Source organism: Zootoca vivipara, chromosome 6, assembly GCF_965207765.1.
Source record: "Zootoca vivipara chromosome 6, rZooViv2.hap1.1, whole genome shotgun sequence".
NCBI classification, from domain to species: domain Eukaryota; kingdom Metazoa; phylum Chordata; class Lepidosauria; order Squamata; family Lacertidae; genus Zootoca; species Zootoca vivipara.
In genome coordinates, this window is record NC_142589.1 from 26,409,642 (window position 1) to 26,553,820 (window position 144,179).

Here is a 144,179-nt window from a genome sequence, read left to right on the forward strand (position 1 = left end):
AGCTAGGGCCCCTTTTGGACAGAGATGACTTGCACATGGTGCTCCATGCTCTTCCATATCGCAATGTGCTCTCCATTTGCCTCTGCTTTGCCTCCAGCAATTACAACTGAACATTGCAACAGATGCCTTGGAAATCTCTAGGTAAGATTTCCAAAAGTACAGCTATAAAAGGACAAATTAATAGATGTTAGTAATACCTTATAGTTGTACTTTTGGAAATCACTTGCTCCGGTACAATTTAAATCCTCACTGCTTTTTTGCTCCCCAACATCTGGGACTGTGAGGATGTTTATGAGATGTAGTAGAGGCACTGTGTGGCACTGTGGCAGTTGAATGCTTCAAGGGGGAAATGTTCAGGATTGTGATATTCCTGGCAGGCACCTGCTGTGGTATTTCTGTACCTAGAGATTCCTCATTAGCACCAGGTGTCATAACGATCATATGAATGTTGTCAATCACTATTTTTTTTAAAAAAAAAAACACCCAAAACAACTCTTTAAAAGCAACCCACGCAAGGAAATCAATTGCTCCTTGATTATTATTATTATTTTCAGAATTCGGTAGCTCTAGGCAGGTCATCAGAATTTCAGAAGCATCCTAGAACAGAGCCAGAGCAATCCTATACATGTTTACTCCAGGGAAAGCTCCACAGTGTTCAGCGATGCTTACTCCCTTGTAAAGCCTCAGGATTACCATCTTAGAGACCCATTCCACCATTTAGTAAATTTGAGTGAGATGAGCGCCGCAACCCCAGAGTCGGACACGACTGGACCTGATGGTCAGGGGCCCCTTTACCCTTTACCTTTAAATAACTGCATATATAACTCCTTGTTGTTCCATTGACTTTATTTGTAGACTGCTTGCAGATATGTGACACTTTAACTTATTAGTCTATAAGTTCATGCTGTCCTAACATTGTCTAGACCAGGGGTTTCCGAACTAAGGCCCGGGGGCCAGATGCGGCCCACGCGAGCCAATTGTGTGGCCCCTGACGACCCCCGCCACCCACTCTTATCTGCGTACCGTGGTGCGGTTGCCCATCTTTGGGTCAGCGCGGTGCTAGAAATAGCTTGTGCGCACGCGTGGGCTGGTGGACGGGGAAACACACAAGCTATTTCTGGTGCTGCACCGACCCGGACGTGCACCGGAAATGACCAGAAAAAGTGAGTGTGTGCGCGTATGGGAGCGTGTTCTCCCGCTCTCTGGCCTGCCGCACGATTGGCGCCAGAGGAACCGGCCCAAAGCCGGGTAAGTTTGGGGACCCCTGGTCTAGATATCACTAATGCTTGACAGAGTGTTGTAGCCACTGCCACATCTTCAACCATGGCAATAACTCCTCCAGCCTGGGGGCAGGTGTAACTGATCTATGGTACACTTAATGATGGCAGTGAGTCCAGTTTGGGCTTCAGTAGAACCGGAGCCAGTGCAGCTCCTCCCAGAACACTCCATGTTGGGGCTTTCTGGAAGCTACCCCCAGAAGGAAACCCACCACAAAATGAGCTGCTCCACACTAGAGGACTGGTGCCACCATTGCTCCTTGGGCAAAGACTGCGGGAATTGCTTTAGATTGGGCAGGATGCCCTCCAGGGGTTGATGGACTACAGCTCCCATCACTTCCAATGAGTATTGGACAATGATCAGGGATGATGAGACTTGTAGTCCACAAACATCTAGAAGCTACCACATTGGCAATCTCAGGATTAGAGTGTCAGACTCGGACTGGGAAGAGCCAAGTTCAAATCTCCAATCTGTCATGAAGTACAGTGGGTGATCTTGCACCAGTCATTCACAGGGTTAACAGGCACACTGGTGAAAACTTCACAAGAGACTCTTGATATAACTTTATATTCAATTGCATCAGAAAGTATTTATGCAGTGCATTGAAAACCCAGCCAGATGGGTGGGGTATAAATATTTATTATTATTATTATTATTATTATTATTATTATTATTATTATTATTATTACTGAAATTGCTCTGACAGGAGGCAATGATGACCACCAGCATAGAGGATTAGACAAATTCATAGAGGGGAAGGCTACCAATGACTACTAGCCATCCTGCAATGCTTCTGAATACCAGCTGCTGGAAATCACAGGAGGTGAGAGCACCCTTTGCTCAAATCCTGCTTGCTGGTTTCCCAGATGCATCTGACTGGCCACTGTGAGAACAGGAAGCTGGACTAGATGGGCTATTGTTCAGACCCAGCAGCTGCTTGCAACATTGAAACACAACACTAAAAGCAGCCTTGTGAAAGCCCTGCCCATCTTCATGTGCCACACTCTACAAAATGCCTCCTTGTAGATTATTCTGAACACTCATTAGTAAGCCTGCTTGAGATGACTTAAGATATGAGTCTATTAAGTGAAGTATTTCGAAAGAAAGGCAGAGAAATGCATCCATGAGTGCTGTCCTTTGGACAGCTATATTATTATTATTATTATTATTATTATTAATAACAACCTACATGTGCTGTAACCTAGATTCTGTTTTATTTCATAACCCTGCGTGTGCGGATTGGGGTTGACAATTGGCTGACCACTGCTCCTGATTATCTCCCTGTATTCTCCCAAACCCCTAAATTGTATTTGGACAAAGAATAATTGAGCATCGGACAGAATAACAAATGCCACGGTCAAGTTTGCTTTGTGGGTTTATCGTGTTGTATTAACATGATAGAAATATGAATGCTTAAATCTTATCTCAGGTATACTTTATAACTGCATTAATCATTTACTGTATTATATATTTTTCATGTCACTGAGAAGATTCAATTTTCCAAGAGCAGTCAGCGAAAGCACTTTAGATAAGTTAAATGCATTGCATTAAACTCTTCCAATGTAGCTTTTTTCTGAGAGATTTTGCATGCATATATATATATATATATATATATATATATATATATATATTCCAAATATATGTGTTTTCCATGTTTGGAGAAATCAGATAAACGAGGTTACAAAGTTTGGTACTTAGTAGATAGATCCAATCAGATAGGCCGCTTTCTCCTACAAAGCTATGTTCACCCCCCCACACACCCTTTATAGATTTTTAAGTACTTTCAAAAGGAGGATTAGAAGAGCAATTGGAAAGCCAAAGAAAATATTCTCTAGAAAAACTGGAAGAGAATGAGTGTATTATGTACATTATTTCATTTTGATTAGTACCTTATATAAAGCCTTTGAGCATTTGAGTTCTACACAAGGCAGACAACCAAAATGCAGAAATAATCAATGATGGAGGAAACCGTAGGAATATAGAAAGTTGCCTTACACTGTGTCAAGGCATTGATTCATATAACCCAGTATTGTCTACACTGGCTTGGTAGAATCTCTCCATGGTTTTAGGTGGAAGTCATTCCCAGCCCTGTTTGGATGGAATCAGGGACCTTTTGCACGCAAGGCCTGAGCTATGGTCCTTACCCTTGGGAAGAGATGGCACCAGCGGCCCTGCTCCTGTTGGAGGTTGGGAATGGGAGCAATGGATGCAATCCCAGTCATGATTTGTGGGCCAGCGTTTCCAAAGGTAATCATGAATTGGGTCTTCAAGATCACATGAAGGTGGAAGCATGTTTAAGTGTAGGCTGCAAGGCTTTTAACAAAGATAAAAGTTTTATGTAGAAGAAGTCAGGAGTAGTAATTCTTAGGGAAAGGGCTTAAATGTACACAGCAGCATCCCTCTTGCCTGAAGAAAATACAGGTGAGTTAAATCCAGTGGTTCCCAAAGTGGGTGGTAGGATTACCTAGGGGAGACTTAAAGGCAAGAGGGCAGGAAGGGGGTTCTGGGGCCACCCATTTGGGGTACCACTCGTGCACTGGTTTACTACCTTAGACATTATTTTGCATACACAAAACGAAAAAGCAGAAACTAGCTATGAATCAGCACTTCAGAAGGTCCTATCAAACAAAGGTACAGAACGCAGTGTGAGTGTGCGAAGCGTCTGTTTTCCATCTCTTCACTGAAGTCAAGAGGTTATTTTTCTTTCAACCTCCACACTTCTGGACTTCATAATCTTCCTGTGACAGTCTCCTGCTTGTTGACGAATGGTGAGGATCCTTGCAGCAGCCCCGGCATACATATGCATGGGGTCATATCGGCGGTACATGACTTCTGCAGCGATTCTGAATGAATATTGTGATTAGAAGTGAAATAAACCGGTCCATGGCAAACTTCCCTTCCCTCAGACTACTGGTAGGTTTGAAAGTCCATTTCTTCAGAAAGGAGCTTAATAGATTTCCCCCTCCACCTCCCTAGGCAATGCCCGTGCTACGTCTCGCCTTTCGAAAGCCAATTGCTATACCGAAAACGTTCGTGCTGTGATATTAGTGCATGCTGTAAAACTTGATGGCGGTGATTGCACAGTTGCATCTGGGCCTGGCAGCTCTCTGGATTACATTTTAACCCCTTGGCTGTCACACCAAGAAGATGATTCTGCATTAATTACCTGGTATATTTACCATCCTATCAGGGTTTAGCTGTAGACCGGTGGTTCCCAAACTCGGGGGGGGGAGCACCCCCCCTTTGGTTCCACAGACTCATATCCAATGACCCCATCCTTCCCTATAAAAAAAGCATTATTCAGAATAGTGGTTTGCATGACCCACAAAGGAAGATAACAACACAATCAAATTCAAAACAGCACCAATTAATTGCACACTTATTCAAAATTTGGTTATTTAGTTTAATTAATTCAACAAAACTGATGAACTTGGGCCAGTGATACCAGCTTTTCAAAGTCTGATAGGCATTTGTTCCTCCAGCGCCCCCCTGCTGCCCCTTTGCCTCTTAGACCCATCCTAGGTAATCCCATCAACGCCCCCAGGGGTGTTGCCACTCACTTAGGGAACACCTGGTGTTGACTGTCTCCAGCATTGGTGGGATTTGTGCTGCATTCACTTGCCATTATGGTCCGTGCACCAATGTCACAAAAACAAATGGTGGATTTTTTATCCATTGGTTACCATCTAATGGCTCGCCAGCATGGATATAAATTAATTTTGTGTATATATATATATATAGAGAGAGAGAGAGAGAGAATACTTTTCACATTTTTTGTCAAAGCTTTTCAAAGGGGTCAGAGCTTTCTCCATCTTTGATGTGACAGCCCTTTAAATATCTGAAGATGGCTATCATAACAGCTCTCAGTCTTCTCTTATCCAGTCTAAACATGCCCGATTACCTCAACCCTTTCTTACAAGGCTTTCGACAGAAACAAAATGGCTTCAACGTGTTGTTTATGATTAACTGGAGTGACTTTTTTAAAAAAGGAAAGAACAAAGGACGTTTTCCAACATGGCAGGCAGACTTGAGATCATATTTGTACTTGGAAAGTGAAGCATTTTCCTGAATTTTGGACTCTTACCTAACACTGCAGTGTGAGTGTCTTGCTCTGTAAGAGAAACAGCTCAACGTATCTGATCTTTGGGTCTACATTTGGCAGCTTAAATCAGCAGCATGCTTGTGGCTTTCTGAAAGTGGCTGCTGTGGCTTGTTCAAACCTTAAAGACGGCACATTTTCTCTGGCGAAGTTGAACAAAGGTCATCATCAAGAAGGATAACTTTTTTTTTACTTTTTTTTAAAAGTGTGCTGGGGAGAAGGAATCAAAGCAGCAGGCCATAGAACAGAAAGGTGACATGCTCAGGCACAAATCAGCCCATAGACACAAAAAGTGCCAAAAAATAGCAGATCACAGCTGTGCACAGCAGGACAGAAAACATTAAACACATGTTAAATAACAAATAGGAGACTGAACTACCGCTAAAAGTGGACCCTACTCTGAATAAATAATGTAAAAGTATTCCTTAATGAGGTTGTGGGATGGCCTGGGTCATGTGAAAACGACTAAATTTATAGGAGCAAAAGAAAAGAAAAGAGAGAGTCATGATTTTTAGCTCTCAGTTTCAAGGGAAAATTCCCATGTGATGAGGTGCATCAATAAATATTTGTCTCCATCATTTTCTTGCAATGCGTGCTGCTGGAACCGAGAAGTGCTGTTTTTAGCTCAGAACAAAAATCAAGCTACACATTTGAATCAGCTAAGAACTGCTTAGCATTCCTGTGGTGGTCCCCCTCACTGTCAGTGGAATTGCCTCATTCTGACTTAGTACAGGAACATGGGAAGCTACCTTAGGAACACAAGAAGCTAAGAAGAGCTTGCTGGATCAGATCAATGACCCATCTAGTCCAGTGTCCTGTTAACACAGTGACCAGATATCCCTAAGAACCTAGAAATCTAGATAGAGTGCCTCTGGACCGGGAGATTCCATAAGAAGGTAGAAGAGCCCTATTGGATGAGGCCAATGGCCCATCTAATCAAGCATCCTGTTCTCACAGGGAGCAACCAGAGGCCAGTGGGAAACCCACAAGCAGGATGCAAGCCCAAGAACGTTATCCCCTCCTGTGGTTTCCAGCAGCTGGTATTCAGAAGCATGGCTGCATCCAACTGCGAAGGCAGAGCATAACCATCAACAGCTTTTCCTCTTGTCTACTCCTCTTTTAAAGCCATCTAGGCTGACAGCCACCAATGCCTGCTGTAGGAGCGAGTTCCATAGTTTCAACTATCTGCTGTGTAAAGAAGTGTTTTCTTTTATCTGTCCTGAAAGCTTCATTGGATGCCCATAAGTTCAAGTGTTCTGAGACAGAAAGAAACACATTTCTCTATCCACTTTCTCCATGCATAATTGAACACGTTTGTGTTGCCTCTTACTCGTTTTTCTCTAAACTAAAAACTCCCAAACACTGGAACCTTTCCACATAGGGGTGTCGCTCCATCCTCTTGATCATTTTGGCTGCCCTTTTCAGAACATTTCTCGACCATTCTCTTGATGGTCCTCATGTGTGAAATTGCGTCGTTCTTAGTTAATGGTAGAAACGTAGGAATCTGCCTTCTGTGGGGCCAGACCCTTGGATCCATCTACCTCCATATTATCTGCACTGGCTGCTTTGACTCTCCAGGATTTAGGACTATGGACATTCCCAGCCATGCTAGGAGGTGCTAGAGATTGAATTTGGGCCCTTCTTCATGCAAAGCAGATGCTCTTTAGTTTAGTTCACTTTAGTTACATGAAGGATATGTCTGTGCATTATTATTATTATTATTATTATTATTATTATTATTATTATTATTATGCCACCACTCATTAAATGTTTGAGCTGGTCTATATCTAACATCCTTTACCTCATCTCAGAAAGGATATTGCAGAGATAGAGAAGGTTCAGGAAAGGGCAACCCCCAAAGGGCTCCCTTGGAGCTGTCTGTGGTCCTGTAACTTAGGGCCAGCTTTTGCCCTGACATTTTCTCCATTGGATCTGGCATTGGACCAGAATGTGACATCAGGCTAGTGTCCTCTTGTATGCTTTGGTGCACCATGGACATTGATGGTACATTGATCATTCCCTCTAATTCTGAACTTGGTGCCCCTTGTGCTAACACGACCGGAGCCAAATTGGGGCCACCAGCAAAGAAGAGTGAAGCATCAGTATAGCCAGGTGAATCCCTAGCTATGCGGAAGTCCAAATCTTCCCACACCTCAAATGAAGGAGGACATGCTCCAAAAAGGGAAATAAATATTCATACCATGCAGACACGAGGATTCTCAGTGGGTGCCAGGAGCCTTGGAAGGATGAATGTCAACTGGAAAGAAAAAGTGGGAATAGTGGTTTAAGTGGGGGAGAGTGCTTGCTTGAGCCTCTGACGGCTTATGCTATCCCAGAAAAACATCATGGTGCAGAAGAACACTGTTTTACATTCTTTCAAACCAACAAACAATGCAGATCTACTGAGACCCAGCAATCTGCCCATGCTTAAGATGCTTTTCTTGCAGCCATGAAAGCCATGCTTGATGACATACAGTAATTGTGTCGACCCAGCAGCACCTTGTAGAAACTATTCACTTTATTTTGATCCAGAGGCCATGGTTTAGTGTCCAGTCTGACAACCAATATGGCTGTCAAGAGTGGATAACTCTGTAACTAAGAGAACTCTGTTCTCTTTGGGCCGGGATCTGCCACCTTTGGAGGTTGAGTTTGATTTCCTCCAATTTCTTTCTCTTCCACCCCATCCCCTCTTTTCTGTATTGTTAAATGGATTTAAATTATTATTCTGTATTTTTTATATTTTATGATAAGTTGTTGACTTCGTTGTAATTGAAGTTTGCTGTTGTTTTTTAAAAAATGAAACCAGTTTGAGGTCTGAATGACATAAAGTGATATATAGGACAAGCAAACCAGAACTGTACTCCCAACTCCATGAGCTCCCAGCTGGTGTGGCCAATGGTCAGGAATGACAGCAGTTGTGGTGTGAGAACATCTGGAAAGAGACAAGTTCCAGTGGCGGCTGGTGCCCTTTGGGACTGGTAGGATGGAAGGCAGGGAGACCAACAGTAGGTGGCGCCAGAACCAATGAGAGGCAGAGCCAATTCATTGTAGTTTTGTTCCCATCCTCCTCCTCCTCCCTGCTGAGTTCTACAAGGGCAATAGAAGGCAACCAGAGAGGAGGCAGCAGCTGATAGGAAGCTCCACCCATTGAATTAGTTGTGAGTAGGAAGGCAGGGAGGTAGGAGCTGGCTGAAAGCAGACTGAGATTGGTGGGGCAATGCCTTACTCATCCTAATGGACCAGCCCCTACAGACATATCCCCAACTTCTGCTCTAGTAGTGTGGGGCCTGCATGTCATAGGGTCACTTTCCCTTGGTACACTGGCTCACACCAAACTCCGAACTGGCTAGACTTTATTCAGTAATGCATTACCAGACAGAATCTATGATAGCATTTCCATTAGGAGACACAATATAAACAAATGTACATCATCTGAGCTGTTCATCCCCCTACTCAATCACCTTCTGCCACCCCTACACTTCACCATCTCTCAGCCAACCACAGTCCGTGATATGTAACTTACTCAACCTTTTTTTAAAAAAAAAAACAAGAACCTTTCTTGTATCTTATATGGAGTTGTTTTAATGATCAGCTCCTTTAATGGGTTCTTACTAGTCTGATTCCATTCTTGTGTGTGTAACTCAGGTCTCACTAATAATGGGCCTAACATTTGGAGAGCACCAAATTGGGGACAGCTGCACAGGGGAGTAATCCCATTGAACACAATAGGACTTACTTCTGAGTAAAGAGGCACAGAATTCCACTGCATAGCTGATGAGTTTTCTTGGGAGATGATTGTACATAAAAGGGGTGAAAAGACGCTTAACCTGAGGCGGATCATACCCACTAACAGCTAAATGATTCTGTATTTTGAACCAGTTTGTCTCCTCCCAGAGATCCCCCCCCATACTTTTAGCAACCCACCTGATCTTCTAACAGCAAATGTAGTAAAGGAGGCACTTTTGTTAGACAATAAGATGTTTTCCTGGAAATAAATATGACACCATCACTGCAGACAATAAAACAAGAAGCCTTTATAGATGATTCCGAGATTAGGGCCCCTCAGAATGGCCTGAAAGGTTAACAAAACACTAATTGTGATTTTTATGGTGGAGCTCTTTGCTAATTTCTCTCAGTACCGTCTTTACAATTCTTGGACTGCCAAAAATTGTAAAGTCAACGCTGAAGAGGTTAATGAAATTACAATCGAAACACAGCCCTAATGGAGATAAAATTGCCAGCTGAGATAGTTTATTGCTGATATTTATTTAGATCCTATAAGTGTTAAAAGTGCTCGCTTCCCTCTACTTTGATTTTGCAGTAAAGTTTTTTGCCCCTTCCCCCCCTCCCATCTAATATTCCTTCTCTAACTCTTCCAACGTGATTCATTTCTCCCAACGTGATTCATTTCTTTAAGATCTTGTTTTATTTTTAAGTCATCAATTACTCAAACTTTGTTGGCCTATCTATTCTCTGCCATCTGGACCCCATACCTTATTTTAAAGCATGTTCAAATAATGACAACCTTCTTTTCTCAATTAATTTATGGGCTGCTGGGACCATTTTTCATTTGTTATCATGGACTTCCATTTGATCTCTCATATCTTCCCTCTGCATCTGCAACCATAGTGTATAAATCTTCCTCTCAAGCATTGTCCTGGTGTCCAAGATATATAGGTATAACTCCCTATTAGTTCCACAAAACTGACCTTAATTTCTAAAAATGGTATCAGATGTGAATAAAGTTTGGTAAGATGATTTGTTTTGATTTACTTTGTACCACTTATCTTTGAGTTTTCACCTTACTTTTCTTTTATCGAATTTAGACAGTATAGTCTTGCAAACCCCGTTGCATGTTTATCCATTACTTTCCTGCCAACGTTGTTCCTTGGAGAGATTGGAGTGCAAGATTTTGGTTGCTAGGAATAATAAAGTAGTCTGCGGACATTCGAAAGATTCCACCCTTCCCAGCCCCCTGTGACCTGCCGGAGACTAAACCTTATTGGATCTGCCCTGCCGTCCCAACACCTTCGTGGGCTATTTCAATTGTTTGAGGCGACTGCAATTAAAGCGGAAAGGGTTTTGCAAATTGCAATGGAGCCAGCGAGGGAAATGGGTTACTTTTTATATTGTTTTGTTGACAAAGGATAAAGACAGGAAAGTAAAACAGTCTTCCAACAAGTAGGGCAAGCCAAAGGACGAATGTATATAATTTCTCTCCCATATTTTCTTCTCTCCCACATTTTCTTACCATATTTTCCCGTGTATAACATGGAATTAGACAACCCCTATTTTTCAGGACCCCAAATTAAGAAAATGGGGGGAGATTTCCCAGAGTTGTTGAGCTTTTTTTTGAGGCGGGTTTCCCAGAGATATTGAGCTTTTGGGGGGAGGATTGCCGACATTCTCTCACCCACCTGGCTGCCGCTGCCAATGGCACACCTCACCAAAGCCACCAATCATCTGCCCGCTGGCCGCCAGCAGCCGCCAATCGCCCACCCAATTGCCACAGCAGCAGCCAATCATCATCAGGCCTTGCTGCAACCACCAGTCACCCGCCCAATCGCCGCTGACAATCTTCTGCTCGCAGATGCCACCAATTGCCCGTCACCCCTCTGCAATATCCGTGTATAAGACGACCCCCAATTTTAAATGTTTTTTTAGAATAAAAAAAAAAAGCATCGTCTTATACATGGGAAAATATGGTAATTCTGCTTGACTCCAATAGGGATAGATCAGTCTATATCTGCAACATGCCAGTTTTTCCTATGCTCAATCTAAGGTCGGTTCCAGCTTTCGTATTGTCTGCTTTTATACATATTTTTGGTTTTTAAAAAAGCATGGAAAATTCGCATTTAAACTGCATGCAACTTGCATGCATTTTGTATACATTTTATATGCAGTCTCCCCCTAAAATATACATCCCCCCCATGCTTTTTGATGCATTTTTCTTCAAAATAATCTTTTTTCTGTACTCCAGAAAAATAAAGATTTCTTTGCATATTTTCTGACAACAAAGGTGCATTGCAAAATCTGGAGCAGAGCACAATCCGATTGATAGCTGCGATTTGATCTGCAAATAAGTGCAGATACTTCAGATGGTTGGCTTAAAAACATGGATCAAATGAATTTCTTCTCCATCCCTCGAGTCCTCTGGCATTCTATGGACTCTAACAGTGAACAGGATTGTAGCTTCCCTTTCCAGCGGAGCAGGGAGGGGGGGAAACCCTATAAAAGGAACAAAAGCCTTTCTAACTTTGTGTGTGTGTGTGTGTGTGTGTGTTGTGCTTTACATCAACTGACTGGTCCAAAATGAAAGAATGCTAATTAAGGAGGATTGGGGGGTGGGAAGCCTACAAGCAGATGTTTATTAACACCTCTTAGGTTCAGGGTATTTGGCTTGTGTGCAGTTTTTGTGGACTGATTTGAGAAGGGAAACACCTTTCCTGGAATAATAGCCAATTATAATCGCCGGCTTCGTCTGTTTTTCTTTCATCTGGCAACGGTGGCGGCGGGGGGAGAGGGGGAAAGCAAAGGAAATAAGTCCAACCGATTGCATCGTAGATATTAATTCCGCACATCATTTGGTACATATTATTAATAATAAATATATTGTAATATCCAAACGGCAGATTCCGAGGCCATTTGCTTTACGGCGACTTCCTCCGTTATTAGTTTATCATGTGCCAACGTTGTTAACCTGTTTCGGTGCAGCTTGCCACAGAGCCTGCCTCTTTGCCAAAGCGGCAATGCATCACTTTGATGCCCCTCGAACCCACTGAAAACAGGAAGCACGGCTGCCGGGCCCCAGCATGGCGACTCCATCCCAGGCCTCCGCTTCAAACTGCGGAGCCATAAAACTGAATAGCGCAATATAAAACTCCATGTTTCATAAGACAAATATTGCTTTACGCCTTCGTGTCTCTTGCACTATGTTAACTGTAGGAAGAAATGGAACACAGTTTTAGTGACCCCCTGGGACACATAAAGGCTATTTCTGAGTCTGAATCTTGCTGTTTAATTTAATCATTTATTATATTAATATTCAAATGGGCTGCATCTTATTAGCTACTGCAAAGATGTTAGTATGTCTGAAATAAATACCTAATTATGCTTTGGAAGAGAGAGGTTCTAAAGACTTTTGTACATTCCTGCTAATACAACAGTTCATTTTCTGGGTGTTTTCTTTTTTCTCCCTCTGAAGAAATCCGCAATATGAGTTTATTTTGTTTTTCATTTATTTTTAAAAAGAAAAAGAACAAAATCTCAAGGATCGCCTACGTTCTGGTGAAATTAAATGCCAGAGAGATGCTAGTTTGTACGAGGTGTTCTGATTCCTTCCCCCACTCCATTCAAGCCGGTGAGTTATCCCTTTGCAAAGTGACCAGTGCTCTCAACTCAATAACACATTAATAAATATAACGGCTTTAACCAAATGACCATGAAATTAAGTATGTTCCTATTAAAATTAAACAAATGGATCTGCTTTGGAAAACACATCTTTGGATTGGACACTGTTATGTTTTAAATATATTGTCACTGCTTGGGGGGGGGGCTCGGGAAGAGAAAGGGGGGGAAAACATTATTTTCTCTCCCTCTTCCAAGAAAAAACAACTAGTTTAATTGTAGAGTGCCTGATTTCTACCCATTTTGAGTGTCAGCGTCTTGGGGCGGGGGGGGGGCGGGGAATGGAGTTGAGCTCTGGCTCTGCAGAACAGACATTTCCAAAAAGGGAACCTAGATGTCTGTCTCTTTTTCTCTTCTTGGTTCCTTCATGGCATCCCACTTCCCCCTCTTCTTTTCCCTTTATAACAATGAATTGACTGGCTGGCATAATACGCATGAACGAGGTCGACTAATTCTAAGCAAAATATATGCACTGTTGGATCGAGAGCAATGTAGAAAAATTAGCTGCAAATGCAAAATGGAAAAAAGGGGGGAGTAGCTACAGGATGAGACTGGAAATTACAAGTGACTGTCTCTTCTTCTCCTCCAGCAGCAGCAGCCGCACTACAGTCCCTGCCCCTTCAAGAGAGGGTGCCAGCTTATACACAAGGCAGTTTATTTTCTGAATGAATGCTGGAGCTAATAAAAGGTTAAAGGACAAAGAGTCCTGGAAGATAAACTCCCCATTTTATCTCTAAACACTGAAGTTCAGCTTATTGCAAAATGAGTTCCTCTACCCTGACCTGAAAATGGCCTCACCCTTTGACCTGGAACTGCCTTGGTTTTAATGCCACAACTGCCGCCAGTGCATCTCTGACAAACTGGAGCTGCCCATTTTTGTGTAATTCTCCTCAGTGTTATTGACTTGCAAATGACCTAGTCTTCTCTAGGCAGAAAGGGGCTTGAAGGGGGAGGAGGAAGCAGAACCTTGCATTCCAGGTTCAAGGTTTTGCTTCTACAACACATGAATGTCTTCGCATTTGCAAGCAAATTTGCAAGCAGGCTGACTCCTGCTGGTCTTTCCCACCAATTGGCTTGCAAGTGTGAGCTGGGTTGCAGAGTTGTCTCCTTGCTCCCCCCCCCAAAGCAACACTGGCTGTGGATTTTGAAGGCCTAAGATGCAGAAGAAATTTCACTCAGTTGACATTTAAAAGCGAACCTCCCCCCCCCAATCCTCTTTCTCCCCTTCTTCTCTTCCTCCTCTTTATTTTTTTATTTAAATCTCACCTTTTCCCCAGACCAGGACTCAAGGGGTCTTAACACAAATTAAAACAACACAGATGAAATAAAAAAAAGTTGGAAACATATAAAAGATACATGGTAAAAAGTAATTAAATTCTAGTAGAATTAGAGGAATATGGAAACCAAATCTATTTAAAAAAACAGATAGCAATAATAAAATAAAACAGCACAGCACTTAAATCCCTTTCCTTCAAAAACAGTTCCTAAAGGCCTGGCAAAATAAAACTGCCTTCATCTCCCTATGATATCCAGAGCTCAGAAAACATGGATTGTTTGGACTATAATTCGATCCCTTACTTGTTACCACTATCAATGGTTTAAACAAACAATAGCTTCTGGTGTTCAGCTATCAGGGGGGAACTATGGTTGATTTAAAACCAAACATTTCCCCTTCTAATGGCTGCAAAATAGGAGAAGAGGAGACTCCAAGCGTTGCAGTGGCTCATACTTTAGAGACATCCAGGATGGAATTTGGGAAAGGGCCATGGCTCAGTGGTAGAGTATCTACTTTGCATGCAGAAGTTCAATCCTTGATATCTCCAGGCAGGGCTTGGAGAACCCCAGCCTCAAATCTTGGACAGCCGCTTCTAGTAGGTATAGATAATGCTGAGCTAGATGAACCAAAGTTCTCACTTGCCATAAAGCAGCTTCCTATGTTCCTATCCCATTTTATAAAATGGTGGGATGTTCTGCTTTATCCTCACAACTGGCCTCAGTAGGCCAGAGTCTGCCTTTTCAAGTCACTACAACCATGCCAATTCATCATGAGCATTTCCATCATGTAGAAAACTTTTTTTCATTGCTTGGGTTTTCCCTGTGGCCTTATGCTCACTCAGTTCCTTGTGATTTGGGTTCTCAGTTACAAGAACAGAGAGAGAGAGAGAGAGAGAGAGAGAGAGAGAGAGAGAGAGAGAGAGAGAGAGAGAGAGAGAGAAAGAGAGAGAGAGGACCAAAGGCCCTGGATCCCATTCTCACAATGGGCAGCCAGATGCTCCAATGGGAAGGCTGGAAGATGGGATGGACAAACTTGATAATTTTTACTTCTCTCTGTTTCTCATTTTTCCAATCTTATATCCGCTTCACCATATTGTTGCAGCAAAAAAAAAAAGGGGGGAATCCTCCTAAAAATAAGCCAATATTTTAGTGCACTATTCTCCAAATAAACACTTTTTTATATGACGTTTTGACAAATATGGGCCTTTTTTTTTGCAAGCGGCTATCCTTAACGCAACACATTTTTGTATGCTCTTTTCACTAATATTTGTATTTTTCTGCACATTGTTTGGAGAACTGCGTTGCAAAATTCAGAGAAGTATGACTTTTGAAGGATGGCTGAGTCTGTTTCCAGATTGTTAGGGAGTTAGTCAAGTTCCACTTGAAATGCAAACTGAACGGAATTTTGCCTCAACCACAACCTGCAAGCTGGATATGAGCGCAGCGACACTTCCCCATAATGTGATTCCCAGAAATTAGCATTCCATATTCTGCAGAAGCTGCTTTAACTGGTCTGGTATTCCAGACCACAGTGCAATTGCGGGACAGTGATTGCGGGACTTTTTTATTGTTGTTTTTATAATGTTTATTTTTACTGGACAAATTTACAGCCCACTTTTCAGCAATTGTCCTCAAAGTGGGTTGCAAATGAACTAAGATAAATGACCAGTAAATTGCAGTAGTAGATATAAATTGAGAAAGATTACAAGATTTAAAAGAGCATATTGCAGTGCAATAGGGTACATTGCACCTCGAAAGTACGTCCAATAGCACATATGCATAGCTGCTTTCCAGCAGGACACAGAGAGGGACGATGGGGAGGTGGAGTTTGTGTGTTTGCTCCATGCCGGCCTCCCCACTGCATTACCCTTCCTCTGGTAAGTGGAAGTGACTCAGTCGTAAGGAGGGTGTCCCCACCCTTCACTTATTCTAAGCCTCAATGAGCTCAATGGGGCTTGTGCTCAAGGAAGTTGGTACAGAATTGCAGCTTGAGTTATAAAATGCTTGCCTGAGGAGAAAACTCTGGATCTCTTGAGGGCCACCTAAGACAAAGACTGCTGAGAGGTGGCCACTACCATAGCTGCCAAGTCTCCCGTTTTCCCCGGGAAATCCCCGTTTTTCCAGCTGTTTCTAGCTGAAAAAATGGATTTTTTGTTTTTTTCACGGTTTATTCTGGTGTGGCGGCCATTTTGGAACTGGGCGGAGCATGCTCAAAAGTCACTTCTGAGCATGCTCCGCCCAGTTCCAAAATGGCGGCAGCGCTACTTCCGGTCTGCTATTTCCGGCCCGGTCCCTTATTTCTCTGACAGCAACTTGGCAGGTATGCCACTAACCTGGTAGATGGTGGCACCAAAGGTTTTAATGCTGAGCATCACTACTTTGAATGAAGCCCAGAAACAAATCAAGAAGTGAAGCTGACTTCCCTCGGAAGGTGGCCGACTCTCCCTTGTTGAAGGTTTTGAAAGAGATCTTTCGGGGATTCCTTAGCAGTGATTCCTGCGTTTGCAGGGGGTTGGACTAGATGACCCCCGGGGGTCTGCTTTCAGCTCTGCAATTCTTCGATTCTAGTGCTGTGTGGGAGCACCGCACGCATGCAAACACAACCAGATTTGCATCTGCTTTGAATTTCCTTCAGCTCAAGCCATCCTCTCTTTCCTCCATCGTAGCCCTAATCAAGTCACCAGATCTGCCTCAGAGTAAGTGGCCCTGTGGGGATGTCAGTGTCTGTGCTAACCTGGAAGAGGTAGCTGTGATTACCCCTCCTTCAGACAGACACGGCGTCAGCGTGAGAGTTTAACGACCATGCCACTAAAAACACATATTCCTGGCATTTTAGGCCAGCCGTAAGGATGCGGAGGAAATGTTTTCCTCATTATTTGGATGTGCTGTTTGAATGTTGTGATCAGTGATTCAAAGCACATGATTCATCAGGAAGGCATTTGCTAAGGCAGACATGTGAGGAGCTGTCTGCCTCTTCAATCTCCCTGACAGGGCAAAAATGCTGATTTATAGTAAATCATTAAAATCTGCTTATTATGGTGCTGCTTGTTCCTTCTTCCCCACTTCAAGCCGGCATCTTGATCTGCATCATGTCTCTTGCAATTTTATACAACAGCTAGCAGTTATTTAAACCAGAGAGAAATGATCCTCTGTCTTTATTAGTGCATATGAAAGGATATTTTGTTTAAGGAAGACTAATTAAGAATGCAGACTCTATTTTCTTGCCCAGTTTAAGGGAAAGGAGGGAGGGGGCGAGATTTAAAACAGCTAAGCTCAAAGAATGGTTTCCCTAAAACAATAAGTTGACATGGCTATTGAATATGTGTTTTGTTTTTCCTTATAAGAGAATAAAACCTGTCCAAAATAGGCAACTCTTACACATCCTATAATGTGAAACCATATATATATATAATATCTGGCTTCACGTTATAGGATGTTAGAATCACATGGCACAGTGTGAAATATCATTGAAATAGTAAATACTGGTGAAAATAGATAAGAAGTGATGTACTACATGGGTACAATCAGAGGCCTTTTCCCCCGACAGCTTTAAAAAGTTTTATTTTTGTTGTTGACTTTTTATTTTTCACTTTATATTCTGTAAACAAACCATGTAACAAAATAATCAAGCACAAAAGAAAAAGATGTATGTATTTTTTAAAGTTAAAAAAATATATTAATTTGACACCTGGGGACACGTTTCCTGCCATTGAATAACAAAGGAGTGAATAAGCCGACTCAAAATTAATCCATACAGCTCTGTCCTCCTAATAATATTAATTCCAGAGAACATTGCAGCGCATAATGCATTTTAAATTAAGTTGGAAAATGCATAATTTATATTTGTTTTATTTCTAAAGATACAGATGCAGATAGCATTCGAAACACACACACAAAATGCAGGAGGGACAATTTTTGTCCATTGATGTGAAAGGGTGGGTGCCCTTACTTCTTCTGCTGCTATTGCTTAACAGGACAAAAACAACAACCTGGTAGTGTTTCTGGAGCTTTCCAAGAGGAGAACTTTAGCTGTGAAATATTACTGAGAAAAGATAAACACACTGTGTGGGGAGAGAAAATTATTTTTAACACACTGTGAAAGGAATATGTTTGTTTAAAATAGGGGGACAGCTGCTAATCCCTAATAAAATGTTCTCAGTTGGATAATTACATATTGCCTTGGCCAAAAGCCTCACCTGAGTTTCTGAGGGGCCATGACAGCAAAGACAGGGGGTGCCACTTAAAGATATATGCGAGGCCGAAAAGATTCAGGATTCAGGAGGTCAACAACCTACTCATATACTGTATATCTTTAAATTGTCAAAGGAAAAAGGAAAGAAGTTACAAGTACAGTGGTACAGTACCTCAGTTTAAGTACACAATTGGTTCCAGAAGTCTGTACTTAACCTGAAGCGAACTTTCCCATTGAAAGTAATGGAAAGTGGATTAATCCATTCCAGACGGGTCCGCAGAGTACTCAACCTGAAGCGTACTTAACCCGAAGTATGGGTGTCATTGGTTCTGGAAGACCGTACTTAACCTGAAGCGTACTTAACCTGAAGCGAACATTCCACTGAAAATAATGGAAAGTGGATCAATCCGTTCCAGACAGGTCCGTGGAGTACTTAAACTGAAAGTACTCAAACCAAAGTGTACTTAAACCGAGGTATGACTGTAGAGTCTTGAAAACACACACAAACACTTAGGTCCCATGTACACTACACATCTCAAGCAGTATTGTACCACTCTAAGCAGTTGTGTTTTCTACCCAAAACATCCCAAGATTTGCTTTGGGGTGCTGAGAAATGTTAGGAGGCCCTGATTCCCCTCACAGAACTACAATTCCCAGAGCTTCGTGGGAAGAAGGTTTGGTTGTTAAACCACTTTGAGAATTTGAGCGATTCCCCCATACGGGTAAATGACATAGTGCAGACGATGAATGGGGCAGGCGCAGTGCCAAGAGTCAGCATGATGGGGCACCAGCCAAAGTCCCACAAGCTAGGAGAGGGCCCATTGCTGATCTAAGCTAGTTTTTCATTTCTCAGTGCCTTGTGGCAGTAAAGATGAAGCTAGAGCATGAGGGAAATCAGGCTTTGCTGACTCCTGCAAGCTCACTCCCATTGAGACATTTGAGATGATCCCAGGAGCTCCTGCAACCATCTCAGGAGCCTCTGGGGTGAAGGTCTCCTTCCTTTTGGGAGGAGGGCTGCTCAGTTCTCTCTCTTGGTGCCTCTCTCAAGCTGGGAAATGGGTGATGGCCCCAGAGGCCCCTGCGATATCTTTGGAGCCCCTGGGGTGATGGTACATTTCCAAGCTTGAGAGATGCCCAGAGGGAGTGGAGCAAGCAATTCCCTTGGGCTCCAGAAAGCCCAAGAGAGGCTCTTCTCTGTGGCTTCTGCCAGAGAGAAATGCGAGCTTGCATTGGAGGAGTCTGCAAGGTAACAGGCTCACATTACTGCCAGGATGGAGGCCTGGAAAAAGCAATGTGGCTCCTTTTAACCTCCTTGGCATCACTAGTGCTGAAAGGTGCAGGTGTCCCTCCCAATGGGAAATTGCTAAGAGCCCTGGTAATGTAGGTCCAGATCAAGGGAAGTAATCAAAAGGTAAAGGACCCCTCACAGTTAAGTCTAGTTGCAGATGACTCTGGGGTTGCGGCACTCAACTTGCTTTCCAGGCCGAGGGAGACGGCGTTTTTCCGGGTCATATGGCCAGCATGACTAAGCCGCTTCTGGTGCAACGGAACACCGAAACCAGAGCAGTGCACAAAAACACTGTTTACCTTCCCGCCGGAGCGGTACCTATTTATCTACTTGCCCTGGCGTGCTTTCGAGCTGCTAGGTGGGCAGGAGCTGGGACCGAGCAAAGTGAGCTCACCCTGTCGCGGGGATTCGAACCACCGATCTTCTGATTGGCAAGCCCAAGAGGCTCAGTGGTTTAGACCACAGCGCCAACCGCATCCCAAGGGAAGTAATAGCACTGCTCTATTCTGCCTTGGTCGTCGTAGCATGGGTTGCTGGTGCCCAAGGCGGGGCAGGCACACGCCAGGGGTTCATGAGTCGGGATGCAGGGGGTGAACGAAGCCTGCAGCACCAGCCCAGCCCATGCCTCTGATGTTGACGGAGCGACCCCCCCCCCCCACTGGAGCCAAGCAGAACCATCCTCCACTGCCTTCCCACCCATACAAGGGGTAGCCTGGCCAGCCAACACAGCCCTTGGCAGGTGAATCGCCCTGATGCCTGCGGGGCTCCTGCAAGGGGGTACCTGGTTTGCGCCCCCTCAAAATTGTGTGCCCGAGGCCATGGCCCCACTATGCCTCCCCAATGCAGCCTAGGAAGAAGCAGCCCCAGTGGTTGTTAAGAAGGCTGGTTTTAGTTAGTGGCTCTAGGCCTAAACTGTGCTTCATATTAAAAGAAACAGTTATATTACTAAGTGAGTCTGACAATACCTATTACAGCAAAGTTGACGTCTGTGCAGCTTTGAACAGTGTTCCTGTTTGTGAGCACATATACAAATTGCAGGCACAATTTGAGACCATACAGGGAGGAGGGGGTTGTGGCCATGATGGCTATGCTTTGCCTCCACAGCCGGAGGCAGAAATGCTTCTGAATCCTAGTTGCTGGAAACCACCAGAAGGGATATTGCTCCTGTGGTTGAATCCTGCTTGCAAGTTTCCCTTTGCAGAACCTGGTCAGCCATTGTGAGAATAGGATGCTGGACTAGATGGGCCACTGGCCTGATCCAGATGGTTCTTATGTTCTTACAGTAGGACTTCTTGTACCGGTAATTTGTGTGGCCTTCCGAATGGTGCAAGTTACACCATCAACCTAGAATTATTGTAGGCTGATTCTCTCACATCTGCAAAGGCTGGATCCATTCCATAATTTGATATATATGCGTAACAGGGGGAATAGTGTAAGTGACCCAAATGTAAAAGATATATTTACAATTATGCTTGCAGACAAATTTATGAACATGCCCAAGGCTATCACATTAATACAGAAACATCATGTCTCCCATTTGTGGAATTATCCTGTGGTTTATCTCAGGCAATGGATAGGATGGAGGAATATGGCTTGTACAATACTTAAGGGGAAAAAATGATAATCAGACACTTTAACACTTTTAAATCATAATGTTACATTACATTGCAACACCTTGCTTTTCTTACAACTCTTGGCAATTCTCTTCCCAAGAGACCATCATTCTTTCGAGAAAATAAGATATTTCATTTGGAACAATCCCGAAGAGAGTTCTTACACTCGAGGGCATTTTTTAATATAAGAAAAAAGACAATTTACACACAAGAGGATGGCTGTTGATGCGATAATTGAGAACCACTTGGTGAAAATGTCTTTTTCTTTCCACAATTACTGCTTTTGAACTATTTTCCCCCCTCCTCCCTCCCCCTAGAAAAAAGGGGGGAAATAAGCTGCCATTTCAAGAGGTTGCAAAAATAAATAAATCTGCACATAGAGAGGCTGCAATTTTTTTTACAAAGGTCTAGACAAAAAAAAATATGTAAACTTTTTGCCCAAGCTCCACCCCCTTTCTAGATCAGAGGAAAGCCTGCTCTTTGATCTCAGAAACTATAATGCAAAATTTCACTAAAAATCACTGCAATTTTATATGGTTCAGCCCGCCATCTTGATTCAAAATGGTGTCCAACAGTATTTGAACACAGATGAATAGCTGTTCTTTGACCTCAGGAACCACTATGTAAAATCTGGTTAAGACACCTGAATAGGTTCCAAATCATAGTGAACAAGCAACTTTCAAAAATAAATAGTAGATTGTGGGGAAATGTAGGCCTCTGGCTCTCAGGCTGCAAATGAGGGCAGCACAAGGAGGTCAACCCAATTATGGTTTGCTTGTGGTCTTCCTAGTTGGTCACTGTGGGGCAGAGGATACTGGCCTAGGACGTTCTTTGGTTTTATCCAGCAGGGCTGTCCAGTTCTTGTTGGGCATGGCTGAGATGGAATGTGGTATCTATTCTGGCTTCTGTAATTCAAGGAAAGGGCCACAGCTCAGTGGTGGTGCTTCAGTTTTACAGGCGTCTCCAGGTTGGGAATTATTTAACTCTTTGGATTGAATATCTAGGTGCCAAGGGCTGGTGTTTCAGTCTCTCTCTTGGGGTTCAGCCCCCAAATTCCAGCTTGTAAAACAATAACACTCGCCACCAGTCTCCCACACACGGTGTAATCATGTCAGGAAGCTTAGCTCAGCTAGTTTACAGAAACAGAGATTGCAATGGATGTAAACCAAGAGGGGTAAGTGAGAAATCCCTGGAGGAACAGGTGTTGCTTTCCGTAGGCAGCAGGGAAAAAAGCTCCACAATCTTTTCAATGTGAACAAACATCACTCAACGTGGTTTTACACGGGCAAGTGAACTAAATATCCCACCGCAAGATGCCATTTGGCTTTTTCAAAGACTTCTTTTTGGGGTGGACGGGGGAGGAAAGAAAGACAAACATTCTCTTCAGTGCCTGTTGCTTGGTTTTGAAATGAAGATATAGTTAAACTTTATTAAGTGTAAAATTGGTTTTCGAGATCACCTCTGAAATGTTACATGCAGGAAAACAAACTCCGAGAAATCAGCTTGAGAAACGGCATCCCTCTCAGGCAAAAGCAGCGGGAGGGGAAAGGTGGAGATGAAACCCAGCAAGGAAACATGTCTCAGCAATCAGGATCCCATCATTGCAGGGCATTGGTGGTCCAGCCAGGGCCTGCCTTGAGCCCTAAGTGGCTGTCTAGGTCAGCACATTAACAGGGGATGGCACTCTTCCTGCAGCGGCAGATGGCAGGGACGTCTCCCTCCTCCGCGTTGCTCTGGTGCACACACGTGTGCTGTTTTAGAACAGCTGGATGCGACGGCAGAGGAGACGACCAGAGCAGCTGGCTGGCGATGCTGTCAGGATGATGGGGATTAAGGAGGCTCCCATCAGGACTTAATAAGCTATAAGGAAAGTGATGTGCGAAACCTCCCGATTTTTATGTCCGCATGTGCATAGAGCTCTGCCTTGTTAAAGACATGCTACAAGACTGTTTGGGGGATGGAGGGAGAGGCAGATTTAGGGCATGTGGTTCCACGTTCTAAGCTCTGGCAACTGGCTTTTATGCTGGTATCAGGTTAGTGCCCGCTCCCCTAAAAATAACAGGCACAAACCACCAGCTTGACATTGAACTGGGCTCTTGCTCAGACTTGCTCCGAAAGAGTCGAGTGGACAGACTTTCGACTGACTTGCATGAAAGATATGGCACACTAAATCACTGCTTAAACACCCACACTCACACACCCCATCACCTCTGTTTTTCCGCAGTTCCATGTTACATTTCGGAATCCTGATTTTGGTGATGTTTCTCACTCGTGCTGGTGTGCTATAGTGTGCATTGAGCTACGGTAAGGGAGACCAGGGTTCAAATCCACTCACAGGCATGAAGCAAGCCAGGAGACTTTGGGTCACACTCTAGCCCACCTCACCTGGTTGTTATGAGGATAAAATGGGCAGAGGGGTGACGCAGGCAGGGCACCCTGAGATTATTATTTTTTTAAAAAAAAGTATTATCTGCGAGGGTGTGGTTTTCAGTGGATATCAGGAAAGCCTGAGAAGCACATGCAGAGATTTATCTTACCAAGCTTTTTTCTTACCACATATCTTCCATGCATGGAAGGCAAAATGGAGCCAAAACTCCCGACCTGGCTCACAAAGGCTGCTTGTTGAACACTGAAATCTTCAAATGTGAATTGCAGAGGCATCTGTGGTGGGACCAGCTCGGTGTGCAATAGCCCTAGTTCACTCTCCATGTAGCTCTCTCTTTGAATGGAACATGTGAGCAGGGCTGTGCTCTCTCTACTGCCCCCCAAACAGTCCGCTTGTGCACCATCACTGTTCAGCTTGTTGATGCTACTTTATAGCAAAAGACCTATTTCCATATCTCTTGACTTATCCCCAAAGACTCATGAGAACTGATGGCCGGAGAGGGAGCAAACCATTTGCGTGGTCAGGCGGAGTCCCCCAAAGCCCCAGGCAGCCCCCGAGCAGATGATGACACAAGACCACGTTCTATGGGATTAAAATTGGCCTCAACTTTATTAAGAGTTCGGATGTAGGGAGACCTTGGCTCAGGCATTGGGCGTATATCCTTCCCAGCCCCCAGCCGGGGATCTGGGTAATTTCAGGGTTATCCAGCATGTGGGGGGGGGGTGGGCAGATAGCCGCTGGAGGGGGAGGGCAATGACAGCCTATTGCATATGGTCAATGCCTCCCCCTTAGCCCCATTTACAGGAACCCTGTTATTGCTGCCACAATGGGGGTGGGGTGTCACTGCCCCCCGCCCCGCCCCCCATTTATGTAGATGACTAAAGGATTCCGCCCAAGGCCTGCACCCGCCAAAGTTGTGATGAATTGTTACGGGAAATTCCTTTCCAGCCCTTCAACAGCAGCCTTGTCGTAGCAGCGCCTGCGTGCATGTAGACATGTGGAAGAAAATAACCTGTAATGCAATCATTAATTTTTGGGGAGTGGAGGGTGGGAAAGCTCTGGAGCCTGTTGACTGCTTCCCAGGAATGACTCTGCTTCAGCTTCAGCACGGTAAGGTTACCTCCTCCTGCCTGGCCAATCCCCACCCCCCCCCCCGGCAACGCCTCCCCGAGCTGGATTGGACAGGTAACTGCATGGGCGGAGACCACCAGTATCCAGCCCGGGAAGGCAGCGCCAGCCTCCAAACTTCCAGGGCTGCCTCAGGGATCCCAGGGGGCTGCGCGCGACTGTGCAAAAATGTGCCTCCCCTTTTATGTGGGGAACGGTCATTGTGCACTGCCTCCTCCCTCGAACTACAGTTTTTAAAGTTCATGGTGGAGAAGGAATAAATATCAAACCTGTGCAATATAGATATCTTAACACATCTATCATACCTTCTGATTTGATCCTGGTATGTCCCTATTTTTCCTGCCAGCGCTGCTGCTGCCGCCAGCCTCCTCCCTTGGGCAGCTCATAATTTGTTTTCAGTTGTTTTAATTCTGCAACTCTCCCTGGGACCTTAGGATGAAGGGCGCATCATCAAATAATAATAATGATATTAATAATAATAAAAATATGTTCTTTTGACGAGGTCCTGGAACTTATTTACAAGTAACAGATGCTGGAAAAGCACAATGGCACTTTCCTGACCTCCCAAGCCACAGATTTGCTGCTGCCTGGGATAGCTCAAGGTTGTGGGTTCGAGCCCCACATTGGGAAGGTATTCCTGCATTGCAGAGGGTTGGACTGGATGACCCTCATGGCCCCTTCCAACTCTATGATTCTTTGATCACTGGCACAAGGCAGTGGGAAGGTCAGTGCACATCAGCAGGAATGCTGTGTTGTCTCTGATGTCTGCTTATACCGCACTGACCTCCCTGCCACCCTGCCCCTCTCCTTCCCGGTAAGCAAGCAGGGGCTATGCTGCCAGGAGGTCAGAGGAGCACCACCTCCTCAAACCACCACCTGCTACTGTCATATACCCGGTTTGCTGCCTCTCCATCCCTGATCTCTTCATGCACCTCCCCAGTGAATGAATTGTGCCGGAATCCTAAAATAGGGGTACATTGATTTCACTCACCTCCCTCCCCATTTTTCTTTATGTCCAAGACTAAATCAAACTGCAGGGCGCTAATAAAAGAAGCCACGACTAACAAGTTTCCTCTGTCTTAAACCTAAAATGCAGCAAGATTTATCTGGGCTTCTGATTCTTGGTTGGAACAGGAGCCAGTATTCCAAGCTAATGATCAGATATATCACTGGGATATAAAAATTCAATAAGAGATCTATTGTTGTGCGACAGTACAGACACACACACACACACACAGATGAAGTTGAAGCCCTTTGGGAACGCGACTCATTCCAATCATGCCTAAAAGTTGGAGCTGAGTGAGTTCCAAATATTACATGTGATTGATATAACCAGGAATTTCCGCTGACCCTCAAATATACAATTAAACCTTCTGTGTGTGACTTGTCTTTATTGTCCTTTACTCCCTAAGGATTCGGAAAGCAGCTAAGCACAGCACTATTGTGTTTAATAAAGAAGTTTGTTTCTGACAAATGGAAGCCCAATGATAGACCAAAGGCGCAGGCTGAAGAGTGCAGGCTTTTATTCCAGATTAATTAAGCCAGACGGATGGTTCTCCCCGGTTTCATTCTTGCAACTGTGGACAGATATTAGGCTGTGCTATGGGTGACAAATGCAAGGCCTGTTTTATCATCTCTATAGGATGTGGAAGTTGAAAAACCGCTCTGCAAACTTGATTGCAGTCCTCTTTCTAAGCAACACTGCAAGTCACAGATGGATGCCGTGAGACTACAACTCCCATCAGACCCAGCCAACATGGCCAATGGTTAGTGATGACAGGAGTTTTTTTTTTTGTAGAACAATATATTGAGGTTCCTCCATCCCTGCTGTAGGCATATTTCCATCATCCTCATTTTATTTCTGGGCAATTGAAGCTGAGAATGACTTGGCCGACCAAGGCTGGATCTAGACACATCAAAAAAGCGATTCAGTTAAACACATTGTAAACTTCATTGCGTGTTGAGGTCACCGGATTCCTCCCAATAAATTCACACACACACATTAATTAAGTTTAAGGTTTTTGGCATTATTTCGGCCACAACTTTATTAAAATACAATCAAATGTGAGTGGTTGCTGAGGCGTTGGTTAACCCATCTGTCCCCCACCCTGGGACAGATTCTGCACTGACTTCCTCTAGGCATTTTGTGGAAGTCAGTAGATAAACATTCTCAGAGGGAGGACTGAGCTGGGTACCAGGCCCTTCTTGTCCTCCCTCGAATGTTCCCCAAGGCTCAATTTGCTCTGTGTTAGGCCCAATTCCCCTAACGGGGTACTGAGGAGAGCCGTTCAAGCCCCAGGATTCCTTTAATGGAATACCTCTATAAGCAGCAGCAATTTAGCGTAACTTTCCAGCCTTTCCATACTCCTCTTTCCAGCCAATCTCTTACCAGCCAATTTTAACCAATTACTAACCGCTAACCTTATAAGTTGTGACGATTTGCTATGCAGTAGGCAAAAACCAAATGGCAACAGCCAATCAGCCAGATGGCAAAATTCCTACCGGGCCCCTGCCCCAAGGCAGGCACAGCAATGTCAATATGCAAAGCATCCTTAAAAAAGGAGGTGGGCGGGCAGGAAATCCGAAGTGCTTGGCAAAAGTGAAACCAATATAGTCACGCAGAGGGTTTTATAGGCTAGGGGCCGACCCTTACTCCAATCTGCAACAAGCTTTTCTACCCAGCAACAGCACCAAAATGTCCAGTCATGTCAGTGGCCATTTTGCCTAATCTGCCTAGCAACAGCAGGGTCATCCTGATTCCCCTCCCGCAATGCATGCTCTCCATAACTGGAGAACCCGTTTAAAGGGAAATTCCGTTGCTGGAGGATGGGTCTCCACGGCGCCATCTGGTGTCAAAGTGTTATAACTCATTTACAGTAAAGCGCTTTACTTTACTAATGTAGCTGAGTCCCAAGGTTTTGTAATGAGACAGTTGCAGAGGTGGGACCGAGGCCCGGTTTCCCAGAGTCAAGGCTGCTGGGCTTCATTGGTGCTCAGAGGGATGTAAAGAGGCTTTTTGTTCCTGTTCCACTCTTCACTGGTCACATGCAGCACCGTTTCCATGCACTGAAATACGGACTACTTCTCACAAGGATCTCTCTCTTTAAGCAAATGGCTGCAGAAATGCGGGGAACTGAATTTAAGATTGGGGGGAAATGAGGAACTGAGAGAAACAAAATTATCAGGTTTGTCCACCCCTACTTCCAGGTTTCCCATTGTGTCTCCAAATGCGCATTTAAGTAAAAAGTAAAAAGTGGGCCATGGGTCTGAAAAGCTTGAAGATGCCTGACTTACGCTGTTATGCAGCAGCTATGCAGGGGTTTAGGCAAGGGCCTTCCACAGCTGGTTTGAACCTGGCGCCTCTTGCATGTAAAACTTAGAATATTAGAATTGTAGAGCTGGAAGGGACCCAAAGGGCCATCTAATCCAACAGCCTGTTTAACTTGTGCTTTGCAACTGGGCTATAGTTCTTCCCATACCTGAGCCTGGCTTCAATCTTAATAATCTTCAATCTTAATAATAATAGGATTTATAACTTATCCTTTTACCTCAAGGCCACAAGAGTCCAGTGATTTCATTTAAACAATTTAAATAACAATTAAAACTACCATTAAGATCATAAGCGAGGAACAGCAAGGTTTTCTATTGCTCATTGGCCCCCAAAGACCTAGGCAAAGAGATGCATATTGACCTGCCAAGGGAAAAACATACAATGATGGGGGGCTGGTGCAGCTCAGAGAAGTGGGAGTTGCATGGCCTGGGGCCAGCACAGAGAAGGCCCTGCCATATGCCATTGCTCCTTGGACCTCAGAGGGTGATGGCACTGTTAACAGGGCCTCTCTGCTGATCTTACCACCCAGGCCAGTACGCATGGGAGGAGACATTTCCTCATATTTGGGGTCCAACTCTGTTAGGGTTTTATGTGTTAAGATGGACATCACAATCTGGGCTTATATAAAGTGCCCCTAAGACTTTTTGCAGAATACCTTGCTGGGCCTCAGTGATCTGGAACTCCCCCTCCCTCAGCTATGTTTGTGTAAACAGCCTGGCATCCCAATTCAACTTTTTCTTATTTATTTATTTTAAAAGCACAGTGTCAGATTTATGAATGCTAATCTTGGAATCACTGTTGTTTTTCACTTGTGAGCATGTTAATGAATCAGAAGCCCGCTCTCCCCCCCCCCCCCCGGTTAATATTATAGTCTAGCACTGCTCACCGACTTCAGGAAATCTCTCTGCTGATAATTGCAGCGTTCCCTCATTTGCAGATTGGGCGAGGCTGTGCCGTCATCAACATACACACCACTGTTTCTGTAAATATAGAAATTTGGGATTTGCCACTGGAAGTATTCATTACGGTTTGAAAGTAGATTAATAATGAATAGCAGTGCCATTTCTTCATTAATATTCTACAAAAGGAAAATATGTACTCATTATTCCTTTCATGAATTCAGCCCATTGAAGGTTCATAAATAATTGTGCTTCACAATTGTGTCTAATTAGTAATGAGCTTAATCCAGTGTATTGCCAAGGCCTGGAGCAAAGGATTATTCACTCCTTTTTCTTTTTCTTCTCTCTCTCTCTCTCTCTCTCTCTCTCTCTCTCTCTCTCTCTCTCTCTCTCTCTCTGCAAAAAGTTCTCTCTTTTACCAAGATGGCCTGATACTGGATCTTCAAAGTCACATTGTCGAATGATCCTAGGTTCCCAATTTTGAAGTTGCTCTTCAAGAATGATTGACTCTCAGATCAAGAGGACTACAGTGGCTCTTATATCACTTGATGGGACTGTATTGATGGCACGAGAGAGGAAAGGGTGCTTTAAGAATCACTCTCTCTTTCCAAGGAACTCTGGGAGTTGTAGCTTTGTGATGGGGAAATAGAGATCTCCTAACAGCTCTCAGCACCCACAAAAAACTGCAGCTCTCAGAATTCTTTGTAGGAAGCCACAACTGTTTGAATTGGAATCATTGTGCTTTAAATGTTATACTGTAAACTGCCCTGTGATTCTCAGATGAATCATCATCATCTATTTTGTGTCTGGGGCTTAATAGTCAATCCTTCTTCCCAGGAAACTCTGGGAATTGTAGCACTCTGAGGGGAATAGCAGGGGGTCTTCTAACAACTCTCAGCACCTTTAACAAACTCCAAGTGTCCCTATTTTCCAGGGACAGTCCCAGATTTACAGAAGTCATCCTGGTTTCTGATTTGATCCTGGAATGTCCTGCTCTTCCTTAGGACCTCTCTATTTGCATCAGAGAAATGTTGGAGGGTATGGGATAGGATGTCCCATGGGCTTTTTTTTCAGCCAGAGTTTGCTGGGATTCAGTTCCGGCACCACTCAGGTGGGCACTATTGCCATTATAAGAGAGCATGGGAGGAGTTTATGGTGAGTTCTGGCACCTCTTTTTCTAGAAAAATAGCACCGGACGTTCAGAGGAATGTTGGAAGGGACATTTCTTTTTTCACTGGAGGAATCTTGGAGGGTTTGGAATAGGATGGCCCTATTTTCATTGGAAAAATGTTGGAGGGTATGCTTTCACACCATACAGTTAAGGCCCATTTAAAGCACATTGCCTTTCATTAAAGAATCCTGGGATCTATAGTTTACCCCTCAAAGAGCTACATTTCCCATCAACCCTAACAGACTACAGTTATCAGGATTCTTTGGGAGGAAGCCATGTGCTTTGAATGTATGCTGTGGATATGGCCCGTATCTGGGGCAGCAGGGAAGCTAGAGCATGTGGGCACATCACAGACATGTGGGAGAGATGGGAAGGAGAAATTGCAACCCTGTGTTACACATGCACACATTTTTAGGGTTAGCCTTGTGAGATGGCTGCCTTCGAGACCCTTGTGCTATTTGTTTGTTTGCTTGCTTGCTTTCAATTTCATAAAATGTGTACGTCGCTTGATTGTTAAAATACCTCCACGTGCTTTTAAAAGAAACCCAATAAAATCAAACGATAAGTAAATTAACAACAATAATTTAGGCTGTTCAAAAATAAAAATAAAATAATAGACTAAAAACAGGTTAAAACTCACATCAACATTATAAATATCTGTGTAAGGTTTCCTAAACAATGTTTTTTTTTTAAGCAGGCACTAGAAAGAGTACAGTGAAGACAGCTGTCTGATATCAAGAGGCAGGGAGTTCCAAAGATGTCTGCAAACATGACATGAAGGCTGGAAACATTAACACCTCCATGTGGGAATTCCTTGCAGATGACTACAGTGCCTGGAGACAGACAATCAGGTCCACAGCAGTGACCAGAGGAGGACCACTAGGAGGAGGAGCAGAGAGAAGAAATGCCTTGATGTATCTGCCCCAGCTGCAACAAACCATATCTTTCCCATATCGGTCTCTACAGCCACAGCAAGTGCTTTAACTCTCCAATCATTTGACTTCACCCCCACACTCTTCCACTGTCTTCCAAGACAGACGGATGCCAACAAATTTAATAATGAATTTTTTTTTAAGTGTTGGAAGCCACTTTGTGTCTCACCTTGGGAGAAAGCAAGCTACAAAGCTGCTACTACTACTGCTACAAATCATAACAATAAATAATAATAATAATAATGATAATAATAATAATAATAAAATGCAACATTATTTTGTACAAGCCGATGTCTCAAGTGTCCAATCTCCTGTCCACCCAAAATTAATTAGTAAGCCTGAGTTTTCATGTACTTTTGTAAAACCTAGGATAATAGCGCCACCGTTTCCCCCCTTTTCTACTTTTCTCCAAATGACTTTAATTCTACATTACTTTTGCTATAGCCCTTTAAACATAAGGGAACACAAAAGGAAGGTTAATTGGAATGGCTAATTAAACTTAGTGAAGTTAAAGAACTGGAACACTGGGATTTTTGTTTTGATACTTAGCAACATCTCATAACCCTAAGGACACGGACTTAGCCCATGGTCTGGTGTTTTTATAAATTGCTACGTAGCCCGGAGATCCTGAAGAGAAACAAAAGAGTTGAGCGTTGATAACAATTGATTCCCCAAAGGAAAAGTAATAACAATTATGACTAACACGATTATTTGCAGCAGTTTAAAAATAAAATCTATTTCTTTGGCTTGCGGTTTCCCCCTCCCCTTTCAATTTATGGTGTGCAGCTAACAGATGAGGAAGGGAGAGCAGGCACAAAACATCCCAATACGCATCTCTGTTACATGAATTCAGTTTGGCAGGCCAGGATGGAGCATGGTAGCCATTCTGTGGTCCAGCATCAGGAGGCAGAATCCCAGGACAGTTCTGAGGGCCATTGCAACCTGGCAAAGCCCCTGGTTAATGCCTTGCCTGCCCCCTCCCTTTCCCCAATATTTATCTGGTAGCTGACTTTCCAATCAATGCCAAGTCATGCCAAATTCATTTCTCAGCTGCGCCAATCCATGGCACTGCCACTACCTGCTGCTCCATTCTGAGGATGGAAGAGAAACTCAATTCAGTTTGCCTTTAAAAATGCATTATACAGTGGTGCCTCGACTTACGAATTTAATCCGTTCCGAAGGCACCTTCGTAGGTCGAAAAATCCGTGAGTCGAGAAGCGCCATTGGAAACGCGATTTCCCATAGGAATGCATTGGAAACGGAAAAATTCATAAGGCAAAGCAACCTCATCTAAAAATTTAAGTCGAAAAAACCCTATCTAAAACCGCCGCGGTTTCCGTTTGGATGTCGAGAAATTCATAAGCGTAGGGCCATTTGCCCCATTCGTAAGTCAAAAAATTCGGTTGTCGGGTCGTTCATAAGTCGAGGTACCAGGGGCGTAGCCAGGATCAAAACTGGGGGGAGGGAGCCATGGTCATTCAGGGGCGGGGCCAAGGCACGGGAGGGGAGGGGCCATGAAGTGGGAACGTGGGCGGGGCTACAGGGCCAGCGGGCCCAGTGACATCGTGGCGGCAGCGGCCACCTTGTGCTTCTGGGACTGGCAGCATTGGTGGCTACCCTGCTTGGCAGGAGAGGACGGGAGGGTCGGGCAGGCGAGAGAGGGTGGCAGGGTGGACGAGGGCGAGGCAAGGCACAGCCGCAGCCACGACGGCATAGCAGCCAACTCCTAGAGGCCTAGGTGCCTCTCCCCCCCCCAAAAAAATTACTGGTAAATACCGTATTTGAAAGAGTCACACCCCCCCCCATGTTGATGGGCTTTCTATGTGGGGCTTATCTGCCCCCCCCTGTATTTTATTAAGGATGGAAGAGGGAGGGAAGGAAGGAAGAAATAGAGAGAGGGATAACTCATATTTGTGGGTGTCTCTGGGTGATGCTGTGATGCTGGAACTCTGCAGCAAGAGGACGGGAGGGTCGGGCAGGTGAGAGGGAGTGGCAGGGCGGGCAAGGGCGAGGCAAGGCACGGCCGCAGTCACAACAGCTCCGAGGCATTGCTGCATATCAGCATAATATTTCAACCATGTCATGGGTTCAAGCCCCACCTTAGGAAAAATTCCTGCATTGCAGGGGGTTGGACTAGATGACCCTCATGGTCCCTTCCGACTACAAATCCATGATTCTATTGATATATTACCATGGCATATGCATCATTCTGCTTTCTTGAATTGCCCTACTCCTAGGCATAGCAGCCAACTCCTAGAGGCCTAGGTGCCTCTCCCCCCCCCAAATTACTGGTAAATACCATATTTGAAAGAGTCATCCCCCTATGTTGATGGGCTTTCTATGTGGAGCTTATCTGCCCCCCCCCAGTATTTTATCAAGGATGGAAGAGGGAGGGAAGGAAGGAAGAAATAGAGAGAGGGATAACTCATATTTGTGGGTGCCTCTGGGTGACGCTGTGATGCTGGAACTCTGCAGCAAGAGGAAGATACAGGAGCCTTGTAAGCAGCTTTCTCTCTGCTTGATTTACAGCAGGCATGTCCAACAGGTAGATTGTGATCTACCAGTAGATCACTGGATGTCTGTGGTAGATCACTGCTAGATCACTGGCACCCCTAAAAAAAAGCTCACCCAAAATTTTCCTCCTCCCTAAAAAATGCTGAACTATGACCTGAAGCCCTAAACAAAAATGGGCCTCCCTCCCTCCTAAAAGAAGTTCAACAAGTTTGACCTAAACCCCAAAAAACAGGGCTTCCCTTCCTTAAAAAAAAAAAACTCAACAGCTTTGACCTAACCCCCCCCCAAAAGGGCTAGATCACTCCCGGTTTTTAACTTTGTGAGTAGATCAGAGTCTATTGAGAGGTGGCCACCCCTGGTTTACAGTATACAGATGCAGGAGGAGGGGCAGACTGGAACACCACTGCTTTTTATAAACATCACTGTGTCTATCAAAGCTACACCCCCCCTTTTCTTATTCACTTCCTTTTATAGCCTTGCAGAGCCACCTTGGTCAAATTGAATCCTCTGCACCCTCATTAAATCACCAATAGAACTCTTAATGCGATCCCTGAATGCTCATTAACAACTCCCACTGAAGAACAATAGGGTGAAGTGGTGAGCTATCTAATCTTGCCTGGGGATAGCTGCTCCATTGTCTTAACTGCTTAACTACCGGTAGCCACTTTGCTTTATTTATTTGATGTGTTTTTGTTACAGCTGTGTTCCCGCCCCCAGCAAGCGGAGACTGAGCTGCTCTCGCTAAAGCAAAGCCCTTTCCACTTCAGTTTTTGCAGGGGAAAAGTGCTGGTTATGGTCTGTAAAATACATTATTTTTTTGCTTCTGGGGGGGGCAGCTTCCCCCTCCTGCCCCCCTGCCTACGCCCATGCAAGGTACCACTGTATTAGGGAAAATTGGATTTCCAAAATGTGTATATTATGTGTGTATATGCGTAAAAAAAAACCGTGTATATTAGGAAAATTGTGCCTAAACATGTGGAGGTTAGAAGATTAGATTATGTAAGTAAATACTACTTTTATTTCTTTACAAAACAATGTGTGTGCAACCGCTGTTTTTAAGGGGGCACCACCCACCATGGGTGATGGATTTTTCTCAGATCATCTGGCCCCCACAAAGCATCCACCCATTGAGAACATGGCTTTCCAACCTAATGCTTAGGGATGGCTCTCCCTTAGGATTCAGCGAGGCGTCTTGGCTGAACAGCAGACATGGGTATCCAGTCTTGCCTTGAGGTTGCTGGGTCTGTCAGTGGTTAGCCTGATCACTACGATAGCATAGAGAGTCAAGTAAGGAGTCAAGAAATCAAGGACAGTTAAAGGCCTACTTAGGACTGAACAGCAACACCAACTTTACATGGTATCATTCTAAGTCCAACAGCACTTGGGAGAACAGCCTCACTAACTAAACTACTAATCCACAGTGCAGGGGGTTTTGACTGGACAGGGCATACATGTAAGATTTACAATAAGATCTTAGCCAAAGGGAAATACAGGGCTGTTTGTTTGTTTGTTTGAACAAAATGCAAAGTGGAATCTGGTGGTTTCATTTCCCAAGAGCTAAAAGGCTTGCTAGCCGCCTGAAATTTTTAGATTGGGCATTGCAACAAAAAATTTAGAGCAGATGCAGAACAAAATGAAAATTTTCATCTCTGCGGGGCTTTCATTTTACCAATTGGGAAAAAAGAAGTGGTGGGAAAGCCTTAACAAGGCTCAACTCCCCTCTCTACACATTCTCCCTAATTTGCCGGGAACGAGAGCCGGATCTTGGACAACATGCTATGAATGTGCTACAGTGCTTCGACATACTGGCATCGTCTAAATGACTGCAGAATGCGGTTGATTGTATATTTAAATAGATCAATCACAGGCACATAAATAATAAATAAGACAAAAAATTCTCTTTCCGTTTAACATGCAAGTCAGAATTTGGGGAGGGGGGAGCAATGAAAGATTTTGGTTTCTCTCTCTCTTCCATAGCTGCCAAGTTATCCCTTTTTTACAGGGATTTTCCCTTATGCTGAATGGGCTTCCTCGCGAGAAAAGTGAAAACTTGGCAGCTATGCTCTCTTTCTCTTTCTTTCTTTCTCTCTCTCTCTCTCTCTCTCTCTCTCTCTCTCTCGTGTATTTGCGTGTGTTTTCCCATTTGCCAGCATTTCAGAACTAAGAGATAAAAATCGGCAAATTCTTTTTTCTTTCTTGACAAAGAACGCGAGTCAAAAACTGGGAAGCAGATGGCTGCTTATATATTTCTCTCTTTTTTTTATTTACTGCAATACTAAAGCCACCATAAAAAAGCAAAGTTGAACAGACAGAGCTAATAATATAATCATTCAAAACACCTGCAAACAGTGCAGATGGGCAATTTCTGTCTGCAAAATCATCAGCGAAAGACCGCCTTCCCATATGGGCAAATCTATCTGCCTTGGAGCATCCAAAGCTTTGTCCCTTACCTTAAGAAAACCTGCACCAAACATATGCAGTCTTTTTATAGCAGAGCAGAAGAAGCGCCTTGGATCTGTGGGCTTATTTTTAGCTAAATATAACTTACAGTACCTATAACCTTCTGCCACCGTACTGGGTTTGTCCACTGTTGTGCAGCAGAAGAGCAAAAAAAAAAAATCCCAGGGTTTTAAAAAGCGACCAGCATCCCCCAGAAAAGCAAACAGCTTTCCTTCTCAGTCAGAGTGTTTGCAATTGGATAATGTATATTAATGAACCAGCTAGCCCATGTTTCATTCCTAAATAACTTGCAATGGAAACTATGCCAGATAGATCCAAGGTGATTTTCTTTCCTTTTTTTTCAAATTGCAAAAGTTTTTTGTTTTTATGCTAGCAGTCCTCATTTTGGATCCTGGTTGCAGTTTACCTCTTCTCAGAGGACACACACAAACAAAAAAAAAACAAAACAAAAAAGGAGAGAGGGAGGAGGATATGAAAGGAAGAAAGCACAGCTGGCTAAATCCAGAGATATAAACACACCAAAGGATCCTCCAGATAACCAGATAGGCTGTTGTTATGATTAAGCCCTTTTAAAAGCATTTCTTTATCATTTATTCAACCGCTCGTTAAAGAAAAACAGGGTGCCATAAATGTCTCCACTCTCACCCGTCAGATCCTCACAGCAGCCCTGCGAGGTAAGACACGTAGATAATAACTGGCCCAAGGTCACCTTCATGGCCAGATAGGATGGCCACAAAGGCAAAAGAAACTGGCTTTCCGCACCCTTAATGATTCTGGAGAAATGGGAATTTAAAGAGATGCAGTAGCCGCTGGTCCATTAGGGTTAATGGGACTCAGAGTCCATCCCTCTTCCCAGGGAACATTGGGAAATTTATTCATTTCATAAAACTTATATGCCGCTTGATTGTAAGGGGGGGGGGAAGTTTGCAAAAAGAAAAAAACCATAAAATTATCAATAAAAATCAGTTGAAAACAGCTTCTCAAAACTGTAGCTTTTTAAAATGGTAGTTCTGTGAGGGAAAGAGGTAACAACTGTTAGCATGTTTACCTGCAATTCCCAGGATGCTTTGGGGGGGACTCGGGGCTGTTAAAGAGACATGATAGTGCTTTAATGTTAGCGTGCAGGTGTGGCCTGAATTTTTGGGCTATGTTATTCCCAAATTTCCAATGCTTTTGGTGGAAAAAACCCAAAAAGACTCACTCACCAACCTATTCAAATATGTGTGCATGTGTCTTTTTATCCAATCCCTGCAGGTTCCCCTCCTCTGATTTCCACCATTTCCCTAAGCTTTCAGTCTTCTAGTTCTTCTGAGCCACATCCCTAAGCATGCTGGATCAGGCCAATGACCCATCTAGTCCAGCATCTTGTTCACACAATGGCCAACAAAAGGTCTCAAAAGAAAACTTGCAACTTAGGAACTAAGAACAAGAACCTTCTCCCCTCCTGCAGTTTCCAGCAAGTGATATTCAGAAGCATATACTGCCTCCAACTGTGCAGCGCATAGGAATCCTGGGTAGCAGCCATCAATAGCCCTCTCCTCCATGAATTTGTCTAATCCTCTTTTAAAGCCATCTAAGTTGGTGGCCATCACTTCCTCCTGTTGGAATGACCGCTCCACACATCAATGGGGGGGGACTTTTGCGTGGACGCACGCAGCCCCCTGATCCCAGAGGCAACTCCCTGGTAGTTCAGGCCTGGCATCGCCTTCCCAGGTAGGATGCCAGGGGTCTCCGCCTATCCAAGCCCAGCGTCCAATCCTGCCTGGGGAGGTGTTGCCAGGGGATGGCCAGGTAAGGGAAGGGACTGTCTGGCTTACACAAGAGAATTTGAATCTTACCTCCAGGCACCAGTTGGTTCCAGAGCTTCTCCCACCCTCCACACCCTCATTCATGTTCTTTTGCAGGTTAATCTTTTCTCTGCTACGTCAAGGCTGCTGTTGAAGGGTCACAAAGAAATGTTCCTTTATTGGCAGGTTTCGCCTTTCCCATAGCAATACGTCACAACTTTGGCGGTGTCATGCCTTGGGCGGAATTCTTTGGCGATTTTCCTAGAGGGAGGGGCGTGAGGCGGAGACCTCACCCCCTTTGCGGCAACAAGAGGGGGTATTGGGGGAAGCCTTGACCATGCCAATAGGTGTCATCGCTTTTCCCTTCCAATGGCGGTGAACAGGGGGCAGGCTCTCTCTGCCTGAACATATGTTCTCCAGAGCCAGCCCCAACCCCCATACATGTGGATAACCCCGGCGTCTCCCAGAACCCCGGCTGGGGACTGGGAAGGATAACGCCCAATGCCTGAGCCAAGGTCTCCCTACATATGAATCTTAATAAAGTTGTGGCCAATTTGAATCTCATAGCACGTTGTTATGTGTCTTTATTCCGCTCAGCGGGTTGCCTGGGGTTTGGCGGATTCCGCCTGTCCACGCAACGAGTATGCTCTGCCATAGATAGCTGCTGAGATGTGCTCAGGTGAGTGGTCCCAAGTTGCGCCACATATGATCTCCTGCTAATCTTCAGGAAACCTTAAATTTTTTTTGTTTAGTTGCTATCTACACCTTCATCAAAATGCAAAGGGCAGGGAAAGCAGAACCTGCAATGAACGCCTTGGCATCTTCCCCATTGAGCACTCACAGCTTTCTTGTTTGGAAGGATCTTTCCTTCAGAGTTTCCCTAGATCTCCTTGAATCTAACAATAATTTTAATAATTAAAAAAGGAGGGGGGGGAACCTGAGACCTTTTGCTTGATGACTGGCTGTGCTCCCCATTTTTCCTCCAAGCGAAAGTCTCCTCTTTCATGTAATACATAAAAGAGCAATATTGCTCTGATGAACTAAGACACATGAAATGTCTAATTAACATTAAAATATTGTCTCTTGTCATTAGCTTCAGTTGCGCTTTAAGTGTCGGCTTCTGAGAGACAAGAGGTTCAAGCAACAGTGACCTGGGCCATGGGGGAAAATAAAAATAAAAATGAAACCCAAATAATAAATAAATAAACAATGAAGTCCAGGCATGTGCCGTGTTATGCAGTATTATTTTCTCTGCTGTTGCTTAACCCAAATGGAATTTAAATATACCACCCTGAAATAAAAGAAAAACAGTTTAAAACACAGACTGGGAAACCTGAGGGGAACTCCAGAGCCCACCACCTCTGTCTGTTGGCCATGATTTAATAATAATAATAATAATAATAATATCATTAGGACAGCTGGCATCGTTCCAAAACAGCAGGGACATCCCTATTATTGAGTGAAGTTAGGTATCCATTTCAGGCAGCAGATGATGGGAGGCAGAATCTCCTCTGACATTCATAAGCTGGCCTTCTGCTCCTAGGTATGAAGGAGGACACAATCATGTGGATAACATTAAAGGAAGATGCAACTGCCATTCTAGAATAATGACAATGGCGCCCACCTGAGAGACGCTGGAACTGAGTTCCGGTGTCTTCTGGGTGGGAAAAAAAGCCCCGCCTCCCGCTGCTGGAATTTAGGCTTTTAACTGACATTGGCCACCTGAGGCGAAGGACAAGATGGTGCCCTTCCCCATGCCATATGCAGAACCCAAGGGAGGTGTTCATGGTGAGTTCTGGCACCTCTTTTTTCCAGAAAAATTGCACTGGCAGAAGTTACAGGTAGGTAACCGTGTTGGTCTGACACAGTCAAAATACAAATAAAAAAATCCTTCCAGTAGCACCTTAGAGACCAACTAAGTTTGTCATAGGTAGGAGCTTTCGTGTGCATGCACACTTCTTCAGATTGGCAGAAGGTATGTCTGAAACATCTTAAAACTTCCCCAAAATGATGGAAATACATTAAATCGTCTTTTGTTGTTTTTATATGTTTTAAGCTATCATGGGAAGGTAATATAAGTGCACAGGAAGCTGACCTATATTGAGTCAGGCCATTGGTCGATCTAGCTCAGTATTGTCTACACTGATTGGCAGTGGCTCTCCCACATTTCAGAAATTAAAATCCCTCTCAGTCCATTTATAAATCCTCCAATAAAAAAAATGGGGGGGGGGTGTCTTTCCAGAGGAAGGAACCAAGAGTACCAGTACATCTTCACGAAGTCAAACAAGTACCATGTAGTTGATGAGCCCATATTTCAGGGAATGTGAATAATTAGATCAGAAATTTGCAGTCCAGTCTAATTTTGAAAAATGTAGACAGAGAGTACCTAAAACCATTTCTGTCCTTTGGGAGAAACACTGTGTGAGGAGCTGGCATACATGAGTGCCAGATTGAAGGCGGGGGGAACCTACTTTCCTTTGGCAGTCATCTTTTGGCAATACAAATAACCCAAGCCTAATGAACAAACTGGTCAGTCTAAAATTAAATGAATGATCTCTCATTGCCTGTATGTTCCCACCAGGATAATCACAAAAGGTGATCTGTTTCAGCAAATCAATTAGGTTCTACAAGCTGGCTTATTTACAAAGCAGGGAGGGTTCCAGCCACAATGCTCACCCCTCTCATTTGGAAGCTGGCAGTTCAGGGTTCCTTCCCCCCTCCTTTTCCAAGTGGAGAGTGCTAAAGTGTTGTTTAATCACTCATTCCTTCCAAACAGCCCGATTCTTCCTTAAGCCAATTTTAATTTAGGCTTTGCGGCCCAGGCTTTCACTTCCTGACACTATCTGTGAAACTTGGCTAAAGCAATCAGTCCATTTCTGCAGCAGGGAAAGGAGCGAGCGAGCAGTGCTGAGCACGCATCCAGGGGACGTGTTAGCATTTGGGTGGCTGGCCGGCCTTCCCTTTGCCGGGGTGTCTGTCACTGGTAATGAAATAAGCTCTTAGCCAATGGATTTCACTTGGGCATAGGAAACGTTAATTCAGTTCCTTGTTCCTTTCTTCTTCTTATCAACATAGAAAGCAATCCTCATATATCACAACCCCCCAAAGAAAGATCTCATGCATACCCAACGTAAATAATACAGTCAAACATTAAGCAAATTTGTCAATAGTTTAGAGTTGATGACATCAGTTAGATGTCTGCTTTCCATCTTACAAGCAAGCTTGTTTTCTGCTGCTTTAGGGGGCAGGACTCAAAGCAATGGATTCAAATGGCAAGAAAGGTGATTCCAAGTAAACCTTAGGAAGATCTTTTTGACTGCAAGAGATGTCTGATAGTGAAATGGATTCCCATGGAAGGTGGTGGACTCTCTTTCATGGGAGGTTTTTAAGCCATCTATCACAGATTCTAGAGCTGTGACTCCTCCATTGCTTTGCATTGGACTTGATGACCACCAAGGTCCTGTCCAACTCTGCAAGTCTATGATTCTATCATTCTTAATAGATTGCCCCAATGTGAACCTGGGTTGCTGGTAGTGAGGGGGCAATATTGTCCCTTTCAGAGCAGTGCGTAAGCATGTACCATACAGTTTCAAAATCCTGTTTGTTATTTGTGTTTCTGAGTGCTCCGAGATGCTCTCTTAGTTTCCATAAGGGCTATATTTTGTCATGTATCCCACCATGCCTCTAGAGTTGAGTTTGCAGCTGCTTTCCAATATTGTGCTGTTATATTTCTAGTTGCAGACATGGAAAAAAAAACATAGAATCATAGAGTTGGAAGAGACCACAAGGGCCATCCAGTCCAACCCCCTGCCAAGCAGGAAACACCATCAAAGCATTCCTGACATATGCCTGTCAAGCCTCTGCTTAAAGACCTCCAAAGAAGGAGACTCCACCACACTCCTTGGTAGCAAATTCCACTGCCGAACAGCTCTTACTGTCAGGAAGTTCCTCCCAATGTTTAGGTGGAATCTTCTTTCTTGTAGTTTGAATCCATTGCTCCGTGTCCGCTTCTCTGGAGCAGCAGAAAACAATCTTTCTCCCTCCTCTATATGACATCCTTTTATATATTTGAACATGGCTATCATATCACCCCTTAACCTTCTCTTCTCCAGGCTCTTCTCCAGATTAGTAAGTCCTTAAACAGCAAATCCTTGTGGCCATCCATAGCCGTCAATAGCCTTCTCCTCCATGAATTTGTCTAATCCTCTTTTATAGCCATCCAACTTGGTGGCCATCACCACCTCCCATGGGGGCGAGTCCCATAGTTTAACTATGCACTGCACAAAATCCTTTCTTTTATCTGTCCTGAATCTTCCAACATTCAGCTTCGTGGGGTGTCCATTTCTAGTGTTACGAGAAAGGGAGAATAACTTTTCTCTATCCACTTTATCCATGTTAAGTATAACTGATTTAATTCACACAGAAATGGTAAAAAATACATTATGTATTAATGAAGGTTAAAATGGAAAATGGCTAAATGTGTATTGCTGAAGAGTTGGTAACATTGGGGGTTTTCCAATGTTGTTTCCTACTGGACTCTGAGCTGCTTAATGCATTAATGAATAACTGTTGGCTGTTTTCTGTTACTCTAAGCTCTTTCTAGCCTCAGATCAGGTGACAAAGGCATTGGGTTGCAAATCTCCCTTTTGAAAGGGAGTCGCCTTTAGTCTTTGTCTCCCAAACTCCATGGAGTGAGGATGTAAATGAAGCTCTCTTAAAGGCTGGAATGCAGGCTGTGGAGAGAGGGAGAGAGACTTTTGCTTATACTGTAGGTCTGTTTGGATTATTTCATATTTTGTAAGATGCCTATACTAGACAGCACAAGACATTGTATGGATATTTTGGTTGTATCTTTGATGCTTTTGTTCTGTTTTTAAAGGGTTCTGCCTGTAAAAGTTTGAATATGTTTATGGACCTGGACCTGATTCATTTCCCAAAAGAGTCAGTTCTTGTGCTTCCAGTCATTTCAAACTGTGCAATATTAATACCAGCAACACTCCATACTGTGTATAGTTTTATAAACTTCTATCATGTTGCCTCTTACTCACTTTTTATCTAAACTCCCCAACTCTGCAAGCTTTCTTTATAGGGGAGTCAGTCCATTCCCTTGATATTTTTGGTTGTTCTTTTCTGAACCTTTTCCTAACCCTAACCAGTGGCCCTCCAGAGGTTGCTGGGCTCCAGCTCCCATTCTTCCTTTACCATTGGCTACATTGGCTGGGGCTGGTGGGTGTTGAGCCCCACAACAGCTGGAGGGCCACAGTTTCCCATCCCTGTTTCAAACATTGTGCTGAATATGCACAGAGAGGGACTCTCCCTATTGTATGTTCAGAGCGAGATCTGAAAAGTTCTCTTATTCTACTCTTACGTCATTCTCCAAGAAGGTTTAGGTCAGGCACCCCCAAACTTCGGCCCTCCAGATGTTTTGGACTACAATTCCCATCTTCCCCAACCACTGGTCCTGTTAGCTAGGGATCATGGGAGTTGTAGGCCAAAACATTTGGAGGGCCGCAGTTTGGGGATGCCTGCTTTAGGTTTTAGAGGCACCCAAGCACAATTTTCTCTGTGTGTGCTCCTATGGGGATTGCTCCCTGAGAAGTGAATACAGCTTTGCAACCTACAGCATTGCACAGGTCCATGCCTGCCCATCCCCAATCAGTTAAATATTTGCTAATTCACGTGGCCTGAGGTTTGTAGCCTAACTCATCAGATTAGATACAATGAAGTATGTATGCATATAGAGAAAGTTCTGGCCAGCCTTACAGTCTCATTGGAAGTGATAAGAGTCGGTGTAAGTTTAACCACACAGAGAACTGTCCTCGGTGATCTGTGGGGGAATTATCAACACTGCGACATTTGTCACATCTTTTCACAGGAGATGTCATTTTTTTTCTTGAGGGTGGCTTGGTTATCTTATAGAGTATGCAAACAAAGTTATAAAGTCTACAAATTAAAGCAAGGATGAACACTCTGTTCTTTGGCTAACACAATGTACAGTATTCTATACTCCCATATCAAAATTGCATCTATTTTAATATACGGTAATTACACCAGAAAGGATTTCTGTCTCAACAGATGATGAATGTCTCAGTCCTGGCACAGTATAGCACTTCATGTGGGCTTCATTGTTGCACAGTACACAAAAGAAATAGCTATTGAGCCTTGCTGGCTACCAGCAGTTGGGAGAAGCTTCTTTCAGCCATTCTGGAGTTTATTAAATGCACGTACGTGTGCAGAGCAAGACTACCTTCCTTGGCGATGAGCTTTTGTTAAGTGCTAATCTCCATGCAATTAATTGCATAGTCCCCTGTGATAGATTAGTGTTCAAGTACTGGTTGAGGACCACATATGTAAGCTTTGAGAAATTTGGATTGCTTTGGGGTTTTTTCTCAGAACCCTAAGCAGCAACCCTGCACACATAACTGCTTAAATTCCATTGATTCCTATGGGGTTTAAGCAGCAGCCGATATTCAGAGTGGTAGTCACATGTCCAAAGTCCCATTTGCATTTATTAATAACATAAGAATAGCCACTGGCCAATGGCCCATCTAGTCCAGCATCCTGTTCCCACAGTGGCCAACCAGATGCCTGTGGGAAGCCCACAAGCAGGACCCGAGCACATGATCACTCTCCCTTCCTGTAGTTTCCAGCAACTGGTATTCAGTAGCTCTGCTACTTTTGATCTCTGGATCTCCTTGCACAGCTACTGCCTGCTTAGTTCCCCTCTCCAAGCATGTGTCAAGGACTTGAGCCCTCTCCAGAAGGAGTATGCACTGACATTTTGTCCAATTATAACCCCCCCCCCCAAATAAAATCAGGAACCAATACTGGGCAGAAGCAAGGAGCTTTCTTCCGAATGTAGTAGCTTTTCAACGTGTAGAGAGATTTCTTGATGTATCTTTGCGTGAGGATGGATTCCATGGGCCTTCTGAGGTGATACTGAGTAGAGCTAAGCCAAAGTCTCCTGTGTTTCAGTTTTCAATCTCATGTCAAAATTTGCATGCGTGATGTAGGAGGAAATACAGGATATTTGCACACACACTCACAAAACCAAATATGTTTCTCTGGGTTTCATCCAAGATACTAATCATAAACTCAGACAGAGCTGTACAAAAAGCTCTGCATATAGGCTGGTTTTGAAGACTCCGGGGTAATGGACAGTCCCTAAGCTGGCCCAAAGCCTTGTTATTGAGCTTCCCAGAGCCTGAAAAACCAGCATTTCTGGGAACAGCCTGAGCTTTGATTAATATCCAGGAATTGAGCAAAAGCAGACAATGCTCAAGGATACACCAGAGAAGCAGAAGAGATTGCAATAGAAACAAAAGCAAAACTGACCCTCTAGCACAGCTGCACAAGTGGATTATACTGCAAATATTGCTGAACAATTGAATGGGCCAGCCCTACCATTAGGCAGAGTCAAGTAGCAGATGCTGGGGGGGGGGGCGTAACAGAGCAATAGCAGCAGACCTACAGCTGTTCCCTCTGAGTCCTTTCCCTATTCTCCTCTGTTGGAGGACAAAGCTGTGGGTAAAACATGGCCTGCCCTTAGCCCCCTAATCTAGCCCCCTGCCCTCATGCGTGGTTGAGGACACTGACTGCTGTCATTGAAACAAAGGTACAATTGCCAGCTCAGTTAGTTTCAATTTCTGTGTGGATCAGGAAATATACCAAAGTGAGCAAGAGGCAACATGATACAGGTGTATAAATTTATGCATGGAAAGGGGAAAGTGGATTGAGAAAAGGTTGTTCTCCCTCTCTCCTAACACTGGAACTCATGGACATCAAATGAAGCTCTAGTGCTCGAATCCTGCTTGCTGGTTTCCCACAGGCATATGGTTGGCAACCGCAAAAAGAGGATACTGGACTAGATGGGCCTTTCTGCCCAATCCAGCAACTTCTTTATGTATTCTTACCATATTGCCCTTCACCCCAGGCTACTAAATGTTTTGGACTGGCCTTGACAGGCTTATATGGTTTTATAGTATGAAAATGTGGGACTCTTCTCTGTCCCTTAAGAGTAATTGCAGACTATTTATTTGGTCCCGAAGACAGACATTTTGGAAGCAACTGCAGAAGGACTGCATTTGCACATCTAAGCCTCCCCACCACCCAAGAACATATTCCCATCCTGTTCTTTATTCACTACACAATGAACTGAGTCAAATGACAACAGAGGAAACTAAAATCAGGAGGAGGAGCACTCACATTGCCTAAAGCAAAAGGAAACTGACGGGTGATGTGATAATGACAGACAGATCCTTATTCCCATTCTAGAGCCTGTCTACCAACGAAGTAAGTTGTGTCGTCAATATCTGTCCCAGCGCTGTGTCCACCTCACACAGTTGCCGTTCTCTTCTTCCTTCTCTCTCTCCCTCCCCCCCCCAGCTTCCTGATTTGCCACTTGAAACCACCACTGAATTGCCAATATTATTATTATCACTCAGATGGAAGCTGTTCCGGAGTCTGGACAGTAGTAGATTTCTGTAGGCAAAAAATAAAATAAAATAAAACATGGCAAAGAATAGCAACAACAGCTTTTGGTATGAGTTGCTAGTCCCTGTCCCACCCCAACAAATGACTACCAATGGGGAGTTCATGTAGTTCCTAGGGAACCACAGATTGCATAAGAAGACATACTAGAGGTTTAAGTGATTGATGGCCCCAGACAGCTAGGACTACACTGAAGTTTCATGTTCTCTTCATTTCCCATTCTTCCAGTCTTAAGTGCAGAGCTTACATTTTCATATCAGTTGGTGTGTGTTTTTCAAGTCTGCATGAAAGTTCACCGTCATTTTATTACCAATCTCTCCTAAAATACAGATCGTTGTATGTAACTTTCCTAATGTACACATTTTTGCAAAGCAATTTCCTTTAAGAGAATGCATTTTCACATACACATATTTCTATGCAAGCTATAGGCATTATTTGGATGGAGAATTGTGAATTTTGAGAAATCGCTGTGTTTAATTGACAATCTTGGGATCTGTTTCATTTCTGTAAGCCGCTTAGAGTTTCTATTTATGATCAAGCAGTGTATAAATGTTGTTAAATAAAATATGTCATGGATGCTCTTAACTAACCCACACTCAGTGAGTAACCTTGGACTAATTGCTATCTGTACTAATTAAATACCTCAGCTTGCTCTACCTTACAGGGTTATTATAAGGGTGGAATTGTTTTAACTGTCCCCCTCAACAATTTGAAGGATTTAAGTCTTGCTATATAAATAATATTTCTTCCACTGGGAGGTCATTGTGTGAGCTTATAGTCCTTTGGTTCATTGTGGAACTAAAGATTGTGAATTAATAGATTCTCCATCAGCTACACATTCATAGCACCCCCAAACAGACCCTGCTTTGGGCTTTTATCGTACAGATAAAACTTAAGATTTCATAGATGGGTCAAACGAAGTTTAGGTTTTAGGTTTTGTTGATGGGTTAGAAATGAAATCATCAAGGAACAGCAGCTTTCTTTCTTTTTTCAATGCAATATAAAAATGAATTGCAGTGGTTTCAGGTTTAGGTCAGATACACGTTTATTCCAAATAAATCTTAGGTACAGTTCAAAAGATGCTTCTGATGTTTGAAATGAAAGGATGTCTGTCATCTTTCCCTCTCTCCCCCACCCTTGTATTTTATTACAGTATATGCTTCCCCCCTCAAACAATGGATCCCCAGCCAGGAAGTGAAAGCTATTGTCAGACTAAGCAGAGCCATGTGTGGAGAGCTGAAATGCATGCAGCGAAGGGATCTATCTACATAGAAACCTGGATAAATAAGAGATGGAGTAGAAAAAAAGAAGGCAGGAGAGGAGTTATAGGAAATTGCTAGCCACCCACAGTCTGGATGAAGACATGAGGCAGGCATTGGGTTGAAGGTCACAACTTTATTTTGACATCCTGGGCCTGCCAGGTGCTGGAAACCACAGGAAATGTGAGCTGAGCTACCAATGGCTACCATCCCTGATAGGTTCTACCTCCACTGTGGGACACAGTAATGTTTCTGAATTCCACTGGCTGGAAGCCACAGATGGGAAGACTCAGGTCATGCTTGTAGGCTTCCCATAAACATCTGGTCCCTGTCCGCCACACATTTAATACTTCCTTGTATAAGTCCTTCTTCAGACAGGGCAAAGGAAACCCTGGAACTCATTCCCACAAGAGGCAATGATGGCCACCAACCTAGATGGCTTTGGACAAATTCATGGAGGAGAAGGCTATCAATGGCTCCTAGCCATGATGGCTCTGCTCTGCCTCCACAGTTGGAGGTAGCAATGCTTCTGAATACCAGTTGCTGGAAACCACAGGGAGGGAGAGTGCTGTTTTGCTTGGGTCCTGCTTGAGGGTTCCCCAATTGGGAAATCTGGTTGGCCACTGGGAGAACAGAATGTTGGGCTAGATGGGCCATTGGCCTGATGCAGAGAGCTCTTGTTATCTTCTTACACTTTAAATCAGTGGTTACCAAACATTTGGGGGGGGTCATCCTCCCCCTTGGTGCCATAAACTCGCCTCAATGCCCCCCATCCTGCAGTATAAAAAGAATTCTTCAGAATAGTGGTTTGCATGATCCACTAAGGAAGTAATAGCACAATAACATTCAAAACTGTAACAATTCTTTGCTCATTTATTCAAAACCCAATGAAAACTATTTATTTTAATTAATTCCACAAAACGGATGACGTGATCCTGTGATACCTGCTTTTCAAAGCTGTATAGCCATTGACACCTTCAGCTCTCCCTGCAACCCCTTGCCCCAGGTAATCCCACCGGTCCCCAGGGGCAATACGACCCATTTTGAGAACCTCTGCTTTGAATGTGTGATGTGCATATGACCTTGTAGCAATCAGAGATGTATGATGCGACCACAATGGGAGACTTCCCACTGCTCCCCCCCCTTTTGCCTCCCTAGGTATGATCAGCTGTGGGGTTGGAGGAGTTGCTGAGCTGCCATTTCCCACCTGCATCTCTTTGCCTTCTTCCAGCCTGAACATCCCATCCCGCAGTCCCGGCGGTGCACAAGCTCCCCTCCTCGGCTGGGCTTGGTTCCTGCACCCCGTCTCTCAATACTCCTCAGCCTGCATGTGTTAAGCAGTGCTGAAAATTAGCCTTCTCTCTGTGAATGGCAGAACGGCATTAAGGGTATGCCTCTTTCCATCCAGACAGAAAACTTACAATGAGGATGAATTTGTAATTACACACATGTCAGAATAGAGAGCATGATATTTTGCAGGGTCTTTATTGAACATTGCTTTAGAATATTTTTTCCCCTTGTAGGAAAAAAGAGAGCCTTATTGTACATCATCCTTGTCATGGGACTTTTGTAAATTTTGCCCAACTATATATGTGTGTGTGTTTTTTCCATGTTTCCCTGACACAGAACTCGCCGACAAGCTGCTATCCTATGATTGATGTACTTATTTCTACTAAACTACCCCTAACCAAGCATATCATTTTTATACAGTACGTGTATATTCAATTTCCTACAGTTTTGACTACTAAACTGTCTCAGTGGTGGAACAAATACATTGAGCAGGTTATGAAGGTCTCGATGAACTCATGCAATCACCTGGATAAAGAAATGGGACTCAGGCACTTTTCATTGATGGCTAAGGCTTTGGCACGTAAGGTCCTCTCTTTTTTATAAAACTAGGTACAGACAAAAGCAGGTGGGGGCGTTATGTGTGCCCCCCCCCCCGACAACTTGAAGGCAACATAATAAAGATTCATTACTTGTAGCACTAACCATTTTTTTGTTAAAAATAATAAAATCTGTCTGTTTGAACAGGCTTTGTGGATTCTTGTGGTAAAAAAACCTGCAAAGTCTACTTGATCAAAGACCATGGAGGAATGTTTTCTTAAAAGGAACTTTCTTTAAAGTTTTCTAGTATTGTCACAGACAATACTAGATATCTTCTGAGGCTTCAGGCTACCATGCACAGGCATTTTGCACACTGATTCAGGTGATCTGGTTGACATCATTCACTTGGATTCACTAGGAAGGAAGGAAGGAAGGAAGGAAGGAAGGAAGGAAGGAAGGAAGGAAGGAAGGAAGGAAGGAAGGAAGGAAGGAAGGAGCAACAACATAGCAACAACTGCTCAGTTATATGCAAGATAACAAATAACCCTAGACAAGTCTCTGGAAATAATCCTTCCAGTTCCAAGTAGTTAATTGCCTCCTTATTCTTACTGCCATCCATTGGAATTTGGTGGTTATCAATGATGCCTATGAGAGAGCTATCTCTCAGCAAGTATTTAACATAGAATTGGCCTGATCTTTCCTGGTAGCCTTTGCCATAACATTTTTTATGACCAGGTATTATTATTATTATTATTAATTATTATTATTATTAGTTTCACTTCCCCAGCCCATGTCATTTGGGCTTTCCAAAGGAAGGAGATACTTCTGAGCAAATGCCAACCCTTATCTCCCTAAGAGAAAATAAAGAGAGGGAAAGGGAAATGTCTTCTCCGTCGAATGCCATTTTCTGCTCTTCTCTCCCAAATGCATGCCAAATCATGGCATCTGTTCCTGCTGTTCTTTAGTTCTCCCATCCAGCGTGTTTTTCAACTTCCTAGGAACATTTGTGGTTCTTAAATCCAAAGGTCATGTTTAACATTAGAGGGGTGTTTTTTTTTTGGTGGAGAAGAAGAAGGCAGCGGATGTGTGTGTGAGAGAGAGATTGGGTCTGTTTCTGTTGGAAAACGGTTGGCTTGGCTCTTGTTTTTTTCTCCCCCCAATTCCTTTCTTAGCCGTTCATTAGCTTTTACATCTGATTGATGTGTTTTCTAACATTTCAGCACAGAGCACTGTAAGTTTCAGCTTCATACATTGTGGGGTCAACAAGGGTTAAAAAGTTTGCCACCCTCTTGTCAGTTGTGTCTGTGAATGCAGCAAGGAGGACAGTCGTCTCATGCAGTCACAGCATGGAGAAGGAGGCACTTTTGTCAGAGACCAGGAGAAAATTCAGGCTGCATCCAAACCCCACTAGGTTTCTTCCAAACAAAGGCTCTTACAGTAAATACTCAAAAATCTCTTGAATTATATATGACAGTTTTATGCAGAGATACAGTGAGCTTAAGCCACCAAATTTCTCCTCTCCTTTCTTCATTGGTGTTCAAACTGCGAATCCAGACCTCAAATGCTAGTAAGGTAACCTTTTTTCTTTTTTTTGGAGGCTCAGATTGTATGGCTCTTGATTTATGATATGCAGTATAGGCTGTGATCCTAGACCCACTTACCTAGAAGGGAGCCAAACCATTAAGAGCCTGGTTCTCAGTATCCAACTAAATCATTGCACATCACAGACCAACAAACTATGGTTTCCAGAGTGCTTTAAATGTCCGATGCAAATGCGGCCATTGTGTTATTCTGAGGCAGTGTAACTCTCCCTCTCTCTCTCTCTCTCTCTGTGTGTGTGTGTGTGTGTGTGTGAGAGAGAGAGAGAGAGAGAGAGAGAGAGAGAGAGAGAGAGAGAGAGAGAGAGAGAAGGATGTTGGGCGCTGAATTATTTTTGGCTTAGGAGAATCTCAGATCTTGAGACCAAATACCTGGCCTCTCTATTTGGCCCTTGGGATTCTTTCCCCAGGCCATGCCCCTCCCCTTAGACGACACCCCTCACTGGCTCAACCCCACACCTTCTTCCAGTTTCTTTACCTGGATGAAATGTGTCCTTGAACAGTAATCATGCCTCTTGGGAAAGCGCTTGTGTGCTTGGACGCCGGCCTACTGTCCCAAGCTAAGAATCACATCCACTTCCCCAGCCATCACTGGAATGTGGCCCCTGGAAGGTTTTATAGAAGGGAATGTTGCCCTCTGACTGCTTTCATCCTTTTCAGGTATTCTGTTTGCATGTCAAGCAGTTGCAGGGGACAGGCTGTGTTGAGAAGCTCCATCTCTCCATTGTGTTTCCCAATCTTTCTTTCTTCTTTCTTTCTTTCTTTCTTTCTTTCTTTCTTTCTTTCTTTCTTTCTTTCTTTCTTTCTTGTGGAGGGCAAGAGAATGAAAAGCACCTTCTGATAAATTTCAGCTCAGCTCCAGGTTGTACAGTCAAGCAGCTGAGAAGCTGGTGGTTGTCTCTCCGATTGGTTGGCTGTGTCGCAACTGGTGTAGGTAGAACATCACATGTTGGATCAGGCCAATGGCCCATCTAGTCCAGCATGCTTTTCTCAGAAATGCTGGGTGGAGGGGGGTAATCGTATGTGAAAAGCTTATAATGTTGTTTTTTAATTTAAAAAAAGACTAAATAGGTTTGAGAATGGATAATTATTCCACCAAAGACTCCCTGCAACCTAGTAATGTCTACCTTTGGACACAAGCGTTGTGTTCAGAACCCTTCCTCCTGATACCCTGCAGCTCTCCCTTGGGCCAAACGAAAGCCAGGTGCTATTTCTGCCTGCAAGGTTAATCTTAATACATTTGTTCTCAATTGCATATAAATCTCAGCAGCGCACATATGTGTGTGTTTTTGAAAGTACGTTTGTTATAAGTTTTAAAGCACCTTAGGAATCAACATCTGAAAGGACCAATAAAGGGACATTGGAGCACTCTGCAATTTTTATATTTCATTGTACATTGACTATTGAGGAGCCAAACCTATTATATATTTGAAGAGACTAAGCTGGGAAATGATTTCAATAATGTTTTGCCGTCTCCATAATGATCGGAAACAGTAGTTGAGATGCACAGGAACAGTATGTGTATTTATACACACACACACCCCACTAGATAATTGATGTGAGCTCCTTCCTCTCATTATAACAAGAAAAAGACTTAAGAAGAATATGAGACATACGTCTTTTGTAACATATTTTGAAAGAATTTGCTTCCTGTTAGGTGTATTGAATTTTTCAAACCTCCATATATTTATGGCGAAGTGTAACAAATTACTTATAGCTCACAAAAGCTTATGGCATACGATTACCCTTAATTAATAGGTAAGTGCAAGCCTTTATTATTCAATGAAACTAATTTATTATCTTAATTCTCTGATGTTCTGTCCCACGTTTCTATCGAAACCATTGTTCGCACCATGGTAACCAGCTGCCACCATATGTAGGGGGGTCTCTTTTTATGACCCACACCACCTAATTAGATTGCATTGTTCTTTCAAAACTACCACCCAAAGAGGGGTGAACTGTCATGCTGTAGCTTCCATTGGCGACCGGTGAGGCAAAGCCCTCACTGGTGTTCCTGCGTCTGTAGCTGCAAGAACACCCTTCTCCTCTCCTCTCCTGTGCATTCATACAACTCTATTATTTTCTTCTCCGTTATTTTCTCCTTGATGCTTTTGTGCGTACCTCTCTCCCCCGCACACACACCTTTTTTCCTCTGTGCAGCGGCACAGTCGCCTTACCTGTCCCCTTGTCTCTTCTATTAGGCTCAGCTAGTTAACTGAAAGCAAGTGAAAAGAGCTGAAAGCTAGTGGGTGTCTGAGCTGCCTAGCCGAGAGTTTCCCCAGCTAATTGCCAGTCCTAATAGGCACCATTAGCCGCTACAAGCCCTTTGAGATGGCCCTGGGCTCCTCTCAGGTAACAGCCATCACCAGATAAAGGCTGAAATATGCTCCATTTAGAGAGACACTTGCAGACAGGGATGTCACAGGCTGCCAATTATGTTCTGCCTGTACACAGTCACTTCCAAGCAGTAGGCAAGACACATACATCGGGAGCTAAAGGGAAGAGCTGTGTACTATCTTGAACTACAAAAGTGCAGGGCTTATGGGGACGCACCCCCTTTTCGAATTAGGCCACATCAAGTTTCAATTATCGCCTCTTTTGTTATCTCCCGACTGGCGGACGCAGCTCAAAGCTCCATCAATGTGGCAAAGCCCCAGAGAATTCCATGGAGCAATGCAATGCCTCCACATTTTGATCTGCTCTTATGGAAGCTGCAGAAGCAGGAACACAACCATCACAACTTGTCTGGCACGGCATAAGAGACCCATTCCTCTAAGGGAGGGGGAAAGGGGAAAAAAAAGAATTTTTTAGTCTGGTGAAATTTTGGCTGGTGGTTAGATTAGTTTGGTGGCATGTTTCAGGAGTGGGAAAATAATTGTAAGCAGAGCCTTCACCACACTTTTTTAAAAGCAGAATTCAAATCAAATTGTAAGGTGGGGGAAACTATTTGTCAAGTGAAACATTTGTAGAAACCCAAAGAAGGTTCAACCAGAAAAGAAAAATGATATTTCAGCTGGAGGATCACCACATCTCTATACTAATGAATGAATTACTCGACACAGGATGAATTTGCACAGTCAATGCATTTTCATGATAAAAGTATATAAAATTATGCATGGCGTAGAGAAAGTGGATAAAGAAAAGTCCCGTCCCCCCCTATAACACTACCGTAGAACTCATAGACATCCAGTGAAGCTGAGGGTTGGAAGTTTCAGGACAGAAAAAAGAAAATCCTTCCTCACACAGCACATAGTTAAACTATGGAACTCGCTCCCACAGGAGACATTGATGGCTACCAACTTGGATGGCCTTAAAAGAGGTTTGGAAAAAAATCATGAAAGAGAAGGCTATTTGATGGCTACTAGTCAAAATGACTATGATCTGCCTCCATGGTTGAAGGTGGTAATGTCTCTGAATACCAGTAAGTGGAAACCACTGTTGGGGAGAGGGTTGTTGTGCTTGGGTCCTGCTTGTGGGATTCCCATTGTGGCATCTGGCTGGACATGGTAAGAACAGGATGCTGGACTAGATGGACCAGCAAGGCTCTTATGTTCTTACGCTCATTGTTCATGCATTTTTATTACCGGTAGTATCCTTGTTCATAGATCTTTTCATAGATATCTTCATCCATATGAAGTTGATCCCTTGGCCATAACGGAGCATGAACAACTGCTCTGTAAAGATGACCTGCTCACATTATATACCAGTGGTTCATCCCATTTCATAGATTCACATAGGCATTTTCTCAATATCATCACACCACAATGATTAAGCTTGCTCATGTTCATCTGCAGGAAGTACCATGTGCTGTGATATGGTTAGATGGCATTGCTCTTATTTGTCATGACATTGAGCTTCATGCGAATCCTGTCAATTAATAAAGCTGCCTGAACCTGTGCTTCTTGTTGACATTAAGGTATCTGCTTGGAAGGCATTATTCGCCACAACATTCACATGCAATGCCTATGTCTGAAATCACACGATTCATTCAATACAATCTAAGTCTACAGCAGCAGTAAAATCCAAAGTTGGGTCCAAGTGGCACCACACTGTCTGAAAAGGGGCTAAATACCTCTTCTGATACTCTGGGCATCATCCCATGCTAGTCTTACTCAGAGTAGATCCATCAAAGTTAATGGGCATCACTAGCCTATCAATTCCAATGGGTCTCTTCTAAGTAGGACTTGGTTGGCTGCAAGCCTCAGAGTTCAGCTAGACACCAAAGTCACACAATCCAGTGAAGATGCAATCTAGCATGGTCAAAGTAAAATACTCTGTGGAGCAAGTGCCAACTATGTCTTTATACAAATGAGACTGACGATCAATCTAGCACTGTTTTAGCAGAAAGGCTGCAGCATGCTCATATCTTGGAAGAGAGTATTATTTTTCAATCTTTAAAGAAACTTCACTCACACCAAACAGAAAATCTTGGAAACCCTACAGCAAGAAGTCTGGGTCCACTGCCAACAATATTTTCCCTAAGATTGTCAGAAATCATACCTACATCATGAAATATACAGAGTGTTTTATTTTAAAACTGTTTATTACCCTACATTCGCCATATGGTACTGATGAGACAGTCTTGGTTCCTCTGCAATGCCAGACTCGCAGTACCCATCATAACAGATTCAGAGGAAACAAATGAGAGTTCAGCAGAGGAATATTTCACTTGGTTGACAGGGAATACTCAAAGAATGAAGACTCAACAGCCTTGACTTAGCAAGGGAGTAAGATGGCCAAGGGTCTGGAAACCAAGCCTTAGGAGAAGTGGCTGAGGGCATTGGACTTGGTGATCCCAGGGTCCCTTTGAACTCTACAGTTCAATGCCTCTATAATTCATCAGTCCCAGATCCATGTCTTGGGGACTCCTGGTCCTAAGATGCCTTCAGTGCCTCTCCTTTCTTCCCTGACTTTTCCACTTTCTGCATCTTCTGTGCCCCATTACCACAACTATCTGGCCCCAAAGGGCAAGCGAGGGGAAGGGCAGCAGTGCTTGCTATTCCTTTTCAATCCCCCCTGTCTCCCTGGGTCCCTGCCACTGGGCAAGAAGGAGAAAGCAGAAATGGGAATAGCTTGGGCAGCAGTAGCAGCAGGACCAGGGAGCTTTGTTGGTTACCACTAGACCCCCACATGAAGGAAGGCACACAGCAATGTCCAACACTGGTGCCAGAACTGAGGTTTTCATAGAAGCAGAGGTGATATTTACTTGCAGGCTGACCTGTCTGTTCTTTGAATTGGTTGTGGCTTTTTTTCCTTGCTAACCTGGCACTGCAGGAAGTGCCATGCCAAGCATTGTCAAGGGTCCACTTGTAGGGAATGAGTCATTTGCAGTTCCATATTACCAAGTTACAATCAAAGTCTCAGTCTAGTATAGCATAGCAATTAACCCAGCCCTAGTTACTGCACACCTGTTAATAACTAATGTCCCAAAGACATGTCCTATGGATTAAAATAAGGACAGCACTCCTAAGCAACAAAGGTCTGTTTATTATTATTATTACTTACCTTTGTTGTGCTTCTGGGGATTTCCCTCATGTGTTTGCTGTTTATGATTTGTAGTCTTGCATTTTACAAAATTATTTTTTTTAAAAAAAATAACCTCTAAAAAACATGAGCCAGAATAATTCATTTATGTATATAGGACAAGTCTCAAATAGTTACTTAAGGATAGTTCTCAATATGAGTGGAGGGCAAAGACATTTGATAAATAACCAAATCCACTTTTCCTACTTTCAAAAACTTTTTCCCATGAAATTAATTTTTATCCCAAACATCCTTTATTCCAAAACTCTGTTGGTTTTTCCCCCCCACTAAAGAGTTTAGCCCCCTTGCTTCATTAATCTTGTCTCCCGGATCTTTCCATTGTTTTCAAACCATTTAGGGGGCTTTGTTCCATATCTAGCATCACTGATGAGGACAAATCTATCTTTGATTAAATGAATCAGATAGACGTGAGATAAGGGGAAACAGATTCTTGAGATGCTTCTGGCATTACAAAATACATTTGCAACTGCCCATACTTTGAGGACAACATCAAAGCCTATGATTGTGCATGAGAAAGTAGAGGAAAATGGCATGGCAGCCATGGAATGGTACCTAGACAAAGGCAATGGGGGATTTGAGGCCCTCAGCTTATAACACCTGCTTTCCGCATCACATAGATTCTTACTACTACTACTACTACTAGTATTTATACCCCGCCCATCTTGCTGGGTTTCCCCAGCCACTCTGTGCAGCTTCCAACAAAATATTTAAATACAGTAGTCGGTCAAACATTAAAAACTTCCCTAAACAGGGCTGCCTTCAGATGTCTTCTAAAAGTTTGGTAGTTGTTTTTCTCTTTGACATCTGGTGGGAGGGCATTCCACAGGGTGGGTGCCACTACCGAGAAGGCCCTCTGCCTGGTGCCCTGTAACTTGGCTTCTCGCAGTGAGGGAACTGCCAGAAGGCCCTCTGTGCTGGACCTCAGTGTCTGGGCAGAACAATGGGGGTGGAGACGCTCCTTCAGGTATACTGGACCAAGGCTGTTTAGGGCTTTAAAGGTCAGCACCAACACTTTGAATTGTGCTCAGAAGCATACTGGCAGCCAATGTAGGTCTTACCTACATTATGCCAGTATGTTTCCGAGCACCTGGTCCTTCAGGGGCACAGTTACCCCATTCAGGACCAGGGAGCCTCCACACCTGTCTGCCTCCTGTCTCCCCAAAACAGTACTTCTGTCTTGTCAGGATTCAACATTCAACTCTTGATGTTTTGATGGCAAAAGTGAGACCAGGACAGCAGTTCCCAAAGTGGGTGGTACTGCCCACTGGAAGCCAGTGTGGTTACTTAGGGGCAAGGAGGCATCAGTGGGGGGGGGGCACGGACCTGGAAGTGGTGTAAATGTCTATCAGTCTTTGAAACGCTATTATCACTGGATCAAGACAACAAGTTTGGGGATGAGTTTATGGAGCCAAGGTGGCAGTGCCCCAGGAAAGTTCGGGAATCACTAGGCTATGAGAACCTGCAGCCGTCCAGATTTTTTTGGACTCCGACTCACAACGGCCCCATTGCCAGTGCTCAGGGATGGTAGTTAATGTAATCCAAAAAACTGAAGGGCACCATGTCGGGTATCAGAGCCTCTCTGACCATGCCTCACATTATTAATGCTCTCCCAATGCCTTATACTTATGATATGGAAGCATGGAACAACCTGGTTCTGCCATTTCATCCTTCCCATATTTCAATCCACTTGTATATCTGCATATAAATTTAAGCCAGAGTTCTGTCTCCTGTGGTCACTCTCTAATCACCAACTCAAGATTACTTACGTGACAATCTGTGGATCGCCATTGCAGAGAATGCCCTTTCTCCCAATTCCTTCTCTGGGGCACCTGATGTCCATTAGGAAAAGTATATTTCCGATGAAACCCACCAACAGGGACACTACCATTGCAGTATCTCAGGTGCCAGGGAAAGAGGTACACAGCTTTATATCAGGACTCTGGAAATAAGCAGAAGGGATAGCACTCAGTTTGGGACACAGACACACATTAGAACCAGGTCAAATTCATATCCTGAGTTAGATTTTTTTTTTTATCCCATCATTGAAAGCCCCCCGCCCCATTCTTCACAGAGAGCCTTTAACCTCTGTTAAAAGTAAATCAGAAGCCCACAAGCACATTTGGTCATTGAGGTATAGGCAAAAGCAAGAGACCTCCTTAGACTTTCATACTGTAGTGTGTGTTACCAAGACTCTGCATTAAACATGCACATACACTGAGTTGGGAGTTGGGGGGAACCTCTGTAGCATTTTCGTTTCCTACAAGCTGCAATTCCTATGAACAATAATTATAAGACACGTGAAATATACAAGAGCAGCTGAGCATATTTCAGTCAGCAGTCCAGGAAAGTCCTCAAGTATGCATGTCCACACTTCTGAAAAGAGAGTGCCTTCAAGTATTAAATTAGCAAAGCGAATAGATATGCATTTTTGTATTTCATTTTTACAGATGCATTTGCAACCAAATTAGCAACTGGGTTTTCTCCCATATAAATAAGAAAACCCCTTGCACTTACCTATTAATTAAGAATAATGTTATGCCATAAGCTTTTGTGGTGTAATTTGTAACTCTTCACTCTAATAAATATGGAGCTGATTAAAATTTCAGAGCATCCTATATGCCATAAATTCATAGCACACGGTGTATTGGCCAACATCCATTCACTTTATACAGCCCTTTCCCCAATGAATTTCATTCAAGGAGAACAGGGGTGTGCAAATTAAGGATGCTGTTATAAGTGGTTTCTGGGTGGCAATTTTGGAGCAGCATTATAGAAAATGAAGTCTAAAGTGTATTCTAAGCAGCATAGCCTGGCCACATTCTTCTGAGTTGGGTGGAGAGGAGCTGCAGTCTGACAATGCAAACATTTAGGGGGTAGCGGTAGGGCAGCTCATTGTGCGCCACTACCGAAAAAGAAGAAAGACGTCACTGAAAAAGAGTGCCCATGTTTGCAGTAATGTTGCACATGTAAATGTATGTGTATAGATGCAAATTTAGAAACACAGGAGATCATATGCCAGAGGACAGGTAAGTTTTAATAAGAACATGCATAAGCATATAAGAATAGTCTGCCAGATCAGACCAATGGCCCATCTAGTTCAGCATCCTGTTCTCACAGCAGCCAACCTCAACATAAATATAATGTTAAACACCTCCAAGGAGAACCCAAGCACAAAACACCACTACTACCCCTGTGGTTTCCAACAACTGGAATTAAAATTGCAGTTGCCACTTCCATTATTCTGTGTTGCCCTCTTTTCAAGCCATGCAAGTTGCTGGCCATCACTGCCTTCTGTGGGAGTGAGCTCCATAGTTTAACTATGCACTGTGTGAAGAAGTTCTTTCTTTTGCTTATCCTGAATCTTCCAACATTCAGCTTCACTGGATGCCCATGAATTCTGGTGTTACAAGAGAAGCAGAAAAAAATCTTTTCTTTACCCACTTTCTCCACATGATACATAGTTTTATAAACTGCTATCATGTAGCCTCTTACTCTCCTTTAGTTTTAGTCTAAACTCCTTTAGTTTAGTCTAAACTAAAATCTTCAGAGCAACAGTTGCACTAGTGGAATCTCATTGTGCAACAGATTGCACAACAGAGTTACCAGCAAACGGCTTCCAAATTCTCTTGCACAATGACATTCCCCTTGTGCAAAACATTTCGCCCCAAAGAACAAGTACACCACTTCAACATAGCCATGAGCATATGAGTAGGGGTGCATTAGCTCCTGTATCAAAACTTTCATCTGAAGGAACCTAATACATTTTAAATGCTCATTAAAAACTATTTATATTTTAACTCTGGTAATCATGGTTTTTTCTTTTCTTTTTCTTTTTTTGGAGGTGTGGGGGTCATGGAAGTCTACGTTGCCCTGTTTAGAATGACTGGGAGAGGGATGTGAGGAATACGTTTCTTGGGCTAACCAAGACATTCATTGAGGGAGACATCAGGGAAAGCTCACACCTCCTCTTGCCAGTCGTTGAATCTCCCTGGGGAGGCCTGTCTCACTCTTCAGGCTCCCAAGCAATGGCATTCTGAAAGGCAATGTCAATTGTATGAAACACTCCTGCCTTTAAAGCTGAGGTTTCTACACTTTCAGAGAGAGAGAGAGAGAGAGAGACTGACAACCAACAGATGCAATTTAACAGGGGGTGAAACCAAACCACTTAACTTATTACGACAATGTAGCATTCCATATTATGAGCTGGAGCACGAGGTTGCTTTAATTGAGTATGAGATGCATAGTCTTCAGAATGATCGAAATTCAATTGTAACAGTATTTTTTGGCGACACGTGTAACACTTTTCAGATTTGCTGGAGGTACCTTGTCATTGTACACTCAGAAAGAGCAAAACAGGTTAAGGATGGTCCAGTAAAGAGCGGTCACAGCAGGTTAGAATATACAAATCTGAATTAGAGTCAGAATATTGGTCCATCTAACAGCAGTGGGGCCCATCTAGTCCAGCATCCTGTTCCCACAGAGGTTGATGAGATTCACTAATGGGAACAAGCAAGACCTGAGCACAAGAGGACTCTCCTCTCTTGTGGCTTCCAGAAATTGGCATTTGGAAGCATCACTGGCTCCAGATGCACAGAAGAACAGAGCCATCATGGCTAGTAATCACTACCATTTATGAGAGCTAATGCTATATATGGATGTCAAGAAAGTTAAGCAAGATAGACAAGGTGATCCTTTTCGGGGCATGAAAAATATCAATGATTTGGGTAGGGTGGGAGGAAACACTGGCTCTATGTAAATAGGTGGGCTTTTTATTTTTGACATTTGTCTAGGTCAGTGTTTCTCAACCTTTTTTGGGCCACGGCACACTTGTTCCGTGAAAAAAATCACGAGGCACACCACCATTAAAAAAGTTTAAAAATTTAACTGTGCCGCCCTATATTATAATTATGACTGTAAGAAACACTTGCCAAATATTGCTTTCCGGCGGGTTAGTGTTGTGTATTGGCGGCCGCCAGGCTCGTTTGCACTGAGCTTTGGGAAAGAGGAGGAGAAATATTGCTTTCCGGCGGATCAGTGTGTAGTATTGGCGGCCGCCAGGCACGTGACAATGCAAATCGCCCTTCTCGTCGCCGCACGTCGCGGCACACCAGCCAGCGTCTCGCGGCACACTAGTGTGCCGCGGAACAGTGGTTGAGAAATGCTGGTCTAGGTCATCAAGTAGCAGTTCTCTTAATGCCTTCTTGGTGCAAGTCAAGGAAACATCCTAGCAACTGTTCAAGGTTGGACAGGCGAGTTCATAAAATGCATATCCATGACTCATAGCAACCTGTGTCCCACAAATCCCATGTTTTATGTCTTACATCCTTGCCTTCTTGAACTCCGATCTTATCACCTACCACAAACAAAGGCAGTATCTGAAATGGTCAATACCTGAACTCTGAGCAGCAGGCCAGCTGCAGGCATCATTAGGGATGTGGTAGATAGATATCACCTTGTCCTGGGAAGAGCCCTGAACAAATTATCTTATATGCTGTTATCTCTCAGGCACCATGGAGCTCAAAGTGTTGTCGTTCAGATAAGAGACAGAAGTCAGGGTTTTGCCATTAAATTTCCACAGCAGTTTTTGAAGAACAGGAAGAAGGATGCGGTGCTCAATCTCCCATCTACTTATCTCAGATCCACTTGAGCTTCCTTAACTTTGCAAGAAATACAGCAATCAATGTCCTGTTAAGCACTTGTCCTCCCCACCCCACCCCAGTTTCACCCTTAGAGACATAGGAAGCTGCCTCAGACTGAGTCAGACCATTGGTCTATTTGGTGTAGTATAACTGACTGGCAACCATGGTTTCAGACAGGGACATTCCCAGCCAGAAATTGAAACTAGGGCTTTATGCATGCAAAATGGGTGCTCTACCATTGAGTTGCAGCTAGGGTTGCTAGGTCAGGAGAATCCTTGATCCTGGAATTTCAGGGCTCAACCCTTCGACTGGGGGCAGCAGGCTCTGGAAATGGAGGTTATTTGTGAGAGGGGAGCAAATAAAGGCAGACAAATTCATGGAATGCAAGGCTATTACAATGGCAAGCCTCTACCTCCACTGTTGAGAAGAGTACGCCTCCAAGAACATAAGGCAAACCTGCTGGATCAGGCCAATGGCCCATCTAGTCCAGCATCCTATTCTCACAGTGACCAATCAGATGCCTGTGTTGGAAGCATGCAAGAAGGACCTGAACACCACAGTACTCTCCCATCCTGCAGTTTCCAGCAACTGGTATTCAGGTGATTTCACCTCTGACAATGGAGGTAGAACATAGCTACCAGAGTTAGTAGCCATTGATACCATTGTACTCCATGAGTTTGTCAGCAATCCTATTTGAAAGCCATCCTTTGAATACTGGCTGCTGGGAAACACTGGTGGAGGGGAATGATCTGCTCAGGTCCTGATTGCAGGCTTCCCATTGGGGCATCTGGTTGGCTGTTGTGTATTCCGGATGCTGGACTAGATAGATAGGTCGATCGATCGATCGATCGATCGATAGATGATTGATAGATAGATAGATAGATAGATAGATACTTTATTGTCATTGTACATAGTACAATGAAATTGAATGCCACCCCATAAAAAACAAAACAAAAACACAATTACACACACACACACATACATAGACACCCATCACAACTCCCCAAGATCATATCATTTAGTTACAGCATTTAAGATAGTTATAGCTCTTGGACAGAAACTGTTTTTTAATCTAGTCGTTCTTGATTTAATTGTTCTGTATCTCTTGCCCGAAGGCAACGGTGCAAAAAGACTATATCCAGGATGAGATGAATCTTGTAAAATATTATCTGCTTTTTTTAAGGCAATGGGAATTGTATAGCTCTTCCAGAGATGGGAGAGGATGACCGATGATCTTTTGGGCTGTGGTTATGACCTTCTGGAGCACTTTCCTATCCATGACTGTGCAGCTGGAAAACCAAGCACAGATACAGTATGTGAGAAATGCTCTCTATGGAGCCTCGGTAGAAGGACACCAGCAGTCTCTCACTCAGCTTGTTCTTTTTTAAAAGCCTGAGGAAATATATTCTCTGCTGGGCCTTCTTTACCAGAGCAGTGGTATTTGCACTCCAGGTCATACCCTGCTCAATGGTAACACCCAATAACTTATATACAGCCACCCTCTCCACCCGGTCCCCGCCAATATACAAGGGCTGAACGTCTGCCTTTTTCTTCCTGTAGTCCACCACCAGTTCATTGGTCTTGGCCCCCTTAGATAGATAGGCCCCCTTTGGCCTGATCCAGCAGCCAAACTCTTTTAATGTTCTTAGCGAGAGATGCAAGTATTCCATGCCTATCTCCTTTTGTAGATGCACAGGTGAAGAACATCCTTTCCAATGCTGCTATCTTTCTTCCCCTCCCTCTCCCTTTCTGCACAAAGTACAAATCTTTCACGGGCTTAACAAAGACCCCAAATGACAAGCAGGTTTGCTTTAATGAATTTTTGTTTGCATAGCTGACTAGCATCACGTTAAGACAGGTACCGTGGTGTAACGTAACATCCTAATCAATAGTTAAAAGGTGCTGAACAATTCCTGAGATAGAACAGCCTGAAAAACCCACACAGGGTCTCTAGCTGCTGTCTGGAGAAGGAGAAGAGAGGAAAGCACCACATCAATTTATGCGCAAATTGGTCGCATTTTCACACATAGCCCCAATTATCTAAAAAGGGTTTAACATTATATTTATATTGATAAGCTTAACAATGTTGAACTGCGACTCGCCGATGATCTCTTTACAATTCACATCCAAAGAGAGCAGAAGGAGTAATTGGAAAGCTTCCAGGATGTCAAGAAATAGAAGCAGCCTTGGTGGTGAGGAGGAGAAGGAGAGGGAAGGGGGGGGGAGGAAGGAGAGGAGGAGATGAAAACGGCAGTACAAGGTCTGGCTTTGCTGAAATTACAACATAAATTCCAAATGAAGGATGGCCAAGAATAACTCAACAATTACAAATTCCCTTCCAAAAGACAGAAGGAATGCTTTGCGATTAGAGAAATTGAGCCATCTAAAATGCCTTCAAAGGAGGAAAATGAGAGGCAGTAATGATGTCTGTTGGAGAGAAGGTGGGGGGACTTGATAGGCTGAATCACAGATTGAAAGCAGGAGGGGATGAGTTGAATAATTTGATTTTCCATCATGAATATCGAGACCTGACTATTTACGCAGTGAAATAAACACGTACCAGAGAATTCACACACACAAGCACACTCACACACACCTCTTCCCAATCCCTAGCAAACACTTTGGCTCAGCACTAGTTAACGTAATTCTGCAGCATATGAACATTTTCTTAATTTGTTGCACCATTTTGACAGTCTTCTCAAAGCTTTGGACTTCCTCTTAGCTTACCGGAGACCTCTTAAAAGTCAGAAATGCAAGGCCACCAAAATAAGATGTGATATTGCGGGCAATCAGTAACCAAACTTGTGTCTCCCGTGCCCTGATTAGATTTTGATGTGTGCATCAAATTGAATTTTATTTCCTCAAATCAGCTCTCAATATAAAAGGGAAAACACTGTACCAAGAGGATTGCCTGGGAGATGTAGTAAGACCAGGGTGGGGAGAAAAAGTATTATAAATCAAAACTATATCTAAAGGCATTCACAAAGATTCTTCCTTTTCTCATCAATTTCTCTCATGCTCACCACTAAAAAAACCCAACCCCCTAGCACTGAAATACCAGCATTACAGACTAACTTGGGGTAAAATATGGAATAAAGCAGTTTCGTTTTATTCCTGCTGCAACAAGGGAAAGAAGGGACTCTCTTGATAGTTTCCAAGAATCATACTTTCCTTTTGGTGACAGAAATGACAACGTAAGAGATTTATGGTATATCAGTAGCAACTTTGTGGGGAGCCTAATCCCATAATTTCAGCAATTTATGATGAGGGGAACATAAAGTCATTGGGACTGGTAGGGCAGAAGACAGAAAGACCAACAGGAGGCAGAGGCAGAGCCAATGACCAACTAATTCTCAGTCTCCGTCCCTCACCCTCTTATGAAACAGTTTCATAAAGGCAGCACAAAGGAGGCTGACAGTGCGAGAGAAAACTCCTTGTGGGGGTTCAATTGCAAAGGCTCAGAGCAAATTCCCAATTAGTCAGACTTTAATTCAGTATTGCATTACCGGACGGAGTCCAAAAAGAGTCTGTGACAGCATTTCCATTAGTACACACCCTACATATGAAATATATGTCATCTTGGCTGGTCCATTCTCTAGTCAACCACTTTCTGTCACCTTCCACCACCCCAGCACCTCACCATCTCTTCATCCGACCATCGTCCTTGAAATGCAACTTCACTCTATTCATTTTTACTATATGTGCAGAGTCCCCCTTGCACCATGTCTGGAGTTGTTCTTCAGTCAGTGTTAGGCTCCCACATAGCCAGTCCTTGCCAGTGTTGTGGTCAGGATTTACCCTTGCATATGTGAAGCTGGCCTCTCTGATCATGGATTTTTGCAGACTTTCAACCTCAACAGCCAGGGGCACCTCTGGAGTGGCTGTAACTAAGAGGTCAGACAGCTGGGAACTGATTGAGGGCAGACAAAGGCTGGTGGGGCAGTGTCCCTCTGTCCTCCTTGCCCCCACCCCCCAAAAAAGAGAAAACTGCTCTACAGGGTTGGAGAAAACACCAGAACAGATTGGGGGGGGGGGATGAAGTCCAATTGGTGCAAGAGAAAATCCTTCCACTACCCCGTTGGATCCTGGGATAAGGAACCTCAGAGAAAATGTTTCGATGGTCGATGGCCATATAAAGCACCCAGTGACGACTGATACAATGAAACATTTGTTCTTTTCTCTTCTCCCTTTCCTATAATAGTTTGTAAGAGCTGGATGTACAGGCTTCTATAGAAATGCTCACTTTTGAGCTGGCTTAAAGCAAGCAAGCTAGGAAAGGAAAGCAGGAACTGAATCGTTTTGGAAGGAGATAGCACTATGTGATCTGATTGAAATGCCTCTTATCTGCATTCTATAAGGAAAGAAAGTATTGCTGACAGCAAAGGGTCTTTGGAATAAATGCTGTAATACGGTAATAAACTGAACTTCACCTTACAGCAAGTAACCCCTAGGATGTCTATCCCTGGAAACCCTAGATACAGAATCTGTTTGAATTAGAGCCAAAACATGTGATCACACTCCCCCAGCAGTCACACCACCCAGCAGCCTGGAGTGATAAAATCCCAGGGGAAATGTTACGACTTGACTTGGCCGATTGCAGTGACTGGCTCCCTAGCACTTAATGCTGATAAGGGACCATCTCCAAGGTGAAGAAAGTAAGAAGAGCCTGCTGGATCTGACCAATGGCCCATCTAGTCCAGCATCCTCTTCTTACATTGGCCAACAAGATGCCCATGGTAAGTCTAAAAGCAGGACTTGATGGCAGCAGCGCTCTTCATTTTTGTCATTCTCAGCAACTGGCATTCAGAGGCATATTTCCTACTGGAAATAAAACATAGCTACCGTATCATCCAGCACCTGGATAGCTCCGTTGTTGATGCTGATAACACCCAAGTCCGCAGGCTGATCCCCATATGGGGCAGCTGCATATTCCTGAATTTCATATTCCTGAATTCCTGAATCAGGATCCCTTCCAGTTCTATAATTCTATGATTCCATGGCTATTAGCCATTGGTAGCTTTTTCCTCCATGAATTTGTTCAACCCTCTTTTAAAGCCGTCCAAGTTGGCAGCCACCACTGCCTACTGCAAGAGCGAGTTCCTTAGTTTATGTATGTGCTGTGTTAAAAAGTACTTTCTTTTAGATCTTTCAACATTCAGCTTCATTGCATGCCCACAAGTTCTAATATTTTGAGAGAGAGAGAGAGAGAGAGAGAGAGAGAGAGAGAGAGAGAGAGAGAGAGAGAGAGACCTTTTCCCCATCCCATTTCACCACAACATGCACAATTTTATACATTTCTATCCTCTTACTCACCTATTCTAAAATGTTATAACCTCACATCTCAGGCAAAATATCAAGTGACCCCAAACTCCCTTTGTAGCATTCTCTCTACATCAGTCCCCTACCCAGCCTCAGGGCTTACACAACTGCCAATGCTCTGGAATAGCAACCAGGGGGCGGTCACATTTCTGTCAGGTGGCAAATCCACAGCTTCTTTTGAGGGGCAGAGGAACCACTAATGTATTTGGAGCCTGAGTCCTTTACCATTAGTTCCTGTTGGTGTAGTCTGTATGCTAAGAAATGAGGACTGGAAGGAGTAGGGGACAACCCCACTGCTTCTTTCAAAATTATTAAAATAATAGTTAACAAGAATGAGTTGTATCCAGTAGTGTCACTCAGCTGATGTGAAGGCTTACGTTGACAGAAGGGGGAGTCAGGAATTCTACCACAGTTCAAAGGGAACTTGGAAAAAAATACGAGAAAATTATCTTTGAGAAGAGTCCTAGTGGAGACTGTTGGAGACCTGGAATTTGCCCAAAGGTGGAGAGGACTATTGATGGCTACAAGCAGCAATGCATCTGAATACCAGTTGCTAGAAATCACAGGAGGGGAGGCTGCTCTTGTGATCAAATCCTGCTTGCAAGTTTCACATAATAGGAAACCACCCAAAAAAACTGGAAGGGCTGTTGGTCTGATCCAAGAGGTGGTTTTTAAGAGAGTTGCTGTTGTACTCAGGTCCTGCTTGATGGCCTCTCAGAAGAGGCATCTGTTTGGCCACTGTGAGAACAGGATGCTGAACTAGATGGGCCATTGGCCTGATCCAGCAGGCTCTTATGTTCTTATGTGTCAGGGGCTGAATCTAGGCCAGTACTTATATTACAAAATGTTTGTGGAAGGTTAGGAAAGGATGCTTTAAGCTGAAGATAATGCATTGTCAAACTACAGAAAAATGCAGGGTAGAATTTCTTTAACGTCTTTATCTAATATTTTATCCATGAAACATTGCATCGGCTTGACATTAATTTATATAATAGGGACAGAAAGTGATAATGCCGTTTTAGTGGCGATCTATGCTTAATTAACTGGCAGCACCAGCCTGTATCAAAAGAAGAAGGAGCTACAGAAATAAAGCCTGTTTATACACCTTCCATCTTGCATTATTGAAAACACAAGAAGTCATTATGAGGAATAATAAGCACTCACAGAGCCAGCAACTAACAAATGCATTCAGAGAACTTTTCGTAAAAAGTTTGTAAATACCGTATTGTATGGAAATTCTAATGCACATTAGCGCTCATGTACACCATCAAGTATTTTATTCTTATTTTTTTAAAAAAAAAAGTGGAAAAGATACTTATCTTTTAAATTGGTGTTTAATATTTTATTAGTGTGAGGCACATAATTCTCATCAAATGGAAGGAAACTCTTTTTTTTGTATGGGTATAAATGTCTAGAGTTTAATATTTCAAAGATAAGTACCTACTTCTGCATCTATCACATGGTGGCTTAATGGAATTTACTTTTTCTTAAATATTTATGCCGTATATGTGTTTGGTCGTCAAATGTTTGTAGAATCACAGTGGTAGAACACTTACAGCAGCGTAGCCATCGATGTACAACTTTCTGTGATTTCGTGATAGTTTGCAATAGGCATGGGGAATCTTTCAGTCCAAATGCAGCAGCTCTTTGTAGGCACCTTCCGAGGGCCAAATTGTAGTGGTGAGCAGGACCAGAGGCAAAATTGGGTGGAGAAATGGAGGCAACTATCTCACAATAGGCTACATTTCAACCAGCGGTGTGAGAGCTGGGAAGCAGCGCTTACTCCATTGACTCTGCTATGACAGGCCAGCTTCATCAGAGGCAATGTTCATCTGAGGGCAGCCATTCATTCCCTCAGGTTGCCTCAGTGGGAGAGATGGACAGCAGAGCTCATTCCATCAGCTTTGGTGGATGCCAGTTCCATCAGACACTTTAAATTGATTTTTTTCATTTATTGTATTTATATACCGCCCTATACCCATAGATCTCCTGCCCCAATGTATGCCAGCTGAACATTAGAGGAACAGCTGTTTAGAAATTGGTGCCTGAGTTTTGATTTTCCTTTTCCCTCCCTGTCCCATTTCCCTTGTGTGTCATGTGGGCTTTTTTGTTTGTTTGTTTAGATGGCAAGCTTTGTTTTGATTGTGTGTACAGTAAGTGCAATCACTCCCCTGCCTGACTAACATCTAAGCCTCTCTGTTCCTGGCTGCTTTCTGCAGTTGGCTGCAAACCTTTGCTTGGAGCTGGCTCATTCCTGACACCTGTTGACACCATTGCTGGGATGGCAAACACTGGGTCGTGCTGGGCTTGCTCTGCATCCTTGGTAATGGAGGTGGAGTCAGTTGAACCAGATCATTGTCAGAGTTATCCCCAGGTACTTCTATGGAGAAATAGCTTTGCTGGCAGGAGGTTTCATTAGGATCCCATTGGCCTGCTATAACATTGCGCTCTCTGTAAGAACTAGTGACCCACTGTGTTAAGGGCTGGGAGGGCAGTGGTGCCCCACTCATGCTGCCTCACCAGCCGCTGCTGTACAGGAAACTGTAAGGAGAGGGGAGATCCCCATTCTGCCAATTGTGTTCTGCAGTTGGATGGGCACTGTTGGATTTCCTCCTATTTCACTGCATTGTACACTGTTCCATATGTTAATCCATAAATCTGCCTTGGCACATTTCCACATCCATTTATTTATTTATTCATTCGTTCATTGTGATTTGCACAGACATTTGGATTTAAATATTATGTAAATATGTGGATTTTTAAATTATTATTACGTTTTGCCAAGGACGGCATTGGCACATCTGAGATGCACAGAAGCTGGTAGATAAACTTAACACTGATTAGAACATTTGTCCAAGAAGTGTACAGCAGGTCAGACTGAATGATATATATATATATATATATAGAGAGAGAGAGAGAGAGAGAGAGAGAGAGAGAGAGAGAGAGAGAGAGAGAGAGAGAGAAGAGAGAGATTTAAATTCAGGAAAGGCAACCTGCAATGAGTTATCCTGAAAGGGCAGGGTATAAATACCTTAAATGTGAAGGGTTTTTTTTTTTTAATGCATTGTAAGCCACTCTGGTTGGGATTGTCCTGAAAAGTGGTTTTAAAATACTTTTTAACTAATGTAAATAAAGTAAGCACAGACAAGATAAATCCCTCCACACACAAAAATGGCATTTTTAGGAGCACACAGAACTAGGTAAGAGGGATGAAATTGATTCATTTTACGTTTAAAGAAAAGCCTACCTAATTTCCAAACTGAAGATTTCACTTCTGCAAATTTTGCAATGCAGTCAGGTGACATTCAACTGAAGTGTTCATAAAAATTCATGTGTGTATGTGTGTGTGTGTGAGTGTGTGTGTGTGTGTGTGTGTGTGTGAGAGAGAGAGAGAGAGAGAGAGAGAGAGAGAGAGAGAGAGAGAGAGAATAATATGCAACAATGCATTGTATTAAGGAAAGCTACTTTGCAGAAACGTGTATATTGGGAAAGGAAGCATACAGAAATGTGCATATTTGGAAAAAAATGTGGACTAAAATGCTGATGATCTTCCAAGGTATTTTTATTATTATTAAAAAAATAATAATTCAAACTGATGTAGGATTATAGAGAACTCAATTTAAGATTGGAACTATGAGAAACGGAGAGAACCCAAAACTGATGGATGCACCCATCCCCACAAAGAAGAAACTTCTATGAGGCAGCAACAACAAAATATTTCTGGTGACTTCAAATGCAGAGCGAGCAAATGAAATCAAGACCAGTTTCTACTGCTTCCAGAATAATCCACAGGCAGCCTTATCCGGGTTGTGTAATACTGCAAACTGTTTCATCAGTTCTGAGAAATGCTTTCTGATCCATGCTGATACAATTACCTAGCCTTTATTGGCAATTTAGACCTCTTTTAGGGGCATTTTAGAGCAAATGATGTTTTCTTGATATTTTAAAAAAGCAGCACTATTTGCCGTACCTTTGGGATAAGGTGGAAATGGAGTTACAGGCTCATTAAATATCTGATTGGTACAATGTGGTTTTTGTTCCATGTGAACTAAGCGACCAAAAAAGGAAGCACTTTCTAGGATGACTTGCTCCCTCTTGCAGTCAGATGGTTGTGTGTGTGTGTGTGTGTGTGTGTACGTACGTACGTACACACACACACACACACAGTGTATCATTTTTATCAGAGCAACTGATGAAGGCAGAAGCTGAAATGCTTTGCTATAAGAAATTAAAATGTCTGTTTTGTTGGTCCCTGCAATAAATGTATAGTTTTATTGACTAACTGCATCCTACCAGTAACCAGAACTGACTGTAGTGCTGTTTGATGCTTTCATTACTGTCTGTCTATCATCTATCTATCTATCTATCTATCTATCATCTATCTATCTATCTATCTATCTATCTATCTATCTATCTATCATCTATCTATAAACCATCTGTAAAATAATAACTGACAATCATTAAAATATAGGCAGGATTGTGGAGGTCTCAAAATCTGTCTCTGGACACAGCGGCCCTTGTAGAGCTTTAGAGTGAATCGGAACCATCCGTAGGGCACATAGGCCATCTCTCCCAGAAGCAGATCACCTCTTGTACGCACATGGGTAGGGTAAGGTTACCAGATTTTTTTCAATGAATCCAGGGACACTTTTCAACTTCCTACTAAATACCATATATACTCGAGTTTAAGCCTACTTTTTCAGCACCAAAAATGTGCTGAAAAAGCCGCCCTCAGCTTATATTTGAGTGAGGCAGGCGGTGGTGGAGAAAGGCACAGCACCGGGGGTTCGGAGAAGTGCTGCGCTGTGATTCTCCAAACCCCCATCCTATGCCTGCGCTGTGTGAGGCGGCAGGGAGGGAGAAGCGGCGAGGAAGGGATCCTTCCTCGCCGCTTCTCCCCCCCCCCCATCCCGCCGCCGACAGATGGGAAAGGCATATTTTTATTTTCGAAATTTACCAGTAGCTGCTGCATTTCCCACCCTCGGCTTATACTCAAGTCAATAAGTTTTCCCATCTTTTTTTTTTTTTTAGGTAAAAATAGGTGCCTCGGCTTATATTTGGGTCGGCTTATACTCGAGTATATATGGTAGATGGATTTTGTCAGGGGGCTGATTTGTAAATCTGGGGACTGTCCCTGGGAAACGGGGACTGTTCCTGGGAAAAGGGTAGGTGTCTTATTGAAATTATCTCACCAGTTGAAGTTTTCCCAGAATATGCATCAGGGGAGAGGTTTTTTACTGTGCTTACGGCTGCCCATTTGGATCAGCCATTAAAGTGCATATTTTCATGAAAATGTAAGGAATAACATGTGGTTTTTTGTGAATTTTCACTATTAAGGAAATAGATATTCTTAGGGGATAGCCCTTAATTATCCCTATGGAATGTCTAGCCTACTTCTTCTTAGAGGCGATTCAAGCAGAAAGGCAGAAGAGGCTAATGTGATGGGACTAAGGGACAGAATTTATTTTTCGGGGGGGGGGGATACTCAGATTATGATCTCCTTTCTCATGGAAAACTATGTGTCTGGGAGAAGGCAAGGCTATAGGAAGGGTTTAGATTCCTTTTGCTGTGCCAGTGTGGTGCAGTGGTTAGAGTGTCGGACTAGCAACTTGGAGAGACCATGTTTCAAATCTGTTCATTCAGACATGAATCTCACAGGGCCAAACACAGCCTCTCAGCCTGACCTAATTGGTTCTTGTGAGGATTAAAGGGGCCGGAGGAACCATGTATGCTCCTTGGGGGGAAAAGGTGGGATATAAATGCAATAAATAAAAATAAATAACATTGGACATGTTTTTGGCACACTGCTGTTTTCAGACCAATAGTCTCCCAGACTGGGGAGCCTCTACCTGCACATTTTGAATCGGTCCCTTAAAGCCATCAATTTCCACAAGTCCCCCCCCCCTCTCTCTCTTACTTATCCCGTCCATGTTTATTGTCATCCAATTAACTGTTTGACTCAACAGCCTGCTGAATCTGCCTCAGTTCCAAAGACAACTTTCTCAATGCCCACATTTGACAATCTAGGTTTTCAAAGAGCCGTTCCATTGTTGGAACTTTTGAGATTCAGTTTTTGAGTCAGTTGTCACCATCTGGGTTGGGTTTTTTCTTCTTCTTCTTGTGTGTGTGTGTCATGATGGCCTGAGCAACGAAGTAAGTAGCGTTCAGGAGAAGTGTAGTAGCCCAGGAGCATACTATTGTGATAAATAAAAGCTGCTAATTTAAAACTCTTTTAGCCAGAAGTGTGATATGTCTCGAGATAACTATTGTGGTAAATAAAATCTGTTAATTTAAATCTTATAATAAGAGAAAGCTTCCCGCTGTTAGTGACTGACACAAAACGTAGCTTTTAAATCTAATCATTTTTTGGCTGAAAGCAGACTTTGGCGGAAAGTAACAGCTCTGCTAACTTTTAAGCAGCAAACTACTAAGGACTCCACATTTTCAGTAGGAGCAGACCCCCACACACAACAGCCCCCACTCTACTCTGAGCTGCGACCTGCTCCATTTGCACAAAAGTTTCTTTTATATGATTCATATTTGCATAAAGTTGCAACATAGCAATAGCTTCTACTTTTCCCATCTGGCTCTTTTCTTACAACTAACTTTTCCTTTTGCATTCAGACTAAAGAATAGGGCTATGCATAGGCCAGGGGGTGTGAGAGGGGGCGGTTGGAGGGAGAGGGAGGGAGAGAGAGAGACCCACTTCCTGCAGCCCGCCTCTACGTAGGCAAGCTCATGACTGCCTCTGAATAAGCCTGCACATGTACGAATGGGACATGTAGAGGTTCTGGTAGTACAAAAGCAGGTTGTGCAAGCAGTGCCTAAGCCTACAGGGTTTGTAAAGTAGCCCTGGGACTTCAGAACAGATGGGGGGAGGCTGGAGCAGAGCGGTAAAGCATGTGGCTTGCATGCAGAAGGTCCTAAGCTCAATGATGAGCACATCCAGGCAGGCACGGATTAATAATAATAATAATAATAATAATAATAATAATAATAATAATAATAATAATATTTATACCCCGCCCATCTGGCTGGGTTTCCCCAGCCACTCTGGGCGGCTTCCAACAAAATATTAAAATACAATAGTCCGTCAAACATTAAAAGCTTCCCTAAACAGGGCTGCCTTCAGATGTCTTCTAAAAGTCTGGTAGTTGTTTTTCTGATGGGAGGGCGTTCCACAGGGCAGGCGCCACCACCGAGAAGGCCCTCTGCCTGGTTCCCTGCAACTTGGCTTCTCGCAACGAGGGAACTGCTAGAAGGCCCTTGGCACTGGACTTCAGTGGAAGAATGATGGAGGTAGAGATGCTCCTTCAGGTATACTGGACCGAGGCCATTTAGGGCTTTAAAGGTCAGCACCAACACTTTGAATTATGCTCGGAAACGTACTAGTTAATGTTTTAACAGTGGAGGCAGTGATGTTTCTGAATACCAGTTTGGGGAACTCCAGGAGGGAAGAGTGTTTTTGTGCTCAGATCCCACTTGTGGGTTTCACATAGGTGTCTGGTTGGCCACTGAGAGAACAGGATGCTGGACTAAATGGGCCATTGGTCTGATCCAGCGGGCTCTTATGTGCTAGGGGCTGAAGCTGGGCCAGTACTTATCACCGCTTTACAAAATGTTTGTGGAAGAAGGTTAGGATTTTTATTTATTTATTTTTACTATCATAATGGGCATCTGGTTAGGCACTGTGAGAACAAGATGGTAGACTTGATTGGCCACTGGCCTAATCCAGCAGGAGTCTTCTTAGGTTCTTTAGGTTCTTATGGAAACCGCCAGAGGGGAAAGGGCTATTTTGCTTGGGTCCTGCCTTTGAGCTTCCCTCTAGTTCCCTGTTGCCCTGGGACTACACAGCTAAAGGGAAGCATCTTCTGGTCTCCAATGATCAGCCAAGGAATTAAGGGCTTCTGGGCTGGCTGGGTTTGTGTTACACATGTGTGTGATTTCAACCTGTTGTAAGCCATCTTTAAGGAAGGGCTGTGGCCCAGTGGCAGAGCATTCCTGCACGCAAGAGATAACAGTCAGAAGGTCCCATCTCTACCTGGAGATGCTGAGGATTGAACCCGAGGCCTTCTGCCTGCAGGGCAGATGCTCTATCACTGAGCTACAATCCTTTCCATAGGCAAGCAAGAGGCATTATCACAATTCAGTGGCACATTCTAGCCAGGCAAGAGTCCTGCTGAGCAGGGCTGATGAAGAATGTGACCTGGGGAGAGTCTCAAGGGCCAAATGAAACAGTCTGGAGGGCCACATTCAGCCCCCAGGCCGAGGTTCTCCAGTCCTAAGGTAAATAGTGAGATACTGCACCATATCTGTATTAATACAAATAAATCTTTTGGTAGGAATTCAGTCTCATTAGAATGGTTTTCATAAGCTCTTTCATATAGGCTCTAATGTCTTGTGTCCCTCCCTCCCAGCTCCTGCTTCCCCACGAAAATGAATTTTGAAAAAGTTTATGGAATGTGCAGCACAGTACTTAAGTATTTGTTTTGTTAATTTCTTAAAAAACAAATTGGGTTCACAGTAAATATAAAATGTAGGACGGCTACATTAGTCAAGCAGCAGGGAGGCAATTTCTTAACGGTTATCTTGCAAAAGGCGCCATTTGCCGAATAATTCCCAGGAAAAAAAAATTCATCTAAACTGCTATTTGCTCGATTATAAAACTCTTCTTCAAAAAAATCCAATATGGAAAGGAAGTGGTGGCAGGGAAATTCTAATATCTACATCTACCCCCGAGGTAATTAAACCAAACATATGGGCTATAATCGAGCTGAATGACAATGGAGCCAGGTTAAAAAAAGTATTTGTTCTGCACCAAGTTAATTTCTCGGGAGTTGCATACAAGCTGTGGTGACCATAGCATTGCAAGTGTGGGTTTCAGAACACTTGGCACAGCACAAAGGCAAATGGATGGCTCAGCATTAGACAGAGATCAGAGCAAGCGGTGGACTTTTTGATGGGAGTTGAGCACCATTGGGTAGCTAACCCGCAGGTTAGTTACCCCCTTTATGTAGACTGGCACACATATGAAAGTAGTCTTGGGTTCAGTGGGTTCAGTGGGTTCATTCCATCCCATTATTGTTTTGCCATGAGCAGCCCAAAACTCCATAATGCCTCTATTCCAGTTCAACTTAGGCAAAAGGATGTCTTTCTTCATGCAGTGCATTGTTAAACCATGGAACTCCTTCCCACAAGAGGCAGTGGCAGCCACCAACTTTGAAAGAGGATTAGACACATTCATGAATGGCTGCTAGCCAGGATGGCTGATGAGAAGAGACCAGAGCGGGTTGAACCCATGGAACACACTCACAAACCCAAACATGCCTGTGGGCCTTTTTTTAAAAAAAAGACCCCCATGATGCATTATTCCGAGCAATACTTTTCAGCTTTCCCATCAGTTAGAGGCCATAATGGCTATCTGTTGGGATTTTTCTAGTTGGGATTTCTGAATTGCAGGGGGTTGGAAAAGATGACCTTTGGGAGGCCCTTCCGACTCTACAAATTCTAGGATTCTAGGACTCCTTTCTTGGGACAGATGTGCTTTTAAATTTGTAAGTACGTATTGGATTGGAATGCACCGTGATCAGTACACAAATAAATGAATAAATAATAACTGCTGAAAGCAGTGGAGATTTACCATAAGCTCTTATTTCAAATGATGCTTGATGTTTACAACTATAAAATCCAGGATTTGAGCACAATATAGTGTGTAATAAAAGCTAATGTCTGGGGTGTGGAGAGGGGGGGGGAGAAGAAATATTGTGCACCGGGTCCGTTTTTCCCCCTGCTGAGAAGAAAAAAAAAGTGTTCAAAGCCTTATCAATACAAAAAGAAATGAAGTAAAATAATAATAATAATCTAATTAGTCCAGGTTGCTTCTCTGGCTTGCCCTTGCCCTGGGAGTTAGATTTCTTGTCATGCAGCAATATTATAATCAACCCTACAACACTATAAATCGGGAATTCTAAATAAATAAGAATAATCGACATCTTTTCGCTCAGGTAAGGGGACATAAATACATTTATAATCAAAAAGCTATCTAGATAATGAGCCCTGGCTCCTTGTTTGGGCCATAACAATAAATAAATTTAAGTAAAATGTTACATAAAACATTGAGGGCACGATCCAGCCAAAGTTAAACAATTTTTATGCTCTTTTTTATTATTCTAGTGAGCGAGATTTAAGCATTCGCTTGGCTCTTCCACTGAAATGAATGGAAAGTTGAAATGGCTTCATACTGAGTATCTCTACTTCCAACTGAAATTAAATCATGGTTGTTAATTTCCCTCCCATCACTCTGCATGCTCAGAAATTGGTACATAGACTCAAGTAGGCACGGGGAACCTTGACACGTACAGAAGTGACTGAACTACAACTCCCATCAGCCCCAGAAAGCATGGGCAATGGCCAGGTATGATAGGTGCTGTAGTTCAGCAACATCTCAAGGGCCAAAGGGTTCACACACCTCGTATAGTTTCAAACACAGACCGATATATATTCAGATTAACTTCTCAGAATCTGAGCTGTCTTTCTTTTTTGCAAACAAAGAAGAATCATTAGATCTGGGAATTGCATTTGAGAAGATATGGACATCTACACAATTCATAGGAGGCTTTCAAGCAGAGTTGGGTGGCCATCTGTAATGGATGCTTTAGTTGAGATTCTTGCATTGGGGGGGGGGGGTTGGACCAGATGACCCATCAGGGTTCCTTACAACTTTGCAATTCTAGGATTTCCTGTGGACCATCTCCCTGTTTCTTTTATTTACTCACTTCATTTATACCATGCCTTTTGCAGAACCTGGTCCTTCTAACAACTGGAGATGCCAGAGATTGAACCCTGAAGCTTATGTATGCGCAAAGCATGTTCTCCACCACTATACGAGGGCAACTACCCTCTCATGGTGGAACCTGAGGTAGCAGGCATGGTTTGCAGACCAGATTATGGGCCAGAAGTACTGTTGGCAATTTTTCAGCAGGTTCCCAGGTGTCATGACCTGAGAGTGAGGACCATGAGCCCCCCAGAATAACCTCCTTAGATATACATGACCAGAGCCTGGAACCTTCCCCTTCCCCTGAGGAACCAAATGCTTTTTCAGGACATCTTCAGGCCAATGGCATAGGCCAGGCATCCCCAAACTTTGGCCTTCCAGATGTTTTGGATTACAATTCCCATAATCCCTGACCACTGGTCCTCTTAGCTAGGGATCATGGGAGTTGTAGGCCAAAACATCTGGAAGGCCACAGTTTGGGGATGCCTGGCATAGGCAATAGCCAATGGCATAGGCTGGACACAAGGGAATGGCGGAGCAACCATCTTCAGGCCAGAGAGTTGGCCCTTTAAGAATTGAGACTTAGTCACTAGGGGGTTGAGCCTGAGAGTGGTGGTCTGAGAGGGGGAGCTTACAAAGCTACAAATCAGGGGTAGGCAACCTGAGGCCCGGGGGCCGGATGCGGCCCAGTCGCCTTCTCAATCCGGCCCGCGGATGGTCTGGGAATCAGCATATTTTTACATGAGTAGAATGTGTCCTTTTATTTAAAATGCATCTCTGAGTTATTTGTGGGGCCTGGCTGGTGTTTTTACATGAGTAGAATGTGTGCTTTCATTTAAAATGCATCTCTGGGTTAATTGTGGGGCATAGGAATTCATTCATTATTATTTTTTCAAAATATAGTCCGGCCCACTACATGGTCTAAGGGACGGTGGACCGGCCCACAGCTGAAAAAGGTTGCTGACCCCTGCTACAAAGCTTCAGTGTACAGTACTCTCAGGCTTCATCGGAGCAAGTCGCTCGCTTGGAGCTATCCAGGGTCCTGCATGGTATCCTTTGGTTGCCTTGTTCCCAACTTTGACCTCCATGCAATGCACTCTTTTTAAAACTGTTGTGCTCCCTTGCCCTGGGAGTTAGACTTCTTGTCATGCAGCAATATTATAATCAACCCTACAACACCATACATCGGGAATTCTAAATAAATAAGAATTTGATGTTTTGTTTTTGTGGTGATGTTTTTTTTTTAAAAAAAAACACATTCTTATAAATATTATTACAGCAAGATACTAATGTATAAATAAGAATTTGATGTTTTGTTTTTGTGGTGATGTTTTTTTTTTAAAAAAAAACACATTCTTATAAATATTATTACAGCAAGATACTAATGTATGTGTCGTGCTTTGACCATGTGAACCTGTGCATTTCCTCTAGGCAATCAATGGGACTTTTGCCCAGGGAAGTCCCACTGAATGCTGAGAAGGCATACACAGGCATACATTGTCAAAGCATGACACATTGCTGCCTGGATATTTGAAACACCTTGCACGAATACTCAGGGTTACATCACCCTTCCTGACCTTCACATTATTCCTTGGCCAAAATTCCATTTCATTAATGGAGCCAAAACAAAACCTGCAAATGCAACCAAAGCAACACCCCACCCACTACTATTTGCACCTCACAACACAGAACCTGATAGTTTTGGGTTTCCTTGGTTCTGAATCTTGGTTTGCTTTGGCACAGGATATCAATAGCCCTTTATATAATACAAGCCTGGCTCATGCACACTTCATTCCAGCTGCTTTTCCAGGAGTCAAGAGGCACAGAGAGTCGTTTAAATTCCTAGCACTACATCAGGGTTATGGTCCTATGTTCCAAAGTTATTCAGGAACCTGATTGGCCATGTTCCTGCAATACATTTTTTCTAACCCCAAGATAAAGATCCACGCATCTCTTTACCCTTTAAACAAAAAAGCTATTGTAATAGCATGTAGTGTGATGCGCAGCATGAATACCAAAAACATGTACATGCGCCGCTAAACTGTTTAAGTATGGGAGAAGTAGTGTCTAATAGCATCAGGAAATTGAAATTTGAAAATTTTTCTCACTCACTTATTTGATGAGAACTGGGCTGCTGACAGGTGAAGCAGAAAGTCATTTTTCAAGTTAAATGCCAAGTGGTTATATAGCATAATATTCAGTCAAAATTAACCACCTCACTGCTGCATTGACATACAGCATATTTAATGGCAACTATTTCGGAAAAGAAAACTGTAGATCTTGGGGGAGACCTGGGGAAAAGATGGGAAAGAACATTGTGTTAATATTACAGTACTTGGGTTTTAGGGGGGGGTGGGGGGAATCAGTCAGTAGTCTACACATCTTGATAATAGTGTAAAAATTGTTTTTTAAAAAACCCTCTGAGTCCAAATATCAAACAGTGTAATTTTATAGCACAAGCACAGGTATGTGCAGATCTAGGTGTGGCAAGAATTGTGTGCATTTCATGCTTCCATATTATACACACTGACCTAGAAGCAAGCCTCGTTGAAATAAATCATATTTTATTTCGATATTACAAGACTTCTCTACAAAGACTGTGCTTGGACACTCCAGATGCTATGCCACATAAAGAGCTGAATTCCGTAGGGCACTTATAATGTACAAACTGAGCATATTGGCAGATGTTTATATGGCATTGCCTATTTTTATGTAATGACAACAACAACAACCTTTTATTTATATAGCACTTTTGAGTCTCCAGAGCTCCTCGTGTTATCTGTCTGTCTGTCCACAACAAGGTGGGCTAATGTTATTTTCCTTACATTGACGCCCATCTGCAAACTCCTGCTCCCAACCTCTTCAGGACAGAACCTGAATTATGGGTTGCAGGGACAACACAAAATGGTGCAACATATGTATCAGCAGGAAGGGTGGGGAATATATTCTTTTTTTACTTGAGTAATTAATTTTCACAATACTTGCTACAGATATGACAGCCAATAACGTAAACTCTAGCCACTGAGGCAGAATGAGCAATGTAAAACAGAGCAGGCATAGGTGATGTTGTTATCAAACCAGTGGCCAGATGGGGGATATTGATAATAATAATAATAATAATAATAATAATAATAATAATAATAATAATAATTTATTAATAGTTTCCCCATGCACTCTGGGTGGCTTCCAACAGAAAAATGAAATAAAATAATTGATTAAACATTAAAAGCCTCCCTAAACAGGGCTGCCTTCAGATGTCTTCTAAAAATCTGGCAGCTGTTTTTCTTTTTGACATCTGATGGGAGGGCGTTCCACAGGGCGGGCACCACCACCGAGAAGGCCCTCTGCCTGGTTCCCTGCAACTTGGCTTCTTGCAACGAGGGAACCGCCAGAAGGCCCTCGGTACTGGACCTCAGTGTCCTGGCAGAACGATGGGGATGGAGACCAGATGGAAACCAGATACCCTCTTGGGCATTGTAAGAGGAGCCTTGCTGGGTCTGACCAATGGCCCATACTCTTCTCAAAGTGGCCAAACTAGATGCCTCTAGGAAATGCACAAGCAGGACCTGATCCCAACATCACTCTCCCTGCCTGTGATTCCCAGCAACTGGTATTCAGAAACATACTGCCGCCCAACAGTGGAGGTAGAAGGCCATTGTGACTCCTCCATGAATTTGTCCCATCTCCCGTTAAAGCCATCCAAGCTGGTGGCAATAACTGCACCTTGTGTGTTGGGGAGTGAATTCCACTATGCACTGTGTAAAGAAGTATTCTCTTTCATCTGAACTGAATCTTCAAACATTTGGCTGCATTGGATGGCCTCAGGTTCTAGTATTATTAAAGAGAGTTGAAAAAAAATGTCTGTCTATCCTGCTTGTGGGCTTTCCATTGGCACATCTAGTTGTCCACTGTAAGAACAGGATCCTGGACTAGATGGGCCATTGACCTGATCAAAATAAAGAAATGTGTAATTTTTGGGGAATGTGCACAAGAAGTGTGTATATTTATTAGTGAAAAAACGTATTAAAATCCATTTTCTAAAGGGAAGTTGCTTATATAATAGGTAAAATTGTATCCAGGTTCACTAACTGAAATGGGGCTACTCAGAGTAGGACTATCTTTGGAGACAACCGTGTGTGTGTGTCTTAGCTACCAAGTTATCCCTTTTTTAAAGGGATTTTCCCTTATGCTGAATAGGCTTCCTCGCGAGAAAAGGGAAAACTTGGCAGCTATGGTGTGTGTGTGTGCAATTAAAAATGTTGCAAATTGTGGAAATAGGGGAAACTGAATGGAAGACTGGAAAAATGAGGAAGCGATGCTGAATAATTCATCCATTCCCACTTGATATGATGCACACAGTGTTGTTTTTGCTTTTGTGAAGTTCTAACATAGTCGTGGCACAGAAGGAACACTAAAAAAAAAAGGAAATGGAAAGCACTGAGATCAAGCTGAACAAAAGCAGAACTAAGAAAATCATGGTCTTGACCCCAAATAAGAGTCCACCACTCCAACCAAAGCAGAGAAATTCTTAAGGCCAAAGCTATAGCTGTCTCTTCCCATCAGTAAAGTCAGGCTTCATAAATGAGCTCCTTGTGAAGGGAGATTATCACAGAGGGGGAAAGCAGAGATGACTTTTTGTATATTTCAAATTCCTTTCTTTCCATCTTGACAGGATCGAGGGAAGAATCCCCGAGAAAGTCGCAGACCTCTTCAACAGGTGAACAGCTGCCAAGGCGATTTCAAAACTCTAGATCAGGATCCATCTTGTAGCTCATGTTAGCTCAGTAAAGATTATTCTCAGGAGATGTCGTACAGAGAGAAACAGATGCCAGTGGAGGACCCAAAAATGTTTCTTTCATGGTGGTGAGTCTACAACAGAGACAGGAAGACAGTGGTCCTCCAGATGTTCCTCCCAACATCTCTAAGCATTGGACAAAGGTCTTCTCTCCAGTCACCACATACCTAATTTCAGATGGTGGGGTAGACATTCAGGTTGGCCTCATGTGACGAAAGGAGACCCAAATTGTATCCCATCCAACTCACAAGTAATTCAGCCAAATATGGCAAGTTGGTCAAGGATTCCCAGTTTGCTTCACAGAGACATGTGGATTTGAACCCAGCACCCCAAAATCTAAACAGCCTTGGCAAGACATCACAAAACGCTTGGTAGATTGCTTTGCAGTAACTGGACAGGTGTATCATTTCTTCAGAGAAGCTGATATGAAACTATGGAACTCTTCATAACAAAGTCTATAGCTGGTCAAACAAGGAGGACCATAAGCCATTTGGAAACTAAGTGCATTTCTGTACAAATCTTTTAGTATTTTTGGGCAGCAGCTTAGCTTTGTTGTAACTCTGTTATAATATTCAGCAAAATGTGGTTTATCTTGTCAAAGAATGCAGTAATGAAAGAATTGTGAATGTATCTTGTTTATCAGTGTGTCTCTGTATATTGGTTATCATGAGATGCATTTTTTCTTGAAGGAACTGCAATGTCTGGTAGTTATTTTGATGAAAATACAAGGGCTCAAAGGCAGCCAACATCTATCTCCTTTGTGCTGATTGCGAATGCTTCTTATAATATTTTTTATAGTCAGTGGTTAGGATATGGATGATGTGGAGCTAATGCTTCTGATGAAACACACTGGAAATAAACTCCACGGTTATTAATGCCCAACAAACTTCAACTGTCGGTTTGGGTAAATTATCTCCCAGGAGAATGATGCTGAACCAACATTTATAAGTCATTGCCATGTATAAACAAGGTGTTTTGATCAAGTGCTGAGACACAGTTGTTCATATGAGGATCATTTGGAATATATTCTATGAGCAAGTGCAGCTTTTAAATTTTTTAAAAATACTTAAAAAAAGATACATCTTTGATATAGGATGGAACACAGGAAGCTGAATTATGACAATTAAAACCTTGGTCTGTCTAGCTCAGCATTCCCTACACAGACTGGCAGCAGCTCTCCAGGGTTTTCAGACAGAGGTTTTCCCCAGTCCTACATGGAAATGACTTGACTTACAAATGTTTCTACTTACGAATGGAGCTCCATCCACCATCTTGGATGCTGTTTAGATAGGATTTTTTCTACTTATGAATTTTTACATAGGGTTGATTCGACTTACGATTTTTTTCTCCCAATGCATTCCTATGGGATTTGACGTACAAATTTTTCCGACTTACGAATGTGCATTTGGAACACATTAAATTCATAAGTAGAGGTACCACTGTAAGTCCCATTGATTAGGTATAACCTTAAGTTGGTATTCAGTGCTAGTCCTATTCAGAGGAGAGTCACTGAAGCTAATGGACATGCTTGCATGGCCAGGCACATTCTATGGGGCCAACCATAGGAATAAGACAAAGACATGTGCAACGGGTTGAAATAGGCCACAACATTTATTGATTGCCAGTGTAAGTAGCTTTTGGGCAAGGCATTGGGTATGTATACAGTATCAAACAGCCCAATTGCTGGTTTATAAATAGGGTGGGGTCAGCCCTGAGCTTAGAGGTCACCCACTGACATGTGTCAGGTCCTACAATCCACCTGGGCTGCCATTGGGAAGGCTGCTGTGGCCCATTGGCTCCTGGCTCCTGGACAGAGACACCCCTTGCTGGACCTCTTTTATGGGGTATCTGATCAGCTAAGGATTCAACCCAGCACCTTTTCCAGCAAAAGCTGTGATCTTTTGCTATGAAGTAGGTGAAAACCTGTAGAAGGGCCAATTTGTCTGCAGGAAAAATTCCTCCCTGGCCCCGAATACAGTGAGCAAATATACCAAGCAAGGTCCTCACACTGACCTGCAGCTTTGGGAAGGTCTGGGTGGGTAGGTGATGAATCCCACAATGTTAGCCGCTTTGAGACTCCTTCGGGTAGTGATAAAGTGGGATATCAAATCCAAACTACTCTTCTTCTTCTTCTTCTTCTTCTTCTTCTTCTTCTTCTTCTTCTTCTTCTTCTTCTTCTTCTTCTTCTTCTTCTCTGGGTGACCTTGAGTCAGTCACTGCCACTCAGCCTAACCTGCCTCACAGGGTTGTTGTTGGGACTGAGGAGCAGGGAGACCTGTACACTACCTTGAACGCCTTCGAGAAAAGGGTGGGATAGAAATGCAACAAATAATATGAAACTCCACCTACCTTCCTTCCTTCCTTCCTTCCTTCCTTCCTTCCTTCCTTCCTTCCTTCCTTCCTTCCTTCTTTCCATCCATCTGTTTTTTTAAAGACTACTAGAGTGCATGTATTTTACCATGTACCTACATATCCTGAATAAAGCCTAGTTGACTGCCATGCAGCAAAATGGCATGTTCACCTCATTACTATTGCTTACTATTTTAAATATTTGCATTAATAGTAATGGTGTGAACATGTCATCTTGCTGGGTCGCAGTCCACTGAGCTTTACTCAGAGTATACCGCTTGAACTGAATGAGCATGTGCAACCCAGATCCATTCATTTCAACGGGCTTACTCTAAGTAAAGCTAAGCTGAATGCCACCCATTGGTATTTTAAAGGGATTGCTTGGAAATATTTCCCTTGCTTTAAAGCCATGCATTTTTGTTTTCCCTGTAGCGAAAGAGAAAGGCGGGGGGTGAGCTCTGATCCTGTCTCTGGCTTATGTTTAAATGAAAATAACAGGTCAGGGATAACACAAAGTAATTTAAAGGACTAACGCAGCAGTACGTGGGATTGCCCAGAGCTACACCTTGCAATCACCCAGTTCATATTTTAGGTCCTGCCACGAGAGTTCATAGTATTTTACAAGTCTATGTTCCATGTCAGTGGCTGACTGTAGAGTTGAATATCAGTCCTATTTAAATCTGCAAGAAAATAGCTGCAGGTGACATAACCTTTCATGTAGTACCACTGTGTACATATACAAATAATTGAGGCTCTTGACCCCGTCGACGCGCATACAACTGTAAGTACAAACTTGACATTTTGATACTGCTCGTAGCCTTTCCCGTTCTTATTTTCTGTTTCAATAACCCATTGCAGGTAGAAAAATGAAAGAAGGAAGCATGAATGATTAATGCTGTCAAGCTAAAATAATGTATTTAGAAAAATCTATAAATCTCTTATTTGTGGCATTTTAAAACTCAACACGACAGTCTTTGGTGCCACTCAGGCTCTTTGGAGGCAGATAGATGTAAGCATATATATATATATATGCAGCCATAGGAGCTCAGACTCAGCCCTACGTCCCACTACTTCTCCGGCAGGGAAAATGAAAGCCTCAGCAGTGAACTTCCTCTTAGAAAAATTACTCATAAGCATCAGCTGAATATTCAAAGACACTCATGAATATTTATTTTGTGATGTAAGTGGGATTTATGTTGCTGTTAAGCCCACTCCTTCTTGCTTTAACCATGCCAAGGATCTCCCCAAACAAGAAAACGCTCTGATTCGCAAGTCGGAGTTGGGTGCGATTCCAACAACCCAAGAAATTCAGGAGCAAAGAAGCCCACATTCTAGACCAAATGAACTTTCTACACATGACATGGACACTTGTATGTATCACCTTACCCTATATGTGCCCACTTAACGGTTTCAACGGGTGGAACAGGGATTGCCGCAGGTGCCAAACAAAACCAGTTCTGCATTGTAAGAACTCATTTTTTCCCCAGTGTGGCAGGACCTACACTTTGGAACTGTCCATGACACACACATAGGTGCCCTCTGCTGGTGGCTGCCATTTTGGTTTCGCGTCCAAACCTGAAATTCACCCAGTGTTCCAAAAGATCTAAAACATCTTCATTTACTTGAGTGGCTGTAAATGTGAGACATTTTCACGCACCTCTACTTTTTGTGCCAGTGAGATGAGCCAAGCCAGGTGCGATTTGCATCAAAGTTCCCCGACTTGATTGGATTTAAAATAAAAAAATTCCTTCAGTAGCACCTTAAAGACCAACTAAGTTTTTATTTTGGTATGAGCTTTCGTGTGCATGCACACTTGCTCTTGATTTTGAGCAACTAGGAGCAATTTTCTGGGTTCAGCCTGCCTTTGCTTTGCCCCTCCCACAACTTGATCTGATACCACAATGGTGTCATAGAGAAGGATGAAGAAAAGCAACCATGTAAGAGAAGCAACACTTCCATGCAACATGCCAGAACTCACCATGAACACTTCCCTTATCCTCTTGTAATGGCAATCCTGAGAGGTGCCGGAACTGAGTTCTGCTGAGTTCCGTATGAAAAAAAGTTGTGCTTCCTAGTGAAAGAAATTAAATAATCTGTGCAGGATCAAAGCAACAACACAGAGAGCCACGTGATGGTGATTCTGTGTAAGGAGTGCTTGAGGAACCTGGTGTATGCAAATGCTGATGTGAACTGATCCTATCAGCATCTCCTGGATTAAAGTGCAGATCAGAGCCAAGTTGGTTTTTGTACTTCACAAATGTTCTTGAGAAGTTCTTGGCTCAAGGTAAAGGTAAAGGGACCCCTGACCATTAGGTCCAGTCGTGACCGACTCTGGGTTTGCGCGCTCATCTCACATTATTGGCCGAGGGAGCCAGCGTATAGCTTCCAGGTCACGTGGCCAGCATGGCAAAGCCGCTTCTGGCAAACCAGAGCAGCACATGGAAACGCCGTTTACCTTCCCGCTGTAGTGGTTCCCATTTATCTACTTGCATTTTGACGTGCTTTCTTGGCTCAAAGCAAGTAACAAAATCCTTTTTTAAAAAATGTGCATTTTGAGAGAAAATACACACTAACATGCATAGTTAAAACATGTATTTAACTTTAATTTTCAAGTTGATTTTATTATTATTATAAAAAATAGGTATTGGCAGGTTAATGTGGAAATGGAATGGAATGAACTTATTTCCGAAGACATGCAAAAGTGATATTGAGTCCCTGCAGACAGATCCCTGAGAAATGCTATATTTTTCCTCACTCAAAGGATCCAACCAAATGCTGGGTTGTATCCAATGTAGCCCTACGTTAAAGTCACTTAGTGATAGACTTGTATCCTTGGTGGAATGCTTTGCACCAGTGCAACTTTGTTGTACAAGAGAATGTGCCAGCAAGTTGCTAGTAACATGGCTGCACAATCGACCACACAAACTATTGCAGAACAACTGTTGGCTAGCACAACTGTCACATTGGATTCCACTGTTGTGCAACATTAAAGATCACCTTAGGAGTCCTTGTGCTAGCGGGCAGAGAATGTTGAATACAAGCAATTACATGTACCTGTACCGTAATTCATTTGCCCTGAGCCTGCTCAACAAGCATTGTGCTCCATTTGGCAACTCCCCCCTCCCCCACCCCATGAAAAGTGCTTTGCTTGGTGCTCATTCACCTGTCTCAGTTCAGAAATTCTCATCCTGGAGTTTCCCCCCTTTCCATCTGATTTTGTGTGTGTGTCCTTTTTGATGAGCATGCATGAATTTGCACTATCTATCAGCACTGCATCTATTTAAAAAGTTCAGTGCCTATGAGACATGTGCATTTTATTAGCTAAGTGCTTGGGTTTGAATTACGCAGGCAGAATAAGGATCCTTGTTCCATTTGTTCAGAGGCTTCCACTGTGGACTCAGGCAGGCAATCAGTGCATGCATTAGTAGTTAAACAAAATATTCTCTTTAAAAACACTAAGGGGCCTTTCATGCTAACATGATGCTTCCTTGCCACTTCAGCATGTGCACACAACAAAGCCATATCTATCCGGCTCAAACCATCTCCAAGACGTTACATTTGTTCGGAGCTCTAGAAAGCTGTTTGAAATTAAAGTTAATTAAATGAAGGCACTATTAGCCCAATTGTTTCACTTGATGAATCTGAAAAAACCCAAACTGTGCAGCTCAAGTTACAGCAGATAAGGGAATTAGCAATGCATACAAATGATAACAGTTGTCTGACTTAAAAAAAAAAAAACCCACCAGATCTATAGCTTGTAACACATTGCACCTGAAGTTATAGCAGCCTGAAGCCTGCTAGATAACAATTCTTACACATCAGCACCACATTAGAGGTGTGACTTAACAGTTGGCGATATAAAGTTGGCTTATCTGTTACTTTACATCTCAAGTGCTAGATCACTAGTTCCCTCATTATTCTCCATATTTCCAATGTCATTAATCCTTAGACATGGACATATTAACTACAATTTTGATTTGTGCTTCATGACCATACATGGAGGCTGTATAAGCCTTCCCATATGAAGACCCGATATTTCATTTCCTGACCTCCATGTCGGCAGCCCGAAGCACAGAATAACAGAATTGTAGAGTTGGAAGTGACCCAAAGGGATCACAGCTAAAGCATCCCTCACAGATGGCTACCCAACCTCTGCCTAAAAACCACCATTGAAGGAGATACCACCATCTTCTGAGGTAGCCCTATGCATTGTCAAACAGCTCTTACCACCATAAAGCTTTTCCCAGTGTTTAAACTCATTTCTTGAAATCTGAATAGGTTTTGGTCCTACTCTCATCGCTAGACATCCATTACTCAATAACTGGGGGGCATCATAGCTTGTGCAGAAGGTCCTTGGTTCAGCCCTTGGACTTCCCAGTGAAAAAAAACTTGGGGATCTGAGGTGGGAAAGAACACTGCCTGACATGGTAGAAAACTACTGCTGGCCAAAGTGTCCAGTGAATGACTAGATGGACCTGGCTCTCCATAAAGGGTGTGTTATTCTACATGATCAGCTGTTTCTATGGAACAGTCACCACAGGCCACTCAACACATAGAGAATGCATTTATGACTGCACATAAGCTCAGGCTCAGTATCCCTGAATGGATAATGTTCATACATCTACCTACAAGTCATCAAGTAATAAATAGTGGTAAAAACATCAAGGGAAGCATGTGTTATTTGGCTAATTAATCTGGGGAACCGGGTTTGATTCCCCACTCCTCCACATGCAGCTGCTAGGTGACCTTGGGCTAGTCACACTTCTTTGAAGTCTCTCAGCCCCACTCACGTTACAGAGTGTTTGTTCTGGGAGAGGAAGGGAAAGGAGAATGTTAGCCGCTTTGAGACTCCTTCGGGTAGTGATATCAAATCCAAACTCTTCTTCTAATTTATCACTGCTTCAAATCAGTGTTTAGTGCAGAGCTAGGGAGCCTGTGGCCCTCCAAAAGTTGTTGGATTCCAGCTCCCATCATCAACAAACCAGGATACCCAATGGTCAGGGATGACAGGTATTGTAGTCAAACAATATCTATCTGGAGGGCCATAGGTTCCCTATGCCTGGTTCAAAGAGAGTTGTTCATTCACAATTTCAGGCACTTATCCTGAAATTCTCACCTCCCGATCTAATGTGTATAGAAATCACTTGTCGATGGTTATTCTGTGGTGTAGGAAAGATGTTCTGTACATCATGAGTAGGGAACCTGTGGCCCACAAGTTGTGGCTGGAGTGGAACTCTTGCCATTACTTCCATATGGACATGCCGGTTGGTACTGATGGCAGCTAGAGTCCAACCAAGACGACAAGATCTGCGTCCCTGCTGTACATGATAGACATACTCCTTCTTTTATTTGCATAATAGCTGGTCTCTTGCTGGATGTGAGACCTAGTTTAAGCCCTGGCACGGAGCAGATTCTGCAGATTTTTAAATGCCTTCCACAACAGCATCGGGGTTTTTTTGCGCTCTCTACTATCCTTCTGTTCTCTTTTCTGATTTGGGCCTATTTCTAACATGACATTTTGAATGCAAGGAATGGGATTTGGAATCTTGCCACAGAGTCATAAATATAAAATCTTTTTTGTTGGAATGCATCACCCATGCGACTTGTTCACGGATGATTCCGTGAGCTGGATCTGCTAGCTCCAGTGAATAGTAGAGTTCTGAACAAGTGTTGGTGAAAGAATCCAACAGAATATCTCACTTTTAATTCTTTTTAAAGTCATTCCCTGTGGATTTCTTTGCTCCACCCAGCTGATCACAAATGGCACGAATAATTATAGAATCACAGAGTTAGATTAAAGGGTGATTGTTTAGATCCAAAGTGGTTGATACTGGTGCTCTGGGCTTGATGGACCTGTGCAGGGGGTGAATTAAGACCTAGGATGGAAAAGAGGTTTACAAGGTATAGTGTGAAAATTTAATTACTAACTACGAGCCTCAGCAATAAAAGACATTCTTGCCAGTGAAGATCTTCCATATTTAAGATGATTTCACAATAAAAGAGTATGCTTTATTTTCTACTTTATTTAGTAACAGTGACTGAAGATTAATCAATGTTGAATACTGGTATTTCTTGACTTGATTTCATTTACATTCCTAAGAATTTGGATTGGAGCTGATACATACTTTATAAGCTCATCAAGGGGTCACTGAGCTCAGAGGTTTGTGAAATCCTGGCTTAGACTCAACCCTTCTTTTTAAAATAGCACCTTTTAGGTTTTACTTATTTATAGAATTTAAATAATTTGAGAATGTTATAGCAGTGTCCAAAAGAAAGAAAGAAATGAATAGTTAAATCAATAACAATGAAAAAATAGTACTTTTAAAGTCCATATTAAAAATGCCTGTCTTTGCAAAATTATTTTCTTATATATGCTTTAGTTTAAAGCAGCATCATGCCACTTAAACAGTCATGGTTTCCAACAAAGACTCATGGAAACAGTATTTAGTGAAGAACTGTACACCTGTGAGGGAAGTAGAGGTGTCCTAACAACTATTAGTACCCTTAAGTAACTACAGTTCCCAGGATTATCTGGAGAAAGCCATGACTGTTTGAAGTGGTGCACTGCTTTGAATGTAGCGCAGATGGAGCCTAAGATCAACAGCTGTAATATCAATATGGTGGCACTTCTCTTTCTACTAAAGGATGGAGTTCCTTGTCTTATCCTTATTCAACCAGTTAATTTGCAGACTCAAGCAGAGTCTAACCCCTTCAGCCAAAGTTTATTTGCATTTTTCAACTCGTAGATTTGGTTCCAGTTTAGAATTATTATTATTATTATTATTATTATTATTATTATTATTATTATTATTTACAACCAATGCAGCAACCTTGAATGAACCTGATTTTGAACCTGTTCAAATATATTTTAAATGGAATCATATGTGTACTACATTCACAAGTCCAGGGCAATCCTTATAAATACATGAATACATGATCAGTATTTTAACTTGAGGGGAAATCATGCAATTTGCATGGACTAATGCCACTTCCTCCAGAACTCTGTCACTCATCTTTGACAACTGACTGGACAGAATGAATTTCAGCTCCCAAATATTTATTTCCCCTACATAAACTAGCATGGGCAGGAAGAGGAACCACTGTTTTTAGTTTATTTTATATACTGCCGCATCCCCCCCCCCCTGTCCCTTCAAGCTGTGAAGAGCTGCAAAAATAAAAACATTATTATATAAATCTGCAGCCATATTTAGAATACTGTTTGTTGTTCCGGTTGCCCCACTTAAAACAACAATAATAATAATATCCTAGAATCCAAATAGTAACAGAAAAGGAGCTTGCAGTGGGATTGGATATTAATTGTTATTAATATTATTATTGGTATTTTTGGTATTATTTATATTTATTAGTAGCATTTTTGCATGCAAGTGCCTAAAAGCGACTCATGCAGCAAAAATAAAATAGCAAAGACATAAACAAAACTAAAAGACTCGTTCAACAATATATTTAAAAGGAGCAAGTTCCCCATCCCTTATAAAATGTGAGACAACAAAGGCCAACAAAATATCTAATTACTCTTCCAATTAAAAAAACAACAACCCTAATCTTGGGTCCAAAGGTAGACAGCAATGGAGCCAGGCATGCTTCTCTTGGGAAAGCATTGCACAAATGGGGAGCCACCACTGTAAAGGCCCTTTCCTCATCTATTTGAGGATAGCCATTTCAAATATCTAAAGAGCTGTCACATGGAAGATGGAGCAAGCGTTTTCCCCTCCTGCTCTGCAAGGTAGGACTTGACCCAATGGCTTCAAGCTCCCCGCACTGCACCAAATAAAGATTGTTTTGTCCTTCTGCAAACAATGGGCTTACCCTGCATCTGCTAATACCTCTCCTGTGTGTAGCTGTGGCCCAGGGCCAGATTTAGGTTTGATGAGGCCCTAAGCTACTGAAGGTAATGGGGCCCTATATATGTCCAGCTGTCCTTTGTCAACAACAAATTGTCGATTTTGTGTGTGTGTTGAATATATGCTATATGGCAATTTATGGACCTAAAGCCATTTGCACATAACAAATAGGAGCCTACACAACACAAAACATTGTTGCTGTATGTAGGTTTTATTTTATTTGTTTATCTTATATTTTGGAAATGTGCATGCAGGTTTTTTTTCCCCTTTAATTTTTTTTGGACAGTGGGGCCCTAAGGTATAGCTTGTTTAAAGGTAAAGGGACCTCTGACCATTAGGTCCAGCCGTGAGCGACTCTGGGGTTGCGGCGCTCATCTCGCTCTATTGGCCGAGGGAGCCGGTGTACAGCTTCCAGGTCATGTGGCCAGCATGACAAAGCCACTTCTGGCAAACCAGAGCAGCACACGGAAACGCCGTTTACCTTCCCGCTGTAGCGGTACCTGTTTATCTACTTGCACTTTGACGTGCTTTTGAACTGCTAGGTTGACAGGAGCTGGGACCGAGCAACGGGAGCTCACCCCGTCACGGGGATTCAAACCACCGACCTTCTGATTGGCAAGCCCTAGGCTCTGTAGTTTAACCCACAGCGCCACCCGCGTCCCTGCTTGTTTAGCTTATATGTTTAGCTTATACGTCAATCTGGCACTGGCTGTGGCCACTTTGCCTGCATCAGGACATACAGCACCAAACGGCCAATTGGTTTCATTGTACTGACCTCCCCAGTGCCTCTCCCCTTTGCCCCTGAGTGAGCAACCTTGGCCAACCTGCCAGGAAGCATGCAGACCAGCTCTGCTCCACCTGTCAAGCTACTTCCGCAAAGAACCGAATTTGAATTTGAATACAGGACCATCAGACGGAGGCCACTGAAGGTTGCAGAGAAGCTGATGCAAGTTCAGGGCCATCTCAAGCATGTCGGGCGCCGTGGTGCGGAGATCGCTCCGGCGCCCTGGTAGGCGGGAGCAGCGCAGCACCCCCTGCCGGCCCGGCGCCCTGGCTCCCCGCACCACCCAGCCTACCCCTAGAGCCGGCCCTGTGCAAGTTCATGTAGGTGCTTCTGGGAAGGGGGCAGGTAAGATGCTGTGCTTACATATGCTACTCCCCCCCCGCAAATGGTAGCCAACTGGTAATGCCACCCGCCGTGGAGAGCATCTTCTTGAGAGCAACCCAAAATTTGCTTTAAAATGCCATTTTGCTCAGCCAATGGGCTTGAATAATTCAGCGTAAAAATGTAATAGCTCTGTCAGGCCCCAAGTGCCGCATGCTAATTTAGGATTTTAAACAATAATCCCGAATAAATGGAAATGTCATTAAAAAGGAAGGCTTTATTTTAAATTAAGTGCATAAAGGGACATCTTGAATCAACACGGGCCATTACAGATACTCTTGGCATGGGCGAAGACTTACAAATGTTATCACTATGAGTGAGCAAGGAAGAATACAACCCAGGTTCTTTTTAAATATATATATATATAAAAGGAATACACAAAAAATCCCCACCCAACTTTGTGTCACAGATGCTAATACATTCCCCATCACAAATCCCGTTATAATCAGATATACAGTGCAGCCTAATTTAGCCACAAAGCCTGAAGGACATCTAAAACATTTGGATAATCAGGAATTCAGATTTAATTTGAAGGAACGGAGGGGGAAGGATGAGAAATACATTCGTTTGGCTGAAAACAGCTCCGGATTGGCTCAACGGGGGAATCATGCCAAGGCTGACTCTGTGCAATTCATAATCCCTAATCAGGCAGCAAATGTGATATCCCCTCACCTTTAAGTCATATAGCAGGTAAAATGCAACTTAACAAAATACTGCCATCTGTGATTATAAAATTATTTGCACATCCAAGCAATCTGACCCACCGGCTGCATAATGGCATGCAAACAAACTCTGAACGGACCACAGACAAGAGGCTTGGGTTCAAAATAGGCCACATCTTTATTGATTACAGATATAAGTGAGTTTTGGCTTGGCATTGGGTACCATAAGTGGGTATCATCCAGCCTGTCTGGAAGGTTCAGCTGATGACATGCATCAAATAGGTTTGATCCCAGCAGGTTTGCCACATTGGGGAGGACTATGGTCCTCAGTTCCAACCTGAACATATGGACAGATCCCCAGGATCACTTTAAGGGATAGCCTACAGCCATAGGAGCCAACTCCTAGGGACTGGGGTCCCTTCTCCTCCCCAATAAAATAATTGAGGGGCTGCCCCTCTCCCAAGTTGCTGGGAATTGCCGTGTGTGTGTGCCATGTCATGTGATCAGATATGTGAGGTTGTGCTTATCCACCCCACGTCAATATTTTATTCCAGTTGGCACCCCTGCCCACAGCCTCGGAGAGGAAGGCAGAGCCATACAACTCCCCCTCCAACAAGGACTAAGGGTCTTACCCACTGTCATATCCACCCAAGCTGTGATGATTGCCATGAGGTAGGCAGCAAAAACCCAGATTGGCCCAGTTAGGCTGAGGATGAAATTTCTCCCTGGCCCCGATATGGCTACCAAAGCAATTCATAGCAAAGTTCAAGATGCCACACAGAAGTGAGAGGAGAGTTAAGGAATGGAGATCTGAAAGGCAACTACTGCCTGGCAAGGAAACAGGCCTGTTTGGCTGGGAGAAGAACTGAGTGAAGACTCCTTCATGAACTGTGTTTAACGATGGAACTCGCTCCCACAGGAAACTGTGATGGTCGGCCACCAAGATGGCTCCAAAAGAGGATTGGACAAATTCATGGAAGAGAGCATGATCAATGGCTACTAGCCACAGTTGGAGGCAGCAATGCTTCTGAATACCAGTTGCTGGAAACCATAGGAGGGGAGAGGGCTCTTGTGCCCAGGCCCTGCTCTCTGGTTTCCCAGAGGCATCTGGTTTGGCCGCTGTGAGAACAGGATGCTGGACTAAATGGGCCATTGGCCTGATCCCAGCATATTCTTCTTATCTTCATGGGTTCTTATGTTCTCTTTGCAAGCTTCTCATTGGCATCTAACAGTGAGAAGAAAGTGCTGGGCTTTGGCCTGATCTACCAGAGTTCTTTTTTTTAATATATAATGTTCTTACCTTATGATCTTCTGTCTGGTCCAGTCAATTTCACATTAGAGAGGGTATGGGGAGAAAGAGCGAGATGGAAATCCATACCAATATTACCTTATCTAATGTATTTTGGATACATTGAGTTAATATTTTCAATACAAAGTATGCTTTCTTTCCTTTACATTTTTTATTTTATAAACCCCAGAGCATTAAACAGTTAGCAAAAAAAGTTTTGTTCTACATAAATACTACAGTTACTTTTACCAGGAGGGAGGAACATGGGACCTCAAATGAACGAATAAATGTATTTATTAGCTGTTCAGCTTCAGGCCATCAGCCGACATCAAAACACAAAAAATATGTATTCTAACTTGCATTATGTATTCTCTCTCTCTCTCTCTCTCTCTCTCTCTCTGTGTGTGTGTGTGTGTGTGTGTGTGTAAAATTACCAAAAATAAAAAATAAAGAGAAACAAATATGAATAAACCACTTTGAATAGACACTAAATTTGAAACTGCTCCTGGTAACTTTACATTGTTGCAGAATGAAAAGAATGGAGCTCTCAGTCCACCTTGTAAGTAGTACTGTACCTTAAAGAAAAACCCTGTAAAGGAACAGCAGCAGAGGGATTTTCTTCCAGGTCATAGTCCAACACTCATCACCATCATGGTCAGGGATGTCAGGCATTGGAGTCTAATAACAACTGGAGGGCACCAGGTTAGGGAAGGCCGGGCTTGGCATGGCACATCTGTTCTGTCTGATCTATGGGCCATTGCTGGCATTTCCAACACTGATACCATAGATGTCGGGGATTAAAGCGGGGGAGAGGTCTTCTCGATGCATGTTCACAACCACCATGATTCATCCCCACGGAGGACATGATTCACACATTATGAGGTGGATCCAAAGATGGCCTTCTGTGAATGCAAGGCATCTCCCATTTGTAGAAGGCAAAGGCCCGTTTCATTGCCAGAAGGTGCTTGTGTTCAACAAAGCTTCTGCAAACAGGAGGGGGAGCGTTTTTTATCAGTTCGTCATTCCCTCTCCACCTCTTTGAATGACCCTTCAAACTTCCTGAGCAGATTTTGGGGTGTATGTGAATTCTAGGAGAAAGGGTTGTGAGAGCTACTTGTAGAATTCTGCAGGCATGCCAACTCATAGGAACCAAGGCTGTTTTGCCCCCTCCTCCCCCAAAGTGTATTTTTTTCAAGGGGCTGAGCCGCCTCAATATCCAAGGCGCATTCTCCGCTCCTCGCTCCTCATGGTGTTGCACAGGCAATGTCAGGGACTCCTGTGTGTGACATCCTGATTTGTTGAGGTCTTGCACACATGACATCATGGCACTGCATGACATCATGCGCAGACCCCCTCAATCCTGTTAAGAAGATGTTGCCCCTGAGTTTGGAATATGTTTTTAAGTGAACATCCAGAGCTCCTTGTCCTGGGCACGTGCAATGTGTAGAAATGCCCACACCCTTGAAATCACCTTCCCAAAGCCTGAAGACATATCAGAAAGATTGGCTAATTGGTCATGAGCAAAAGCTGCTTATTTCCTCCAGTGCACTTAAGCATAATAAAAATAATGAAAAATAATGCTAACAATTTTTATATATTAAAAAATACCTTGTGTGGATGAGGGAGATCCCTCTCCCCCTCCGAATATGTCAGGCTTGTCCAATGTTGTGATGGAATCAAAGATACCTTGGGAAGACGAAAGGTGGGGGAATTTTTTTTGATGGATGCTTGAACACTGCAGCATGGACTTGGCTCTATAAGAAATAAATACGCATGACTAGGAGGGCACTATCAGCAAGTGAAGCATTCAGAAATGTGCAGACATTTAAACGAACCACTTCTCAGATATAATACTCCTACATTCTTATTGAAATGAATTGGATAGACATCAAGGTAATAGAGAGGGAAGCCTACCCCCTCTTTCTCCCAGCCCTCCTCCCTTCCTTCAAGTCTTTAGCCTGAAGTTTCCCAGCTCTCTCTGTTTAAGAACAGACACAAAGAAAGAAAGGAAGGAAGGAAGAAGAAAAAAATCTAATTGCCAGCAGGATACAAAACCGAAAGCGTGTTTTAAAGCCAATTAGGATGTAATTTTACATGTGCCGATTCAGAAGTGTAAATCTCTTTGGAATCCAGGAGTTTAATAGCAGGGACGGCTCCCAATCCTGCTCTGAACTGAGCAGATTCATTGTTCGCACATAGCACAATTCTGCTCAGCTGTCCTCACACCGCATTGCACCTGGGCCAATAGGCAGACTCAGCATGTGCCCAGGGCACCAGCAAAGCGGGGATGCTTCCCCCTCCCCAAAATGAGAAATTGTTGAAAGAATTTGATAGGTCAGAAAAGCATCAAAGCCATGAGTCATCATGGAGGGGGACAGAACATAGTTAGGCTTCCCTGCATGCCAGTCCACATTCTTCCCTCATTCTTCTTTTCTCTTTTTATGAACTGACCCAGACCCTGTGATCATCATCGGGGGCCCTTCTTTGTGTGACCACAGGAGGTTCAGAGGGTGGCTACACAGGAACTAGCCTCTGCTGTGGTGGATCCCTGTTTGTGGAATGCTCTCCCCAATCAAGTCTCGAGCCATTAACAAACTTAGGCCTTTTAACGTGGGGGTCCCCCACCCTAACTTTCAACTGATTTTATCTGGTTCTGGTTTTTGTTTGTATAAGGTGACCATGAAATAATTATCCACACCTATCCACACCTAAATCTAGGTGCGCCATACCACCGTAGATAAAAATAATTCAAGGAAGTCAGATCCTGCCATGTGTTGCACATGACATACAGGCATTTCAGTATATGTGTGATTTAATAAATAAATAAATTACAATGTAGTATTTTTTATTTTTATTTTTTTAAAGAATTGCATATGCTTAGGGCTTCTAAAGGGCTTAACGCTGTCCTGCACATGGGGAGTTTAAAAAATACATGTTACCCCCATGATCTTTGAGCTGGTCAGGCCCATCTTTAGCCTAATCAATGCATGATACGGTGTATTTCTTCACATTTTAAAAATAAATCTTAAGCACATGGGGTGGGGGCTACAGCTGCATCAGCACAGCCAAATGCCTTCATCTGCCCCAGCTGCAATGAAACATGTCTCTACAGCCACAGCAGGCTCTGTGACTCTCCAACAGTTTGACTTCACCCCAAAGGCGTACTCTTCCATTGTCTCCCGAAACAGATGGATGGCAACCTAGTCAGAGTAGGTCCATTAAAATGAATACACATGACTAACAGGTGCATTAATTTCAGCGGGTCCACTCCGAGTAGGGCTTAGTTGGCTACAGCCCATTTACTAGGGAATAAATTTATTTGAATTCAAGATATGCCTAGGATTGTGTTGTAAATTTATATTCTCTTTTCCTAAATATATCTTACATTATATAGATATAGATATATAGTGTGTTTATGTTTTGTACTTGCTATCGTTGCTATAAAGAAACCTTTAAAAAAAGGAAAATATAGGGGCAGCTTTAAAAGCTTAACTGGCTTAACTGAGGAAGGCATTACTTATTGACTAATATCAGCCAGGCCTTGTACCTGACTGGCCATCTACTGCCAAGCCAGGTTCAAGGTCCTTGTATTAATTGACAAAAGCCCTGAATAACTTAGGTCTGGGGTACCTCAGGGATTGCCTGAACCCTTACATCCCAGTCAAATCGCTGAGTTCATCTGCAGGAGCGCCACCAGTCGTTCCCTGTGGGTGAAGCTCATTTCACATAAATGGTCCTGTGGAATGCTCTGCCACCATAGCTGCCAAGTTTTCCCTTTTCTCGTGAGGAAGCCTATTCAGCATAAGGGAAAATCCCTTTAAAAAAGGGATAACTTGGCAGCTATGTCTGCCACTAGAGATTCAGCAGGCACCTTCTGGGCCAGCAGAATACATCCTTCCTCTATGGTGTATTGATACCTGCTTTTTACTCTCTCTCTCTCTCTCTCTCTTTATAAAGTCTGTACTTCATGCTTGTGTGTATATATGTTGTAAACTGGTATGAATTTTTTAAAAATGAAAAAGTGGTCTATACATATTTTTTAGTAAATAATTCATTTAAAAAACCCCTCTTGGTCATTTAATGTTCCAGCTATCATGGATGGAGAGGAAGCCAGCTATTTCCTGACCGCACAAGAGTCCAAGACGATTTCCATCTATCTGTTAAGAGGTCCTTAATATAGGACTAGCAGGAGCTTCGTTTCCTGCACCAACACCCCTCTCTTGAAAAAGAAAAAGAAACCAAATATATATATATACACACACAAATGGTCTCCTGGCAAATTGGCCAACATTGTTAAATTAAGCTTCATCCAATCTCTAAAAGGTAAAGGTAAAGGGGCCCCTGACCATCAGGTCCAGTCGTGTCCGACTCTGGGGTTGCGGCGCTCATCTCACTCTATAGGCCGAGGGAGCCGGCGTTTGTCCGCAGACAGCTTCCGGGTCAAGTGGCCAGCATGACAAAGCTGCTTCTGGCGAACCAGAGCAGCGCACGGAAACGCCGTTTACCTTCCCGCCGGAGCGGTCCCTATTTATCTACTTGCACTTTGATGTGCTTTCGAACTGCTAGGTGGGCAGAAGCTGGGACCGAGCAACGGGAGCTCACCCCGTTGCAGGGATTCGAACCGCCGACCTTCTGATCAGCAAGCCCTAGACTCTGTGGTTTAACCCACAGCGCCACCTGGGTCCGCTCATCCAATCTCTAGCAGGATGTTAATAAATAAATAATGGATTACACACGTAACACACAAACCGTGCTCTACTACTACAGCTATTAGCAGCAAGCAAGAGAGTCTTTGACAGAGGTGCCTGATAAGGATTCCACCTCCCCCCCCCTTTTTTTTCTCCTGGAGACTCGTCTTCATTTCATGTGAAAATTAAGCACACCCGAGGCATCCCAGATCTCAGGTCCCGATTACAATGCATACCTTTTCTACCATCTTGCTCTATTCATACACTTTTGCAAATCCTTCTGAGAGGAAAAACTAAGACTTACCCTAGCAGTTTTTTAAATGGTCTCTCGCATTAAGAATGCTCTAGGTTCTCTCTCTCTCTCTCTCTCTCTCTCTCTCTCTCTCTCTCTCTCTCTCTCTCTCTCTCTGTGTGTGTGTGTGTGTGTGTGTTTTATATATCCACTCCGAAAGGGTAATACAAAACTTATGAAATATTTACTAACTGTGATGCATAAACAACAAATCACCTCATTTCCATTAATTTTTTTTTCCCCACGCAAGATATTTTTAAATAAAATATCATGCCTTGCAATTTAATTACAACAAGTAATTAAAACTTAGAAGATAATCGTTTTTGGCAAAAAGTCAGTTTTTGTTAAAATTTTAAGGTAGAAAAAAGATGCATATTACGACCATAATACTGTTAGTAATTAAGATAAATGCATCAATTATTAAAGATGCAAACATGTCAAGCAAGCATAACTAATTATTTGAGCATGTTAACAGTTGTTTAATGTTAACAAGCAGTGAATTATTAAAGACCCCATGTGTCACATTTTTGGACTGCATAAAATATAATGTTCTGGGAAAGGTTTGTGCTTTTGCAGGTCTTGCTTAGATCTCTGGGAGTCGGAGAAGCAATAAGGCCAGGATAAACTTTAATCTTTATTTCAAACCATATTAGCTGCACTCGCGGAAAAGACACTGAAAAGTTGAGACAAAATTCAGAAAAAGTGCCTGAGATAGGCACTGCTTGTAGTGCAATCAATGCAACAGAGTCAAGTTTTGAACATCCTTTCAGATCAGCTCTCCTGAGCTGTTTTGAGGGTGTGTTCAGGAGGCGTGTGTGTTATCTCTGTCACATCAGAGTCCAGGAGTCCGGGATCCACCTGTTTTTGTGAAGGCCCCCTGCACATTTTGGAACTCTGATTTCCCAATGTTGCAACTGCGGGCAAAGCCGCAGGGAGTGCAGAGGTTCTGTGCTTCAAACTGTCACTCACCAACTGATGGACAGCAACAAGGAGGGAGATCTAGGTCACACTCAGCACTGTGATGCCACTTTAGACAGTCATGGCTTTCCCCAAAATAATTATGGGAGCTGTAGTTGATAAAGCATGTGGAGAGCTGTTTTTTTTAATCTTTATTGATTTTCAAAATAGACATTACATAAATAAAAACAAAACAATATTTAAACTTCAATACATATTGTGTGTTCATTATTTGAGTCTTTATTTACCTCCCCTCTCCCCCCCAATACTGTTTTCCCCTCTACTTCTCAGCCTTCACTATGCTTTGCAATAAATTTTCTATTTTCGTCTACACACTATAATTTTTTTTATTTTTGGTAGTTTTGATCATCCTTGATTCTTCCTTAATCATCATTTTTTCTTTCTTTCTTTCTCTCCCCCCCCTTTCTATCTCTCATTTATTTGGGCCTTTAATATTCTGGAAAGAGATTGGGCTTTTCCACCCGGCACTTAATATATTCTATAAACAATTTTCTGCTTTCTTCTTTCTTTATCCCTTTAACTTCCTCGTATTTTATTGCCATATTGTAATACATTAATAATTTGGTTTGCCAATCCTCCTTGTTCGGTATCTTTTGGGACTTCCAATCCTTCGCTATTAATAATCTAGCTGCTGCTGTGGCATAACTCATTAGACATCTATCTTTTAGTTTAATATCTTCTCCCAGCATACTTCCTTCGGGTTTTTCTTAAATGAGTATTTCAGCATTTTCTTCAGTTCTTGCTATATCTCTTCCCAGAACACCTTGATATCTTTACACTGCCACCACATGTGGATGTAGGAGCCGATCTCTCTGTGGCATCTCCAACATTGATTACTAACTCCCGGGTACATCTTTGCCAATTAATCCGGGGTTAAATGCCACCTATATTGCATTTTTAGTAAATTTTCTTTTATATCATAATTAGGTGTGAATTTAGAATCCCTTTCCCACATTTTTTTTCCATTTTTTCAACATGATTCTATCCCCAAAATCTTGTCCCCATCTTATCAAACCAAAAATTTGAGTCATGTCTGAAAAGGCCAGGTTAATGGGTCTCCACACGCAACTCCCTTCCTAGAGAAGCCGGACTGGCTTCCTCCTTGTTATCCTTTTGCCAGCAAGGGAAGACCTTTTTTATTCTAACAGGTCTTTGGGAACTGACTATATTTTTTTAAAGAAAAGGGCTTCGATAGTGCTGTGCAGTTTATACAGTTTAATATATATTTTTTCTATCCAACACAGAATTGTCTTATACTGACTTGCAGTGGCTCTCCCGATTTTCAAGCATGAGCATTTCAAAGCCCTGCCTGGAAGTAAATATACAGAAATTTGCTTCTGTTCTTTTTCGGTGGAAAATATATATATATGCACTCCCTGAAACAATATGCAAACCAAAGCAGAGCTTCTCTTCAAAAGACACTCTTCTCGGAATTTTGCAATGCAGTTCAAGGTGAAAATAGCATATCGAAATACATTATATTGGAAAAATGTTAGTATTATTGCATGCATGCATGTATATATTGGGAGAAATTTATACTGTATTAAAATGCTGACAAATTTCCACAAGGACTTTTTTTTTTAAAAAAAAATGCAAACTGATGCAAAGATGTGGGGAAGTCAACATAAAGCTGGAAAAATGCAAAAAAAAAATGGAACAAAAATCAAGAGATTTGTCCATCCCTAACAGGAAGTGCCAGGGACTGAACCTTTTGCTTTTGAAGTATGCACTGGGCTCCAGCACACAGCAGCTGATGCTACCTTGCCCCGAGAGAATTCACCTTGGAGTAGTTTGGCTGTTGGAATGGGATCTGCGCGGCAAGTCATCCTATTTTGCGGTGTAACCACAAGCTCCCTCACCCTGGATAGATGGAATACCTCATCTGGTAGCAGAAGCATTTGTCACTGTACAGGAATGGCCACAGCAGATGAGTATTTCTTGATGGCCTTTTGCATGCCATCCAGCTTGGAAGTCCCAATCTTGTTCCAGAGCGTTAAAACATTCCAGAATCAATATTTATTTGGGGTTCCAAGTAAAGGGTTTAAGTTCCAGAAGGTGCTAGGTGAGAGCAATATCTCATGTTCCAACAAAGTTCCAGGGAAGGAAGAAGCGTCTCCTTTGCCAACAATTTCTTGCTGTCAAAACTGCACGCACACACACACACACACACATACACAGACGTGCCCCCCACAATTTTTCTTCCAGCTTCTAGGTGACCTCCTTCATCTGACAAGGTCTCCCCATCATGACAGTGAGTCCTGATGATAATGTAGGTAACGTTCAAATGGAGACCAAGTGCAGCAGAAAGCTATATTTCACTTGTGACCTTCAGCTGGCCCTCCAGTGCAATGCTCACATTACATTTCCCTTCACTCATGGCAAAAAAAAAAAAAAAAGAGGAGGAGAGAGGAAAAACCCCACCTAGTAAAACAATGCGAAGTGAAACGAGTGACATTTCTTTAGCTGTCTTCCGGAGATGAATAAAAATCCCTTTGCCAGTTCAACTCATAGGTGTGATACTTGCCACTTAGCTCATCATGACACATGTTAACATAATTGCTATAAGGAAGCTTCAAGAAGCTGTTTCCCCGTGTTTGCTAGCTAACTTTCCTGATGGCGGAGGGAGTTTCTGAACCTTGGTCATGCAAGACCACTATTTTTTTCCCCTTATCCCAACTGACTGGATGGCAAAGCTGACAGCTACCTTAAGGCTGGGGTGCAATGGCGCTGCTACCTTGAATCTTATAGACTTTATTCAGTAATGCGCTGCAGGACAGAGTCCACAGAGTCTGTGAATGCACTCAGTCAGCACACAAATCCCATATAGGAAATGCATGTCATCTTGGCTGATACATCGACCAGCCAACCACCTTCTGCCACCCCAGCACCTCACCATCTCTTCATAGTCCTGAAAATCACTTACTCAACCCTTCACCATTTTTTTTTTTACATGAAGAGTCCTCCTTGCACCTTATCTGGAGGATTTCCCCCTCATTCTAACAGGGAACTTTAGGTTCCTTCTAAACTAGTTCTTAACAGTTCTATGGTCAGGTCGCACTCTTGCATAGTGACAATGGCCTCACTGATAATGGGTATTGCGGGTTTTTAGTGCAACAGCATTGTCCTCACATATGTCTCCCTGTTGCGTGCTTAAATCTTTAAACCTCCCCCTATAAATAAATCCAGACAAGACAAAAATTTTGGTTTGGTTTTTGGCAGAATTTAGGCCACAACTTTATTGATTACATCAGGTGAGTGGTTGCATAGGCCCCGGTTCGACTAGCTCCCTGCACCGTTGCAGGTAGCGCTGACCCAGGGCATCAGCATAGGTCAGCCTAGGGTGAACACCTGGATAGGCAGAAAGCCAGGAACAGGCTATGTCCACCACCCAGATGTCCCCCTGGACACAGGCACGGGCACAACCCCTCTCAGGGTTGACCAAACCATTGAGTCCCTGGATTCCTTTAACGGAATACCCTTCACATAAGGATGGTGAGAGCGTTCCCCCATCCCTATCACCTGAACCAGAGCCTATCTGCAACCTTACAAGTTGTGGCGATCTGCTATGCGGCAGGTGAAACCCAAGTGGCACCAGTCAATCAGCCAAGTGGGCAAAATTCCTGCCGTGCCCCAGTCCCAATGACAGACGACACACAACGGCATAGCAAGGTCAAGCGTGCAAGCCCTAAAAGTAGGGAGAGGTGGGCGGGTGTTCCGAGGCACTGACCAAAAAGGGAAGCTCTGAGTCACATGCATGGGCATATATAGGTCCCTTGATCGGTTTGGCTAGCATCCCATTGGCCTGATTAACCCAGCATCAAGGGACCTACCAATAGGGTGTTGTGGTTATCCAATCGTACCCACCCACAACACAGGGTTGGGTTGTCAGGTCGCACCGCAACACGTGTCCTCTTTGAGGGAGGACATGATTAAGTGGTATTCAGAGGCATCCACTGACTCTGACTGTGGAGGTAGAATGTAATGACTAGTAGGCACAGACAACCATATCCTTCATGAAGTTATCTAATTCTCTTTTAAATCATCCAGGCCACCATTACATTTTATGAGAGAAAGTCCTATTGAACTCAAAGAGCCAAATTTCTGAGCAGTCAGGCATTGGAAGACATTTCCCGAGGCATCTAGTTACCTGGCATTTTACACCCCACAGACTTAAGAAGGCTGTGGGTGATATTTTTCCCCCACTCACCACCGCCACGTAAAATTTATTGCCAGCAAGTGACAAACCACCCCACGCCACCCCACACGCATCAAATTAACTATTTCTGCCATTCAAGGCTAAAAACAAGCAAGAATTTCAATTGTTCCAGAAGCTTCTGAAGCCAGGAAGGCCATCGCTGTAAATCATACCTTTGCCTATCACCAATACCAACCGCTGAATTATGCAACGCGGCTGGCACAAAGCCAAACGTATCTTTTTAGTTTCAGGCTTGAATATCTTCATATGGGAGGGTACAGCTTCCCATACAGTACTTTCCTACTTCCAAGGCATGTTTACCATCTGTTTCTGTTATGGGAGTACTGTATATGGCACAGAGTACCTCAGACACTGGAGTGTCTGTTCCTTTTCTGTGGTGCAGTTTAGAGTGCTGTAGCGCTTTATAATATATATATATATATATATATATATATATATATATATATATATATATATATATATGTGTGTGTGTGTGTATATATATATATATATATATATATATATATATATATATATATGCTGTACTGACTGGGCTATCCAAAACCCACACAGAATGAAAAATGGAGAAGACGACCCATCTTCATCCACCTTCATATCTCTCCACCCACCCCACCCCACCCTCAACATGTTACAGAAATGGAAGGGATTTTATTTAACAGATCATGTTATTAAGATGAGAAGTGATTTGAAAGAAAATTAGTAAATTATCCAGGACTGTAAAATAGATAGCTTTTGGAAATCCTTTAAGCATGTTGTGATTAAGAGGGATATATATATATATATATATATATATATATATATATATATATATATATATATATAATATCTCAGAACAGTGCTCCCCCCCTCCGCCCGCCCCCCAGCATAATCTGAAGTTTGCTGGGGTTTTGAGGGGAATATGAAAACAGCCTCTATCATAATACATTTAAAGGCTTCACAGTGAAGTAGCGGCTCCACAAGGCCTTGGCTGAGTGGATTTCCATGAGCAATGTTTCACAGTTCCTCGCACACAGAATCAAAGAAGCCCGGCTTCTGCTTCTCAAAGCTCTGCGCTATCAATACATCGAAAGCCCATCTGATACACACGAGGGGAAAGTGCCACTCTTGAAGCAGCTATCGCTGTTGTGTCCTATCTATCCAGAGGCACTCACTTGCGACTTGGATTAAGCAAAGGTGCCACAACGTCCTTAAAAGACTTGGGCGTGGGGCCCGTGTGTGACACATATATGCAATGAATTTGCATATGCTCATCCACACACATAGATGCAACTTGAAGCCAACTTGCGGAGCGGGCGAGATGCATTTACACATCTAGCAAGAGGCCAAGGTTTTATTTATTTATTTCTTGGTTGTAGGGGGGGGGGGACTCTCAAAGTGGTTGACCAATAAGACGAATTTAAGCAACAATAATTTAAGGCTTTCAAAAAGTTTTTTTTTAAAAAAGCAATATACTGAAAAGAGATTAAAACTCACATTAGCTTTCTCAATTTCTGTGTAGATGTGTCTGAACAAAGATATTTTTAGCAGTCACCGAAAAGACTACAGTGGAGATGCCTGCCTGATATCCGGGGGCCGATTTAGGTTTGATGAGGCCCTAAGCTACTGAAGGTAATGGGGCCCTTTATATGTCCAGCTGTCCTTTGTCAACAACAAATTGTCACTGTTTTTTGTGTTGAATATATGCTATATGGTAATTTATGGACCTAGGTAAAGGTAAAGGGACCCCTGACCATTAGGTCCAGTCGTGACCGACTCTGGGGTTGCGCGCTCATCTCACATTATTGGCCGAGGGAGCCGGCGTATAGCTTCCAGGTCATGGGGCCAGCATGACAAAGCCGCTTCTGGCAAACCAGAGCAGCACATGGAAACGCCGTTTACCTTCCCGCTGTAGCGGTTCCTATTTATCTACTTGCATTTTTACGTGCTTTCGAACTGCTAGGTTGGCAGGAGCTGGGACCGAGCAACGGGAGCTCACCCCGTCACAGGGATTCGAACCGCTGACCTTCTGATCAGCAAGCCCTAGGCTCAGTGGTTTAACCACAGCGCCACCTGGTTTATGGACCTAATAGGTATCTAAAGCCATTTGCACATGCAGAATGTACGCACCCTATACAGTATATAGAAATGAGCAAACCAGTGATATTTTAGGGAGCAGGCTAGCAGGCAAGGACATTGCTTACATCGTAGGAGCCTACACAACACAAAACACTGTTGCTGTATGTAGGTTTTCTTTTATTTGTTTTTTATCTTATATTTTGGAAATGTACATCCAGTTTTTCCCCCTTTAAAACTTTTTGGGGCCCCCAAGAGACTGGGGCCCTAGGCTATAGCTTGTTTAGTTTATACGTAAATCCGGCACTGCTGATATCAATAGGCAGGGAGTACCAAAGTATAGGCGCCACATGTCCGACATGCTAGATTTTTGAAGGAGAAAGAATCATGTATTTCCCATGAACACTCGCACCCTGATCACATTTTCTCTAAAGTTAAGTGCTGTTGCTTTTGATTTTTTCTCTCAAGTAACTCCTAGAGCAGTTCCCTAGGAAGAATGATTGATTGTTAAGCCACTCTGGGAATGGTCACTCTGTGGGAGGAAAGTGGGGTCTCCTAACAACTCTCAGACCGACGGGGAGGGGAGCTGGTCACAGCAGGAGAGGGAGATTCCCAGGCTTCAGCAGCAGCCTGCCTCCTCTCTGCCTCTTGACCTCTCCACTTCTGCCTCTGATTCTGGGCTGCTCTTTGCCGCAGCCTCTTCCTGCTCACTAAACCCAGGCATCTCTTCAGCTTCTGACACCTCCTCCTCCTCCCAATCTGTTCCCTCTTCTCTGAGCCTTCTTCCCTTGGGGATTCCCCAGCTTGTGCCTCCCACCACTCCTCTGCATCCTGCTGCAGGGGGGGGCAGGGGGATTCCCTAGGCAGGGCACTAAAGGGCAAGGGGGTGGCAGAGGGACACTGGAGGTATGAAAGACTATCAGACATTGCCAAGCTGGAATCCCTGGATCGAGTTAATCGGTTTTGTTGAATTAGTTAAACTAGATAGTTTGAATTGGATTCTGAATATGTGTGCAATTGATTGGCACTGTTCTGAATTTTATTGTGTTATTATTTATTCAAAATACAGTCATACCTCGGTTTAAGTATGCCTCGGTTTGAGTATTTTTAGTTTAAGTACTCCACGGACCTGTCTGGAATGGATTAATCCACTTTCCATTACTTTCAATGGGAAAGTTCACTTCAGGTTAAGTATGCTTCAGGTTAAGTACGGACTTCCGGAACCATTTACACTCATACCTCGGGTTAAGTATGCTTCAGGCTGAGTACTCCATGGACCGTCTGGAACAGATTAATCCACTTTCCATTACTTTCAATGGGAAAGTTCACTTCAGGTTAAGTACGCTTCAGGTTAAGTACAGACTTCCGGAACCAATTGTGTTTGTAAACCGAGGTACCACTGTAATGCTTTTTATAAGGTTAGGGGGAGCACTGGGGATGAATTTATGGAACCAAGGGGACAGTCACTCAAAAAAGTTTCGGAACCACTGATCTACATCGCCAATGCTTTTAATTACCCCCATTGTCAATGAATGAACATGTGTGGAACACACTCCATTGAAGAAGAAGAAGAAGAAAGGAGGGTATCTAATGACTAAAGAATGAACACAGGCTTATAGAAGAGTGAAGGTATGAATTTGGCAAAGAAACTGGATATGGATGCATCCCATTTGCCTGCAGCAGGTCTGATCACATGTAGACCATCTGGAGTTTTGATAAGAATCTTCTTCTTTTTTTAAAAAAAAAGGATCACACTTTTGCAGCCATCTCCACAATGCATTAATATCTCTTCAGTAAGCACGGCAAGAAAGTGGTGATAAAGAAGACAAAAGCCATCTCTCACATACTCCGATTGCAGCTCGGGGTTTTTTCACGCACACACACACAGACAGAGTTGCTTCACTTGTTTCCTCCCCTGATCTAAACATTATGGCTGAAATTCTGCATGCTAGGCCCTTTAAAATTTCATTCACTCAATGAAAGATTGAGCTGACATAGCTAGGTGCCAGATAAGTTCAGAATCCTAGAGTTCCAACATGACCTTGGTGGCCAAAGTTGAGACGGGGAGGAATCTGTTTGCTATACATTTTGCAGTGGATCAGCCCAGTCTTGCTTACAAACTGGAGGGAAGCTCCCCGCTAGACTATGCCTTTCTCAGGATCTTGCCATGCATGTGTGTGTGTGTGTGTGTGTGTGTGTGTGTGTGGCATAAAATTCATTTGCATTTAAAATAATCATGTGAAATGCATGTATTGCTGTTGGACTCCTTGAGAAACAGGAGATAGTGTGCATTTTGGGTCCATGGAATACATTATCAGCTGCATCGCTACAAATCTGGATATTGGGACCCTGTAGAAAGAGAGTTGGGAGGGACCCCCATACAGGAATCACAGCTAAAGAATCCCAAGAGTGATCAAATTATGCTGACATCTGAAGCAGAAAGTCCCAGAACTGCCTCTCCTCCATGGCAGGAAAAAAAGTTACAACATTATTTGTATTCATATTCATAAATAACCAACTAAAACTTTTCTCTTGCTTCATGACACCTGAAATCATCTGCCTGATGCAAGTGCCTCACTCCGCCTAATGACTGAGCCAGCCTGGCTTGCATATGTTCTCCCAAACGCACATGGCCTGCACTCAGCACAGTATACAAATGCCCATTTTCCAAGGAGTAATGTGAGCAGACACTATCCACCCTATATCCTTGGACCTGTGGTAATCGGGAAGGAGAACAGCTAGCGTGACCCTAATCACATCACTCCATGCATGCTTTCACCGGCATATACAACTGAAATGCAACCCATGTTATGCCTGACCATCACACCCAGTTAGGGATGGGATAGTATGCCAGTTTCTTCCAGTTCTCTATTCCCCCTTGCCTAATTTTCAGTTAAGTTCTCCACTGTTTGTCTGTTCAGTTCACCCCCCCAATCAGTATTTCATTGCAATTTCCCTGTTATATGCACAATTTTGTATGCAATTTTGTATCGTACACACATTTTTGCAAAGCAATTTCCCCTAATATAATGTTTTTCTGCGTGTTGTTTTCACTAAAATGTGCATTTAGGTGTGTGTGTGTGTGTGTGTGTGTGTGGAGAGAGAGAGGTGGAGAGGCTGGAGAATTACCTAACAAATGTTGGAAAAGTACAAATTTCAGTGGTGGTATGTCAGTTCACGTATTGTTTCAGAAAGTATTGTTTCAGAAAGTGAATTATGTAGGTTCACCTTTAAATGTGAACCAAATCAAATACCCCCCTCCCTAGACCCAGTAAACTAAAAGTTAATCTGTAACCAGCATGAGTAGGTCTTCCTGACCTAGAAGCTTTTATAGGCAAATTTGCTCTGCACCATTAAAAGCCAGCATGAAGTTCCATGGAGATTCCTTCTTTGGCCAGATCTTCAAGGCAGAGCACAGGCTGAATCCCCACAGTAGCTTCCAGAACAAATGCCAAACCCATTTTAATTGTGCAACCTAAATTTCGCAGCATATGATTGAATCCTACCTGTACAATAGCACAAGACTGAAAGTCGCCATAGTCATTTAAAGCACAGGTGACAATAAGATCCTGCTCAACACAAACCCTGAACTCTGGAAACACGATCCTGTCTTTTTAAGAGATATTATGCATGATTTACATATTAATTTCTGCTTTTGTTTTGCTTTAGTAGGAGACACTGCTTATACCGCTGTACAAATGAGCAAAGTCAAGAGATTTGATAAAATGGGCCCCCCGCCATATGTCCAAAAAAGCATACCAGAACACAATGCTGTTGACTGTGACCATTAGTCATTTTTGGGTTATAAGCTTATGAATTATCACCTCAAGGTGCAACGTGCTTAATTTATACTGTACATGCTTGCTAAAGAAAGCTGCTTATACTGAATGGAGACAAGTGAGGTCCCCTTTGCCATAAGGAAGCAGTTAATATGGAGAACACATCCAAACATTGTATTTTTTTGGGGGGGGGGAATCTATGCAGGGGGATGACTGCTGGGGCTGAACCCACACCAGGAATATTCTGATAGTTTACCTGTGAGATTGCCTTACCCAATATGCACCCTCTAGGCTACTGTTGCCTATTGACAACAGGCAGGCTCCTTCACTGTGCCCTTTTCAGCATCTCTCAAAAACATCTTTGTTTAGAAAAGTCTGCCCAGGTGTTTAGGAAGTTGGTGTGAATTTTCGTCTATTTTCATTTTTACTTGTCCAAAGTTTTAAGTTATTGTTCTTAATTTTTCTTATTGATAATTTTATTGTTTTATCTTTTTTTATAAAACGCTTTGAGGTTTTTTTTTTAAAAAAAGATTAATGCTCAAGTGGTCTAACAATTTTTTCTGAAATAAATAAATAATGGTAAATTATGTTAGCAAATAAATTCCCACATCGGTTAATGTCAATATGGTAATGTGCTAATTAGTTTATCACTTGATAGCCCAGTCATTTCATAAGAAAAAGCCTATTCTTCCCCATCCATCTATGATAGCTTGAAATGGCTATTGTCCAGTAAGCAAGGTCATATATTTACCGCTCATGATAAACAAACAAACAACACCAAGTTAAGTGCTTTTTAGATCAGCTGATTTCAATGAGAGAATTAAGGACATTCTTACCATTCTCCCGTTGAAATAGTGGGAGTCAAAGAAGATCAAAAGGAAAGAGTTTGTCATGTGATAGAATCCAACTGAGAAATGTTGTTGGCTTTTATCAAAAACATTTGTTTCCTTTCAAATCCTTCAAATGTCTCTCTTTAACACAAGTCTCTAAATTAACCTTAGAATGTCACTTTAAGCAAAACTTTAGGATGCATAGACTGCCTTCGCCCCCATGAGAAATTTCTGCAGTTTAGCCAGAATGCTAGAGACGCTCGAAATCCTCTCAGCAAAGCAGAGTCCTCCAAATTTACTTTTGCTTCTGGAGAAATTCAAAGGGAATTCTTGAAATTGCTTAATCAGGGGAAGACTCATAGCTGCCAAGTTTTCCCTTTTCTCATGAGGAAGCCTATTCAGCATAAGGGAATTTCCCTTAAAAAAAAGGGATAACTTGGCAGCTATGGGGGAAGACCCAGAGGGAGCTGGTGTGCATCGCATTTGGTAGGGCGGAAGTCAGGGAGGCGGACAGTAGGTGGCGCCAAAGCCAGAGTCAATGGCAGGCAGAGGCAGAGACAGTAATAGGCAGACCCAATTCTGGTGGGAGCTGGCTGAGAGCTTGCTTATGCTTGGTGGCCCGGTGGCCCATTTGCCCTAATGGACCAGCCTCCACTGGACAGATGCCGCTTCAGAACAACTGCTACAGCTGGCCCACATTTCCTGCGCCCACTGAGTTTCCAGCGATTGTATTAGTAATAGTAGCATCTGCCATCAGGCAACCTAGTTGCACTAGGCCTCATCGCTCCAGAAAAAGCCATCCATTCTAGTTGTAAATGAATGAGGGTCACTTTCCAGGGCTGGCTATTGAAATGGATGCCCTTTCATTTGCCTCGTGAAAGAAACACAAGTTCTTTTTATGCTGATGGATTAGAAAGGATAAAAAAGACTCAATCAGAAGAGACAGGGCAAGTGCAAAGAGAGATGCCTGATGGATAGGCGCAGCCAGTGCTCTGTGTCACAATTTTGCAAACAATCTACTCCCAAGAATAAATTTTAATTTAATGTGGAGAGGTGTGATATTCATATCTGAGACCTGGCTCTCCGCTATCTATTGTTAAAGGACAGTTACAAATTTTCTCCATTGTGCTCTGTATTTTTTATTCAGCAAAGTACCATGTTGTCAGGGAACAGATACAAAAAAATAATAACCCCAAAGCAAAAGAGCGAAAGTTAATTTTTTAAAAAAGAAAGAAAAGAAAAGAAACCCCCAACAGCCTCAAAACATTTAAATGCCACGTGTAGTTAAAGCTTAAACAAATGGCTCTGCCTTTCTGTTTAGATCAATATAGTTTTAATAATAGCAGTATTAATGTCTTTAAATATATGGGGTTTTTGTGCAAATCACATATAGAGAGAGAAATGGGGGGGAGGGTGTCTGTCTCAAGAATTGCCCCCCCCCATCTCCTGATTTAGTTATGTGTCAGACAAACTTCATTCTCTCATTTTTCTCTTTTCCGGGGCTGAAGGAAATGCTTATTGGATCTGTACTTTAAATCTCAGCCAATAGAAAGCAATGCTTCACCATCTATCTGACCCTGACACAGTTTTTTCTCTCCTTAATGTAAACTCTGTTCTGGAAACGGAGGAGGTGCTCTGCAAACTCCCCCTGATGCATAAATAAAAAGATACGCGTTGGTTCAAAGAGTTAAATTCAACCAACAGTTTCCCTCCCTTATTCAATGCTGACTCCCCCCACCATGCATGCACCCTAACATAGACCCCCACCCCACCCTACTACACTCCTCTTCTCTCTCTCTCTCTCTCTCTCTCTCTCTCTCTCTCTCTCTCTCTCTCTCTCTCTCTCTCTCGGCTTTGCTTGATTTATAGCATGATCCATCCCTGTTGGGAGTTGACAGTCACTTTCATTTTCTTGCATTCTCTCCCCCCCCCCCTTTGCCACCAAGGTCATAAGAGAAAGGGGCCCTCCAAGTTTCCTGCATTCGTCCTCCTTCACCCTTCTCGCGGCCCGGCCTCATGAATCATCCCGTCTCTGCATTGAACTCCTGATGCTTCTCTTCCACCAGAGCGCCCGACTTCCGCAATTTTTCTTCATTCTCACTAACAATTTGGTAATGAAATATTGATTTTTAGTTAGATTCAAATAGATGTTATTAAGTTTGCATTGATAAATCGTTCCCTTTCTCAGGCTGGAAGTACCTCTGTCAAATTCTAACGGGTGCTTTCATACCTGGTGATGTATTAATTTGACATATTTGTCACCCAAGCAGCCGGGCTTAGATGGAGAATAGGGTGTCTAGAACTAATTGCTGCCAGTTCAACAGGGACAGTATAAAACGAACTGATTCAAGAATTTGAAGACATGCACACGCACACCTTATGGACTTCTGTGATCAAGAACCAACTACTCTTTCTCATCAAACACAATCCAAGGTTCAAAATGATAAGCACTGGGCTAATTGGGCTCTTGCTTAATGAAAAGGAAAACCCATTTGCCAACAGATTTGTTATAGCTTTGAAACAGGGAAGTTAGCTTCTGCTGAGATGTTTTTCCTCCTCCTTGTTTTGTTTTTAAAGAGAACCCTCCACGGAATTACTTGAGTGATGAGATATTTCAAAAGTACAGTCACTAAAAGACGAGATGAACTATCTCATCTGTGTGAGAGTGAAGGGTGAAGGGCGGGGCAGCCTGGGGGAGTGCAAATTGTATCTGGCTCCTTCCTAGCTGACCTGTGACTGCAAGCCATTCTTTTCCCAAGAAAGTCAGAAAAAGAGAGGAGGGGGGGGGATGGTGATAAAAGATACACATACAAATAGATAGTGTTTGAAAACAAGCACCAGCTGCAGCCAGTGATGGACTCACATGCAGGAGCATAAAAAAAAGCAGAACTGGCCTTGCTTAATGATAATAGTCAAGCTAAACTGAAGTCCTTCCCTCCCCAACACCACCAGCAATTTCAGAAAGAATGGCGACCTCCCTTACCCCCAGTGGAAATTGTGGACCCTGCTCCCTGCTGGATCAGGCCAGTGGCTCATCTAGTCCAGCATCCTGTTCTCACAGCGGCCAACCAGATGCATGGGGGAAACCTGCAAGCAGGATCCAAGCACAAGAGCACTTTACCTTCTTCTGCTTTCCAGCAACTAGGATTCAGAAGCATTGCTGCCTCCAGCTGTCGAGGTTGACCATAGCCATCATGACTAGTAACAATTGAAAGCCCCTCTGCTCCATGAATCTGCCTAATCCTCTTTTTAAGCCATGTAAATTCGTGGCCAACCCTGTCTCTTGTGAGAGTGAGTTCCACAGTTCAACTATGCACAGCGTGAATACTGACGTCTTTTTTAAAAAACTGCCATTACTCGTCCAAAATTTAGATTCATTGGATGCCCATGAGCTCAAGTGTTAGATGAGAGAGAGCAAAGAACATTTCATAGAATCATAGAGTTGGAAGAGACCACAAGGGCCATCCAGTCCAACCCCCTGCCAAGCAGGAAATACCATCAACGCATTCTTGACATATGCCTGTCAAGCCTCTGCTTAAAGACCTCCAAAGAAGGAGACTCCACCACACTCCTTGGTAGCAAATTCCACTGCCAAACAGCTGTTACTGTCAGGAAGTTCTTCCTAATGTTTAGGTGGAATCTTCTTTCTTGTAGTTTGAATCCATTGCTCCGTGTCCGCTTCTCTGGAGCAGGAGAAAACAACCTTTCCCCAATTTCTCCATGCTGCACATGTTAATTAGTAATCTTAGTAGTAATGCAAATTTAAAGTGAAATGGAAATATAGAAGATATGTCACAGGGCATAGGCACTCCCACCAGCTATAAAAACTCCCATTATCCCATCTTTCTCCTTTTATTGAAAAACAGGCATCCCAAGCCCTATTATAGATTGAACTTAATCTTGTGCTTTGCAATATGCTATATAGCATTTGTTCATGTGCCCTGTTCCCTTTCTACAGCATGTGATATATGATGGGTCCGAGACATAGTGCAGAGTGTTTTTGAGTACAGAACATAATTCAGCTGAAGTTAAAGGGGGGGGGGGACATTCATCCATTTCTGTGGGAAGGACTCTCCCCCATTTGTAAATTATGAACTCAGTAAGGCAATGCGTGTGCACACCTACAGAAGTCTCAATCCGCTGCGCCTGCTCAGATTGGTGGAAGACAAAGACTAGAGATGAGAAGGGGGAGAGAGTCTTCTTTTTGCAGGGCTGTGCATGACCTCCTGTAAAAAGTTTTACTAGGCATTCTACATACCTGTTCTGCAGGGGCAGACGTTGGTCTTTCAAATTTAAGCAGTGCCCTATGCAAGGCCAAAAACCAATTCCTACTCAGGAGTAAGTCCTATTGAATTCAATGGGCTTGCACCCAAGTGAATGGGGTTAGGATCTCAGCCCTGGCCACTAGCTCCTCAGATGTATTATGTATAAACTCAGCATTCAGAGAAAAGTTCCACGCAAGTCTTAATAGGGGGAAAAAACCCGATTTTTTTTTAATTTAAAAAAATGTCGCTTTAATAGAATCAGAGAGCCAAGTGAACAATTTGTGATCTTAAGAAGTTGGATTTCTCTCAGAAACACAGAGAAAACAAGCAAATATATCCATTGGAATCGCAAACTCTAATCCATATGGAGCTTGCAAGGAGAAGCCAGGGCAGGATGTAAGAGCCATCGGAGAAAGCAAAATATTAAGGGGCTGAAGAAAAGGAAAATTAATCAAAATCAAGGAAGACTCGGAAATCTGATTAGGAAAAAGAATGTATCCTGCAATATATATGGATGGGCATGTTAACGGGTGGCTGATTCCTCTGAGATTAAAGAAAATAACCTAAGGTTAGACCTCCCTTTCAGTTCATGTGCCAGCATCAACAAAGCTGCAGACCTGTTTTGCCATGGCTCCAAGCAAGGAGCTGATAAAAATGATATTCTTGCAGCAACATTCTCTCTTTTCCCAGTGGCTTCCGAAGTCGCTCTTCTTGAGACAACCTGCCAGGAAGTTGAGCGAGTATGTGGCCTTTCCAAATAATTTCCCTCACCCACATTTTATGTCTAGTACATTCTAAACAGATGGGTTCGATGATAATTTCTAAAGGTCCAAAATGAAAAGAAAATATATTTTGTCCTCGCAGGGCTCAGAAAGATGGAGAGCAACTAGGAAGCATCCCAAAGTTTTGCGTTCATAGTGCAGGAAATATTGAAACTGCAGAATAGATAGATAATAGAGTATGTGCCGGGGGGGGGGGGGAGGTAATCTCTACACATTTATGTGATGGTCGAAACTCTGGTCTGGATCACACGATAGTCTGTGTTGTGGGTCCAGGTGCAGTGGGTTCAGATTAAGCCACAACCTTGTTGATTGCAGATGGAAGCAGATTTTGCATAGGCATTGGGTACATACCCAGCAATCAACCAACACATTTACTCACTGATGAATAGTTTGGGTTGACCTATGTAGGGGTCCCGTTATGACATAAACCTCATCACTGATCACTGGCAGGGGTCACTGTGGCCCATCAACCCCTGAGGTGGGCATCTGAACAGGAACCATCGCCAGGGCCGTCTTGAGCAGATCGCGCGCCCTGGTGCTGAGGGGTGGAGATCGCTCCGCCCCCCGCCCCGCCCTCGCACTGCGCCACCGGTGGTCTATGTAGAGCCGGCCCTAACCATCGCCCTCCAATATATGTGATTCAGCCACCAGATGTTTAGAAGTCAGAATCAATGTAGTAGCAACGGGTATCAGAACCGATCACTACAAGCACCTATGGACCTCCCAGCCCAGCCACAACAGCTTATGGCTTCTGGGAACCGTGGCAGACAATGGAGAAGCTACATCCCTTCACAACAACTTCCGTGCTCTTCTCTGAAATTAGAAGAAGCCTGGTACTGCTGGAAGAGGTTGGCATGGTAGAAGTGCTGAAAGGTTCCGGAAGTTTCTGATATTTGGTGGATGGTTCAGAGGCTGATCCATGAACAGAGCCACTGTTACGTTACAGAAGGACAAAGTCTTTCCCAAACCACCTGTGTCATTAATACCTAGGTGAGGGATAGAAGGCCTGAAGAACTCCAGGTGTTGTGGGGTTACAACCCCAAACATCTGTGACCACTGGCCCACTGGCCAGGGCTGATGGGAGGTGGAATCCAACAACTTCTGAAGGTTACAGGTTCCTCATTGTTTACCTTGGATACATATGAGAGATTGGGATTGACTTGCAGCACCATTTCTGACTTCTCCAGTCACATGGATCAGGAAGCCACCTTGTTATGAAGACTCCTGTCTGGAACTTCTGTGGTTGTTAAATGGTTAATCAATTTCTCTAAGATTGTGTGCACTTTTACCAAGGAGTAAGTTCCACTGAACTCAACAGGATTTACATCTGAATAGCTTCTGAATAGGCATGCCCAGGATCACTGTAAAGTATCAACAATCTTCTTATTTTAAGGATCATCTCATATTTGAAGTGCATCCAACCACTGTACTTTCATTCAACACTAGTGATGAAAGAGGAACAGTTTTCTTACATCTGAAACTTTATTAAGAGTTTTGTGGTGGCTTAGAAAACCGTAGCCCAGTCTTTTACATCATGGAAATTCATAATTCCTTGCATGATAGGAAATCGTCCTATATGGATTGGAATTTTTAAAATTGCTATTTACACCCACATTTCCTTCAAGGAGCTCTTGGTGGTGCGCATGCCTTCCCCCACCCCCACCCCATATTAATCTCTCAACAACCCTGTAAGGAAGGTTAGGCTGGAAGGTGGTGATTGGCCCAAGGTCACCCAATGAGTTTCATGGCTGAGTGGGAATTGCAACACTTGTCTTCCAGATTCTAACCTGACACTCTAAATTCTATACCCACTGAAATTAAAGGGCATAATAAATAATTATTTAACATTTACTAGTAACAGCATACAAAATCATTCTGAGTGAGAAACAATCGAGAGAATTTTCTCTGACATATTGGTAAAGAAAAACATGGAACCATCATCATCATGGAAAACAACAACAACATATGTAATTGTGGGAAGCCGGAATTTCACTCTGTGACCAGGGCCGTCTTAAGCATATCTGGCCCTCTGGCGCCATGGTGCGAAGATCCCTCCGGCGCGCCCCCCGCCCCGTTTCCCAGTGCGGTTGGCGGGTGAACACAGCGCACAGCGGGGCTGCCGCGGGCGTCGCAGCGCGGCGTGCCCTGGCGCATTGCACCACCCAGCCTTGCCTTAGGGCCGGCCCTGTCTGTGACATCCTCTGCTTGAAAATATCCAGAAACCCATGCCCACCAGATCACAGGGCACATTTAATGTGCTAAATCGGAGTTAAACTATCTTTGTTTTACAGGGTTATATCCATCTCAGTTAGTTGTGCCCTTCAATTTCAGTGGGTCTACTCTGAGTAGAATTGATGCTGGACACAATCTATTGCATCGTACTGTATTTTAACTTCACTTTGCACGTTCTTCCTTTGAATTTTATTTTAGCCCTATTTTTAACTTTTCAGTGTCCAAATTGCTAAGAGCAAAAACAACTCCCTGACACGATAACTGGTCTTTGTTAAATAATAAAGAAATAACCCTTTAAAAATAATCCATAACCTAACTGAATTCTGATTTGCAGCAAATCTATGGCATCCTTGAATAATTCAAAGAAAAACGTTAAAGGAAACCTTGGCTCTTGGATTGACTTCAAGGTTGGCAGGGCTTCAAAACTTACTAGTGACTGATAAAATACCCTCTTCCCACACTCACCCTTGTGGGGTTCTCAGCAGAGAGTATAACAGCAAATTCACAGGTGCGAGATAGTTTTGCAACTTCCCAGCTGCAGCTGGTAGAGAAAATAATTATTGCACTTAAACTTTTCAATCAAGAGTTTTCCTTCCTCCCCCCCCCAATCCCGACCCACCCTCAAACTCCTTCCCCTCCTTTCTATTCAGGAATTGTCCTCCCGAGGTATCTGTAGTCAGGGAGGGAGGTTAACAGCCTTTAACAACTTCCATTACTTATTCATATCTACGTGGGGAGCCTTTTATTCGTAAATCAAAAATGGTGTTTCCATTATTATTGTTATTACTCTTTTTAGACTCACATGTAGGGAGAACAGGGGTTGTGTCTGTAAGTAAGCACCAGCCTTGAATTTAATCATGCTATTTATTTGCTTTAAATTATCCCATATTCATCCCCACCCCCTCTTTACTCTTAGGCATCGATAAAGTGGCTCTTACTATTAGAGCAAATGAAATGCACTTTAAAAGATTATCTCTTACATTTGTCATAACAAGAATTTACATTCCTCCTGCATTAAGTGGGAGTAAAAAACTCATATACATTTTCTAATTTATTGTGTAGTATTTATTACATACAGCAGGTTCCTTGTCTAATCACGACTTGTTACAATTATGTATTATTCACAATAACCCCTGGCAAAAGGCTTAATATGGCAATGGGGGTGGGGTAGGCTGATGAACCTGCGAGGGTTAAGGAATTTAAGCGGGGGGGGGGGGGTCTCATAAGAAATCAGTATGTCCAGGTGCAAGCAATTTCATAATGGAACCCCGGAGAAGACAAACTTTGAGGGGGAAAGGGATATAAAAATATGTGACATAGAGACACCTACATTGAAAAAGTTAAAACAGTTGACCAAAAAAGAAATTAGAAATTAGAAGGGGATGTGGGTGGTGTCCACTGTGCCCCATGTCCCCACATTCACCAGCCACCTCAAATCTTCCCACAATGATTGGGTACCTCTGAAAGGTGCTCCTTGGGTACACTTAGCTCAGGCATCCCCAAACTCGGCCCTCCAGATGTTTCGGGACTACAACTCCCATCGCCCCTAGCTAACAGGGATGATGGGAATTGTAGTCCCAAATGTCTGGAGGGCCGAGTTTGGGGATGCCTGACTTAGCTGAATGCATTTAGAAGCCAAGGGACAAGGGTGGCGCTCTGGTCTAAACCATTGAGCCTCTTGGGCTTGCTGATCGGAAGGTCAGCAGTTCTAATCCGCAAGATGGGGTGAGCTCCCATTGCTCTGCCCCAGCTTCTGCCAACCTAGCAGTTTGAAAGCACGTCAGTGCAAGTAGATAAATAGGTACCGCTGCGGTGGGAAGGGAAAAATTGTTCCCGTGCACTCTGGTTTCCGTCACAGTGTTCCATTGTGCCAGAAGCGGTTTAGTCATGCTGGCCACGTGACCCAGAAAGCTGTCTGTGGACAAACGCTGGCTCCCTCGGCATGAAAGCGAGATGAGCACTGCAACCCCATAGTCACCTTTGACTGGACTTAACCATCCAGGGGTCCTTTACCTTACTTTTACCTTTACCTATTTAGAAGCCACAGTGTGACCAGGAACCCTGCATCATCTAGATAGTTCAGATCTTCCCACTCAATGCAGGAAGATCAGGGTAGCTCATATAGTGACCTTCACTCATGATGACCCTGGGGGCAGGGGCAGAGAGTGCCCCAAGGAGCCCCCTACTCACGTTTGTTATAATAAGCAGGGGTCGATTTGCTAGACCAGACCAAGATCCATTAGCCCATCATTAGGTTTCCAACCTTACCTAAACAGATGCTTTGGGAAGCTTCATAAGCATGATGTGAAGGCCACAGCCTCTCCTCCTATGGTTTCTTTCCCAGTTGGTCCTTCAAAGGCTGTGGCCTCTGAACCAACACATTCCATTTTGCTGTCAAGACTAGTGATGGGTGACTTTGCTATCATGTGACAAGTGTATTACATCCAGGTTTCCTTACTACATACAGTATATGTTTCATACACCAACACTGTTTGGCCATACAGCAAAGACTTCCTCCGTGAGAGGTACCATGGTTTTAAACATTTTACATCAAGACTACAGGATGCAAGAATCCTGTTTTTATGCAACCAAATCAGCTCTGGAAGGCCCTGCCCCTAAACTGACAAGGTTTAAGTGTCTATGAACTAATGACAACATTGATAATTAGGGATGGAAGGATATGTCAGTTTTGTTTGTCTTAACTTCTCATTTTTCCCATCTTAATTTCTGTTCTCCACATTTGTTCAGCAATTTGTGAACTTTTGTAAACAAAATTCTCATGAAATTCACCAGCATTTTAGTGCAAATTTCTCATTGCAAGCACATTTTTGTAAGCAATTTCCCCAGATCTAATGCTTTTTTTGTATGTTATATTCACAAATATCTTCTTTTTTTATGTACAGCACACTTTCTAGAATATATCAGATTTTGTAAACACTGTTTGGTTAGAGAACTGCATCACACAACTTGTATAAGTGTCAAAGGGTAGTTGTCTTTTGCTACTCCTCTTCAGCTTCTCTCCATTGCTTTCTGTTGTTTTGCTTCTTGCATCCACACAAGCCCTGCTGTTAGTTTTAGATCATCCACCCTTCACGTGGGTGGTTGTCCCCTTAGACTTTTGAAGTTGTCGCGTCTCAATACAGACACCGCTTTATTCCGTCTGCCTTCTACCCACATGTCCTGCCTTTGTCTGCTTTAACCTTGCAGCCTATTATTATTATTATTATTATTATCATCATCATCATCATCCTCCTCCTCATCATCATCTCACCTTGCACACAAAAGTGACCCAAAGCAATTTACAATGTAAACCTTGAAACTATTTAAAAATGCAACTGTAAAAAACCTAGAGAACGCATTGAAAACTCATATTCGAAGGACGTCTTTTAAGTAAATCCATCCCAACCCACCTACAGCTGTACATTCGAAATGGAGGCCCCTTTGAATCCCATTTGTTAAATACTGTCTGCTTGATATTTAGATTTCCACCCCCTCCTCCTTTCCTTTCTCTACCCCCTGCTTCAGGTATGAGGAATCTTCCACTATGTTTAGCAGCAGAGCAGTCATTTGCCTGGACTATATATGCCCCTGTGTACTTTTTTTTTTTAATGCAATAAAATTGACAGATGACTTCTTTTTGAAACAGGTTTGGTAGAAGAAAATGTTGTGTTTTTCTTCTCTCCCCCTTCCCCTCTCTCCTTGATGGCGGTTGAGACAGCAACCCTAAAAAATGACTAGTCACTAAAATTCCTCGCGCTCATTTCGCATTGTGTTGATTCATATTAAATTCATGACAACGAAAAAAAGCAACTTGAGGTGGTTTTGGAAATGACCACTCTTTAGTGGCTCTCTCTCCTCCAGGCGCGGTAGGCCCAGAGTCCATAAAGCTGCCTGCTGTCTTGTGTCATGAAAAGAAACAGCCTTGCCTGGGAATGCCATTACTGTGTAATGAGGCATGCAGCAAAATATACCTTCAGCAGCCACTTGATGAAGGCTTGCTGACACACCAGACCAGACAGAAATGTTTTTTCTGTGTGTTCTTCCTTATTTTGTCCATCAATCACATCATTAGTCAAAGCAGACAGCCTTGTCAGCTGGGCACAGATGCAGACTGGCAGCCGATCAGTGGACAGGTGTTACAGCTCTCCCAAAACAAGATCTTGAAATGAGAAAAAGGAGTGGAGACCTTGCTTCAAGGGCTGGAATGTCAATAAGAAAAAGAAAAGGGAAAGAGAGCAAGCAAGGGAGGGAGGCAAACAGAGGAGGGGAGAGACCCGCAGGGGGGAAAGTTCAGAGGGGGCGCTCCAGGGGACAGCGTGGGCACTTGAGAGGGGAAAGGAGCCACATTTTAATTTCTGCCTAGTACAAAGCTAGTGGTCCCAAGTTAACTGTTTCCAGGGTTTCGGCACAGTAATTCTGTGCCATGACTCTTTACGTTCAGACAGATGAGAGCAGCAGGGAGACTAAAGCTGCCTCCTCTGGCTGAAGATGGTGTTGAGCTGAGGGAAGGGGGCTTGCGGTAGTGGCCATTTTGTTTCGGTCCCAAATAAGAGGGTCATGAGTAAACATCATGCACAAGAGACACAGACAATGTTTTGTTTCACTTGGGAAAACTTCCAGGACATAATGTGAGCATTTTCCTCCTCTGCCATGGCCAGGATGCTCTATGACAAGCATCCGTCATTACTAGGTATGGGAGGAGCTGTCAAATTTTGGTTTATCTCAGTTTCTTGTTTTTCCAATCTTCAGTTCAATTCTCCACATTTTCCACATATGGTGGTGGTGGTTGTTTAAAAGGTCCTCTTGAAAATCCATCAGCACTTCAGTGTGGATTTCTCCTAACAGGCACATATCTCTATATAATTTTGCCTAATTGACACCTTTTCGGAAGGCAATTTCCCCTAATATAGTTCATTTTTGTATTCATAACCCGGATGCAGAACTGCATTTTGAAACCCACAGCAAAATTCTCCCTGATAGACCATTTTGGAGTGCTTTGCAAGGGGCTGGAAAAGACCTGCCTTTCCCCTGATCTTCAGGTCTTGTGGAGCATTGTACAAAGGGCATCTCAGGTTCTGCCAATTGGCAGGGCCTGCATACCCCTTTTGGGCTCAGCCAGGTCTTTAATTTCCACATACCTGACACCACACCTGGCATCAGATATAGGGCTGGTTGGTGTGGCATGGCCAAAATAGCCTCTTGAGCTATTTAGGGCCTGATGTTCCTAAAAAAACCCTGTGGGCTGGAGGTTCCTCAAACTTGTTCTAGTGAAGAATACTTATCAAATTCCCTGAAAAACAGGGAAGTTCTTGCTATGGCTTTAGAGCTGTCATACAGCACATGGGAGAATGTTCACACAATAGATTCCCAAGCAAAAAAGGCAACCATCCTCTTGACTTCCTTATAGTAGGTGACACCGTCAGTGCAACGTATGATCTTGGGCTACCAAGGATCATATAATTATAGAGTTGGAAGGTACCCCAAGGTTCATTTAGTTCAACCCCCTACAATGCAGGAATCCCTGACAGATCCAACCTCTGTTGAAAAGCCTCCAAGGAATCAGAGTCCACCACCTTCTGAGCTCATATGTTCCACTATCGAACAGCTCTTGCCATCAGGAAGTTCTTCCTAAGGTTTAGACAGTATCTCCCTTCTAGTCATTTGAATCCACTGCTTCAAGTCCTCCGCTCTGGAGCAGCAGAAAACAAGCTTGCGCCACCATCCATGTTATAGCCCTTCTGATACTTGAAGGTGGCTATCATGTCACCTCTCACCCTCCTCCTCTCCAGGCCAAGCATACTCAACTCTCTCAACTTATTCTTCATAAGGCTTGGTTTCCAGAACTATGTATAGAGCAACCTGTTTGATAAAGCTGATTTGGACAGAGCATTTCCAGACCAGCTTGCTGAGATTCCCTTCACTGGGAATATGTCTTAAGTGGAACTCTGGTCTCTCTAAAGGGTGGGTGGGGAGAATCCACTTTTACCAGTCAAAGCCAGTACCCCCTCTTGTTACTATGGCAGCAATGTGTATGTCACAAACGCTGCTCCAGGAAATAGAGGCTGTAGAAAATGTTATTTACTTGAAAGAACAGATCCTTACCCGGTTTTATGTTGCCATCACTTCTGTTGTTTATCTCCCTTTTTAAAATATCTCTCCTTTGGAGCACTTGTCCCATATCTAGGTCTTAAATAATTTTCATCAAGAACATAGATGATACAGTGATTAATGGACAGTTCTCTGCTTATGAGAAGTCCAGGAAGAGAGCATGACATCAATGTTTTTGCATGCTTGGGGCACACTAAAAGTCCCACCAACCGGAAACCCTTGGATCTCTGTAGACAGATAGGCATCAAATGGTCAAACAGAAGCCTTTTTGAATTCAATATTTGCTCAGATGTAGGTTAACTGGGTGCTCTTGGAAAAGGCAGGCCACAGCCACACCACACATAGAAGCACAGAATTGTAGAGTTGGAAGGGGGTCCAAGGGGTCATCTAGCTCAACCCCTTGTGATGCAGGAATCCAGATGGCATCCAACCTCTGCTGAAAAACCTCCAATGAAGGATTTCCCAAATGAAACCACCAGTATCATGCCACTTTAACAGCCGTGCTTTTCTCCAAAGAATCTTGGGAACTGTAGTTTGTGAAGGGGGGGTGAGAGTTGTTAGCAGACCCCCATTCCCCTCAAAGAGCTACGATTCCCAAAGTGGTTTAACAAGCAATCCATCTTGCCAGGGAGCACTGGAAATTTTAGTTCTGTGAGGAGGAAAGCATTATCTGAACAATGCCCAGCAGCCTTAACAACTACAGTTCCCAGTATTCTAGGGGTTTTAGTAGACCACAAGCTTAACACGAGTCAGCAGTGTGATGCAGCAGCAGCAGCAGCAGCAGCAGCAAAAAAAAGCTAACGGCTTCCGGTTGACCGCGCCATCTTGATCAGACGGGGGTCCGTTCAGCGGAGCGGACCTCGGCGCTTCAGAGGTGGAGGGAATCGCTCCAGCGAAGCGAAACCTCCTTAAAAGCCCCAAATCGAGCTTTTTGGGGACGGATTTTGCCTGGCGGCGCCAAAAGCGGGCTCTCTCCTCCCCGGATCGGCTTTGTTTAAGCCCCCGAGAGCGAGGAGGTGAACCGCAGCGGACAGGCTGACACTGCTGCTCTGAGAGCGCGAAGCTGCGTGTCTGGAAAGTGGAGGCGGCCAATTCTTCCAAGAATATTCAGCAAAAGAAGAGACTGTGAGTAATTTGGATTGTTTGGAATTTAAATTAAGGCAATAATTTGGACCTGGGAGAAAGGGGGAAAAGAGGAAGCCACCCCCCCCCCACGGTAACATAAGAGACAGTAAACAGAAACCCGAAGCCGTAAACAGAAGATCTTAACTTAAAAGGATCCCTCAAAGGCATCAAAGAGAATCTCCCCTAAATGGGGAGAGAGACTGTGGTTGTGAGAGCCCTGCAGAAAAGGGTTAAGACCAAGAAAGACCTTTCTTTTCCTCGGGAGCCGGCAGCCCAGACAACCCAGTGAGCTGATCAGGATTTATAAGTCAAATTTTATTTCTATCTTTATTTCTGAATTTTTTGGAAATTCCTTTTTGGTTTATATGCTTTTGAAATGTGAGTTCGAACTTTATTTTTTTAAAAAAAGACTTGAAGAATGCAGCCAGCTTGTTAAAATGGAGTTGAGAAAATAAACTGTGATCATATTCCACCCCATGTGACAAGTTTTGACCTTGACAGGATTGAACTATGTCAACAAAAAGGTACTCGCCTGAGTTCCAGCGGACTGTTTTGACCTTAATGTGGGAAGTAAGAATAGAACTATGTCAAGAGGAGACACAACAGCGAGAGTTACAGCAACAATTCCGGATGGTGATGGCAGAATATGATTTCATAGAGGATGAAGCTATTGAAACTGAAGAAGACGAGAGAGAGAATGACAATGATGGGGACTGTGATTTGGAAGGAAAAGAGGAAGATGAGGACTGTGATAATATAACACTAAATGAAGCCCACCAGGAAAAAAATGATGATTTTATTCTACAAAAAGCCGGATGGAGTGCCTCCCCCCTAAGGGCACGATTGGATCTACTGGAACTCCAGAATGCCCACAGGGAAGAGGGAAAAATTAAGCAGAGAAGAGAAGAAGCTCAGGGGTCTGGTATGGAGGCCTGGATGGCAAAAGACTGTAAACAAGGGGTGGGGTGAAGGGAAAGTGAAGTGGTGATTGTAAGGATGGATTAATAGGATTATAACTGGACTGCTGACTACGGAACTTACTGGATTGGTGGGGTGGAGCCGGTACTCGGGGGTGTAAGGTTAGATTGGGAATAGTTATAGTTTTAAAAGTGAATTGATTTTGGAAAAAGGTGAAAATATGGAGGCCTATAGAGGGGGTAAAAATTAGGCACGGGAAGAAAAAATGGGAGTTTGATTTTTCAGTGATTGGATATTAGGTGAGAATGATAATAGTTAGTTTAAAAGTGGTATAAGGTATAAAGGTGTATTTTATAAATATGAAACTGTTGAAGATGTTAAATAAGGGAGGAAAACCGGGGAAGGGGGGAGGGTGGGGAAGCCCACAAAATATGGTTTAACAATTATGAATGCAAGAAAGATTTTTTTTGTCTTTTTTTCTTTTTTGTCACTTTTTTCTTTTCTTTTTTCTCTTTTTCTCTTTTTTATTCTTTTTTTGGTATGATAATAGATGGTTGGATGGATGACCTCCTGCGTACTGCCCTGGTTTACTGGAGCTTCCTGGTGGCAGGGGGGGGGCTTCGGGGGCAGGGGAGGGGGAGGAGGACAAAAATCCAATCATAAAATGGACCACCTCTGACTGTCCACCTGCGTGGGATACTTCTGTGGCAGGGGAGGACCCATGGAGGGGGGTGGGAAGAAGGTGGAAAAGGTGTTCATGTATGTACCATCTTTTGTAATCTGTAAAATCAATAAAAATTATGTTCAAAAAAAAAAGCAAAAAAAAGCTAACAATATTCTAGGCTGTATCAACAGAAGTATAGTATCCAGATCAAGAGAGGTAATAGTACCACTATCACACCAAACATGTAATATTGTGTTCACTTGTGGACACCACAGTTTAAGAAGGATATTGACAAGCTGGAAGATGTGCAGAGGAGGGCGACCAGATGATAAAGAGTTTGGAATCCAAGCCTTATAAGGAAAGGGTGAGGATATTGGGTATGTTGAGCCTGGAAAAGAGAAGAGTAAAGGGAGATATGAGAGCATTTGTGCATCTCATTTAACACCTTATTTTTGTGATTGTAAGTTATTTAAAACGGTTTTTAATATTGTGCTTCAATTTCATAAGCTGCCCTGGGACCTTAGGGTGAAGGGCAGGAGAAGAGGAAGAGGAGAACAGAAAACAGAAGAAAATACCCATTCAGCTTCAATAAATAATAGGCATGACTGTAAGAAGGAAAAGGAGGGGAAAAATTAGGATCACTGAAAGGTCAGGAGCCTTATACAGAGCAGGGAATGTGGAAAAGATTCTCAGATCATTCCTCGAGCTGACCTTTCTGAAGATGTGCTCAGCATGTCGGGGTAAGTTAGTGGAGACTAAGTTCTGCCATTAAATAAGAATGAGTTGTCAGCCTTTCACTCTCCATCTATTGCTCTAAATAACAAAAGTAAGGCACATTTCTCCTATAATGTTGCTCTGTGTGTGACATATTTGTCTAGACTCTATCTGTCTATCATCTATCTATCAATCATCTATCTTTAGGGATGCAATAAGGGAACTATTCCACTTTGTCTTCATCACCTGCAGTGTCCTCTCCCTTCTACTGAAGTTCATATTTTGTCAAAAACTGTGTTCATCTCTGTGGCAAAATTACCTAACTTACATAATTCATTAAGTAAATTGTGTAAGGTATTTTGTCATGGTGTTATTCCAACCCATTCATTTAATGCAAAGAAAAAACAATGCAAATGGGGATGACTGCAATCAAGTACATGTTGTTTGCAGACTGAGCAGAACATCACAATCAGCAACAACAACAGTGAAAACCAGTTTTATTTGCTAGATTGATTTCCATTTCAGACATGGGACAGATAAGTGAGCTTTGATCATTTCCACTCTAGTCCCACAGCAAAAGAACAGCCACAAAGTCCTTATTCCATTTGTTCTTACAACAGATTGGAGGTTGGATGTACAATTCCCATTTCACAGATGAGGAAGTGAGGCAGAGAGAAGAGCCCCAACCCATCTAGAACAGGCTGCAACATTGTACATACAGGCCACACTCATATTGCATGGGGGCTCCGTTCCTAACCCCCCCCCCCACACACACACATAAACCAACCCCATCCCAGCTGTAGATTAAATATTCACATATTTAATCAGGCCTTGTGCATTTGTAGGGTGTAAGCAAAGCCTATGCATGTTACACACAGCTTCTACACAAAGGTCTAATCAATACATAATATTTGTGCATACCACAGTTACCACAGTTAAATACAAATCAAGCAACAGAGTCAATGAACAACCAAGTATCAACTCTCATTCGAAATGTCCAACTAAGAGTTTTAAGGGCAAGTTCACACATGACCATGAGTATCCCTTGATTATAAGTGGCTGAATTGGTGAGTTGACTCCAACGTAATGCATTGTGTTTGAGGCAAAGTGAGGTGAAAATGAGCTCGTTTGTTGCTCATCTGTGTGAAGTTTGTTAGCTCCCATTCAAATTTGAGAAGATGCTTAGGGAATAAAAATGCCCTGCCACAGGGGGCAGTGATGGCCACCAACTTGGATTAGACCATAGCTGCCAAGTTTCCCCTTTTCTCGCGAGGAAGCCTATTCAGCATAAGGGAAAATCCCTTTAAAAAAGGGATAACTTGGCAGCTATGGATTAGACAAATTCATGGAGGATGGGGTTATCAATACCATGATGGCTGTGCTATGCCTCCAGAGTTGGAAGGAGCAAAGCTTCTGAATTACCACTTGCTGGAAACAGCCAGATGGGAGAGGACTCTTGTGCCTGAATCCTGCTTGCTGGCTTCCCACAGACATCTGCTTGGCTACTTTGAGAACAGGATGCTGGATGCATAGCTGCCAAGTTATCCCTCTTTTAAAGGGATTTCCCCTTATGCTGAATAGGCTTCCTCGCGAGAAAAGGGAAAACTTGGCAGCTATGGCTGGATGAGATGGGCCTGTGGCCTGATCCAGCAGGCTCTTCTTATGTTCTTAAATCCTTAAAGTCATCACTGAAACCCCTAGAAGAAATCTAGCTGACTTTACACCAGGCATCCCCAAACTTCGGCCCTCCAGATGTTTTGGACTACAATTCCCATCTTCCCCGACCACTGGTCCTGTTAGCTAGGAATCATGGGAGTTGTAGGCCAAAACATCTGGAGGGCTGCAGTTTGGGGATGCCTGCTTTATACCTTCCCAGATTCTATGCAGATTAATATACATAAAGTGAAAACAAGTGGCCCACCTTTGAAGAGCTGGAGACCACCAAATACTCAGCTATTGAAGAACTGTCTAAAATAGAAAAGGAGGATAACCTTGACCAATGGAAGGGAAAGTAGCTGATAAAGATCAATTCATAACAACATCGTGACATCAATTAAACTTGAAAGGACCAGGTTTTAAAAATTCTGCTCCTGGGTTCATGTAAGCTTTTTTAAAAAAATATTGAGAGAACCACAGGGATAGGACCTGGTCAACTTGATCGCCTGAAGCACTGCATGCCTTGTAACGATGTAGGTTGCCAAATGCCTGGCTTTCTGGAATACAAAGATTATACATATGTTCCTCCTGCCGCCATCTGAAACCTGTCTCCACAGCGTTACCATTGATCTCTGGTTCTACATTAGGCTCCCAAGCATTCCACCGGGGCCAATTTGTCAATAATTTCAAAGGTTATTTAAACATTTAAGCTTTATTGTTATTCTTTAATAGATCATCTCCATAGAGCAATTTAGGAGTGGAGTGGAGTGGGAGGTTATAACAACCACACTCAAGAGGCTGAAGATCTGAGCCGGTGCTGGGAGGCTGTACATTATACCTCTACAGTTTATGATACATTGAGAGAGCTTGTGGGGTTATTTCTTTCAGGGTTGCAAAACCTGAGAAGTAGCTGTATCACTTTGTTCAGTGCTGGGAAGGCTCACCTGGAGAACTGGGTCCAGCACCACATCATGTAGTTGAAGGACAATACTGACAGGTAGGAAGGAATTCAGAGGAAGAAGATTATTAAGGTTCCAGAGGGCAAACTTGCTCTGGGTAAACTTGTCTAACCCGCTGTAATGCAGGAAGCACAGCTAAAGGCTCCCTGACATACGGCCAACCAACCTATGTTTGAAAACCTCCAAGGAAGTAAAGTCCACCACTTTCTGAAGGAGTCCACTCCACTCCACTGTCAAGCAGCTCTTGCCATCAGAATGACCGCTCCACACATCAATGGGGGGCGACTTTTGCATGGACGCACGCAGCCCCCTGATCCCAGAGGTGACTCCCTTGTAGTTCGGGGCTGGCATCACCTTCCAAGGTAGGATGCCAGGGGTCTCCGCCTACCCAAGCCCAGCGTCCAATTCTGCCTGGGGAGGTGTTGCCACGGGATGGCCAGGTGAGGGGAGGGACTGTCCGGCTCACACAAGATAATTTGAATCTTACCTCCAAGCACCAGTTGGTTCCAGAGCTTCTCCCACCCTCCACCCCCTCATTCATGTTCTTTTGCAGGTTAGCCTTTTCTTTACAGGTTCACAGGCGCTGCTACGTCAAGGCCGCTGTCAAAGGGCCGGAAAGGAATTTTCTTGCATTGGCAGGTTTCGCCTTTCCCGCAGCAATACGTCACAACTTTGGCGGTGTCAGGCCTTGGGCAGAATTCTTTGGCGATTTCCCTAGAGGGAGGCGCGTGAGGTGGAGACCTCACCCCCTTTGCGGCAACAAGAGTGGGGTATTGGGGGGAAGCCTTCACCATGCCAATAGGCGTCATCACTTCCCCCTTCCAGTGGCGGCGAACAGGGGGCGGGCTCTCTCTGCCTGAACATATGTTCTCCAGAGCCAGCCCCAACCCCCATACAGTTCTTCCTAATGCTTGGTTGGGAACTCCTAACTTGTCATTTAAATCCAGTGGTACGGGTCTTCCATTCTAGAGCAGCAGGGGGGGAAATGCTTGCTCTCTACCTTCTACGTGACAACCCTTTAGATCCAGACAGGAGAAATCAGAACTGAGACTGGAAAAAGGACGGAAATGGTGCTCAAACATCAGCAGCTTAAGAGAATCAGCACAAGGAACAGGAAGAGAAACAGGGGAAGAGTCACACAATTTGGAAACGTGACTCGTTGGAAACACCGTTGTTTAAAAGCTGAAATCATTTAAAAGCTCGGCGTAACTAAATAGATGTTTGTTGCTCCTGTGCAGGCGTTTGTTTGTTTGTTTGTTAAAAATAAAAAAATAAATGTAGGACATCTAGTCCCCACAAGGCAGCGCATTGCTACCAGACTCTGCAGCAGAATGAAATGCAGTGGAAAGCGGATTTTGGGGCCAGGGTGATCAATCCCTTCTCTCCACAACCTTGGTTTCTCTTCTTCTTCCCCGTATGGGTTTTCTGAATGTCAGCGCAGTCCTAACAATGTCTGCTGAAAGGTAAGAGAGCCAGTGCTTAGAGTGTCGGGCCAGCCCCTGCCTCTTGGCCTAACCTACCTCACAGGGAAAGAAAAATGGAGAGGAAGGAGAGAACCGTGCACACCAACCTTGCGCTGCTTGGAAGAAAGGGGAATTCAAAAGATAGACAAATAAGCTCATAATCAAACCAAATTCAATGCAGTTTACTTCCATGTTAGCGGGATTAAGATGGCAGCCTGAGTCAGGAAAAGCAAGCCTTAAAGGTGCATATATTTTAGGGTTGCCATATGTCCAGCCAAAAATAACATAGGAGTACGCACAATCCAAGTAGAGCATTATGGGGGAAATGAAAATGGGGATTTTTCTTTTTCAAAGGGAAGACGTGCAGTTCTCTGTTGCTTGCAAAGTGATGTATAACAGGCATTTTGATCGCCAACACTAAGAGGGGTGTTAATGAGAAATAAATGTTAAAATGCACGGGTAAAATTATTAAGTGCAATTAACAATAATAGTATCTGTAAGACTCCATAGCAATTAGACAATGAATGAAGGGCTTCTCCTCTAAGTCCCCCCCCCTCCACTTCATATGTATGTACACACGCACACACACACACACACACCACATGAACTGGTAACTGCAACCCTCCCTTGACTTGCTCTCCTCCCAGTGCCTGTCAGTTTGCTCGCCAGTTCCCCCCCCCTCCCTCAGCAACTGGACTCCAATCAGGCGCCACAATTTGTAACCCAGCAGCCATTTTTCTGAACATAAGCAGCTTGCATTTAAAACTCCCCCACTCATCCGTCTTCATTTGAAGACTGGGTTAAAAAATAAAATTAATGATTGCTATCAGAGAGAAGATGAGCAACATCACCAGTGAAAAGTAGCTCTGCCACATTTTGCCAAGGCTAACATTTTTCACCGGCTGGAAATGGCTGGATATACTTGTAAACATTATTAAAAATAATAACTTAATGTTTCCTTCCTGTGACTAGCTAGCATTAGCAAGGTAGTTTCAATTAGCATTTCCTCCCAGCGATGTGGGGCCTTTTTTTTTACTTCGTTTTATTTAAAAGGGGATTTGTTTTCTAATTTTTTCTACTTCTGCCGTTGTCAGGGGGAGGGTGGCTGCAACGGTTTCCTGCCATCACTTACAGTTTGAAAAAAAAAAAGCCACCGAATGGGGATGTATGGCTTTGATTTTATTTGCTTTAGCATAGCTGTTTGGTGAAAAGGGGGAGACATAAGTATGCATTCCAGTATACTGTATCATATTACACAAGACTTTAAAAATAGAAGTAAATAGCCCCATGCACTTAAATCACGCCATTTTATTTTTGAAGAAACAGAAAAAAAGAAAAACACACTATGATAAATTAATACAGATGCCTCTGCCTTTGGAATATATATATATATATATATATATATATATATATATATATATATATAATGCATTATACAGATAGATCCTCAAAGCCACATTAAAGATCCATATGAAGTCAATTATCTTACATATCTAACACACTTCTCCAGAATGGACTGATCTAACATCATTAAAATAATAAGCATTTAAAAGCGACCCTCCGCCATGCACTAAAACATGGCGCTCTTGGGTCGGCTTAGTTGAATTCATCCCTGACATCTATTGCTTTAGTGGCACAGGAAGCTGCTTCATGCTGAGTCAACTAATAGCCCAACTAGTTCAGCACTGTCTAGAACAGGGGTCAGCAAACTTTTTCAGCAGGGGGCCGGTCAACTATCCCTCAGACCTTGTGAGGGGCCAGACTATATTTTTTTTGGGGGGGGAATAAATGAATGAATTCTTATGCCCCACAAATAACCCTGAGATGCATTTTAAATAAAAGCAGACATTCTACTCATGTAAAATCACGCTGATTCAACTAGGGCCTCAACTAGGGCCAGGGCCTTTTCAGTATTGGCCCCAACTTAGTGGAACGCTCTTTCACAGGAGACCAGGGCCCTGCGGGATTTGTCATCTTTCCGCAGGGCCTGCAAGACAGAGTTGTTCCGCCTGGCCTTTGGGTTGGATTCAGTCTGACCCCTGTGTTTTCCTCCCTCATGGTTTGGATTTATGGACTACTTAAAATGAGGCTGCATTTTAAATTTTAATATTGTATTTTAATTAATTGTTTTCTTTTCTTTTATGTCTTATTGTAATTTTATTATTGGTGTGAGCCTGGTTTTGACTGGGGAGGGTGGGGTATAAATAAATAAATAATTATTATTATTATTATTATTCCCAGACCATACGCGGGCCGGATTTAGAAGGCGATTGGGCCGCATCCAGGCCCCAGGACTTAGTTTGCCTACCCATGGTCTTTAGAATGACCAGTAGTGACTCTCCAAGGTTTCAGGCAGGGGACATCCCCAATTATAGCTGCAGATGCTACAGATTGAACCTGAGAAATTCTGCATCGGAACATCAGCACAAAAGAATAGCCTGTTGGATCAGGCTAGTGGCCCATCTAGTCCAGCATCTTGTTCTTATAGTAGCCAACCTGATGCCTGTGGGAAACCAGAAATCAGGATTTGAGTACAAGAGCAACTCTCCCCTCCTGTGGTTTCCAGCAACTGGTATTCAGAAGCACTGCTGCTTCCAGCTGCGGAGGCAGAGTATTGGGTAGCAGCTACTGAAAGCCCTCTTCTCTCTGAATCCGTCTGTTCCTCTTTTGAAGCCATGTAGGCTGGTGGCTGCCCCTACCTGTAGAAGTGAGTCGTCTGCTTCTGGATCCTTTTAATATGAGATGGTGAGGGACAGGACCTGAAGTCAGTTGTAGAGTAGATGCATTGCAGGCCTCAAGTCCAGGGTCAGTCCTTGGTACCTCCAGGTAGGGCTGGGAAAGATTCCTGTCTGAGACCTTGAAACACTGAAAGCCCATGGCCTCAGTGTAAGGCAGGTTCCTGCTGGTGAAATATCTGCGTTGGACTGGATCCAAAGAACCACGAGCAGCAGAGAAACAGAAGTGGGTGATGTCCCAGCAATGGCTGTGCAGGAGTTCAGACAGCATCACAAGTAATCGTTCCAATGAAAGTCCTTATCGGAGAGGTTGTACAAGCATTGGCGCAAGCAAAGGAACATTGTTGGATTTCAGTTCACTTGCAACACTTTAGCAAGAGGTGTGAAATAGCCCTTCAATGACCTGAAGACATGCAGAATAGAAGGTCACTTCTGGACCCAACTCAATACACTTACGTTGCAAACATTTTCAGTATTGAATATAGTAGGGAATACAAACTCAGTGTTAATCCTGTTGTCCAGGAAATTTTGCCTTCTGACATTTGCCTTTTATAAGTGAAAAAATTACCATCATCATCCTGATCATTGACTGCAACAATAAAGATTTGGCTTGATACCTGAGAAGAAGCCCCATTGAATTTAATGGGGCTTATTTCTGAGTAGGCATGGTTAAAACCACGCTGTTAAGCTGGGACTGTTAGGGTTGGGATGGATCGATCAATAGATAGATAGAGATGTAAATGCTTGAAACTCTAGCAGCAAACAAACAAGATTTGTTTGGGAATCAGTATAAATGTCTATGTGTACTATACAGATGTACTTGTTTCCCCACTTGCCACAGAAAGGAAACCGCTTTATGGCGCTTGTCCAACCCTTCACATTATTTCTCTGGCAAACGCTAAAATATCTGTCAACATCACGTAAACAGGCTGGTGGAGAATTTTGAAGAAGGAAAATGAAAGCTGTCATTTATTCTGCGCATGACACCATTTAAGCGCTCTTCAAAACATTAAGTGTGGAATTGCCATTTAGCATTTTTGAATCGTTCATCAACCCGACATAACACGGCGCGTTTGTCCTTATAAATTCAAACTGATCAATCCCGGAATGACCAACTAAAAAGCAATCAGGAATCTCAAGACCCTGTTAATGGGGCAGGGGCTGGAGAGAGAGGGGGGGAAACAGAGCACTGAGAATCCTTGTTTTGGAAAGTGTCATGTGGTCCGGCCATATGTTTGTCCAGCCGCATGCAATATGGTTGAGTAATTGATCAATACCTATGTTGTTTGGAGGGCCTACAGGGCTCCAATGGAGGCTGGTCTATTGGAGAGCCAGTGTGGTACAGTAATGAGTGTCACACTATGACCTGGGGCAGGGCGGGGGGTTAGGAACTGCCTTGGGCAGGTTTGTATAGGAAAATATAACCTTTCAGATAGTCCTCGTAGTCAATGGCGGCAAAAAAATGATGCCTTCCCAACCAGAACTTGAAACCTTGTTCAAACCATGAGCATAACATGGTTCCTGTGAACATTGGATGCAACAGCAAGCAAAGTTCCTGTGAACTGAGAAATGAATGAAAGAACCGGGGAGCAGGAAGAGGGGAAAGCATGTGAGCTTGAAGTATAGGCTACTCAGCCCAATCCTGGTTTGTCTGTGACCTGTAAACTGAGATATTTTGAATTCTTAAAAATGGTGCAAACTGAAACACAGCTGTCCTTCAAAAGTCACACTTATCCAAATTTTGCAAGGCAGCTATCCAGACAAATAACGTGTGCGGAAAAAATGTGTACACAAGTGTAAAGTGTGCATATAAATGCAAATGTAGATGAAAATAATTTGTGTGTTCAGACCCACAAACCTCCCCCCCCCTAAACAAATTCACACATGACTCAAATTTTGGTTTGGTTTTTGGCAGAATTTAGAGCACAACTTTATTGATTACAGAAAGTGAGTGGTTGCATAGGCTCTGGTTCGACTAGCTCCCTGCACCCTTGTAGGTAGCGCTGACCCAGGGCACCAGCATAGTTCAGCCAAGGATGAACACCTGGATAGGCGGAAAGCCAGGAACAGGCTATGTCCACCACCCAGATGTCCCCCTGGACTTAGGCACAGGCACAACCCCCTCACAAGGGTTGACCAAACCATTTGAGTCCCTGGATTCCTTTAACGGAATACCCTTCACATAGGGATGGCGAGAGCGTTCTCCCATCCCTATCACCTGAACCAGTGCCTATCCACAACCTTACAAGTTGTGATGATTTGCTACATGGCAGGCAAAACCCAAATGGCAACAGCCAATCAGCCAAGTGGGGAAAATTCCTGCCATGCTCCTGTCCCAACGACAGATGACACACCACGGCATAGCAAGGTCAAGCGCAACAAATCCCTAAAAGTAGGGATAGGTGGGCGGGTGTTCCGAATGCATGCACCAAAAGAGGAAGCTATGGGCCATGCGAATGGATATATATAGGTCCCTCAATCCGTTTGGACTGCGCCACATTGGTCAGATTAAACCCAACATCGAGGGACCTACCAACTGGGTGTTGTGGCTGACCGATCTTACCCACCCACAACTCAGGGTGTCGGTTTCCAGGCCTCACCGCAACACGTGCCCTCTTTGAGGGAAGGCACGATATACACAACTACTAGGGGAAACAACTCACAAAGCTGTGTGTGTTAGGGAAAAGGGCATCTAAAAATGTTTCTACTGGGAGAAATTTGCACTAAGATGCTTGTGAATTTTCATGAGGACTTTAAGGGAAAGAAAGGAATCGTAAACTGATGCAGGAATGTGGAGAACAGAACTTAAGAGTGAAATTGGCATAGTTGGCCATCTCACATTGTGACTGATGAAGGCAATATATGGGTATTTATTCTCATGCTACCATTGTGATGTGAGTCAGGAGAGGAGGGTCGTGCATGTTTACCCTGAGTGAATCTTCTACCTCAAATGAGCCCCTCCCCAGTGCTAACCAGACATGGGGGGCAAGTCTGCTGATGGGAGAGTTCCTGTGAACATTGGCTGTCACTATGAGCTGAAACTTAAGGATGCTCAGGGTGGATGGGCCTTCTTTCCCGCCTCACACAATTATAGCTGTGTGAGCCTGAATGGCCAAATAAGGCTGCAGGGATGTCTGGATCACAACCACCCCTTATCTGATGCAGCATATATATATATTTGTTTGGCCACAGGCAAAGTTATGCAAAACACGGCATTCTCATCATGTGGAGGAGCCTGGCAGTGAGCATGGCATCTCCGACTGTGCACAGGCTTTGAAGTTTAAGTAAAACCACAGGCAAGAATTGATATCTTAAAAATTTCCCTTTGAACACATCCCTGCTGATCCTAATGATTTGCTGGGCACTTCGCTGTTTGTTGTGTGACAAGTTGGAGTTTGGACAAGGTCAGCTCCTGAATCTTGATTATGTTTTTTTCCCCCTTGAGCCAGAAGACATTGATCTGTACATCTAGTTTACCTTGTTTTCTTAGCCATTTGTGACACACTACAACAGTTCCCATCGAAGGAAGTGTCATGTAAATAAATTACGACTTGGGATGTATACATTAAATAATTTTATAAATGAACTTTAAAAATGATGGTCTGGGGGGAGAAATGCCATTCCCAGCCTCTATGGCTGCGGTGATTATTCTGATCATGTTGTCATGTGTAATGAAGCACGGTCCCATCATTAATCAAAAGAACCAATCAGATAACTAATTTAGGCAATATTCTTTACCACAGGACATGTCGGTCAGTAAAAATGCATTAAAATAGCAAAAGATCAATAGCAGACGCCAGGGACTGTATTCAGAAACCAGTCTTAAACTTTAGGGCATTGTGTTCTCTCTGTCATGCTGGGCACCTGCATTTGAATGATGTACAGAACTTCAGATTAAGGTCCAATATTCCTTTTTTTTCTCCCCCAAAAAGAAGAAGTGAACAATGGATGAAGATCATGAGGGGGCGGAGCCATTCATAGAGCTTGGGGTGAAGATGTAATCAGGAGCTGTGAGGGTGTAGGGAATGGCTGGAGTATCCGGGGACATATTTCCTGGGCATTACTGGGATAAGGTAGGATGTTATGTGGGGTAGGGGAGAAATGTAAACATCAGGCCACTGGAAACTGCCTTCTGCTGAGTCAGACCATTGGTCCATCTACTTCAGCATTGCCTATCCTGGACTGGCAGCATCCCTCTAGGGTTTGAGATTGGGATCTCTTCCAACCCTTTCTGGAGATGCTGTTGGGGGTTGAACTTGGGACCTTTTGCATGCAAAACAGATGCTCTACCACTGAGCTACAGCTCTTCCCCGTCCTTGCATTAGAATGATCAACCCTACCTGCCAATAGATGGGCAGCTGCATTCTGTTCCAGTTGAAGTTTCTGTACTGCTTTTAGGGTCAGTCCCAAGTAGGGTGCCTTAGAGCAGTCTAGAACATACTAGGATACATGCAGCAATAAAACTCTTGCTGCCCATAAGCTGCTTATTCCCAATCATCTAAGCATAAACAAAAAATGGCACTTCCTTACAGAAGGATGTCTTCCTTACAGAAGATGTCTGAGGAACCTGTGACCCTCCAGATGTTGTTGAACTACAATCCCCATCATCCCTGAACATTGGCCATACTGGGCTGGGGTTGGTGGGATGTGGAAGGTTGTTACCTTCTAAGTTCTCGTTCTGGCTTAGAAAGTTTTTACTGCAGTACTTTTTACTGGATGGCTACAGTTTCTAAAGCTATATGTGATGAAATTACTTTCCTCCAGCTAACGAAAAGAGTGTGCTCCAAACCTGAGTAGTGATTCCTTTCTTGTTTTGGCCTGGTTGCAGTGTTACATTAGGGGAAACGCCTTGCAAAACTGTGTGCATTAGGCAAAAGTGCACCCAATCCCCCCCTTTCCAGCTAAGTATTCTCTCCCCTAACCGCTGCCCAACACACCTCCAGTGCTTGGCAGTGATCCTTTGTAAGAGGGCAGGATGCAGAACAGAGGCAGCTGTCTCTGTGTCAGGATGCTACCAAGTCAAGACTTGATTAGTGGGCTGCACAGCTGACCATGACAGGGTAAATAGATTTCTGGCTACGGAGCCCCTTCTCAAGCAAGGAAGGCCAGCCCCCTATTGCTTGAAAGTAAACCTTTCTTTTCCTTTTTTAAGGTAGGCAGGAACTTGGGTTTTTAGTGGAAGGTTAACCCTTTGACTCCACTGGCAGATCTGGGTTAGAACTTAGCACACTTTATGCAAGTAATGAGTTCAATTGTACAGATGACATGGCTAAAATACATCAATATTCAAAAGGAAGAGACATCAAATCATCATTACAAACAAAGATAAAATCAATAAGATGCTTAAAACAAATGTAACTATCATGTAATGACAGCCTGTCCTTGTGTCCCATGGCCTTTAGTTGGGCGTATGGAACTTCAGGCCCGGAGTGGGGCAAATATGGCCCTCCAGTACTATTTTTCTGGCCCTCAGGACACTCCCCAGGCCACCCAACTCTTGAGCCACCCCACTTGCCAGCCCTACTTTGCATCCTCCTTGTGTGTCTAGGATGTGCCTGGAGCTCTGAGAATGCTTCTTGCTTGCCTGAATGGAGAATATGAGAGAGTGTGAAGAAGCTAAGCATTGCATTCTTTTCTCTGTATACTTGGGGCCCTGGAAAGTTGTTTGGCCCTAGGGCTGCAAAAAGGGTGACCCACTCCAGCAGCGGCGCTGGGTATATGGGGCTCAAGGGGCTTCAGCCCCCTCAATATTTTAAAGCAGGGAGACCAGCCCCTCCCAACACTGAGGGGGGCTGACATCCCCTTCCACCAGGCACCCTCCATGTGCCACAGCCCCTGGCCCCAATGGGGAGGGGGGCAAGTCGGCGCCCCTGCACTCCAGCCTTGAGCAGTTTGTTGAAGGCACAAGAGCCAGGAATGAATGAATGAATGAATGAATGAATGAATGAATGAATGAATGCCACCATAGCTATTGCTTGACCCATCAGCAGCCATCCTATAGGAACGACAAATCTCCCCATCAGCAACTATGTTTACTGATTTTCTGCCCCATGAAATCCATCAACTCTGCAGGTTGCATGCCTTGAGCTATTTTTGGTGACATGTTGAAAGTTATAGGATAGGAGGAACTTTTGATATGGGTTGTAATTATCCAGTCTGGAATTTAGGCCAGGCTGCATGGTTTACATCTTCTTACTTTTGTGCTGCGAGATGAGTTAAGCCCCAGATAAAATTGACTTGAAATTTATAGCGTGCAGGTATCCCAGGCTGGCGTCTCCAGTAACATAGTTGAGTCAACTCCTAACACAATATTGGGACAATAGTTCAGTATTGATCCCGAGACTGTCACCTCCTGATTTACCAGCAGCACTCCCTGAAATGCTGGGAATCTTCCTGGAGGTCTCTTTCAGTGCGGCTGTATGTCAGCATTAAGCTGCATTGATGCAATCTGTGTACCCTCTAAAAGTCCCCCTTTCAAATGAAAAGCCTTGGGACTTCTCTCTATATTTCTCCCTCCCACCCCCACGAAAGCTGCACACGTATTAAAAAATCATTAGGAGCAATAAAATGAAGGATACAGGTGACGAGTGATGTACAGTGTTATTTGAATTCGCCTGTATGTTCCTAATTAAAAAACCCCGCTTTTAAAAACAAATAAATATATCCCAGCATTCCATCACCATCTCCAGCTTTCATATGCAAAGCACATGAAAAGTGCGTAGCGGCTGAATTTCTAAAGCTATGGCAAATGTACAAAAGGAGGAGGGAAATGACTTAATGTCTTTAAGCCAAAATGAAGGCTCTGCACAATGGTAACAAAATAAAATTCTAGGCCAGATCCCCATATGTAATAAATTAGGTATATCCAACAATGGGGGGTGGGATTATCTTGTTGCCGTAGAATACAAAGTAGTTGTTCTAGAAACAGTCGCCGTCTTAGATGAATGAGAAGACAGACCTAGAAAATATAGATGTGGCTACCAACTCCATACAAAACAGCGCTTTATATCATTAAATATAAAGCAGATTGTGGAAGGGCTGGGAAGAAATCTAATAAGGGTTTTGCTGGGGCCTAGGCCCCTTCAGTTGCTGAGTAATGGGGGTGTGGATATTTAAATGTGTGCAATGGGATTGGCGGAGGGGCCCCCATTTAAACAAAATCCCTTTCATTTTGGGTCACTCTTGCCTTGGCGTTTGAATCTCCCTCCCACCCGCCGCTTTCTTTTACAGGTTTTAGCCTGACATTGCTTTGCCTTTCAAGGGGTCGCCTGTATTCAGGGGCCCAGTAGGAATTTTCCCAATTGGCTGATTGCCTTTGCCTCTTGGTTTTCACCTACTGCTTAGCAAATCATCACAACTTGTTAGGTTGGTGGTTCGGCTTTTGGTTATTGA

The 144,179-nt window shown here is 43.3% G+C and overlaps 1 long non-coding RNA gene across 2 annotated transcripts; it reads right to left on the minus strand.

Moving 5' to 3' along the window:
• Positions 1-26,172: 26,172 nt before the first annotated feature.
• On the minus strand, positions 26,173-87,456 carry LOC148685291 (uncharacterized). 2 transcript variants are annotated; one of them, XR_015950375.1, is made up of 5 exons: positions 87,333-87,456; positions 80,323-80,501; positions 58,245-58,417; positions 28,884-28,977; positions 26,173-26,572 (listed from the first exon to the last, which is right to left on the minus strand). It is a non-coding gene; the product is annotated as an uncharacterized LOC148685291 (long non-coding RNA). The 2 variants fall into 2 exon arrangements; XR_015950376.1 differs by lacking the exon at positions 80,323-80,501 and having other exon boundaries at positions 87,333-87,439.
• Between the last annotated feature and the right edge of the window lie 56,723 nt (positions 87,457-144,179).